This window comes from Pseudopipra pipra, chromosome 4 (assembly GCF_036250125.1).
Source record: "Pseudopipra pipra isolate bDixPip1 chromosome 4, bDixPip1.hap1, whole genome shotgun sequence".
In the NCBI taxonomy this organism is placed as follows: domain Eukaryota; kingdom Metazoa; phylum Chordata; class Aves; order Passeriformes; family Pipridae; genus Pseudopipra; species Pseudopipra pipra.
This window is the reverse complement of record NC_087552.1, coordinates 2,145,061-2,275,038: the sequence shown is the minus strand read 5'-3', so window position 1 is coordinate 2,275,038 and position 129,978 is coordinate 2,145,061. Positions and strand designations below refer to the sequence as shown.

Here is a 129,978-nt window from a genome sequence, read left to right as displayed (position 1 = left end):
TCATATATAATGGAAATATATAAAAGGGACAGGTAGGGGAAGGGGTGGAAAGAATCGTTTAACATATATGCTCGTACATAGTATATATATATTACACTTACGGTTTAGAAAACTTTATAAACATTATAAATATAAAAACCAATATCCATGACTTTATGAAAGCATATCCCTTAACAGTAAATAATTTATTATATGATAACGTCTTGTATTAAACCTAATAGATTAATTCTTAGTTGATAACTGTTTAAACGTAAAATGCAATTGAAATGTAAAACTTTTAAATCAAGTAATAATTAAAAATTAATATTTACAGCACGTTAATTACTAATAATAACAATTTTTACCTTTGTTCCCGATACGAGTACACGTGATCTTATACTACATATGAAATAATTTTCTGAATAAAACAAATAAATATTGTAATTATATTATACAACCAATTAAACACACAAAAGCTTTAGCGATTAATTATTAATTAACGCTTATTAAAAAAGTACTAATAAAAAGCTCTAATACTTTAAAATTAATAAGCAAAAAAGATTGCTTCTACAACAGTGGGTAGAATAAGTTAATAAACTAAAGTCGTAGGGACATACTGTATGAAGATATTTCTTATACATCACATTATATATAGTATATATATACAAAGATAAAATAGAATCATTAAGAATCTTTAAGAATCTAATCCCCCCTACCCCCCCCTTCCCCCCTACCCCCCCCTGCCCGCCCCTACCCCCCCCTGCCCCCCCCGACCCCCCCTTCCCCCCCCTACCCCCCCCTTCCCCCCCCTTCCCCCCCTTCCCCCCCCTTCTCCCCCCTTCCCCCCCTTCCCCCCCCCCCCCCACGTCCCCCCCTTCCCCCCCCGTCCCCCTCCGTCCCCCCCGTCCCCCCCCCGTCCCCCCCTTCCCCCCCGTTCCCCCCTGCCCCCCCCGTTCCTCCCCCGTCCCCCCCCGTCCCCCCCGTTCCCCCCCGTCCCCCCCCGTCCCCCCGCCTTGCCTCCCACCCCCCCTCCGCCACTACTCCCCCCTTCTCCTTCCACCCCCCCCCGCCTTCCCCCCCCGTTCCCCCCCCGGGCAGGGGGTCCCGGGATGGGAGGAATCGCGGGGCGGATCTCCCCGCTCTGACCCCTCCCACCGCAGGACCCCACTCCCCGGACGGGGGTCCCCCCGACCGCCCCCCGGGGCGGGGAGTCCCGAGGTGGGAGGGGCCAGAGGGGGGAACTCGCCCCTCCTCCCCTCCCACCCCGGGACCCCCTTTCCCGGAGGGGGCCCCGCCCCCGACCGCCCCCCGGGGGAGGAGTCCCGGGGTGGGAGGGATCAGTGGGAGGAGTTCCCCCCTCTGACCCCTCCCACCGCGGGACCCCACTGCCCTGGAGGGGGTCCCCAGGCCACCCCTCAGGGCGGGGAGTCCCGGGGTGGGAGGGGCCCGACAGGGGGAAAACTCCCCCCTCCCACCCCGGGACCCCCTTCTCCGGAGGGGGCCCCGCCCCCGATCGCCCCCCGAGGGACGGAGTCCCGGGGTGGGAGGGATCAGTGGGAGGAATTCCCCCCCTCTGACCCCTCCCACCCGAGGACCCCACTCCTCCGGAGGGGATCCCCCTGCCCCCCTCCCCTGGCCCCTCCTCCTCCCCCCTCCCCGAGCCCCCCCTGCCCCCGCCCACCTCCCCGAGCCCCCTCCTCCGGAGGGGACCCTCATCCCCTGCCCCCCCGCCTCCCCCTCGTCCCCCCGAGCCCCCTCCTCCGGAGGGGACCCTCATCCCCTGCCCCCCCGCCACCCCCTCGTCCCCCCGCCCGCGGAGCCCCCCGTGTGATGTCGGGACGGGCCGGAGCCCCGGCGGTGTCGGGCGGTGCTTGTGAACTGCAGGGGGGACCCGCCGAGCGGGCCCGGCCCCGTGGAAAGGGGGATCCAGGGGGGGCGCCGGCTCCGGCCCTCGCGGCTTTATTAAAGCGGCGCCCCCAAGCCCGCGGCTGCGGGGACACGGCCCGGGGGACAGGGGGACGGACGGGACGGGCGGGGGGGCAAGGACGGAGCGGGGGTGCGGGCAGGTCGGGCTGTGCAGCGGAGCAGCGAGGGGGGAGCAGGGGCAGGCAGGGGGGGCCGGGGGCAGGTGGGGGGGCCGGGCTGTGCAGGAGGGCAGCGACAGCGGCCGGGGAGAGGCGGCGTGCGGGGAGCGGGTGGAGGGTGGGGAGGAAGGGAGGGGACGAAAAAAAGGGGGAAAAGCAAAAGAAAGACAAAAACAAAAGCAAAGAAAAAGGGCCGCGGCAGCGAGAGGCTCCCGCGGCGCTGCTGCCTCCCCGCGCACTGCCCGAGCAAACGGCCGCGGGGGCGAGTTCCGGCGCTTAAATACCCCCGCCCCGACCCGCCCCCTGCCCGTCCCCGCCCCGCGCACCTGGACGGGCCCCGCCTCGCACACCTGTGCGGGCCCCGCTCCGCCCCGGCCCCGCCCCGGCCCCGCCCCGGCCGCGCCGTTTAAAGCCGGCAGAGCCGCGCTCGTCCCGAGTTTGTGGAGGAACCTCGGACCGGGATGCTGCGGGAGCGATCGGCGCGTCGGAGGACCGAGGGTGGCGATGGAGCTCGGCAGGAGGACCGGGACAAGGATCGGGGCCAGGACCGGGACCGCGACCGGAGGAGCGAGGTTGGTTTGGGGCTGGGATGGGGCTCGGCATCCGGACGGGGACCAGGATCGGTGCCGGGCTCATCCCAGCCCGGCCTCGCCGCCTGTGCCCCGGCAACGCGGGCGAGAAGAGCCGCTCCGGGCCGGGCGCTGGGGCCGAGCGCGGCGGGGCCGCTCGGGCCGGGGCTCTGCCGGGGCCCGGTCGGGGGAGAACGGCGGCGCGTTTGTCGTGTAGACGCGGAGCCGGGGCTGGGACCGGCCGGGGCGCGGGGACACGCCGGGCCGGCCCCGGGACCCCCGAGGAGGGGTGCCGCCCGTACCCCCCGCGGGATCGGAGCTTCCCCGCTCGGGCACCCCCGAGGCCACCGCACCCGCTCCCGGGGCGAACATCGCCCGTCTCCCCCTTAAACGCGGCCCCAGGAGGTTCCCACCCCCAGGGCCCCCCGGGAACGAGGGCTCTGGGGCCCGCCGGGGCTCCGGCCACGGGCCCGCTCCGGCCGCGGGGAGCTGGGGGCCTGCCGGGGAGGGAAGAACGGCGGCAGCCCTTTCCCCGTTCCTCCCGTGCTCCGGGACCCCGAGCAGAGCTGCTCGTTTGTCCCCGTGTCCCTGTGTCTGTCCTCAGGCGGCCCCAGGAGCTGGCACTGACCGTGCCGCGGCTCGGGCACAGGCTGCTCCCAGCTCTGCCTGCGGAACTTCGGCAATTACCGACAGCAGTTCTTTGCCCTGCCATCCAGAAGGTGCGGCTCATCTGACACCAGCCAGGTGAGACCTGAGGCTCTCCTTCCTCTCCCCCGCTTTCTCGGCAACTCGCACCCTCCCGGGGCAAACCCTCTGGTTTTCAAAATCCCGTTGAAACATTTCCTCTTTATTTGCAGACGGGGAAGGCCCTGCCTGGGAGGGAAACGGCTACAGGGGAGGAAACCAAGAAATGCTCCAACCGGATGGTGCTGCGCGAGTCAAAAGAGGGGCAAGACCGCGGGCAAATACAGTCAGGAAATGAGCTTTTATTCAATCTCTGCAGGAGCCCTTCGCAGCCACGGGCCGGAGGGAGCGCGGCCGGCTGGGCTGTGCCCGGCTGGGGACGGGCACCAATTCATCGCTGCCCTGCTCAGGGAGGTTTTCCGGCCCCGTCCGGGCTTCACCCAACGGCTGCAAAGGTGCTCGTGCGGCATCCGAGCTCATTTCCAGGGATAAAGGAGCCAAATGAGTCCGGAGGGATCCCTCGCTCCGAGGCAAAGGCGTTTGGTCGAGTGTCGCCGCCTGGTCCCGCCTGCGGGGGAGCGTCTCCTCCAGGTGAGCCTTCGGAACCCAAAATGCCGGGGGGGCTCAGGTCGGGGCCGCTTTTCGGGCCCGGAGTTGGACGGAGCCCTCGGCGGCTCCCGCTTCCCGCCAGGAACGTTCTCGGGGCTCCCTGGGCAGTCCCAGCTGGGCAGGGAACGCGGGCCGGGAGGAGGCCGGAGCGACAGACAGCGACCCAGCCCTGCTTGGGCTTCCTATTGCCAGGGGATGGAGGAGCTGTGCCCTGGAGCTGTGCCCTACAGCCCCCGTGGGGTGGGCACGGGGAAAGGGCTGCCCGCGGCTCCTCAGCCGGGCGCTGCTCTGAACGGGCCCCCTGAGATGCCTCACCCTGGACACGCCCCAGCGCCAGCCCCAAAGGACCCAAAGAATCCAGCTGGCACTCGGCAGTGTCGGCACGGCGGGGCTGCAGAGCAGCGCGGGCAGCCATTCCCAGGGCCCACCTCCCAGAGCTCCCCCGCGCCCCCCACGTGTGTCCCGCCCGCCCCAAATCCCTGCCCTTCCAGCCGGAGGTGCTCTGAAAGCAGGGCTGTGCATCCCTTTCCTCGGGGAAAAGAATTCCCCGGGGTCGCTCCCGAGGCTCCGAAGGGACAGCGGCTTCCCGGCCCGGACAGACGTCCTCGCCCGTGCTCAGGGGCTGCCTCGCCCCGGGCCGGGAGCGCGTCCGGCCCCCGCCTTCTCCTGGGCCAACACATCCCCTGGAGCCCGGCCCGGGGCGGAGAATCGGCCGAATTCCAAGGAACTCGCTCAAGTCCCCCCAGGGACACCAGCGGGGCTGGGGGAGGAGGGTTATAAACAGCAAAGTCTGTGGAAAATGAACCTGTCCTTGTCCCGATCCCGCTGAGCAGACCTGGAACCGTGGCTGCTTCCTGGCAAACTTGGCGTTAAAGTGGCAGCTCTGCGGGGGAAGATCCGGGCTCCAGGAGGCACTGGGAGGCTATTGCAGCAGGAATTCCCCATGGAATTGCGGGCTGTAGGTAGAATTCATCCAAACCTGCAATGCTGAGACCGGAACCCAAACCTGGGCCCCCCGCAGAGAACAATCTTTTTGCTGCCCTGTCGGCCAAAGCCGCTGTGCTGAGAGATCTTGGCAGCCTGAGGGAGGGCATTCTCTGCATCCCAGCAACCTCCATCTCCCTAGGGGACAATCAAAGTCCCAACCAATTCCTTTTGCCTTTCCACAGGGACACTGACCCTTATTTGGTCCTGCTCTTCCACGGTCCATTTTGGGGGATGAGTTTGTGCTGGTTTACGTTCCCCGACTCCACCCACAGCTGGAGGTTTGGGGTTGTGCTTCTCTACTCCCAGCAGGTTCCCTAAGGAGCCAGATACTCCAACAATCCCCTCGTTTGACTTTCTAGGTGAATTGTGCACAAGCCAGTCCCCCATTCCCTATCCAGGCTGGGAGTGCTCTTGCCCTTGGTACAGTTGGCTCTGGCTGGGCAGGAACTGAGAGCAGGACATGGGGCAGAGTGGATCAGCTGCCCAGGGAACATCCAGGAGATGAAGCTACGGGATCCTCATTCCAATCAAGGGAACACATTCTGTCTCTGGCAGAAGCCGGGAGCCAAAGCAGATCCCGCCTGGCCAGGCTGGGGGGCAGCAGTTGGATCCACTCTGGGGGAAACCCCCTGTGCCTGCCAGGAGCTCTGACTCTGTTTGTCCTGCCAGCTCTGACCAGTGTCAGGGCCACTGGGAGGGATTCAGAATCCACAGAAATCCCAAATCCTACTGAGGGACTCAATCAAAGGAAGAAAGTAATTTTTGTCATAAAAAGCTTAAAAAAACTGTTAAAAATTCTAGGACAGCAATCCTGGGATTCTCAGGAAACTTATTAGTGCTCTTGGTTCCATTTCAATGTATCTTTAGTCCGTCAATGAGCAGCTTGGAGAACTTCCCCTGGGATTTAGAGGCTGAGCAGGGTTTGCTTTGGATTGCCTGGCACCTCTGGCCCCAGCTGGTGCAAACACAACTTGGGCCAATGTGGTTAAACACACTTTCCCACACAAACAGTTGCTGTATCCCCTAGAAATTAGCCTAAGTCTGCAGATAAAACCTTCATCTCGGTCCCTCCTCAGTTATCCCAGGTTTTCCTGGCTGGGAGCTGCAAGGAGGTTGTAAATTGAAAGGCAGAAAGAGAAGATCTATCAGCAAAAGGCACAAAGAAGGGGACAGGTTTCAGAAAACATTTCTGCAATCTAATGAATAACTTTTTCCAGTTTCCCAGGGAGAAGAACAGGAACTCACAGCCACCAAGGCCTGACAGTCCCCTGCAGCCAGAGCTCAGCACACAGCCAGAGAGGCAATTCCAGCATCTAAAAGAAAAAAAAAGAAGAAAAAAGTGATTTATTTTGTTTTCAAGTTATTTTAAGTTGTTCCAAGCAAAGCAAGCCTTGCTCTGGTTTCAGTTGGGTGAACAGTGAGCGCTGGGCACAGGGCACGTCATTAATGCCCAGGGGATGGGGCTTTGTGGGGGAGGGAAGAGCAGCTGATGGAGTTGCCCAGTCCAATTCCTGCCCCAGGCCTGACTGGCCCAGGACAAACCCTCTGGCAGGCAGTGGTTTTGTTCCCTCTCATGGTCAGTGCCCCGTGTGTCCCCGTGGGCAGTGCCAGGCTGGGGACAGGCACACGCAGCTGGCAGCACTCTCTGCCCCAAACAGCCTCGGGGGGCAGCGCAGCCCCGGGGATCGAGGGGGGCTGGAGGCGGCCCAGGAAACGACCCCCCGCTCCCCCCGGGGCAGCTCCACAGCCCCCCTGCCCTCTCTGCCACGGGGGCCCCGCTGCTCCCCCGGCTGGCACAGAGCCCCCTGCCCATGGCTGGCAAACCAGGGCCAGGGCTCGGCCTCGCTGCAGCCGCCCCACACAGGAGCAACTCAGGGATCAGCCCAACATTTCCCTGCTTGGCCACTGCAGAGACCCTCAGTTCACCTCAATAGATTCCTTCTCTTCCCAGCAGGTTACCTGAACTTTAACACCCACAACTGTCTGTCTGTCACCGCTCATCACATCAGGTTACCTCAGTGTGTTCATTCCCTGCCCTGCAGAGAATGAACCTCCTTTTTAACCCCCAAACTTTCCCCTTCCAGCCCACTCCTGATTACCTCTTTTTGAACACAAAAGAGTCATTCTCTCCCTGAGTTTACCTACTTTTTAAATCCCAGAGTCTCCCCTACCTGCACACTCCTGATTACCTCTTTAGGACCTCCAAATATTCATGCTCTGCCCTGCAGATTTGCTAAAGTGGGACCCCCAAAATTTCCCTACCTCTCCACAGCTGATCACCTCATGTATACCTAAATATGTTCATGCTCTACCCTACAGACCACCTCAAGTTTACTCTCAAAACTTCCCTCACCTGCTCACCACTGACTACCTCCTTTTGACCTCCAAATATTCATTCTCCACCCTGGAGGGTTTCTCTAGTTTTACCTGTCCACTGATGACTGCCTTAGTTTATCCCAAAATGTTCATTCTCTCTGCCAGACACTGCCACACATTTTACCCCCAGAACCTTCCCTGGGCCCACTGTGGTGTCCACTCCTGATTGCCCCCTCTGCACCTCTCAGGATTCATTCTGGACCCTGGAGATTACCTCAGAGATTTCTGCCCTGAATCTCCCCACCTGGCCACCACTGATTACCTCAGTTGACCTCCTGATGTCCTTTCTCTCCCCTGGAGATAACCTCCTTAAAAACCCCCCAAGTTTTAACTCAAAATATTCCTTCTGTCCCCTGGACATTACCTCAAGTTTTACCCCTGTAATTTTCCCCATATGTCCACAACTGATTACCCCAGTTTACCTCAGGATGTACATTCTCTGCTCCACGTGACCTCAACGTTTACAAACACAAATTTTCCCTCCTTGCCCATCACTGACTGCCTCACTTTACCCCAAGGTATTCATTCTCTCTGCTACAGATTTTACTCCCAAAATTCTCCTTACCTACCCACATGTAATCAGCTCCTCTGTACAAATACATGTTCATTCTCTACCCTGTGGGCTACCCCAAGTTTACCCTAAAACACTTCCCAACTGTCCACCACTGAGTACCTCATTTATACTTCAAAATATTCACTCTCTGCCCTGGACGTTCCCTCAAGTTTTACCCCCAAAGGTTTCCCCTCCTGCCCACCCCTGACTGCCTCAGTGTCCATCAGGAGGTACATCCTCTGCTACAGGTGACCTCACACTGGACCCACTGCATTTTCCCGACCTCTCCACATCTCAGCAACTCACTTCTACATCAAGATGTTCATTCTCTACCCAGCAGACCACCTCCAGTTTACTCTCAACACTTTCCCCACCTCTCCACCACCCAGGAACTCATTTTCACCTCAGAAGATTCACTCTCTGCCCTGCAGATTCCCACAAGTTTTACCCCCCACATTTTCCCTGCAGGTCCGCAAGGTTTACCCCAGTTTACCCCAGGAGGTGCATTCTCTCTTCTCCACATGACCTATGACTTTACAAACAGAAATTTTCCCTCCCTGCCCACCACTGACTGCCTCACTGGACCTCAAAAGCCTCATTTTCTCCCCTAGGTGACATCCACACTTACCCTCACAGTTTTCCCTGCCTGCAAACTACTTATTACTTCATTTTTACCTCCAAACATTCATCCTCTGCCACAGAGATTACCTCAGATTTTTCCCCCAAAACCTCCTTACCTGTCCACTACTGATTACCCCAGTTTACCCCAGGAGGTGCATTCTCTCTGCTGCACATTACCTCAGGTTTGACAAACAAAAATTTCCCTCCCTGCCCACTGCTGACTGCCTCACCTTACCCCAAAAGATTCACTCTCTCTGGGACAGATTGCCCCACATTTTACTCCCAACATCTGCCTTACCTGTCCACGTCTGACCAGCTCCTTTGTACCTACAGAGGGTCATTCTGCACCCCACACACACCTCAGGCTTATCTCAAACCTCTCCCCACCTGTCTGCCACCCAGTGCCTCATCTTTACCTCAACACATTCCTTCTCTTCCCAGCAGATCACCTGAACTTTAACACCCACAATTGTCTGTGTCTCTCACCACTCATCACCTCAGGTTACCTCAATGTGTTCATTCCCTGCCCTGGAGAGAATAAACCTCCTTTTTAACCCCCCAAACTTTCCCCTTCCAGCCCACTCCTGATTACCTTTTCTTTAACACAAGAGTCATTCTCTCCCCAGAGTCTTCCCTACTGCACACTCCTGATTGCCTCTTTTGGACCTCCAAATATTCATTCACTGCCCTCCAGATTTGCTCAAGTTTCACCCTCAGAAATTTCTCTGCCTCTCCCCTACTGACTGCCTCACTTTGTTCCAAAATGTTCTTTCTCTCTGCTGCACATTGCCACAGATTTGACCCCCACAATTTTCCCTACAAGTCCACCACTGAGTACCTCATGTTCATCTCTCAATGTTCATTCTCAGATTACCTCAGATATTTCCCCCCCAATTTTCTCTATGAGTCCACAAATGATTACCCCAGTTTACCTCAGGATGTACATTCTCTGCTCCACGTGACCTCAAATTTTACAAACACAAATTTTCTCTACCTGCCCACCACTGACTGCCTCACTTCACACCAAGATATTCATTCACTCTGCTACAGATTGCCCAGATTTTACTCCCAAAATTCTCCTTACCTACCCACATGTAAGCAGCTCCTCTGTACAAATACATGTTCATTCTTCACCCTATACATTACCTCAAGTTTACCCTAAAACACTCCCCAACTGTCCACCACTGAGTACCTCATTTATCCTTCAAAATATTCATTCTCTGCCCTGGACGTTACCTCAAGTTTTACCCCCAAAGGTTTCCCCCCGTCCTGCCCACCCCTGACTGTCTCAGTGTCCATCAGGAGGTACATCCTCTCTGCTACAGGTGACCTGAAATTTTACAAACACAAATTTTCCCGACCTGCCCACCACTGACTGCCTCACTTTATCTCTAAATGGTCATTCTGTCCTCTACAGATGACATCAACTCTTACCCCCAACATTTCCCTTCCTCTACATCACCCATTTTCTCTTCCTGACACCCCAAATTTCCATTCCATCCCTACACATTCCCTGAGTGTTTCCCTCCCAAGCATCCTTCCCCTGTTCCCTGCTTAATAACTCACACTCCAGCCCCAGGCTCTCCACTCCCCCCTCAGTGGGACCCCTCCAAAATGCCACCTCCCTCCCCTCTGCAGCACCTCACCTTTTCCTACACAAACAGTTGTTGGGTCCCCTCGAAATTACATTTCTGCAATCCAATGAATAACTCTTTCCAGTTTCCCAGGGAGAAGAACAGGAACTCACAGCCACCAAGGCCTGACAGTCCCCTGCAGCCGGAGCTCAGCACACAGCCAGAGAGGCAATTCCAGTATCTAAAAGAAAAAAAAAAAAGAAGAAAGAAGTGATTTATTTTGGTTTAAAGTTATATTAAGTTGTTCCAAGCAAAGCAAGCCTTGCTCTGGTTTCAGTTGGGTGAACAGGGAGCGCTGGGCACAGGGCACGTCATTAATGCCCAGGGGATGGGGCTTTGTGGGGGAGGGAAGAGCAGCTGATGGAGTTGCCCAGTCCAATTCCTGCCCCTGGCCTGACTGGCCCAGGACAAACCCTCTGGCAGGCAGTGGTTTTGTTCCCTCTCATGGTCAGTGCCCAGTGTGTCCCTGTGGGCAGTGCCAGGCTGGGGACAGGCACACGCAGCTGGCAGCACTCTCTGCTCCAAAGACACTTCTGGCCTCCTTGGCAAACTGCCTCTGACACTTGGTTTTCTCCAGCAGAAATTAAGGAATTGCTCATGGCAGTTTGGAGATGAAGGTATCCCAAAGGGAAGGAAAGAACAAATATTCCTGTCAGAGCCCTTGGGATCTGCTGGGCTGAACTGGGAAGGGCACATTATCTGCAGAGCAAATACAGGACAACCTCAAACACAAAGCCCAGCCTGTCCAGTGGGGTGTGAAAGCACCACTGGGACAAAACTTCACTCTCCTGATTCTTTTCAGGGACTGCTCCAATCCAGCTCTGAAGCTGCCAAGCCCAAACTGTCCCCAGAGCTCTGGAACAACAGGATCTTCCCAGGGATGCTGCATTGGAAGCACAGCCCTCATTCTCACCCTCCACATGCTCCCAGGCTCACCCCAAATTCAGGACAAGGTGCCAAAGGCCACTCGGGCCGGGGCTCTCTCTGTCTCTGTGGGCTCAGGGACTGCAGCCACCAGGGCCCTCCAGCACGGACAGCCTGGACCCAGAGCAGATCCCTGGGCATTAGCAGCGTCCTGGGCATCCCCGGAGACAGAAACCATCAGCCTCTGGGATAGCACTTCCTTGCCAGCACACACAGCCTGCCAAATTTAGGGGGGCAGCTCTCAGACCACAAAGCCCAGTCTGACCCAGTTCTCCTGGGCACCAACACGGACTCCACAAACCCACCAGAATGAGAATGTTCTGCTGCTTTGACAAACTTCAGCCCAGCTTTGCAAACCTCAGTCCCTGCAGCTCCTGCTCTCCAGAGCCCCGTTCAGGGCTGGCTCCAGTTCCCTGGAGAACCTGCCCCAGCCCCACTCTGGGCCAGCCTGAGCAGAAGCCAGTGGGCTGCACGAGGAAGAACCCTCCCCTGGCTGCTGCAGCTGGAGGGAGATCCAGCTCCCAATGGAATCCTGCAAACAGCCTCCCAGAGGGTCTCTCCCCAGCCCTTGGCAGTGGCTCAGAATGGCAGCAGCTCCAGTGCCAGCTGGGTCCCTGCACGAGTCCTTGTCCCAGCCCTGCCACACGGACACACACGGGAGACACCCACGGGCACACAGGCCTTGCTTGCACAATTCCTCACCCACAGCTGAGGGAAAGCCACACAATATTAAGAAATACCCTGGGTGTGAGCACTCATCACTCCAGTCCATCAGGACTTGGAGGCAGTTGGGTAGGCAACAGACCCAAATTCTAATCCTACCTCTACATTTCTAACAGGTTCTCTTAGAAAGATCCTGGACAGGAACTCAGACAACAGAACCCAAACACTGCACAAGCAATAGCAGAAGGATTGCCAGGAAGAACAGAAGTTCCTTGTTTTCCTTAACACTCTGGGACTGGAGGACCCAATCTTTGCAACCAAGGGACACCAGAGATGTGATTAATACTTAAACCTCTCCCCCATGGTTCTGTCTCAGAGAACTGGGCCAGCCCTGAGCTACTCCCAGGTGCCTGCAGTGCTTTGGGGAGGGGTAGGACAATGTCCCACTTCTGCTTGGAAACATTCCAGATGAGGAAAAGCCACTTCCCTTCTCTCTCTCTGACCCAGAACCAGAACAGTCCTGTAGGACAACATGGACTATGCATGGAAGGCCCGAGTCATTGGGGGGAAAAAAACCTAAACAAACCAAACCACCCCAAATTTCAAGATAAAAACAGGCTGCTTCCTTAACAGGAGCACACCAAACTCATTGAAGCCAGAGAGGAAATTACAAACAAACAAATAAACAAACAGAAGACACAAAAAGATGCTTTGCACTGATGCACTCTGGTTGATCATTCCAAAGGAAATTCCACACAAATCAGAAACAATTACCAATCATTTTCCCTCTGTTACAAATGAATGACTTGGGTTTCTGCTGGGACACAAACTAAACATACCTAAGGTCATTGTTCCATCAGCACTTGGAATTCCAAGCTCCCCGTTCCTTGGAATGCTCATCCCAACACTCACAGCAATCTCACCTCAGCCCACAGACTCTCTGTCCTCACAGGGAAATACAGCCCACCGGGACACAGCTCTGGCACCGTGTTTCCTCTCATTCCTGGTCTCCTGCAAACGCCCAGAGAAATCCAATCCCTCAGACCCTGCATCCCTGGACACGAGGAGAACTGGAATTTGACCCTGATCCCAGCGCCCTGGACAAGTGTGTTCCCAGGAGCACACGCCCGTGGCTCCATCCAGCCCATCCATCCCTCCTTTCCCTCCCAGCAGTCCTAAACCCTCCCCCAGCTCCCCTGGGTCTGTCCCACGGCCCAGCCCAGCTCCAGCCCTGGCAGAGCTGCAAACACCCCCCAGCTCGGCCCCCTGGGCTCCTGAACCCCCAAACCAAGGCTGAGGCTCACCAACGGGGACCCACCTGCCCCTCTCAGCACAGCCCAACCCCACAGCTCGGGGACCCCACGGTCACCTGGCCCTTCGCCCCTTCCTCTCCACCCTTCCCAGCACACAGGGCAAGGACCAGCCTGCAGTGGGAAACAGAGCCAGTGCCCAGGGAGCAAATGCCAACACCAGGAGGAGAGAAACGTGTCCCTCTGACTTACCCCACCCCACGGGCAGCACCAGGAGCCCCCAGCCCGGCCGGCGGGGCTGCAGCCTCTTGCCTTTGGCTGCTCCCAGCCCAGGGCACTTGGCAGAGCTGGGCTGGATCAGGGCTTTGGCCTGGCCTGGAAGAGAGGAGAACAAGGCAATTAAGGGCACTGGGCAAGTCAAAGGCTCCTGCCCTTCACCCTTCTCTTCAGTTGCTCACTAGAGAGTTTTAGCCAAGAAAATCCAAGGGGAACACCAAATAAAATGAGACCTTTTCCAGCATTTTCATTCCTATCTGCTTCAGACATTAAAAGGAGGCTCACCTTTCTTACTGCATTCCTTGCCCCACTTGATCAGCATCATTTTCATTCCAAACCCCCTTGGGAGTTGGTCAATCCTCTGCCATTGGACTTTGGACAAAGAAAGAGACATCTGGGATGCTGGACTCCAGGAAATGAGGGAGAGAAACCTGACAGGGAAAGGTTTCAAGGCACTCCAGAACTCAGAAATGTGTTCATGCCTTGCCAGCCCAACCCAATTCTGTGCCACCCACCTGAGCTGAGCAGGTGAGGCCAAGGTTCCCCTTCCTCCTGCCAATCACTGTCCCAGCACACGGATCCCCGTGCTGGGCAGCACTTGGAAAAACTTGGGAAAGGCAAAAGGAAAATGGCACTGCCTGTCAGAAAACAAGTGTCTGTGAACAAACCTTCTGCACAAATGTAATCACAGCCCTCTGCTCCAATAAACACAGAGCAGGCAGGTCTCTCCAGCCCAGGGAGAACAGGAAGGAGAACTGCAGGGAACACAGGCAGCTCTTGGCACTTCTTGCCTGCAGACCTCTCTGCACTTGGGGCTCTTGGCACCTCATTTATAAAGAATGGGGGGGCAGCAGCCCCGGAATGCCCCTCAGAAACAGGGGCCTGGGCACCTGGAGATTGTAGGATGGGAGCTGTGAGGGGAGACACAGAGAGAGAACAGGAACAGGGGCTGTTTGGGAACAGGCTGTGTGTCCAGCAGGGATGGGAACTGTAAGGAGGGAGGCTGGAGGAAGGCAGGGGGGGAGCACGGGCCTGCCTTGGATGGATCCTTTTTCCCTTTGCTGAGAGGCCAACTCCACCCTCTCTGAGAGCAGCAGGGAACTGCCGCTGGGGAAGAGTTCATTTAGGCACAAGCCAGTGATGCAGCCACTGGGGCAGGGCAAGAGGGGAGAGGAACTGACACAAAAATGACACAATCACCACTGAAAGGGACTTTATTGAGCTGCAACACAAACACATTCACAGCAGGCCAGGGCAAGAGGTGCCCCCAGGACCACCAACACAGCAGCTGGGCTGGCAGGAACACCCTCTTCTCAAGTTATGGAGCCAGGGGCTGACAGCTGGGATCGAGCCTGGGGGGTTGGAGAGCACTCAGGCATCAGGGCCAAGTCCTGCCCAGTCACTGCAGACAGTTCAGCCCCAGCAGCAGGGGGAGTTTCTGCCTCTCTCTTCACTATTATTTGGGACCCAATAGCTCAGTGCTGTGGAATTTTAGCTCCATAAATGTTTTACACAGTTGAGCTTCACCAGAACTGGGGCACTTGTCAGTATTCCTGACGCTTCCAGGGCTGCACTTCCTTTGGGCATGAGGAACCTTGCAGACTGCTCCAAACCTTCACAGCCCACTTGCTCTTCTTGCCACAGTTGGACCAGCTCACTGTCCCTTCAGAAAGGGAAGGCAATGATCCCTTCTGAAACCAGAACCTCCCCCCCTTTGCTTTCCCATTCCGTGTTTGGTTCCCTACACAACTGAGGCCCTTCCAGGCCTTGCCAAGTGGCAGCCAAGGAATCCACCCCAAGAACCTGCCACGGAACAACGTTTGTGCCACAGCAACATCATTCCAGGCCTCTCACTGCCACCCCTTTGCTTCTCCCAACAGCTCCAGGGGCACCAGAACTTGCCCTGAAGACAGAAAGGCTCCTTTTGGGAGCACCACGAGCCATCTATTCTGTAGCACTGGAATTCCATCTCCTGGACAAACCATGAGAAGCAGGAAACAATGCCTATGGTGGCACGTATAGAAATGAGTCACTGTGGTGCAACGACACAGGAGTGGAAACCATTGGGACAAACCCTGCAGTCTTCCACCAGGAATTTCTTCTTTGTGGAGACAGGGCATGGCCAGGAATTCCAACACGTGCAGTCAGAGAGCCTTGCACAATTGGGCACCTGACCTGTATGGTCCTCAGTGTTCCTGATGTTCTCCTGCACACACTGCTGGGGCGAGACTGACCTGTATGGCCCCAAATATTCCTGATGTTCTCCTGCACACACTGCTGGGGCAAGACTGACCTGTATGGTCCCCAATGTTCCTGATGTTCTCCTGCACACACTGCTGGGGTGAGACCAAAGGGATGCTCTACTCCTGCTTTTGCTGCAGCCTGTGACGAGAGGGGAACCTATGGGGATAAAGCACCCCGAATTTTTGCTTCACTATTTGCCCTTGTAGGAACAGCAAAAACTAAAAGAAACAAATTAGGATGCTGTCTTGCAAAGCAAACAAATGCAACATGCAAGGTACTAAGTGAACTGCTTTTGGATGTTAATTCAGTCAGACCTGCTGTGTTACAGAATAGAGCTACAATTGACTTTTTACTATTGGCTCAGGGACATGAATGTAAAGAATTTCAAGGAAGGTGTGGTATGAATTTGTCTGATCATTCAGAGTCTATTCACAGTGCATCCAACAGTTGCAAAAGGGAGTTGCAAAGCTGCAGGTTAAGGATAGCTGGGATTAGCTGGAAAACCTGCTGAATAGTTGGGGAATATCAGCATGGGTTAAATCCATAGTAAAGATGGGATGGGCCGGTGTGGGGATGTTTCTGTGTATTGCAATATGCTTGCCATGCTTGATGCAATGCAATCAACCAACTATAAACAAAGCATTAAAGGCTGTTTTATTTGTAAAAAAAGAAGGGGGAATTATGGAGGTGAACAGTGTCACCTCCCTCGGGCCAGGACAGTGGACATTGTTCAACTAGCTGGCAGAAAGCCGTGGGAACGGAAAGCAGGACAAAGAAGACACGAAAGAAGAAGATACAAGACTGCAAGAAGGACCCTGGTTGCTAAGAAAAGTAGTTATTTGTATCTCTTAAAACACAGGCTGTACTATGTAGACTTGAAAAAGTAGGCATAAGTAGAAGATCACCAATTGTTCTGCTTCAACTACCTATTGTTCTGCCTGGGTTTAAAAACTTATACATTGTTATAATGAAGGTCTTCGTCTTTCTTATATCACCGAAACAGAGTCTGTGCCTTTTAAAGACACACTCCCTCTATTGTGTTAAGGACTGAGGAAGTTGGACCTGTGTCTGACCAGGACATGCGCAAACCAAATGCTGGGGACTGGAACACACACCTGGCACTCCTGCAGCTCTTACCATTACATTCCAGAGAAAACAGCCAATTGGACCATCACTGCTCATTTCTTAATCCCAATCCCACACTGCTTTGGCACTTGGAGCACCACTTTTATAACCCAATTACAGTCCATTGGAGAGCTCCATGTCTATCATGGACAGGTACCCCTGGGATACTCTCAGCAATGCCTGAATCCATTGCAGGGACCTTGCTTTGAGCTCCCCAGGGCCGGGCACCCCGAGGATCTCCCCGAATAATCCTTTCGGTGCGCGCTGGAGTCCTCGGGGTGCCCCAACCCGGGGGGCACCAACAGCACTGTCCCTCCAGGGGGCCAATTTGGTCCTAAAATGCAGGGGGATTTTGCTGTGTCCCAGACTGGTCCAGGGATCTGAGGCCCTTCCCGAGAAAATCTCGGTGCCGGCGTGAAGGGCCAGAGATCCCTTGGAGCCACGGGAGAGCAGGCACAGAGTCCCTCCTGGGGGGCCAATTCTGCTGCCTGAACTCAGCTCTTCAAAGAAGCCTCTAAGACTCAGCTCGTGAGTTTCAGAAGCCAGGCAATCTTTTATTCCTGTGCTCTTGAATCATTCCAGCCCACCAGGTGCCCTGGCAATGAGATCCCAAAGGGCACACAGACCTATCTCCATTGGAGCTGATATGGCAACATTACAGGAGGATTCATTTTCCTTCCCTGCATTCCTATTCCATACTCAGGACATTTTCCAACACTTATTACCATACACACCTACCCTTACAAGGTTTCCAAGGGGCTTCACCGAGGGCCTTCCCAGGTCTGCTCTGTCTGGAGCCCTCAAAGTCCTCAGTGCCTGCCTTAGGAACCTCAACACAACTCACCTGCTTACACAGCAACTTGGTGCTGCTTGCCTGCTGCCTCACTTCCCTTCTTCCTTCTTTCTTCACCTCCTTTAGTTAGTCCCTTTCACTCCCTTGGCTCAGTTCTGTGCACTTTCCAGGTTACATCCCACTGCAAAAAGGATCAGATCTTGTTACATCTCAACACTCAGACAGCATTCCCCCTTTTTTCCTAACACTTGGCCATCAGGCCAGTGTCTCATGATTTAAAGCAGAGTTTGACTCCTCAGTGACAACAACAGCTACAGCCCTGAATCCTAACACAGGCTGAGACACAAACATGGATGGGAACTCTGAAGGATCCACTTTGTCCTGCTCACCAACCAAAAGGAGCTTTCTGCACTCAAGAATAACAGACCCCAGGTCCTTTTTCTGCAATGTCAACTGATGTAAATGTGACCCACAAGACCTGGAAAGGCCCTTCCCACTTCACCTGCAGGGCTGGCAGTGCCACCACTGGACACGGACCCAGTGGCTGGGCAGGAACGGAGGGGCTGGGGCGTCCAATCCATCAGCCCAGGCGGCACCAGGAGTTCCTGGAGTTCCTGCAGGGGAGAGCCTCAAGACAACAAATGATTAGGAAGATCATTTTAAACTTTAACATGTATATCTCCTGGAATATGGGGAGTTTGACAAGGGCTACTAGTGCAACAAGGACACACTCAAGGCTATCTATTCAAAGGATCTACCAGCACTCAAAAGCTATCACTGTCCTTCTTGCAGGGGGAACTCAGGAAACTCTGTTTGCCAAGAGCCTCCAGGAGGATTTCCAGCTTTTGGGGCTCCCTTTTAACCATTTTTCCCCCATCACTGTAGCTGGGACTGTCACCTGCCCTACAGGGGGAACAGCCCACAAAGTTCACTTGCAGGGATGCCATTAACTCAAAGTCCCTTCTCAGGGGGGTCACTGCACACCTTGGCCTTTGTTTGCCCTCCCAAGCAAAGATGCTTCCAACAGTTCTGAGACATCTGGCAGACCCAGAGCTCTCCTCAGGGAATGCTTCAGCTGCTTCAAGGCTGCCCTTGCAACATCTAGCCAAGGCAGAAAATGCTTTACATGCTATTCTCAAAAGTTGGCAAAACAGTCTTACCACACATCCAGAGGGAGCAATCCAGAGTCCACCCCATCCTACCATTCCCAGCAAGGCAGTTCATGGGCTGTCTGGGGCTCAGGGAGGAGTCAGGGGGCTGCTTTGCTTCCTTCCTGCTTTCCCCATTTTCTCCTTCCAAAGCAAAGGTTTCTTGGCTTTCCTTGCTCAAGTAGATGCAGCAAAGGCCATCTTTTAAATCCAATACTGGAAACTACTCGAGGTTGTCATTCAAGGTGCTTCTCTCAGGTCCTGCACTCATCAATCATCTTGGACATTGGTTTTCTTGGCAGGTTCTTGCATTCACCTCCTACAAGCAAACCAGGACGAGTAAATTTAGCTGTTACTGCAACCAATCCAAGCTGGCATTCTGATTTTAAAGGATACTGGGTTTGCCTTACCCATATAGATCCCACATTAGGCTAATACCTACAGGTTCTGCCCTCTTCCACTCTCCTGCAATTCCACTGGCCCACACCACAGGAACAACTGCAGCTGCCACTTCAGTCGGGACCTTGCTGCTGACAGGAGTTATTCCCTGCACAACAAGAGCTGCTGCTTTGACATATTTAGTTACAGCAACTACAGTTTCAATATCCTCACTTTCCAATTTAATTTCTGCCTCAACTTTTCCACTCAATCTCTTCTCAGCAAAAGTTTGGGTGAATTTGACAAATCGACCAAGTGAGGAATTCCCCAATGTTTTCCCAGTTTAACCCCTGTCACACCAATCACCTTAACACTGCCAGTCCTTAATTCTCCCTCTATTGGGTTAAGGACTGAGGAAGTTGGACCTGTGTCTGACCAGGACATGTGCAAACCAAATGCTGGGGACTGGAACACACACCTGGCACTCCTGCAGCTCTTACCATTACATTCCAGAGAAAACAGCCAATTGGACCATCACTGCTCATTTCTTAATCCCAATCCTACACTGCTTTGGCACTTGGAGCACCACTTTTATCACCCAATTACAGTCCATTGGAGAGCTCCATGTCTAGCATGGACAGGTACCCCTGGGATACTCTCAGCAATTCCTGAATCCATTGCAGGGACCTTGCTTTGAGCTCCCCAGGGCCGGGCACCCCGAGGATCTCCCCGAATAATCCTTTCGGTGCGCGCTGGAGTCCTCGGGGTGCCCCAACCCGGGGGGCACCAACAGCACTGTCCCTCCAGGGGGCACAATTTGGTCCTAAAATGCAGGGGGATCTTGCTGTGTCCCAGACTGGTCCGGGGATCTGAGGCCCTTCCCGAGAAAATCTCGGTGCCGGCGTGAAGGGCCAGAGATCCCTTGGAGCCACGGGAGAGCAGGCACAGAGTCCCTCCTGGGGGGGCAATTCTGCTGCCTGAAAACTGCTCTTCAAAGAAACCTCTAAGAGTCAGCCAGTAAGTTTTAGAAGCCAGGCAATCTTTTATTCTTGTGCTCTTGAATCATTCCAGCCCACCAGGTGCCCTGGCAATCAGGTCCCAAAGGTCACACAGAGCTGTCTGCATTGCAGCTGCTGGGAGGGGTCAGCATTACAGGAGGATTCATTTTCCTTCCCTGCACTCCTATTCCATACTCAAGACATTTTCTAACACTTATCACCATACACACCTACTCTTACAAGGTTTCCAAGGGGCTTCACCGAGGGCCTTCCCAGGTCTGCTCTGTTGGAGCCCTCAAAGTCCTCAGTGCCTGCCTTAGGAACCTCAACACAACTCACCTGCTTACACAGCAACTTGCTGCTGCTTGCCTGCTGCCTCACTTCCCTTCTTCCTTCTTTCTTCACCTCCCTTGCTTGGTCCCTTTCACTCCCTTGGCTCAGCTCTGTGCACTTTCCAGGCTACATCCCACTGCAAAAAGGATTAGCTCTTATTACATTTCAAAACTCAGATGTCATTCCCCCTTTTTTCTTGACACTGGGCCATCAGGCCAATGTCTCATTATTTAAAGCAGAGTTTGACTCCTCAGTGACAACAACAGCTACAGCCCTGAATCCTAACACAGGCTGAGACACAAACACGGATGGGAACTCTGAAGGATCCACTTTGTCCTGCTCACCAACCAAAAGGAGCTTTCTGCACTCAAGAATAACAGACCCCAAGTCCTTTTTCTGCAATGTGAACTGCTATCAATGTGACCCACAAGACCTGGAAAGGCCCTTCCCACTTCACCTGCAGGGCTGGCAGTCCCACCACTGGACACAGACCCAGTGGCTGGGCAGGAACGGAGGGGCTGGGGCGTCCAATCCATCGGCCCAGGCGGCACCAGGAGTTCCTGGAGTTCCTGCAGGGGAGAGCCTCAGGATTAGGAAGGACTATGAAGATCTGTTTAAAATTCAATATGTATATCTCCTGGAATATGAGGAGTTTGACAAGGCCTACTGGTGCAACAAGGACACACTCAAGGCTATCTATTCAAAGGATCTACCAGCACTCAAAAGCTATCACTGTCCTTGCAGGGGGAACTCAGGAAACTCTGTTGGCCAAAAGCCTCCAGGAGGATTTCCAGCTTTTGGGGCTCCCTTTTAACTATTTTTCCCATCACTGTAGCTGGGACTATCACCTACCCTACAGGGGGAACAGCCCACAAAGTTCACTTGCAGGGATACCATTAACTCAAAGTCCCTTCTCAGGGGGGTCACTGCACACCTTGTCCTTTCTTTGCCCTCCCCACCAAAGATGCTTCCAACAGTTCTGACACATCTGGCAGACCCAGAGCTCTCCTCAGGGAATGCTTCAGCTGCTTAAAGGCTGCCGTTGCACCAGCTATTATACTGGCAACAAATTCTTACAGGTTGTCCTTAAAAGTTGGCATAACAGTCTCACCACACATCCAGAGGGAGCTATCTAGAGTCCACCCCATCCTACCATTCCCAGCAAGGCAGTTCATGGGCTGTCTGGGGCTCAGGGAGGAGTCAGGGGGCTGCTTTGCTTCCTTCTCACTTTCCAGATTTTCTCCTTCCAAAGCAAAGGTTTCTTGGCTTTCCTTGCTCAAGGAGATGCAGCAAAGGCCATCTTTTCAATCCAATACTGGAAACTGCTCGAGGTTGTCATTCAAGGTGCTTCTCTCAGGTCCTGCACTCATCAATCACCTTGGCCATTGGTTTTCTTGGCAGGTTCTTGCATTCACATTCTACAGGCAAACCAGGATGAGCAAATATAGCTGTTACTGCAACCAATCCAAGCTGGCATTCTGATTTTAAAGGATACTGGGTTTGCCTTACCAGGAGAGATCCCAGATTAGGGTAGTACCTACAGGTTCTGCCCTCTTCCACTCTCCTGCAATTCCACTGGCCCACAGGACAGGAACAACTGCAGCTGCCACTTCAGTCGGGACCTTGCTGCTGACAGGAGTTATTCCCTGCACAGGAAGAGCTGCTGCTTGGACACATTTAGTTTCAGTCATTACAGTTTCAATATCCTCACTTTCCAATTTAATTTCTGCCTCAACTTTTCCATCAACCACATCTGAGCAGAGATTGGGCAAGTTGGGCAAACAGACCAAGTGAGGAATTCCCCAATGTTTTCCCAGTTTAACCCCTGGCACACCAATCACCTTAACACTGCCAGTCCTTCATTCTCCCTCTATTATGTTAAGGACTGAGGAAGTTGGACCTGTGTCTGACCAGGACATGTGCAAACCAAATGCTGGGGACTGGAACACACACCTGGCACTCCTGCAGCTCTTACCATTACATTCCAGAGAAAACAGCCAATTGGACCATCACTGCTCATTTCTTAATCCCAATCCCACACTGCTTTTGCACTGGGAGCACCACTTTTATCACCCAATTACAGTCCATTAGAGAGTTCCCTGTCTATCATGGACAGGTACCCCTGGGATACTCTCAGGAATGCCTGAATCCATTGCAGGGACCTTGCTTTGAGCTCCCCAGGGCCGGGCACCCCGAGGATCTCCCCGAATAATCCTTTCGGTGCGCGCTGGAGTCCTCGGGGTGCCCCAACCCGGGGGGCACCAACAGCACTGTCCCTCCAGGGGGCCCAATTTGGTCCTAAAATGCAGGGGGATCTTGCCTGTGTCCCAGACTGGTCCGGAGATCTGAGGCCCTTCCCGAGAAAATCTCGGTGCCGGCGTGAAGGGCCAGAGATCCCTTGGAGCCACGGGAGAGCAGACACAGAGTCCCTCCTGGGAGCCAATTCTGCTGCCTCAACTCAGCTCTTCAAAGAAGCCTCTAACGCTCAACTGGTGAGTTTTAGAAGCCAGGCATTCCTTGCTTACAACACCCTGCCATGATCCCAGCCCGACGGGTGTCCTGGCAATCAGCTCCCAAAGGGCACACAGAGGTGTCTCCACTGCAGCTGATGGGAGGGGACAGCATTACAGGTGGGTTCATTTTCCTTCCCTGCATTCCTGTTCCATATTCAGGACATCCCCAACACCTGTTTCCATACACACAAACCCTTATAAGCTCTCTGAGGGGCTCCATCAGAAGTGTCTGGTGGTCACCTGTGCCTGGAGCCCCCAAAGTTCTAAGTGACCACCTTATCAACTTCAAGACAACTCACCTGGTTGTAGACGAACTTGGTGCTGCTTGGCTGCTCTCTCAGTTCCCTTCTTCATTCTTTCTTTAACTTCGCTTGCTTAGTCCCTCTAAATCCCTTGGCTCAGCTCCATGGAGTTTCTAGGGTACATCCCACTGCAAAAACCACCAGTTCTTAGTACACCTCACAACTTAGACACCAGGGAGCAAGGCAGAAATCATCTAATCCAGGGAACTGCCTCCAAATATTGGGACAAAAATACCATAACATTCCACAGCCTCCCTTGGCAAATAAACACCAAACTACTCAGACACAAACAATAACCTGCATACTACAACAATCTGCCACTGCCAAGTCAGTTGGTAAATTACACAAGGTGAACTTCTTTACAAGTTCCAGTTATGATACAAAAACCAGGGAGATCACAGACTCCGCCACACACTTTTACTCTGAGGAAAGAAGGAAACCAAAGCCATCCCCAGTGCTGCAATAGCTCAGGCTCCCAGAAAGGCCCAGGGGCTGGGCTGGGGCTTTTGGCTGCCCTGGAGCACAGGCAGGAACACGATGTCACCACCCCACAGGCACAGCTGAGAACCCAAAGAGCAGCCACACCAGCAGCTCCTGCCAGCCCTGCTGGGCTGGGCCTTGGGGAGGAAGGGCACTGACCTTTCTTCCTGCCTAGGAGCAAAGAGCCTCCTTGCTGAGCACTTCTCCTGCCAAGGGCATCAGCTCAGAGGGGAAGTTCATCAAGTGCAACTTCCTGGAATGAGAAACATTCCTGTTCCCTGGACAATCTCTTTCCAACTGAACTCAGAAGTACACACAAAACTTCAGGTGTTACCTGAAATTTCTTACAGGAACCTCTGAGACTCAATTGGTGAGTTTCAGAAGCCAGGAAATCTTTTATTCCTATGCTCTTGAATCATTCCAGCCCACCTGGTGTCCTGACAATCAGCTCCCCAAGGGCACACACAGGTGTCTCTACTGCAGCTGATATGGCAGCACTACAGGAAGATTCGTTTTCCTTCCCTGCATTCCTGTTCAATATTCAGGACATTCTCCTACACTTATTACCATACACACCTACCCTTACAAGGTTTCCAAGGGGCTTCCCAAGTCTGCTCTGTTGGAGCCCTCAAAGTCCTCAGTGCCTGCCTTAGGAACCTCAACACAACTCACCTGCTTACACAGCAACTTGCTGCTGCTTGCCTGCTGCCTCACTTCCCTTCTTCCTTCTTTCTTCACCTCCCTTGCTTGGTCCCTTTCAATCCTTTGGCTCAGCTCTGTGCACTTTCCAGGCTACATCCCACTGCAAAAAGGATCAGATCTTGTTACATCTCAACACTCAGACAGCATTCCCCCTTTTTTCCTGACACATGGCCATCAGGCCAGTGTCTCATGATTTAAAGCAGAGTTTGACTCCTCAGTGACAACAACAGCTACAGCCCTGAATCCTAACACAGGCTGAGACACAAACACGGATGGGAACTCTGAAGGATCCACTTTGTTCTGTCATCAATCAAAAGGAGCTTTCTGAACTCAAGAAGAAGAGACCCAACACCCTTTTTCTGCAATGTCAACTGCTATCAATGTGACCCACAAGACCTGGAAAGGCCCTTCCCACTTCACCTGCAGGGCTGGCAGTCCCACCACTGGACACGGACCCAGTGGCTGGGCAGGAACGGAGGGGCTGGGGCGTCCAATCCATCGGCCCAGGCGGCACCAGGAGTTCCTGGAGTTCCTGCAGGGGAGAGCCTCAGGATTACGAAGATCATATTAAACTTCAATATGTATATCCAATGGAATATAGGCAGTTTGACAAGGCCAACTGGTGCAACAAGGACACACTCAAGGCTATCTATTCAAAGGATCTACCAGCACTCAAAAGCTATCACTGTCCTTCTTGCAGGGCTAACTCAGGAAACTGTTGGCCAAGAGCCTCATGGAGGATTTCCAGCTTTTGGGGCTCCCTTTTAACCATTTTTCCCCCATCACTGTAGCTGGGACTATCACCTACCCTACAGGGGTAACAGCCCACAAAGTTCACTTGCAGGGATACCATTAACTCAAAGTCCCTTCTCAGGGGGGTCACTGCACACCTTGTCCTTTGTTTGCCCTCCCCACCAAAGATGCTTCCAACACTTCTGAGACATCTGGCAGACCCAGAGCTCTCCTCAGGGAATGCTTCAGCTGCTTAAAGGCTGCCCTTGCACCAGCTATTATACTGGCAACAAATTCTTACAGGTTGTTCTTACAGAAGCTGGTATAACAGTCTTACCACACATACAGAGGGAGCAATCCAGAGTCCACCCCATCCTACCATTCCCAGCAAGGCAGTTCATGGGCTGTCTGGGGCTCAGGGAGGAGTCAGGGAGCTGCTTTGCTTCCTTCTCGCTTTCCAGATTTTCTCCTTCCAAAGCAAAGGTTTCTTGGCTTTCCTTGCTCAAGCAGATGCAGCAAAGGCCATCTTTGCAATCCAATACTGGGAACTACTCCAGGTTGTCATTCAAGGTGCTTCTCTCAGGTCCTGCACTCATCAATCACCTTGGCCATTGGTTTTCTTGGCAGGTTCTTGCATTCACGTCCTACAAGCAAACCAGGATGAGCAAATTCAGCTGTTACTGCAACCAATCCAAGCTGGCATTCTGATTTTAAAGAATACTGGCTTTGCCTTACCTATATAGATCCCAGATTAGGGTAATACCTACAGGTTCTGCCCTCTTCCACTCTCCTGCAATTCCACTGGCCCACACCACAGGAACAACTGCAGCTGCCACTTCAGTCAGGACCTTGCTGCTGACAGGAGTTATTCCCTGCACAGGAAGAGCTGCTGCTTGGACACATTTAGTTTCAGTCATTACAGTTTCAATATCCTCACTTTCCAATTTAATTTCTGCCTCAACTTTTCCATCAACCACATCTGAGCAGAGGTTTGGGCAAGTTGGGCAAATAGACCAAATGAGGAATTCCCCAATGTTTTCCCAGTTTAACCCCTGTCACACCAATCACCTTAACACTGCCAGCCCTTAATTCTCCCTCTATTATGTTAAGGACTGAGGAAGTTGGACCTGTGTCTGACCAGGACATGTGCAAACCAAATGGTGGGGACTGGAACACACACCTGGCACTCCTGCAGCTCTTACCATTACATTCCAGAGAAAACAGCCAATTGGACCATCACTGCTCATTTATTAATCCCAATCCCACACTTCCTTTGGACTTGGAGCACCACTTTTAGAACCCAATTACAGTCCATTAGAGAGCTCCATGTCTAGCAGGGACAGGTACCCCTGGGATACTCTCAGCAATGCCTGAATCCATTGCAGGGACCTTGCTTTGAGCTCCCCAGGGCCGGGCACCCCGAGGATCTCCCCGAATAATCCTTTTGGTGCGCGCTGGAGTCCTCGGGGTGCCCCAACCCGGGGGGCACCAACAGCACTGTCCCTCCAGGGGGCCAATTTGGTCCCAAGGCTTCAACGGACAGCCCAAAAGGCATTTCAAGAGTCCTTCTTTGGAACCCACCAACGGGTACGGGGAGGAAGCCACAAGAAGGCCTCATTTCTAAAGGCAGGGGGATCTTGCCTGTGTCCCAGACTGGTCCGGGAATCTGAGGCCCTTCCCGAGAAAATCTCGGTGCCGGCGTGAAGGGCCAGAGATCCCTTGGAGCCACGGGAGAGCAGGCACAGAGTCCCTCCTGGGGGCCAATTCTGCTGCCTCAACTCAGCTCTTCAAAGAAGCCTCTAACGCTCAACTGGTGAGTTTTAGAAGCCAGGCATTCCTGCATGCTGTAAGATCTTTTAAGAGCTTACTGAGTGAAAAAACATAAAGCTTTTATCAGGTACATCTGATCTCAAACAGACAGCTCCTTTCCCCTTTCAGTACAATAGTTTTTTCATGGTATCACTTAATAGGAAGTGCCCAGGAAGTCCAGACTGTGCTTTCCAGAACAGAAAATAAACAGAGGGAAAGAGCTTTGCACGAGTGTAACATACTCCAGAACAGACCTGACTTTAGTTTTACTCTTTGTGTTCAAACATAGCAGAAGACAAGAACTCCAGCAGGAGAGCTGGCACATTACCCATGGTACACTCAAAGTCTACCTTATGAGAGCTGGAGTAAAATTGCAGTTCTACGAGTCCCTTGTTCCTGCAGATGGCTGGGGATCCTCTCCATCCACCTTGTGCTCTCCCAACAGCAGAAAGGGTGACCTCAGGGACACGGTGGCACTCGACATCCGGCTGAGAGAGCAAGGAAACCTTTAGCATAAAGGTGAGTTGGCATCTAAAACTTCCTTTCCTGGGGAGCTTTGTGAGGTCTGCAACCAAGAGGAGGAAAATTTGCAACTCCTTTGGTGCAGGTGTCAACAGAGGCCAACAGAGCTTTCACCTTTTCCAGACACCTGTGCCCTTTTTGGCTCCCTGGCAGCTCCAATGGCACCAGAACCCCCTTCCTGCACACCCACGGCTGTCACACACAGGCACCCACACACCTTTGCTCCAGCCCACACAGGGCCAACACTTCCTCACCCTGGACATCCCGAGGGTATTTTTGCTAGAGAGCACAGCAACGCCCCTGTCCTTGCAAACTGCCTCCCTGCAAAAAAGCAATCATTTCTCCTGGACACTTCTCCCACAGTCAAGGTCTTTTCAAACTGCTGTCGTGCCACCAAACCTGCTCAGGGTCCCTCCCAGCGTCTGCCTGTCCTTGCATTTAAAGGCACGGGCATATTCTATCTTCCAACAGCAAACCCAGCTCCTCACTGGCAGTATAAGCCCTGCTCTTACCTGGACAGACTGCCGGGCTCGGCACAACTGTGGCTCAGGGAGCAGCTTCCCAAGGCCCTTCTCTCTCCCAGCAGGAAGCACAACTCGCCTCCACTCCCCAGCACCAGGGGAAACCACGAGCCAGGCTGCAAACTGACACAGAACGAGCAAAAAGCATTAATGCAGCACCAAGAAACTAAGGGAGACCAGTCTTTGCCTTGTAACCCTGCACAGGGAAAGGCTTTGGGATTCCGGGACAAACCCTGAGACACCCAGAGAGCAACAGCCCCGCAGCCCTGCCACGGCTCCCCCCGGGGTCACCCGGCAGGTAAGGACCTTACCCGGCCCCCGCCGCCCAGCACAAGGCGCCCCTAAACGCCCCCCGGCTCCCCCGGTCCATAACCCAGCGGACAAGGCGCTCTCCCCTCCGCAAAGCCACGAGCGGCCCAACCCTGCCGCACACCCCCAGCGCAGACCCCCCAGCCCAGCCCGTGTCAGAGCAGTCACCGCACATCCCCTGCCGTGTCACCTCTCCCGGGGTTGGGCTGTGTCCTGCCCCTGGCCGGGCTCGTCCTCCCGTGCAGCCTCTCCCGGTGCTGTGCTGAGCCGGGCTTGCCCAGGCGGGACCTCTGGGAACGAGGCACAGCTGCTTTGGGGACGGGAGCAATCAGGAAACCTTCCCGCAGGCTGACCCGGTCCCACCGGTGGCTGCGCTTGCCCCGTGCTCGGGGGGAGCCCCATCCTCGGGGGGCTCTGGCCGGCAGCCCCCCGGGCAGTTCCCGCAGAGCTGAACCTGCGCAAAGACAGCGGGAAAACACTCGCGTACGCAACACAAAGTTCCAGGCGCTTTCCCCGCCGTGCCGCACATCCCTCCGGGAGAGGCCCCGGCCCGGGCACAGCCGAGCTCCCGGCACGGCCCGGGGGCGGCCGCTCCAGCCCCCCCGGCCGGAGCCGCAGCCGGGACAGCCCGGGCCGAGCTCCGCACCCTCCGTGCCGCGGGTGCCCGAAGGTCTCTGCGCACACACGGCCCTGCCGGGCGCGGACACCCGGGATCACGGCCACGGCACTCCCCGGCTCCTCCCGACCCGCACACCCCAAAGCCTCCCCCGGCCCCGCCGCGCTCGGTAAAAGGGCTGCGGGCGGGGCCGGGCGGGGCCGGGCCGGGGCGGTCCCTGCGCGGCACCTGCGGGGCGGGGGGAGCGGGGCGGGGCTGCGGCACCAACGGGCTCGGTGGCGCCGTCTGGCGGAACCCGCCCGGTACTGCAGGAACAGCCCTCGGGGCGCGCCGGGACCGCAGTTCCCGGTTTTTGTTCCCCAAAGGCAGCTGTTTGGAGGCGCTGGAGATCGCGAGGTGTATTTCTGAGACCACACGTGCAGGACTTTCCCTAAGCCCGAATCCGACCGCGTAGCCCCACGTGTGATGTCGGGACGGGCCGGAGCGCCCGCGGTGACGGGCGGTGTTTGTGGACTCCATAGGAGGACCCGCCGAGCGGTCCCGGCCCCGTGGGGGGCTCAAGGCCCTTTGGGATTTATTAATCGGCGTCCCGAACCCCGCGGCTGCGGGGAAAGAGGGAGGCGGGGACGAGGAGAGAGGGGTTGTAACTGTAGAAAACCCTTCTGAAAGATTTTACTAGGAGGAGATTAGGGTTTTTCGATTAAGGAAGCGTCCTGCCTGGAAGAAGTCATGTTTCCCAGAGACAAATTTTTAGGTGTCTTCTCTTCCTGCATTCCAAAGGAGCTGACTCCCGGGTACGAGAGAAGATAAGTTCTTGCACACACGTTTGAAGAACCCAACGGCGGGTGGGGGGGGGGAGGGAGCAGGGATGATAAAAGCCCTGACAAGATCTGGGGGTGTGTCTTCTCCCAGTACCGTTGCAGATTTGTACCGAGATGTCAGGTGCTCTCGACTTTGGAAATAAATTCTCCCAAATCCTTCCACTGGCCCGCCCCGCCACCCTTGTGGCTTCGCCCCCGCCCCCTCACCTGTCCTGAGCCCCCCAAAACCGCAGGATTTTGGCTCTGCCATCAAACCCTTAAAACTCCCGAAGCAGGACTCGAGTCTCCCTTTCGCTGCCCTAAGACTGCCCAGCTGGGACTGGTTCCAAGCGCCAACAACGCGGGACTTCGAGCCATCCCACCACCCCAAAAAAAAAAAAAAAAAAACCACAAAAAAAAACCCACGGGACTTTGTCTCCGTTTCTGAGCCCCCCCAAAATGCCCGATTTGTTGGTTCCAGGATCCGAGCGGGCGGTGACGGGCACAGCCGGGGTGGCACAGCCGGGGCGGCCCCGCCCGCCCGTCCCCCGGTGCCCCGCCCCGCGCAGGCGCCCGGAGCGGCCATGGCGGAGAAGGCGCAGAAAAGGTGAGTCCGGATCCTCCCTCCCGATCCCCCCCCGATCCCCTCAAAACACCCCCGGGAGGCTCCGTCCCCTCCCCGCATCGGCACCCCGCCCGCCCGGTCTCGGCGGATCCCCTTCGCCCGTGACCGCCCCGTCCCTGCCCGCAGCGTGAAGATCGCGCCGGGGGCCGTGGTGTGCGTGGAGAGCGAGATCCGCGGGGACGTGACCATCGGTAAGGGCTGTGTCCCCCCCGCAAACCCCGGCCCGTGTCAGCCCCCCCGGCCCCGGGGTGACGCGGCGCTGTTCCCGCAGGGCCCAGGACCGTGATCCACCCCAAGGCCCGCATCATCGCCGAGGCGGGGCCCATCGTCATCGGGGAAGGGAACCTGATCGAGGAGCAGGCGCTCATCATCAACGGGTCCGTGCCGCACCGGACGGGGGGTCACCGGGGCGTCGGTGGGCTTAAAAACCCCGGGGAGGCAGAATTTATTTATTTAAAAAAAAAAAATAATCCCAAACTGTCATGCTTTTGTGTATGTCCGTGGCACTGTGGCTTGGGAAGAAGTCACGGAATCATAGAATTATTGGATGCTAAGCACCTTCCAAAAGGGACCTTAAAGATCATCTCCTTCCACGCCCCTGCCGTGGGCACTAGGCATAGGCACTTCCACTAGACCAGACCGCTCCAAGCCCCATCCAGCCTGGCCTTGAACACTTCCAGGGTTGGGGCAGCCACAAGTGCCCTGGATGGACAACATGTTCTGGTATCGCACTACCCTGACAGTAAAGAATTTCTTCCCTATATCTAACCTAAATTTCCCCTCTTTCAATCCGTACCCAGTACTTCTTGTCCTGTCACTAAGAGTTCCTCTCCACGCAGAGTTCCTCTCCAGCTTCCCTTAGGCCTCCTTCAGATACTGGAAGGTTGCTAAGTCCTCCCTGTGAATCCTTCTCCAGCTGACAGAGGAGAAGGATCCTAATCCTAAGCAGTGTCAAAACTCTGACAGTCCAGCTGGATTGGGTGGGATATACATGGCTTCAGTCTGTCAGGAAATTGAGCTGCCAAACAGGACATTGCTGAGTTGTGATCTCTGACAGGGAAATCTGTTCTACCTTCTTCCAGCTATCCAGAAAATATTACCCCAGAGACTGAAGATGTGGAGCCCAAACCCATGGTCATCGGCACCAACAATGTTTTTGAGGTTGGGTGCTGTATCCTTGCTGTGGAGTGACGGATACACCGCACTTCCACACCGATACGGGGGGGAGGCAGGCGTGGGCTCTATCCATGTTCAAACATCCCAGTGCTGGGTGTTGGCTTGGAAATGGCATCAGGGTTTTACCTGTTGAAATAAAAGCCAAGCACTTTACTGTTTTACTTAACACAGACCTGTAGATTCCCAGGCGATGAAGGTGGGAGACAACAACGTCATCGAATCCAAAGGTAAGTCTCGGCTCATCATCTTTGGCCCCGGTGAGATTTTGCTCCTGTAGACGCTGCGGGGGACGACTCTCACAGGGATTCCTCTCTCCCCCTCCCTCTCTGGCAGCATTCGTTGGCAGGAACGTGATCCTGACGAGCGGCTGCATCATCGGGGCCTGCTGTAACATCAACACCTACGAGGTGATCCCCGAAAACACCGTCATCTACGGGGCCGACTGCCTCCGGCGTGTGCAGACCGAGCGGCCGCAGGTGGGTGTGTGACACGGGGGGACACGCCCGCACCCCCTGTCCCACTCGGGCTGCTGCCTGACCTCCCCTACCTCCCTTTCCAGCCCCAGACGCTGCAGCTGGATTTCCTGATGAAGATCCTGCCCAACTACCACCACCTGAAGAAGACCATGAAGGCCACGTCCACCCCTGTCAAGAGCTGAGCATCTGCCTGCTGCTCCCGGTGCCTGGCCGGGTGTTTGGTCCTGGGAAGCACTGCACACTCCGGGAAGTATCCGGTCTCTGTGATCCTCATTCCATCAAACGATTTATTGCTTATTTGTGTGCTTTTATTTATCTTCCACCGAGAATCTCAGACCAGGTTTGGGTCTGTTGTCTCTCCCGCAGTAACTATTGTTCGCGCTTTGTTTTGGGAATAAAATGTCACCCGTTCTGCTGCCCTAGGGAACCGCCGCGTCACCCCCGGGGACAGCTCGGGGACAGCCCCGGTGCCACCTCGCCGCTCTTCCCCCTTCCCGCCACCAGAGGGCGAAGTGCCCCCGCGCTGCTCAGGGGACCTGGCCCCTCATCCCGGATCCACGCGGGTCCTGGGGTGGGAAAGGCTCCAGGCACCCGGTGCCACCCTCTGTCCCTGCCCCTGAGGGCTGCTCCTGCTCGGCTTCCCTCCCAGAGGGCCCAGAACGGAGCTGAACCTCCTCCACTCGCTCGTCAAGCCACTCTGCTGGAGCCTTGGGAATCGCCACGCTTCCTAGCTGGCCCCCCAGATTCCTGAGGGATGTCCACAACCTCCCCCGTCCATCACAACCTCCCTGTATGACACAGCCTGGTGGTGTGTCCCGGCACAGACAGACATCAATGCCACAGCAGAAATTCCTGTAGGAAAGAGAGAGGGGAGAGCATCAGCAACCACTGCAGAGAAACCCCAAGTTCTGCAGGACGTGGGGCTTTGGGTTGAGACCCGGGGTTTCAAGGCATGGAAGTGGTGCAGCCCCCACCACAGCCGATTGGATTTTTCTCCCTGAGTTCAGTTTCATGGCTACCAGAAATCCAAACCTGCCAGTTTTTTTGGTTTGTGATTCCAAGCCGTGTTCCAGCGCCACCAGGGAACTGCAGCTCTTCCCCAAAGCCGAGTCCAAATAAGGGTTGGGAATATTGTCCCATCTGCTGTCCAGACAAAGCGTTTTGTGGTGATGCCCATGGAAGGGGAAAACACATCTCTCCAGCTTCTCCCCTTGCCCAAAGATAAAGGACTCTTTAGCTGGGAATCCACTCTCAAAAGCAAGAGGCTCCAGCAGATTGGGTGACTGGATCAGTTCCTGCACTCTAGATTCCCTCTGGGGGTCACCTGTCCTTGGAGCCAGACACTTCCCGCTCCCCCAAATCCAGCTGGCACAGCTCATTTCCATCTCCCTCCTGGCACAAGAGGTTCTGCTCTGTAAATTGCCACTGTGGGGAGGCTGCAAACCCATCGCTGGCTGGGCTGGGTCCCCCAGGCAGCCAGCAGGACACGCAGGCAGCTGCCCCCAGGTCTGTTTTGGCCGCTGAGGCACAGAAAGGCAAGCTGTGACCTTAAATTCCCGTTGGAACAAGCCCCGTGCCATCCGCAGGATGTCCTCGGGGTCACTCCGGTCCCTGTGCATTGTGCACAGGCAGCACCTGCTCTGGACACAGCTGCTGGGCTTCACCCCCAGGGTCTTCGTCACCCTGCTCTGGAGCCGAGCCTCTGGGACCACAGCCCCATCCGTGGAGATGTGCAGGGCTGGGACAACCCAAATCCAAGCTCTAGGATGAAGGGAGAAGGGTGCTAGGCCCAGCGCAGGCTCAGCTAAAGCCCAGCCTAAGCAGGGAGCCCAAATGCAGCCCTGGGGCCAGGTGAGGAGGGACTGACCCCCCCAGGTGGGGCTGGTTTGGGGTGATCAGCCCCCACCGCTCCCCCCACTGTCCCCAGTCCTGCATCCAGTGTCCCCAGCACTGTCCCCTCCTCTGCCCCACAGCTGTGATGCAGCCGTGTCCCTGGAACTGTGGCCCATGTCCCCAGCCATGTGTCCGGTGTTCCCAGGACTGTGTCCATCTCCCCAGCCTTGACCTGTGTCCCCAACCTGTGTCCAGTGTCCCTGGGACTGCCCCATGTCCCCAAGCCTTGTGCCCTGTGCCCATCTCCCCATCCTTGTGCCTTGTGTCCCCAGCCTCGTGTCCTGTAAGCCCAACCCCAGGTCCTAGGCTGTGTCCCATGCCTCCAGTCTTGTCCTGTATCCCCAACCCGGTGCCCTGTGTCCCCGGCCTTCTGTCCCGTGTCGCCCAACCCTACCTCCAGCATCCCCAGCATGAGTCTTATGTTCCTGGGACCGCGTCCCATCTCCCCAGCCCCGCGTCCCGCCTTCCCAAACCCCGCATCGCGCGTCCCGTCTCGCACCTCCCGTGCCCCCGACCCCGCGCCCCTCCATCCCGCCGCGCCCCCGTCGCCTCCCGCCGCTCCGCTCCGCTCCGCCGCGCCCCCGCCCCGTCCCTCCCCGGCCCCGCCGCCCCGCCCCGGCCCCCCCGCCGCCGCCGGGACCAGCCTCCAGCGCCGCCCGCCCGGACGCGGCTGCCGCCGGCGGGACGAGGAGCCTGGCCGGTCGCACCATGAGCAACCTCCCCGCCGACCGGGAGAGCGGCCCCGCCGACACCGGCCTGCCCGAGGAGGAGGTACCGGGGGGACACACACGGGGGTTTTTGGGGCGGGGGGGAGGGTCCGGCATCTCCCTCCCCACCCTCATCCTCGGGGGCTGCGCTCCCCGGGTGCCCACGCATCCACCCAGGATGGGAGGGGGGGGTCTTCGCCGGGGGAGGTGTCTCATCGGTTTACGAGGCTCCAGGTACGCGGGGCTGCTGCGGGGGGACGGGGATGAGCGGCGGGGAGCGCATCGCCGCTCCCAGGGACGCCCCCATCCACCGCCCGCATCCCCCCGGGCCTCCCCGCAAACGCCCCTCCGGCTCCCCGGCGGGGACCTGCGGGCGCGGGGAGCCCCACTCGACACACGCAGCTCCGCGGGGGGCGAACCAGGCTCCCCCCGGTCCCGGGGCCGGTGCCTGGTGCTGCCGGTGCTGGTGGGTGCAGCGCATCCAGCGGCCACGCGTCCCTTCCCGTGGGTCTCACCCCAAAGATGTCCGAAACATCTCCCCCACGGTGGACCAACCCCACGCCGCGCCACGGTGAGAGCTGGCTTTCTGCCTTCCAACCGCAAAGTTCCTGGTTTTGCCCGTGACCTTGAGATGGGAATTTGGACTTGTGGGAGGGTGAGAGCGAGAAGATTCCGATCTGGGATCTCCTCTTCCTTCTCGCTCTCCACCCTCCGGGCTGCTCCGGCAGGTCCCGGCCGGCTCGTACTGGGGTCCCTGGTTGATGGCCAGCGCTGGGATCACCGCAGCTCCATGGCCCGCTGTTGCCTGCCTTCATTTGTTTGTTCTGGAGATGGCTCTGGCCTCAAACTTCCAAAAGTTTCCTAAATAATGGGGAGTTTTCCCACTCGTGGCTTCGAGGGGTGTGTGGGAGATGATGCTGCCGGGTCCCGCGGCTGTGGCTCGGCCGAACGTGGCAGTGGGAGACATCCGTGGAGGCCTGTTGCCTTCCCCAACTGCACGGCATGTGCCCCCCCCCCCCGGCTGGATCCGGGGGGCCAGGGGCCGGCTGTCGCACTGCTCGCACTTGGGGAACCCCTGATCTTTCGATGCTGGACATGGGGAGGCCCTGGAGGGGACGGCTGCGAGGTGCCAGGGTCACCCGCTGTGCCGGGAACAAATTAGGAGGGCGATGGCCAAGCCAGGCTCCTCCGGTGCCAGGCAGGTACTTTCCCTGCAGGAGTTTTGCCCAGCCCAGGCTGGAAGAGCCGGTGCTGTCGAGTATTTGCTTAAGCGCAGGGGAAGGGGGTTGCCCGGCTACTGCGCCGCACCTCTCCCCTCCCAGGGCTTGCCTTTCAGGCTCCTGCCCCCCCAAAAAAGAGGGAGAAGCAGCCCCTATCCCGGGGAGATCAGTGAGGTTGCTGCCAGGTGGGCAAAGCCCCCACTTCAGCCCCGCTCCTCCTGCCTGCTCCTGGCATCCCGGGTGGCCTCCCTATCCCTCTCGCCTCCTCCCCGGGGTACCCACAGGGGAGCTGTGAGCCAGGGGGTTCCCCACGGAGGAGCCAGAACAATTTGGGAAGGCGGTCACGTCACTTTGGCCGGGCGAGAACGGCATGTTAAAGGCTCGGCGGAGGCCTTATTTGGTAGCGGAGCGGCTGCGGAGAGCCCGGCTCGTGGCCCTCGTTCCCATCCCATGCCAGATCCCTCACCCCGGGGGACCGTGGCGTGGGGAGGGAACACCAGGGGTGGTGTCTGGGGGGTAGTGCGCCCAGTGAGTGGATAAAATTTTCCCCCGTGGCCCCTCTGTCGCATCCCCCCGTGCTCCTGCTTCCTTTCCCCCTTGAAGCGTGGGGTCCGGAGGGTTTGGGAGCAAAGTCTGGGCGGGACAGGGCCGCGTGTGACCCCCTCCTGATCCCGCTGCTCCTCCGCTCTGTTGCAATCCCCCATCTGCTCCCTTGGCTTCTCGCTGCCTTTTCCTCCGCCGCTTCCTCGTTCCAGCCCCGGCAGCTCTGGACTCGCTCTTCCCCAAGGGCTGTTCCTCTCCTCCTGTCCGTCACCGGACGTTTGTCTGCCCCTCTGGACAAGAGGCTGCGGGGTGGCGAGGCCGGAAGCTGATCCCGGTCCTCCCGCATTCCCCGGGCGGAGGAGCCGGCATCCCTCGGCCTCAGCCTTGTTTATGTCGGGGAGTTTTGCGGGCTGAAGGCATGCGTACACACAGCCCGGGAATCTAAACCCAGCCGAGGAAGACGCTCCATTAGCCAAGAGAGTATTTATGCCAGGACTAATCCCGGCGGGGCCGGAATGCACCCCGCCGCGCGGGGGGGGAGGGACGACAGCACCCCGCTTTGCCGGGAATGGGGTGCGGGGAGAAGCTCTGCTCGCCCTGTTCCCTGGCTCCATGGCAGCCCCCTGCCATCGCCCTCCCGCTCCCGCCGGGATCCGGCTGCCCGGCGGTGCCTCTCCGGCGGCGGGCAGTCAAGCGGATAATCGGCTGGTGGAGAATTAAAGCGAGCCCCGCTGGAAGGGGCGGACGGACGGACGGGGAGCCGGGGCTGAAGGAGGCGATTAAATGCCTCGTGGATGAATCACCCGGATGCCTCCCGCCTCCCCCCCCAGCCTGTTAACGTTCACCGGAGGTGGTTTGGGCAGGGATAGGGGCAGGGGACCGTGACCGTGCTGGTGGGACACCCGGCATCCCTCGGGACACCCGGTATCCCTCTGGGCACCGCCAGCCGATGGGGGTCCGAGACAGGGTAATGCCTCCCTGGTGCTTCCTTACCTTCAGGAACGTCGCTTGTGGCTTAAGGTGAGGAGAGGAGGAGGAGGGCTGCCGGTGCTCCATCATGGATCTCTCCGTGCTGGGCCATCCTCGATCCATGCTTCTCTCCTCCTCGACCCCAGCCACCTCTTGGCCCAGGCCCTGCCTCTCCCTGTGTGTCTCCAGCCCTGACCATCTCAGCAAACTCCCCTAGACCCTTTCCATCATCCTTTAAATGCCCCAGATGGGATATGGAATTTCAAGGACAACAGAAGGAGATGGTGGGATGCAGAGGTGAGAGGGACGGGCCAGAAGCAGGATGGAGGTGGCTTCTGGGAGAGAGTAGCAGAGATATTGTCCTGCAGGGACAATAAAGGCCAAGAGGGGACAACACCAGGAGTGAGGAGGCAGAGGAGGGATCCAGCAGCCCTGGCAAATCTGGGAGCTGTGGGGTGCAGTGGCAGGAGCAGAGAAGGACTGTGGAAGGGGACCTGGAGCGCTCCTCGTGCATAGCTGCCATCCCCATGGAAGGAAATGGAAGGAAATCAAAGTGGTCACCTTTGAGGTGCTGCGCCCATGGCCAGCAGCTTCCCAGAGCAAACACTGGCACTTCTGACCTGGAAAAAAAACCCTTTGGTTTCACCCCAAATTGTAAGGAGAAGGAGAGATGGAGAAATGCTCCACCGAGAAGAAACTGAACGTGTTTGTACAGCAGAACTGAAACAAAACAGCTCGAGCTGTCCAAAAAAAAAATAAAAATAAGGGGGTTTGGGCTGCAGGGATCCCATGCTCCAGCGTCCTTCGCTAATCCTTGCCTGGGAGCTGTAGGTCTGGCCCCATCCCATGAGACACTTGGGAACAGGCGCCTCACCCAATCTGCGTGCCAGAAGGGGTCATTTTTCCCCATGGAAGAGCATATATTTGCCTGCTGGCTGATAAGGCACTTTTTTTTCCCAATCTAGGGTGGGATTTTGCCCTGAGTGTGTTTCTGGTAGAGGATGGTGACTGAATCCCTGGGATCTCTCGGCACGGGAAAACCTGGAGCAGCTCCCTGCGAGCCGAAGCTCCCCTTCCATTTAAGGGCAGGAGTAATATTTCCGCTAGGATCCTTCCCTTGGCAAAAGGATATCCGTCCAGCCTGCTGGGATTATCCCTGAGGAAACTCCCTTACTCTGCCAGTTCCACCTGTTTGTTACCCAGCAAAAGGATGCTGTTTGCATAGGACCTACTCAAACATCGCTGTGGCTCGGTACACCCCAGGCCCCTTTTGTGGGGTGCAGATGGGGAGCACCCACGAGCTCATATCCCTCCCTGCTCTCCCAGGCCTTTTGGGGCTGGAAACCAGCTGGGGGATCCTTTGGAGCCCTTCTCCCTCTCGCCGCTGTGTAATTTTACGGATTCAAACTTGGCCGACCCGCGTTTGAACTTCCAAAGAAAACAAGTCATTAAGGAAGAGAAGCCCTTCTTCTGCAGGGCTGAATTTCGTAGGGTTCCTCGAGGTCTTTTAGCTCTCCCGTCTCTCTCCCATGTGGCTTTGGGGATAAATGATCCGCCAGGCTTGGGCTTGTAGGATTTGGATTTTAGGGATGCTGCAAACTGGCAGTGGGTTTCCCCCCACCCGGAGCTGTCGCCGACACCTCTGGTGTTTCATGCAGCTCCCCAGGGAGAGGAGAAATGGGAAGCCAGCTTGCCAGAATTGCTCCAGGGATGATGGAGACGGGGGACACCATGCAAGGATGCTCACAAACCCAGCTGGGAAGGTGGATGCGTCCCGAGAGCCAATTCCCCGGATAGCAGCCACGCTTAGTCAGACCTGTCTGAAAGGAAATATTTATTTCCCCAAGGAAAGGATAAATTTGTTTTCTTTACATTGAATTTCATGAGCACAAGGGGAGCTCCTCCTGCCTCCCTGCTGGGAGAAATTTGGGCACTGTCTCCATGGGGAGACAGAGCAATATTGAATGCCTTGGGACGCTCCATCACCCTCTGGTCTTGGGAGACAGCAGAAGTCTGGCAGAGGTCCCCCAAGGTGCTTTGGGGGGGCTTCCAGCCCACCTTGGGTGGCTCCACTAGAGAGGACAGGCTATCAGGCTGTGCCTGCCTGCAGCCCTGGCTCAGGAAGGGGTGAGGACACCCCTGTGCTGATCCCATCCGGCCTGGATGCTGGTACCTGCAGGAATGATGATGATGATGATAACACAGGTACCAGGATGGGTATCACCAGGGCTGTTGGCACAAGGACTATATGCAAACAGCTCGAGTACCTTTTGTTATTTAACAGATACAGGTCAGCCAGAGGTTTTGTTCCACAAAGCAGGAATGTTTGCTGCTCCCAGGCTGGGAGATGGGGGAGATAGCTTATCTGCAAGAGAAAGAAGAAATGTCAGCAGAAGAATAGGCCTGGGCTGGCTGTTTCTGGCAGTTTCCCATGTCTCTTTCCCAGGGAATGGGGCAGGCAGGGTGCGTGGCCAAAAAAATAAAATAAAATAAATCAAAGTTTTCCCCTCCTCCAGCCCAAAGTGTTCAGATGAGATTTTGTGGATGAGGAGAGGGGGAACTGGCAGCAGACCCAGTTCCCCACATTGCTTCACCAGTTATGAGCTGGTTGCAAAGCAAAACCATCCCAGCACAGGGCTTGCCTATCCCTGGGGAGCCCCACATCCCGCCTCGGAGTTGGTGGGAGCGGGATTTCTGCCAAACACACCAGCTTTGAGGATGCTGCACCACCACAAACATTAGATCCATCAAAAAAGGGTTAAAACCCCTTAAAAGGTGACTTCTACAAACCAGGGACAAGCTGCTTAAACCCAGCCCCCTCCAAACCAGGGCCGGCCATTCCTCCAGGAGGAAGAGCTGGGATTTGCTTCTCCCAGTCCTTAATGAGCTGCTGCAATTAAAATGAGACAATAGGCATTGTCTGCAGAGTCCTGGATCCGCTGGGGATGCCGGGAGAGATCCTGTTTGCCAGACCGGGGTAGGAAGGTGCTGGGATGCTGGAAGCTTTTTCAGCCCAGAGAGCACTCTGTGGGGTGAGGACAGGTCTCCGTTACCTTTCCATGGTGCCTTAGCAGCTTCCTCCGTGGTCACCTGAAGGATGGGGACACCCCTCCCAAAAATTCTGCATCGCTCAATTGCGGCTTAAGGCTTTTGGCTGCCCAGGAGCTTCCCTCTGGGCTGGCATTGTCCCTCTGGCTGCAGGAAGCCAAGTTAGGGATGAAGAGTATCCCCAGGAACCTTCTTTCTTCTTTTCCAGGTGAGGACACTCTTTGTCAGCGGGTTGCCTCTGGACATTAAGCCCCGGGAACTTTACCTGCTCTTCAGGCCCTTTAAGGTACCAAACTGGTGAGGGAAAGGGGGGCTGGAAGTGTGGAGCTGGCCCCTGCCCCAGCCCCAAACAACTTACTGGGATCTGGGAGCCCACTGGTTCCTCCCCAAAAGTTTATTCAGTCAATTTATTCAGTTATTATTATTTAATGGTGGGGATCTCCACTGAACACCCTTTTTTATCCTTTCCTTGCAGGGGTACGAGGGGTCTCTCATCAAACTCACCTCCAAGCAGGTAGGAGCCGCTCCAAAGGGGGCAATCATCCCACCATTCCCTGGCACCACCAGTCCCTGGGGTGAGGGGGGTCCCCTCTGCTCCCCACCTGACTGATGGCTCCTCCTCTCCTTCCTCCACAGCCCGTGGGCTTCGTCAGCTTCGACAGCCGCTCTGAGGCAGAGGCGGCGAAGAACGCTCTGAACGTGAGTGTGCCCAGCCTGGCTGTTCCATTTTCCCATTTTTCTCCCTGTTTCCCTGTCTCCAGATACTCCCTCAATTCCTCCACGCTGGGGATGTGCAGCTCCCACGCCCCATAGCATCCCCATCCCTCCAGACAATCCCATCGTTATTTCTCGTCCACATCTTCCCTCCCAGGGGGCTACATCCCTCTCACCTTTCTCAGGGCCATCCAGGAGGGCTTGAACTCTCAGGGTTTGAGCCTTAGATACAAATACAAGCCAGAGACACCGTTCCCAACCTCTCCTGTTTGTTCAGCAGGAAAAATCCCGGCAAAATCTGCAAAAGAAAAAGCAAATCTCACTTTTAGCAGCTCCCTTCTACCTCTGTGGAGTTACCTGGAAATAGTCAGGGGCAGAATCACGTGGAGCTGGTTCTGCGGTTCCTCACCAGTTCTCCCCGGGTTTTGGTTTAGGGTTGTTTTTCTTCCCTGTCTTCATTTTCAATGTAAAACTTCTTTTCTTTGGCTCCACTAATCCCTCTGGATAAGAGCTTGGCCTTGCGGGGATGCCGACTGCCAAATATGGTGCCGATGCTAAAGATGCTGGAGGAATGCGAGCCGCCTCGGGGCCCGGCAAATTAGCTCATTTCAAGGCTGGAAGTTGAAAAAAAAACCCCATAAATAACGGGGAGAGAGTTATTTTTGCTGCAGGGGGGGCCGGCACGCGGCAGCGCTCGCCCACCCGCCGTGCCTCCCCTCCCTCCTCCCCTCCCGCAGGGCATCCGCTTCGACCCCGAGATCCCCCAGACGCTGCGGCTGGAGTTCGCCAAGGCCAACACCAAGATGGCCAAGAGCAAGCTGGTGGGCACCCCAAATCCCAGCACCCCTTTCCCCACCGCCGTACCTCAGTTCATCGCCCGGGAGCCCTGTGAGTACCGGGGCCTGCGGCGCCAGTAAGGGGTTTGGGGTGGCGGGTGCTGGGGGCTGCCCCCATCCCGGGGAAAACACCTTATTCAGGGAATGTGATGTCGTGCAGGGTGCTGGAAGGAGCAGGGATACCGTGGGGGGGTGGGAGTGGGGAATGCCAAGTCCAATTGGAAGCAGTGGCACCTGCTTGCTGCCAGGAGTCCCCAAAGGAGAGGATCCCAGGACAGGTGACAGCCAGCCTGGCATGGCGCCTGGGAGTGGGACAAGCCTAAGGTGCTGCTTCTCCATGCCGGGGAGTTTCCTCGTCACATCTTGGGGTCTCAGCAATGTCCTGCCGTGAGTGCTCCATACCTGTTTCTGCCTCTGGAAGAGCTTTTCTCCCGTGGACACCGGTTCCTCAGCTTGCTGTTGTGCACAGGCTTGAGCCACATTCTTTCCTCTGCTGGATCCCTGGGATCATTAAACCTTTTGGAGATGACGAGCCCAGTACCACGTTGGCTCTCGGCGGTGACATCCTGCACTTCTCCAGGGGAAGCTCTGCTCCTGCTTCGGGGGGAGAAGGAAGGATGTGGCAGGGGTGGCGGCCCTGTGGTCACCATTTAACTCTCCCTCTTCTTCTCTTGCAGATGAGCTCACAGTGCCTGCACTTTACCCCAGTAGCCCTGAAGTGTGGGGGCCGTACCCTCTGTACCCAGCGGAATTAGCACCTGCTCTACCTCCTCCTGCTTTCACCTATCCCGCTTCGCTGCACGCCCAGGTAATTCCGACCCATCCCTCACCAACCACTGCTCACCCTTCCACCCTCCCCGGACCCCCTTCCCCCTCGGTGCCCGCCGCACCACTAACCTCTGCCCGGCTAACAGGCACTCACTCCCCGCTCCCCGAGATTTAGGGATGGCTCCCAAACGGAGCTGAGCGCTGGCAGGGGTCCTGCCTTTCCCCAAACACCTCTCTCTGCCTTCCTACCTTTGCTGCCGCCCGTGGTGGGGCAAGTGGGCAGGGAGGGAGGGATGGATGGATGGATAGGGATGCTCTCCGGGTCTGGACCATCCTCATCACTCGTTGCTATCCGGCTGCTGGCATGGTGTGTGAGATGGGGGCTCCAGAGCCCCTGGAGCATTGCTGGGATGTGGTGTGCCGGACATGGGGTGTGAAGCCAAGCGGTTTTGACGGGGAGGAGAGGGAAGCGAAGCGCAAATGGAGGATCCATCTTTTATTGACGAGGTGCTGCCTTGTCACAAGTGCTTTCTGCTGGCTGCCAGCGCCGGTGGCCCCCCCGACGGCAGCACGTGGCTGTTAAAAATTAACCATCCGCCTGGGAGAGGAGCTGGGGAAAGAAGAGAAGAAGTGGAAATGGAGGAGGAAGAGGATTTCTTTGCAGTGCCAGCCTTACATCGTGGGGATGCTGGGAAAAGACCTCTGCCATGAAGGGGGAATGGGCAGCTGCCTCCCCAGTGTCTGCACCAGACATCATCCTGGCTTTTGCTCCTTGCTGCTGGCTCCGATTCGGCGATGAGCAGGAGAAAACGAGCACACGGAAACAGATTAGCTGGATAAACTGCTTCCAAGGGGCTTTTGGCCCTGGCCCACCAGGATTGAGCCAGGTTATCTAGAGCCACCATTGCTGGGAGCCGGAGCAGCCAGGGGCTGGTTTGAGCGGGAGGGTGTGGAAAAGCGCTCGGCGTACAAACCTTGGACGAAACTCCAGCTTTTTGTGCCCTGCTGCTCATAGGAAGAGCAGCAGTAAATATTATTGCAACTACGTACTCGCCTTGTCAAATAACTGCTAACAGGCAGCACCTGCCCTGCTCGGAGAAGCGACAGCGAAGGAAACGGAGGCGTACGGAAGCTCCGAGGGTCCCTCGGGAAAACCTAGGCTGAGGTTAGACAGAAGAAATATTACCTGATGTGCAATATCAGCACAAGGGGAAGCACGGTGGTGGCACCTTTCCCACCCCCCCTCCCCATGCAGGTTTGGTGGGGGGCACTGGAGACGGGTGCCACTGTCCAAACTGGAGCTGCTCGGCTGGATCCTGCAGAGAGCGGCGGGACCAGGAACCTCGGGATGGACGGGGGCTGACTTGGTGTTATTTGGCAGGGCACTGAGCACCATGTGCTGGGTTTTGGCGTCTGATGTTTTCCACCCTGTTTCAAGCGGGCTTGTGAGAAGCTGAGAGGGATGAGCTCGCTCCTGCTCAGTGGGATTGTGGTGCTGCTATCCCAGCTCCATCCTCCTGGAAGCAAGGATGCTGGGGGCTGTGCTTGGCCCCAGTGTTACTGTCCCGGTTGGAGCTGGGATGGCTGTACTGCTTGTGCTCTGACCTCCCTCCACCCTGTGCCTGGGGAAGGCCGGGAAAGGGGATCCCAGACGCAGCTGGATCTTGCCAGGGTGGGCGGCCACCCCCTCTCACTCTGTGTCCCCCTTGCCTCTGCAGATGCGCTGGCTCCCTCCTTCCGAGGCTGGTTCTCAGGGCTGGAAGTCCCGTCAGTTCTGCTGAATGCCGGGTGAGTGCCACTGTCCCGGTCCCATCCTCCTGCGCTGGCTGGGATCCACCTCTAACCTTACCCTGGCCCTCCCCCACCACCACAACTCCTGGGGTCTCCAGCAGCTCAGGGTGGGTAGCCAGACTACTGGTGAGGCCAATTTCCTGCAGGCACCCTTAAGTCCAGTTGCCTTCCTTGCCCCCAGGAAGGGGATGTCCCTGCCACCATTCACCCCAACACTTTCCCAAATGTCCCTGGGCAGGATGGAAAAGGCATCCTGCTGGGGAGGGGGTGCAGTGATAGAAAAGAAGGGAGCCCCAACACAACCATCTCATTAAACCTTAATGAAAGCTCTCCTGGTGGCTCGGGGTGGTGGAGCTGCCAAAATAAGAAGTGCAGCCTCACCAAGCTGCCTGGCTGGAGGGAGGGACTGATCCGATTCCATCTGGGACCTCTTTGGATGGAAAAAGCCTTGCAAGACATGCTCTGCAAATAACTTGGCCTTTCGTGGATAAATAAACAAAGGGGACACAAGTGGAAGAGGGGAAAGAGGTTCAGTGGATGCTGAGCACTGCTTTACCCCATGATCCCACCCACCCTGACCATCCCGGTTGAGAATATCCCTGCACACTGCCGATCCCTGCTGGGAAGCCTCCTGCTTCCACACCCAGTGCATCCAAAGCTCTGGTATTGGCTGCCCATGCTCCCATGGTCACTTATCCGGGAGGGCAGAAGGCCCAGCCCTGGCTGCAGCTGGACCCAGACTTGGATCCACAAAGAACTTACCGGCTATTTTAGGCCCAGCAGATAAAAATAGGGAGCGGCGAGGCTTTGGGAACCAGTGGTTCTTCCAAAATATGCACCGTGCCAAACTTTCCAGATAAAATGTAAGCAGAGCCGTATTTGGGAAGGGGAGGCGAGCGAATCATTTGGAACAGGTCCACCAGCCCACAGCAACACCAGTGGCCACAGTGGGCGGTGGGGATGCAGGGTTGGGGACCTCCCGGCTCCCTGCCAGGCTCCTCCACCCAAGAAGGGCACAGCCCAGGGAAGGGTTTTGCTGCCAGCCTGGCCCTGTCCTGTACTTGCTGCCTGGAGCCCATCAGGGCAGGGCTAAGGTGAAAACTGCCCCCTTGGGAAGCGCCAGCTCTGACCACTGTGAAACCACCTCTCCCCACAGCACCGCGACCTCAGCCCCCCGTGCCAGCGTCCCTCACCCTCCGCTGTGTCCTCCCGCAGGTCTCAGGTGTGTGATGGTGGCCTACAGTCAGTCTTGTGGGTATTAGTGGAGTCTTCCAAGGCGGCTACTGGGGTGACGTGCTCTCCGCCGGACCACAGTGTGCTGGTAAGGCCGGGATGGCGTCCGGCTGTCCCGTGGGCTTGGCTGCCTTTGGGGAGGGGGCCAAAGGGTGAGGAAGCCAATGTGTTGTCCCCGAGGGAATAGGCAGTGAGGTGGGTGTGACCCTGCAGGGTTGATCCCTGCAGGGTGGCATCGCTGCTCCTGCTGCTGCCCAGCCGGAACCACGGCCCTGCCATTCCCGCCTTTATCGTTATTATTATCTGGGGCGAGGGTTTCCACAGCCAAGGAATGCCTCTCAGCTTTGAATTACCCCCGGTAATCTCATCTCCGTCCTCGCTTCCTGCCTTGGATCAACAGAGACTGAATTCCTCTTAAAGTGCAAAATTCAAGTTAACTCTCAGCTTCCCAGTTCAAACCCCAGGGGCTTCAGCCACGGGGAGGAGCAAACTGGGACCAGGGGAGTCCTTTACACCTTGGATGCCAACAGTCTCTCTGCACAGGCATTTCCCACCTTGCCTTTCCCTGTCCTTGGAGTGAGGACTGGGCACAGATTTCCAAAACAAGCCTCCCTCTCCCCCATGCTGCTGCACAGCAGTTTCCCCATGAAGGACAAGAGATGAATCACAGCCCCTTTTTCCTCCATCACAGCTGCCTTTTTTTTTAACACCTCTCTCTGTTGTTACAGGCTTGAAAAAAAACCCTCACACGAGTTTGGATTCCTCCAAGACTTTCCCACAGCCTCTATCACACATCTGCTCTCCTAGAAGAAAAACATTACCTAGTAATAATATTTTCCTCTTTTACACTGTATATTTGTAAGGAAGAGTGTGTTGCTCCCGAAAGCATGGTTTGACAGGCATTGTTGTAGTGTTTGAACTTTTCAAACAGAACCATACGAAAGCAGACTGAAACGAGAGCCAAGTATTTTTGTACCAAAGCTCCTCAAAGAGGACAATCTTACACCGGGTCGGACCACAGGCTTCGTGCTTGACTTTTGGAAGGTGTGTAATTAAGAGTCTTATATTGTCCCCCGGCCCCCGTCAGCTGCATGTCGAAGGCATGATGTTCACGTGTGTGCAGATGTCGAGACACACCACGCGGGTTCGCAGGAGATGTCCGTGGACACTGCAGTATTACTGTCTTCTTCCCAGTTGTACCAAATGACAACCAGGCAGGACAATCAGGAACGTTCCTCCGGTGTTTTTTTTGTACCTTAGGGCTGTGCTCGTAGCTGCTGTGCAAAGCTTCCGCGGGGTGCAACGGCTCGGATCAGGGATGGGCACACGGCCCGCACATGTAGCAAGGTGACAATTTGCCTCCTCCTCCTCCTGCCATGGCTGCTTCAAGCTGTTACAGGCAACGTAAACTGCTGTATGAGAAAAACTCTTCCTGCTACGCCGAAGCGCTGGACTGGGGTTTTAGCACCGAGGTTATGCCAGTCCGGCCGCTCGCTGCGTGGCATTCCCATGTTTCCACGTGCAAAGACAAGAAGGGAAGCTGCCAACACCCTTTACGGAGGGGTAGTGTACCAGCAAAGAGACTGCTTGATGTACTAGTTGCTCCTTCTCCTTGCTCCAGGAGGAATTTGCAGAAAGAAATTAACAGAGCAAACCAACCCAAAACCTCGTATCAGGTCTCGGTTTCTTGCAAAGGGAGGTGCAAAGCTCCTCCTTCCATTTCCTTCCCCTGTCCTCATTCCAGCTGCAAGGAACAGTGAGCTCAGCCGCTGCCCAGGCCTCACTGTAGCTGGTTTCCCAGCTGTCCATGGCCTCATTCAGCATCATCACCTTTTCCTTCCTCCTTCCTCTTGTCCTGTGGGTGGGCCAAAATAAGACAGTTGAGATTTTGGCTGTCAGGGTGGGGCAGGGGGATGAGAAAATGGGATTTTTCATGCTGGGAAACTGTCCCGTTGGAGTCTTCTGTAAAAAATGGGACTGATGTCCATTTTTTGTAAAAAATGGGACTGATGTGAGAAGAAATCAAATCCAAAACAAACCTCAGAGTGGCTCTAAAAGGAACGATACCGGCGTTCCCAAGCGAGGGACTAACTCCTTTAGCAAACTATTTCCTGTACTTTGTCTCGTGGAGAGGAGAGAAGCTTCCACATTGTCTACTCCGCTTTTGGAAATATGTTTAAAGGTACTTTTCTATTGTAATTTTTTAATAATAAAACCGGTGATTATTATAAGTTACGTGCAGAGCGTGGTTGTGTGTCTGGTTAGGAGCAGGGAGAGGGATCCCAATACACCCTTCAGGGAACAGCAGCCTCCTTGCTCCCTCAGGGTATTTGAAGACACTGTGACGCTCCAGGGTGATTTTTCGGGGCAGATACCATCGTCCTGCTTGGCTCTCTCGGATCTCTAGGAAAGCTCCAAAATCCAGGCTGGAAGGATCAGCAGGCTTTAGAGAAATGACTCCAAGTTTACAAAGATGTTATCAGTTAGTTTTCAAACCTACTAATCTTGGCAGGGAGCACAGGAGCTAAGCTGCAATTTTCCATGAGCTCAGCCCCGGCCGAGGCAAACGTAACCTAGAGACGAAGGGCCAGATTAGCTTTGTATTTTTTTTAACACGCTGGGAATTTAGAAAAACTCGGGTTCATAAGCCCAACCTAGAAATTCCTCCTCCTTTCTCCGCTCCGCCCCCACCCCAATAAATGTGACCAGAGTTCCCAGGAGCCTCAGCCAACAGGCCAGGCTCTCAAAACAAAGTGCCAGGAGCAAGCTCCAGCTTAGCCGAGGCAGCTACAAACTCCAGGGTGGAAGGAAAAGGCACAAGGCACAGCAGTTATTTGGAACCCCTGGCTGGCAGGGATGAGTTAAGCCCTTAATATTGGATGTTAATCCCGCTGCGGCCACCGCCACCACGAGTCACAGCTTTCCTTCCGAGTTGCATCCAGGGGAGAGGTTTGTTGGCAGGCACAGGGTAGGAAGGGAAGGGAGCCACAACATGCTGCTCAGCCCAAGGGCTGCTCCGAGCAGCAGTTACTGGCCCAAACCTCTGTCCCAGGCAGTGCTTTAGCGGACACACAGATGTTTTCGGGAACAGATACAGCAGGAAACATCCTCCAGCTAAGAGAGCGATGAAACACACGCACACACGTCCTCCTGGGCTTGGCCTGGGCACTGCATCTGCTCCGAGATGTGCCCTGTGAAAGGAAGTGGGGCCTTGCCCAAAATATTTAACCTCTTGAAATGTTTTTTTCTTTTCCCATTTCCCCTGTAAGCCAGAATGTTTTTGGCTCCGGTCTGCTCGGCGCTGCCCTCATCGGCCCAGTCCCAGCGTCCCCTTTGCCCGTGGTGACCTTTCCCCATGCGGCCGGGGGAACATTCCTTCCCCGTGACCATCGGGGCACTTACAGGAAGGCCTGAGCTGCTGGCTGAGACTGGGGGATTGCAAAACGGGATCAGGGACTCCCAGGCCAGTGCTGCCATCTGATACCAGGGATATGTCCCGGGGGATATGAACACACAGAGCTGGAAAAACCAAACCGAGAAGATTTTGCACTCTCATTGTTTCCACTTTCCCAAGTCTTTCCCTCCCCGTTCCCCTAACACCAAGGCTAAGCTCGGGGAGGAGGGGATGCAGGCAGCTCCTTCCTGTGCATCCCTGCATCCCTGCACAGAGGTTTGCTGACCAGAAGCAGGCTGGAAGCAGCAGGGAAGAGCCTGGCAGGATCTACAAAGAAAAACACAGGGCTAATTGCCCACATCAGAGCAGTGGAGAAACAGGAACAAGACGGGAGAAGGAGAGCTGTAGCTCCCAGAGGACTGGGGGGGCCGGGCAGCAGTGAAGGCAGCCTGGCAGCAGCGACAGGGACCAGGGGATCCTGCCATGGGAATGGAGGCAGGCCAGCTGGGCCAGGGAGAGCAAAGGGCAGACAGAGCCGGCGCCGAGACCAGCAGCACCCGCAGCCTGGATAGGGCAGGGAGGAGGAGCAAGCCCAGCATCCGCTCCTTGGGCCTCCTCGGGAGAGGGGGAGAAGGAATAACAAGGCTGGGAGAGAAAAGATGAGATAGCATTGGGGTTTGGCCAGGCAGCATTAGAGGCTGAGACACAGGCTGAGAGGGAAGCTGGTGGCTAGGAGCAAAGGGGTGGGTGGCTTTGTGAGGATCTCTGGGGCCTGGCACAGTGCTCAGCATGGATTTGCTCCCCCATTCCTAAAGCTTGGGGAAACGGAGAGGCGTCACCCAGCAAGGGTCACTGCACTGCCTGAATGCTGCCAGGCAAGGCTGCTCCGTGCTCCCTGCCAGCATGAAAAGGAGGATGTTTTAACCCAGGGAGATGAGCGGGGGTGCTGCAGATGGGATCTGCCCAGAGAGCCAGCCAACACCTGAACACTGTTACCTGCCTCGCTCAGAGTAGAAACCACAAGGATGGTGGAGCTTAAAAAAGAAAAGCTAAAAAATACCATTAGCAGGTCACTGAAATGCTGCTTCTAAAACCCGGGGAAGTCAACCATTAGCAGAGTCTGGACTTCATCTCTGCAGCCTCCATAATTAATAACCAGCTCAGGAGGGAATAAGGAACACATCCAAAGTGATGGAGGCAGGAAGAAACCGCACAAGTACTTCGGGCCTTGGATGCAAGCCCAGAAGTGCAGGTATAGTCAAAAAATTAACTTAATGGCAGGACAACCTCCTGCCTTAACCATCCTTTCCCCCTGCTGTGCTTGCACTCTGCACAATGTCCAACCCACAAGGCCGGTGCAGCCTGACACGTGGTTCCCAGCCACAGAAGCACTGACGGGTTTTCAGAGTCATGGCTGTTTTTCCTGAGCTGTTGAGTAACCCTGCAAGCCAAAGCAGCAGAAAGCAAGCCAGAGAGACACAAGAAGAACTGCTCTTACAGGACGCTGGGAAGTACCAAAGGAAACAGGGCTCAGACCCACAGGAGTATGTGGGTAAAAGGAGCTGCAGGTGGTCTCTGATTCAACCTCCCTCTCGCTACACAACTGCTGCCAGCAAGAGACCTGGGCAGCCTGGTCTTGTCTGAGTGATGCTTGAAACCTCCCTCTGCGGCAGGAGACATCTCCCCACCAGCTGTTTTTTTCCTAATATCCAAGCCAAACTTCCCACATTTCCCTATTATGTCACCTGCCACGGCTGCCAAAAGAGTCTGACCACATCATCCTCCTCACTGCCCTTCGCACATCACTTTATCTGTGATTGGATACACCCCCAGCCATCTCCTCACCACATCAGGCTGCCCCAGCTCCCCACTCCTCCTCCCAGGCCCTCTGCCCCCAGCCCTGGCCAGCCTGAGAGCTCCAACCAGACCCTCCCCAGCATCCCTGGGGATGGAGTAGGGATTGAATAGAGGGAAAGGCCTAAACTGGACACAGTGTCCAGGTGTGACCTCCCTGGTGCTGAGCAGAGAGCCAACAGCTTCCCTTGCTGGGGGAGGGGAAAAGAACTCATTTGGGAAGAGAACAGCTACAGCTATGCAATACCAGCATGACGGAGAGGCCGCCTTCCCGTCGGGAGCCCTGCTGTGTCCAGGCAAGCCCTCTCTTCTGGGGAGCTGCCAATCTTCCTTGGAGATGTGTCCAGAGAGCCTGCGCAGGGCTGACAACACCGACACAGTCAGGAGCGCATCCACGAGCTGGAATGACAGACCTGAGCAGCAGTGCCAAAGCAGGCCCTCTCTCCCCCCCTGGAGCAGATCGAGTCACAAACCACCTGGTTTGCCATATCCCTGACTTTGCCAGCAGTAGAAAGCCAGCACCAGCAGACTGGGATCCGAGCCCTCTTCTCCCAGATGGCTGTTCCTCGTTAGCCTTGCCAGTCTAAACCAGCACTTGGCTCTACTGGACACGCTCCCCCAGAAGCAGGAGCTGCCAGAGGCCCCCGAGGCGGTAACACACAAAGGAATTTGGGCCTGGTACATTAGCAGCGACCGGAAAAGCGAGCAACAAAGCTGGAAATAATGAGATGTCAGTGCCGTAGTTGCTTCTAGTCATCTGCAAAGGCAGCCCCTCCTCAGCAGCAGGTACCGGGGCCCGGCTCTCCCTGGTGGCCTGGCACCGCCCGGCCGTGCTCATCGGAAGTGACAGCCCTCGCTGGCTGCAGCCACGTGCAGGGCCTTCGTACCCTTTCTCAGGGCTCCCTCGCCTCGCTCTCCTCCGCTTTCTAAAAGCCCTGAATGATGGTGATGAATTATAGATTAGCTCCGGTACACATCGCCTTATGTCAGTTTTCTCATTCAACCATACAGAATCCCGCTGTTTTCCATCCCCTTCCAGAATGATCATCATAACGGAGGAGGAGGTGGAATAACTCTGTTGGTAGAGCAACTTTTAGGAGAGAAGCCGGCAGAGCTCCGCGTTTAGAGGTGTGACACACCTGGGCTACTCAACTTGACCCTTAAACAAAGAGAGCTCTGTCAGGATCAACACACCGAATCTCAGAGCTGAGGGAGAAATGTCCTTGCTGGACAGGAGCCTCAGGAGAGTGGAAGAGGCAAGTCCTCACCTGGCAGGGACAGGTAAAGGTGGTACTGAGATGGGTTTGCCAAAAAACCCTCCTGAAGTGCAGGAGACCAAAGTGCCTGCTGTGGACTAGATGGTCACTGTAGGGCACTTCCATCTGAAATATTCTACTCCGTGTTCTCCGCCCAAGTTCCCTCATCTTCCTGGATAGCAGCAGATGCTTCCAGGGAAGGAGGGGATAAACGGGGGCTCCCAGGAGAGAACATGATGCCTCTCAGCAGCCCTTTGCAATGCCAGACTGAGGGAAGAAGGGTTTTGCCAAAGAGAGCGAGCTGAGGGCATGATGGTTTTGGCCACTGGGAGAACCATCCTGCCAGACAGAGAATACAAGAAAACACCCTGGAGAAAGATGAAACAGGTTTAAGTTTTTAACAGCTGAACTTCAGTGAAAAGCCTGATCTGGACATGAACAATGTGAAGAGACTGAAGTGGACTGGAGGGGTACTCAAATGCTTTTAGCAAACAGACTCACTTTGATGTAGTCTGAGATGTTTTCAAGTTGCATAATTTGATTTGTAAGAGAACTTGGAAAAAAAAGTTAAGGACCACTGGGAGCATCTTTGACAAAACCCAACTCCTGAAAACCACATAAAAGAAAGGAGCTCAGGCTCCTCTTTTTTTTTTTTTTTTTTTTTTGACAGGCTGAGAAAATTGGGGCTGTTCAGTCTGGAGAAGAGAAGGTTGAGTGAAGACCTCATAGCTTCTTCCAGTATCTGGAGGGGCCTACAAGGAAGCTGGAAAGGGACTCTTCATCAGGAACTGCAGTGATAGGACAGGGAGTATCTAAGCTTATTGTCTGAACGTGTTTCCTTCACTGCTGCTTGTCTGTAGTCCATGCCACCTCTAACAAGACAATGTGAGCTTCCCTTATTTACCCTAACAAGTTGCAAAACTCATTTATGCCCTCTCTGCTACTATGGCAGAGGGGAAGACATCCTCCAGTGAGACAAAGCCTCTCATCCAGGCTTTCCAACTGGACACCACCCGGACTGTTTTGTTCCTTTGAACACTGGAGCCTGACAATGCCAGCACAGAGCTCACAGTCAACCTTGCTTTCCTGCTCTCCTTTTTTGGACCTAACATATTTTTAATCTTTTAAAGTGGCTGGAGGCATTTTCTTTAGACTCCTCTATTATCTTAATCACTTGAGCAGAGAAACAAAGCAGGTAGTCTACCTTACTCTCTAAACCTGCTTTGGTTCAGAAATAAAGGGCAATGCTACACGAGATGACTGGGAAGTTACTCCATAAACCCCCCCAAAGGTAGGAAAGGCAACTCAGAGCTCTGCTGTTGTCCAGGCAACACCATCAAAAAAAAATCACTGCTCAAAAATCGCAGCAGATGGAAGGGAACTCTTTTTTCTTGAGTGAAGATGACAGAAGAGGGGTGAACAGTTTTGCAAGTGTGGTACTTAAAGCAGAGCTGTAATGGAAGAGTAAAAAGCTCCAAGAGGAATTGTTTGTGCTGACCTGGAAGATATAGGAAAGAAAAACAGTTTCAAAACTGGCTGGAGCAGCATGCTTTTATAAATATATATATTTAAAAGGCATGAAATATATATAGATTTAAAAAAAAATAATAGAAGAAACCTCCTAACGGCATTTAGCAACTCTTTTAAACAGGGCTGACATGTGCAACGCTGGGAGCACTGTCTGTCTCTCAGAAGAGCAGCCTTGAAAATCAGGAGGATAAATGCTGCACTTCCAGCAGCACATTTCCCCCAAGCTGACAGAACTCGTTCAGTGCAACAGCAACAAAGCCTCATTCTTCATCTGCTCACGTGCCCAGGCCCGGCGGCCTCTGCTTCAACCCCGGGTGCATCAAGCAAGCCAGGAGCTCGTGCAGGGGCAGCAGGGACGGGATCTGCCATCCGTGGGGGGCTGCAGTCACCTCTCTTATCTCTGATCCTAACCCTGGAAGCGCAGGGAAACTGCTCCCCTCCCGCAGCGCCACGAAAACAATATCAGCATTGACCGACTCTGGTTCGGAACATAAAAATAAGTTATCAAAAGGACATAATTTGGCCACGATCCACGTTGGGCTGTGCTGCACAGAACATCAGGCAGCTACAGGGAGCTTTCATTTAAGGTGGTTCCTCCCCTCTCCCCAACCAAGACCGATAAAAAGATGACACCATTAGCCCAGAACAATAAGCCACTGAGAAGAGAAAAACACAGCAAAGATTCCTTTACCTCCTTGAAAAGGAAAACAGGCACAAAAGATGCTGATTCTCTCATTCTTTTAGGAAGCAACACTGGAAACCAGCATTGTAAGTTTATTACTTAAAAAAAAAAAAAAGCTTCAGTATTACACCGTTGTTTTATTTCCCTCCTGTCCATAGAGCAGAACGTGTAACGCACTTGCACCCACGACAGTGTGATGCAATTCCTGATTAGCTTTAGGAAACTGTGGCTGCATCCCATCCTGCAGCCCGCTGGGATTTTGGGAGAGGGAGTTTTCTGAGTTTGAGTCTCAGACATCACTGACTTTCAGAAAAGCTCATTCCCGTGGCGAGGAAGAAGCATACAAACCGTGGGTGTATTTGACTGTGAAAGAAACTTTGCCTGCAGTGATTTTACGGAAGAAAAGGTTTCCCTGAAACAGGTAAAACAAACGCTGTATTCAATCCCACTAGAAAGCCCCTTGTAAGTAATTCCAGGTAAATACCCATTAAGCAATGTAAAAGCAGAGTTAAGCACTGAGCAGGAATTCCTGCATTACACACTGAGCACCATTTAACACCCTATGCCAAGAGGCAACTAGTGAGAATCTCTTACTCTAAAGAAACGTTTCCCAACAGCTAATTAGATTAACCTCTACATTTAATAGCTCATACTTGCTCTCAAACTGACCTGTTTCACCTCGGCAGTTGCTGGGGTGGGGGAAACACATCACATTATTATATACAGTCAGTCCTTCTGTGAGCAGACACCGAGTCCCAGCGGCAAAAAGCCCTGTCTAAAAACACGCGTTTGCTTCAGAATTCAACCGCTCACTGCTTGCCAGGAACCACATCAGAGTAATCTTTTAATACTCCAACCAAGTGGTCATTGTGAGTCTTAAACCGACGTTTCTTCTGAGAAGCAGGTTTCTTCCTCCTCTGAATGGGAGCCTGCAAGAAGAAACAAACAGGAGTCAGGAAATATGCGACATCTGACCTGGTGCGTGACGCTGTGCTGGTCATCGGTGCTGTGAAAGATGAGCCCTGCCTGAACCAGGGGTGGGCAGGGAAGGGAGGTGCTGGCTTGTTTTGGCAAGAAGCAACAGCATCCAGATCCAACCCAGGCAGGGAGATGACCCTGGGGACAGAGCAGAGCCTCGGTATCCCAGGCACAGTAGTGGAGCCAGTGTTCGTAAGTGAAGTTTCCAAACACTCCCACACAGCTACAGAAGCAGGTACATGTCCCACAGTTCTATCCAGAATCCCATCAGGATTTCAAAGCTATTTAGCTATTTTTCACAAAAGTGAAAAAAACAAAAACAAAAACAAAACCCACCTTTCTCCCAAAATACTTCTACTCGTAATGTATCAGCTTCAAGCAGAAGCTTCCACTTAGGAGCTGACAGGGATTTCTGGCGTCTGCCCTCTTTCTGATGCTGCTGCTTGGATTAATTACACTGTCTCAAACAAGTTATATAGAAATCACTGACTGGTGGCTGCAGCACTGGTTTTTGCAGCTTTTAAAAACTGGACACACTTTCCAGAGCTACACAAAGCTGTGCACGGGCTCACCAACACATTCTGGAACTAACAGTGTGGGATAAGGAAGGGGGAATCTCCCAGGGAGATGTGCAATTTGTATCTCTTACTATTTTCTTTGGTCCGGTTTCTTGCATGGAAGAAATACCCTGTCGTTTCAGATACTCTTCTATCTTCTCCTCATCCATAGAATCCACGGGAATGCTCCTCCACAGCTTCTGAAATTCTGAAAGACCAAACAAACCCTGGTTTTATATGGCAGTGATCAAGCCCTTGATTTCAAACACTGAAACACTGTCAGTCTGTCACTGCCAGCAGGCACCCACTTAGCACAGCCTTTACCCACTCCAAAAGCCGAAAGCACTTCCAAACAACACCCAAAACCCAAAAAAGATCAAGCCCTAACCAACAAAACAACAACAACAGAACACCCTCAAGCTAAACTGCACTCCAGCACCAGGAGCACCCGCAGGCAACCTGTGCTTTTCATGTTTATTTGCTACGGAGTTTCTTTTTGCCTGGCATCTCTAGAGCTGTGTAGGCTGGGAACGAGTTTCACAGATCTTGGTGATGGAGAAAAAACCCTAAATGGCAACCTCATTTACACATCTTCAGCTGCCAGCGTCTTGGGAGACTTGTCAACCCATTGCCCAATTTACTGAGGATTCAAGTCATTTACTTCAGTGGGCCTGAGCTTGTTTATCATTGTAATATAATCCACGCCAGTGCTGTACAGATAATAAATTACTAAAATTCCTCCGGTGTTAAAAAGAAGAGAGGCACCTTAAAAACCACAGCAGCAGGAAAACAGACAGAGACAGTAAGTCTTAATTAGAGCAGCTGCCATCTGCCTGCACACTTTCTGCCTCACGTAAAGTTTCACAGAGCCTCTGGAATGCCTTCTCCAGGCAGCGGCTGGTACGATCCTACCTCCCTTCACTCCCCAGGCAGGGAGTTAAGATACATCCTGTCAGCAGGTTTGGCTAACAAACTATAAATAAAACACGAGGCACACATAGCAACGCAAGATTAAATTTTTCCCCTTTATTTCCAGATAAATTTAGTATACGGTTGTCAAAACAACTGCAACTCCTGCATTCTTAAGGATCTGTCCTGTGCAGCTGGGGATGAGATGCTCCAGGGACAGTTTGCCACGGATACACCAGCTCTGGGCAGTGTACAAAAAGGGTAGGTAGGTAACCAACTTGGTTCCTGCACTTGGACCAATTCCCTTTCTAATGCTCCTTGTTTTTCTACGGACCCACATGCTTCAAGTCTCAGGTGTTTCTTTTCTTCCCCTTGCCAACAGTAAGGAGCTGTTCCAGCTTTCCAGGAAACAAAAGAGAGGAATTTCACTGGTGAGGAACAACAATGTTCATTTTTGGTAATGCAGCATTTATGAAGAGAACCAAATCTTGTCAAAACACCACTTTTGGTTACAGGGAGCCAGCGCTCAGCCTGTGTCTCACAGAGGCTCTACAGCACCCCGGGATCAATGTCCAGACCCCTTAATTCAAGGACTGACATTGTAGTCAAGACATTCTCTGTATGCTCATCCATTCTGAGGGGGATTCCAGGCTTTTGGTATAGCTGGCAGTGCCTGCTATGACAGATCATTCCTCACCTTATCCTGCTGCGGGAGGTGGAGAAGGTTTGTACTCTTATTTATAACATCCTGAAACAAACACAGATGATGTGTGTCCTCATTGGAGTTCAGGATATATGGACAAATATGCCCTGGTTCTTAAAAAAGAAAAAAAGCTGAGGATAGGTCCTTAAGGTTAAACTGGTCTACATTCTTCTGGGGAACAGAAGTGAAAAATTAAACACTAGAAAATAAATGGTCAGCTCTTCAAGGATCAGCATGCACACAAGTGCAGATCACAGTTAATATCTAACTACAGTGTTCTGCATTTCTTGTAATGCAGAGGTTATGCCATCATTCCAGCTTCACATCTGCCCTTTCAACCTGGCCAAAAAATATGAATGGAACATTCACCAAGAACCAAAAGAGCAAAGCTAAAATGGACTTGACATACAGATAATTTAATCCACTAATTGACCCCACCAGAACCACTGTATCCTATTTTGCAACTCCATTTAAAAATTCCTTCATAAATCAGGCTTCTTTCAGCACTACTGCTTTGACTGCAGCAATTGCAAAAGCATCTTATTCCCATGCTGGAGCTTCATATAGGGCTTTAAAACACTTCATTGCCCAGGAAAGAGGGAGTCACAACAACATGGAAATATTCTGTGTTGAAGGATTGGTTTGGAACTAAAAGCACAGGATAAAGGTGGAGAAGCACACAGAGCTGTCACCCTTCAGTGCATATGAGCTGTCTGCATTTAGGGTGCCATCTAAAAGGGAAGGGACAGCCATCCATCATCTCATCACAAAACCAACTCCATGTAACACCAGACACTGGGCTAAATGCAAGGCCTGAAGAAAGAGAGCAGCTGGATGGCTGGCACTGAACCATTTCCACACTACCTGTCAGATTTAAGTCTCCAAGGACTATGCCCCTATCAGCCAGGGAAAGTTTAGACCTTGGGAATACACTCTCTGAATTATTGTGACATCCTCTCTGAAATATGAGAGCCTGTGGGAAAAGCTGGCAGTAACTGCAGCTCCCAAGAAACAACCCTCTGCATTTGTAGCTGCGGTACTTCTGCACCTCAAAAACGATACCCTTGATCTGAGATAGGAAGAGATTTCTCCCCATTTCCTTGAGAAAGATCTGAAATGCTGTCACCCTGGCCCTTTGCTGTGTGTCTCAAGAGCAAACAGAGACAGAAGGCAGCTCCTAGGGAAGGTTTCAATACACCATATCCACTTTTTACCATGTCTCTCTTTTCTCTGACGACAGGGAACAGGCAGATCAGTGCTGGGCTGAGGAGCAGGAAGGGCATTGTTGGAACAGAAAGCTCACCACATGCTGGCCTGCTCCAGCCAGGCATGGAGAGCAGGTTGGGATGCACACATTCCTGCAGTGTGTAGCCATTATAGTTACAGAGCACATTGACTTTTCCTTCTTCGTGTCCTGTTAACTGATTTTTACACCATCACACCACGGTGAAGGTGAGAGACTCTTCTATCAGAGCCACTAAATTATTTTATAGATCAGTCAGAGCAAGTGTAAAATGGGTATGGAAGGAAAAAAGCAAGGCTTCACCTGCCCACAGCAGGCTGCATTCAGGCAAGCTGACAATCTCTCCTATGGCTTAGGCTGCTTTGACAAGACAGAGCCCAGAAAAAATCCCCTGGGGAGAAAATTCCCTCGAGTTTCTGGCCAAAGCCAGGCAGGTGCTGTGAACCCTCAAGGAGATTTGCATTTTCCACAGAGCTTTTAAGTCCTGTCTCCCATGCAAGAGGCAGAAAGCTGTGATCCCAGCACTGAGGTAAGTGTGAGGAACAAATCCTATCTGTGGTATCTTGCAATTTGATCACTAAAATATTTTAACTCAGAAGCTTGACAGAATCAACACTAGTCCCAAGGCAGCCTGCTCCCTTGCTCCTCCAGAGAGCTAAATTTTGGTCTTTCAAGTAATGAGAGGAGGGAATGAGACCAGGAGCTGACTGAAAAGCCAGTTTAGGTGTTTGATGACATCTCCGGCAAGATGATGTCTGCATGCACAGACTTAAAAACAAAGAGCTCTGACCAGCAGAAACCAAAATGTAGCTAAGCAGAAGGCAGCCAAACAAAGATTTTGCAAACCCCTTCTCTCTCTGAAATTTCCAAGGGGCAAATACTCAGTTGCCTCCATTTTACTGCATCACAAGGTGCCTCATAAATGAAAACAATTTGCACTGACATTCCCTGAGCGATTATACTCCTAAGACACTTCCTTCCTATAAATGCTTACATTTGGGGAACGGAGTCATGGGTAAATGACTGCGTGGTGACTTTGGAGCAGCTTATCCTGCACTTCTCACTGCCTCACCTGCTCTTGCAGAAAGGTTGAGATGGCTTTGGAGATAAACTGACATATCATGCTGGTAATAAAATCTGCCAGAGATTAAAACCAGCTTAAAAATCTCCACTGAGCTGAGCCAAAAGCTTAGCACAGGACAAGAACAGACAATAACGGGGCAGAAGGGAAGAAACGACTGAGTAGAGGGGAAGATGGAGTCCCGCTTCCTAAAAGTCCCAGGGAATGCAGCACTGGATTTATACCAGAAGGAAAAGGTGCTTGATGTTAAATCTGTGCTGTCCCTGGACCACCAGAGCCATAAGTCAGCACTGATCCCCAGCAATTTTTATGCTGTTAAATTTAAGAGGCTTTGGCCATTCTCTAAATCTCTTCAAAGGTGCTCAGGAAGAATTTCAAAAACCTGCATAATTAAGTATCCGAATTTTTTAGCACTCAAATACTTCCTATAGTGCATTCAGCTGAGAAAGATACCATCTCTAGCAGTAAGGCAATCAGACTGGCCTTTCAGCATTCAGCACAGGGGTGAAAGCCTGGTTCACATGCAAAGTGCTTCGCCCCAGCACAAAAAGGCAGCGCTTGACTTGGCTTGAAGCACCTGAAATCTGGCCCGGCTTTTATAAACGCTTTCAGCTCCACACCACTGACAGAAGATTAATTAGCCAGGAAGTCCAGAAGGAACACATGCAATCTGAACCCTCCTTGGCTAATCACATAAAAGGAAGAACAAAAGCTGTTCCTTGCTGCTAAAACCTTCCCCAGTACCCTTGAGATCACGATATATAGGCACTGCTCTGCTGTTGCGGTACATCGGGATTTATTTTCACAGGGGGAGAAAGAAAAGCTTGTTCAGCCATCAAGGGGCAGAGGCAGGCACTGCCAGAAAGCAGGTCCTCCCACTGCTGCAGGCAAGGAAATCCAAACTGCCCCAGCAGCTCCTCTTTCCCTGCTGATGGAGCTCAGGCAGCGGTGGGAGAGGATGCCCAGCTTCCCGAGGATATTAACCCCAGCCAACACACGTTCTGAACTGGAGTGTCATACGGCAGCACCACGCACCGAGGAGCACAGAGCCCCTATTTCTAAGGATAAACATTAAACTAGAAACATATTTTGAACTGTCATCAGCTGCTAGATCAAAGACTCTGCCAACACTTCAAGGCTTATTTTGCAGTCTTCTAAAAACCTCATTTTAACGTTGCCGGAGATAATGAGCTGCAACAGCACTGCTAAGGCAGAGACGTGTCATAACTCATCCTGCACACAGACAATCCTGCCAGTGGCTCCCTTGGAGACACCCTTCTGGTGCTCTGGAAAGAATCCTAAAGCGAAAGTGCTCGGGAAGGATGGGTTTTCTTCATCTCAGGATAACACAGTTCCAGCTGCAATGACTGAACCTACTCAGGGATGGTTTAAGCATTGCGGCGAATGAGGGCAGATCACAACAGTCACAAAAAGAGAAAGTATTCCTGCTCCCTCTCCGAACAAAGCATCAAAAGGAAAACCAAAACCAGCAGGAACAGAACAACAACAACAGAACATCACTTCTGGATCAGATGGGAAGCTGCTGCCACCTGCGGATAAAAGGAAGCAGAGACACCTTGAACTACAAACGCTGCAGGCTGGATCCTTTTGTGACACACACTTAAATGCCTTCCTTCAGCGGGAGGTTGAGACAAACGGCTCAAACACTTTGTTTCAAGGAGTTTTAAAGTTTTTTTTTTTTTACCTTTTCCTCCCTCTCATAGCAATAGCCTGCACTGTTTGTTCCTAAACAAGGATGGTTGTGTTCCAGTTATCTGGAAGCAGATTGCACAAGAGGAAACATTCAGCAATCACGACTGTAAGACAATCAGTGGCTGCTAAAAACTTAAAAGCTTTGTCATAACAGCTACTGCAAGAGCACCGATTTCTAAATGTTTTGGCCATCTTCAGACCCCCAAAAGCTGTGGGCTGACGACTGAAGAGGCACTATGTGAACAGGATGGCAGTGTTCATGGTAAACTCATAAGCATTTGGGAGTCAGAAATTCCCCACTGAATGCATTCTGCATTTCACATACAGTTCTGCTGCCATTACCAAGAAATGACAGAAATTACCACTTAAGGAGATTCACTTCAACATCTTGAAGCATTTTTTATATTTTTAAATGCTCAAGATGTCACGTCTACTTTATATTTATACAATGCAATGGCTTTATGTGGCATGTTACCAGAACAATAAATTAACAAAGTGTCCAGTGCTGTTGAGTCATTTAGAGTAAAATCTTCTGACACAGACTGTCCCCTCCTTTCTGCACTTACAGGCACCTGATTTTGGCATAAATGTCATTACTGGAATACACCTTGATTTTCTGTAATTAATTTCTGGGCACAAAATTGCACTAGAGGATTTTACCACTATTTGTGACACAGAAAACACACGCTGCACTTGTGAAGTCCAAAATCTACCCCAGCTCTGGGCAGCAGCACTACCCCACATCTGTGCTCTCATTCCTCCCAGCTGTAAACTACCCCTTTTCAGTAATTTTGCTCACAGCTCCTCCCTCTTTGCTTCCTCCTTCTGTTCCATTAGTGGCTTTTCGCTGGATTCACCGATAAAAGGCACATGGTTAATTAACTGGGGAAAAAAAAAACAACAAAAAACTTGCACCCACAAGCCATTCTTTGGGGGTTTTTTTGGCTGCCCTTCGCACAGCAAAATGTTAGATGCCATTTTAGTCACAGTCAGGTGGCTCTCAGTCCCATGTACCGCTATCCCTGAAGACAACTGCTGGATTCCTAATGCCACATTCCAATGTATCCATCATAAATCAGAGGATACTACCCCTGGCCTCGCTGCTTTTGTTAGCCTTGTGATAATATAAACATTCTCCTGACATCTGGATACACCCAATATTTCATTAGCACCTTAAAAGACCGCCACGCCTGAAAACTGCTCATACCCAGAGCTGCTTCAGGTGAGTTCAAACCAACTGCCAGGGAAACCTACCTAAACCAGCACCCACCTTCATCCACAGCAAAGTGACAGCTCTTGTCGTTGTAGAAAAGAATTTTCTTCTTATCAGGGCGATTAACAAAGATGATCTGGTCCCCTAAAGCCTCGAAAACAAAGGCAAAAAAGAGCAACTCAAAATCACTTCACTTCCAAGCATAAGGTCTCAGACTTGGGGATGCAAATCTTGTGCTACAAAAGGCATGACAAACTATGTAAGATGTAGAATAACTGGCTGGGTTGGCTGAACTGCACATGCTCCTCACCTTTATAGCTTTCTGTGCGTTGGGCAGCCCTTCCTCGATGTCTTCCAAAAGGATTCCTCCCAGGCCTCGCTGGTCATGCTTGTCTAAGAGCCTGAGCAGAGCCTTTTTGTCTTTTAAGTTGTACTTGGGTTTGAAAGCATACTTCCCATCCACAACTTCTATTTTCGGGTTGTTGACTAGAGCCTGTAACAGAGACAGAAATTTTTAACTTTGAAAAAGTGCACACGCTCATTAGTTTTATTCTGGTGTGGTTTTGAGCAGATTACCCACACTTTACAGCTCCAAGGTTGGAGGTTTGAGCTGAAAATTATTTTAAATCCTTGGATTTAATTATGCCTAGGCATAGTTCATCTCAACACAGAGAAGGTACCCAACTTTGGTGCTGCAGGGTATTTGTTCACCTGTTGTCATCTGGCAAAAGTACAGGGATAATTTTATATATGCTTCTTGGGAGGAGCTTTTTCATTCCATTTTGATATTCTGGTTCATTTTGGAAGCAACCTGGAGCCACCTTTTGAAAGACTTCAGCAAAGCCAAGCTTCCCTCACAAAAACCACTGCCAGAGTGGAGGTTTCTGTTCCCCAGAACAAAGGAATGCTACAGTCTGTATTAGGTAGAACCATCCTAGTTTTACTATGCAGAGAGGTACAAGATTCACACTGATGTGAATCCAAGTAGTTTCTTAAGGAGGGAACACGTATCTATAGAGCTTGAAATTAAATAAATGTGTATGATTCAGGTTTATCATAATCCTTTATCTTTAATTAAAATCTAAACGTGTGTTTTCTTCACCTCGCTCATTAACCATTGTTTCTGTTTGAGTCCAATATCTAAATGCTGTGTTTCATCCAAAATCTCTTCAAGGGTTAATGGATGTGTATCACCCCGCTGGTGCCGAGTCTGGAAAAGCAAACAGGATCTATTAGAGCTCTGTAATCACTTTATTCAGCAACTCAATTATCATAAAGTAACTAACATTGGCACCAAATTACACGTTCATCTTGATCAATAGGTCATCAATTCTAAAAGCTGACAGCAGCTTGCAACTCCTGCAAGCAAAACCCATTACCCTGGTAGTAAAGTGACCTGGGACAATTAGGATTTCAGTAATGGAACAATGTGCTGACAATTTTGTTTACTGACAGCACTTCAAATTTAACAAGCAGTTTCTTGAAATTCTCACTCTTGCAGTTAAAGAATTTTGGAGTTTGAAATATTCAGCATCTTTCAGCTACCACGGGAGAATAAATAATCAAAGTATTTAAAAACATGGTAGTTTTACACCAAAACACCATACCTTCATGTAATTCACTATTTTAGCAAGGACTCCAAACTTGTAGCCAGAGCCTCCTGAAAGGGCTTTCAAGTTAAATGATCCATTGCTGTGATCTACAAAGGGAAAAAACAAACAATTTAACGATGCTTCAACACCACCCTGCTGGTTCTGAGCTCTGTCTCCTTCTCACTCTACTTTCAGAAGGTTTCAGAATGACATCTATGGACAGAAAGGTGCGTGGCAGGAGGAGACACCCTCGGGATTCTGTCCTAGCACACGTGTTGATCCAGATCCAGTCGGTGGACACAGCTCTGGAACATTTCTGAGCAGAGCTCCACAAATAAAAAGTTCCCTGGGACTTGACCTTTAAGACAGCAGCAAGTGGCTGCTGCGTTATGACCATAAGTGAACATGTTTAATTCGGTGGCTTAACATCCCATAATCATTTACACTACATTAATCCAGGCTGAAATAATGCACTGCATTGGCTCTACTGAGACAGCTGAGATGGGGGCAGAAAGTTTCCCTTCTTCCCAGAAGGCATTCAGTGGTTACACAGCAGGTAAAGGAAGGCTGTGATTTTTTTTTTTTATTATTTGTTTACTGTTTAAAGTAGCTGTAGTGGAGAAATTTATTAAACACACCTCTATAAATTCAAAACAATTCAACCCGGTGTGTTGCACCACTGGAACAACAATTCAGAATCCCCTTTGTTGTCAAATCTTTATCACGTTGTTTCAAAAATTCTTGCAAGGTCGTTAATGACCATTTCATTAATTTCAGCTCTTAGCACAGCACATTAAACACAAATATCCACAAATCACAGGCCCATTTACCAGCACAGGGTTGCTCAAACCTAATGGCAACAGCTTTTTGGAGTTTCAGCTACTCCAGGAAAAGAACATCTCTTCGTCACCACGGGAATTTTTCAATCCACTGGTAATTTCTAAGCACATCTGACAGGACAACAGGTATCTTAAAGATACTGAGCTCCTACTATTTCCGTGGAAAAATCAGTGGAGGGTGAGAAAAAACCCGAATTCTGTAGCTGACATTGTGTTAGAGGCTTCACATAGCACAACAATTCTAAAATTAACGTAGAAGAATCAGTGTAACTCCAACTGCTGAAGAACATTTTATTCTGGTTACTAAATTAAGACTGAAAAAAGGGAGAAAAACAAAAGCCAGCTTCCTCTGAAAAGACATCCCATAGGGATTTTCCCCCGCAGGGTTCCCTTTTAACATTAAAAATTAATGTCTATGCAGGATATTTTATAAATAGATAAAAATCATATGTGTAAGTTCAAACAGTGAAGTGATTAAAATAAATTCAGAGGTAACAGGAACGGTTAAGACAACCCATCATGTCTTTATTCTGTCAATTGAATCGGGAAGATTATCTTGTTTAATCTGCCTGGCTACAGCCCGCTACAGTTCATGACAGGGGAATCTAAGCACACGGGGAGGCTGGAAATCTGCAGATATTAACACTTCAAACGTCACGGTCTGATGGCTGACTCCAGCACAAAGCAAAGCAGGGTCGTGGCCACTGCTGCACTAACGAGCTCACCACGTCCCAAAAAACAGGGGCGGGGAGGGTTTTGTTTCTTATTCCAGACTGTAAGAGTCATATTTATGAATGATTTACTCCTGGGGTTGAGGGCTCGATGCAAATGAGCACAAAGGAAGTTGTCAGCAGCATCGTGCTCCGGCCAATGGTAGGAAAGCTCCATCTTAGCTGTGCCATAAGGCTGCACTAAAAAAAGGGACCAGAACGGCGCCCTCGCAGCATCCTTTCACACGAGAGGTAGGTGTGTATCATTTTATAACATTCTCTTAGGTTTATCTCGATTACTGAAAGAAAATATGCCTGTAAGCTAAGAACCTGCAAAAGCTGCTTGGAATCAGCGTGATTTTTCCCTGGGTTTGAGCAGGGTTTAATCCCGCTGAACGCGGAGGAGCTTGTCTTGCACGATCAGACAAGCACTTTCACCATCTGTGCACTAATGGAAAATTGATGACCACTCCATCTTACAGCAAAGCTAACACCAGCAGCCAAGATTCAGTAAACAAAATGGATTTCACCCTTGCAGGGGAGGTGGCTCCTTTCCTGCAGCCTCACGTTGGCCGTGATTGATTCTCTATGTTTTTAGAGAAACGCCAGTGAAAGGCTTTTCCTTAAAACAAAAGACAGCTCGACCTGAAACGTGAGAAATGCTACCTCCCAGGGGGTATTCCGTAAATTAGGCTGCCTAAAAGAGGTCTGTGTGCGTGGATGTGTGAGAAACCTGTTCTAGAAATGTGTTATATCGGGGTAGGGTGAAAATCCCATCGCGTGTTATTACCTTTGGAATATCGGAGCAGCCACAAGGCAAACGGACAGGTTAGAGCCCATCTGAGATTTGTAAATGCTTTTATCTCAAGATGTCTATTCAGTGGTTGCTTAAACAGGACTTCCCCAGTACTGCATTAAAAGGATTTTTTTTGCCAGTCATTTCCCTCTGCTCCATGAATATGGTTTCAAATAAAGCTGCTCCTCTGCAGTGCCTAAAGATGGTAATGCTTTTAAATTAAAACCCAGTACAGATATTAGAGGAGCCAGTTCATTAAATATTTAATTCCCTGCATTTTGGATACATATAACAGCTGACTTGATTTCAAATCACTGGCTGATGATGTGTATTTGAACTGTGTCCTTACAAAATAAGTGAAACTGCAGGAAAACAGCCCATTTTTGACAGCTTTCAAGGACATTAACCTTAGTGCTGTGGTAATTCTGAACACCCAGCAACAGCTACTTCAGTCATGTATTTTAATAATTACAGCTATGAGTAGCTAATCTTTATCTGCCTTGCTTTATTCAAATCTAAGGAAATCATCATCATCCTCAAGGGGCACAAACCACCTCCAGCAAGGCATTAAATTCCACCTCCTGGATTAAAGATGAGTGTGCCCTAATGGTGGCTGTGGAGTGGGAAGGGGGGTGGATGCTGCACTGTGCCTGGCCAGCCATGCCGTGCCCAAGACAGAAAAAAATACTAAAAATAGTAAATTTTGCATCACATGAACAGTTCATTTTTGTGCCCATGTGTTTACAGAACGAGCAAACTTACATGTTACAGATTCCAGCAAAACCCTCAGTCTTAGAAATCTGTTTACAAAGTTCGAAACAAAACTGCTTTGTTTCCCAAGAATATCCTCTTGCCATTTAAAATACACAATTAAATCCTAGTTATTTCAATTACTCCTCTAAGGGGACTCCAAATCCTTTTACTCGGCCCGCCCTCTCTCTCACAGATTTTCAAATAAGTCTTCAGGTCACCCCTTTAAAAACCCTCCTGACTTTTAGCCCCAAACAAGCCGGCTGAGTTTCCTTCCCAGACTGTGACCAAATCAAGCCAGGACCTGACTCAACTCAGGAGTATTTTTAGCTTGGGTTTGCTCTCTGTAAACTTTTGTTTAAGAAAAAACCACACCAACAAACAGTTTCGTTAATCCTACCCATCTCAGTCATACTTTGTATATTCAATTACTAATTTGTGTATTCAGTTACAGATTTAACAGAGGAAACAGTAAGTTACCGCAACTGCTCCAGTAAATGTCTGTATGGAATGCTAATGCCAGGTACCTTCCCAACCACAAAGGTGTTCTGTTTCAATTTAAATCCATTAAAGACAGAAGGATAAAGAACAAAATGTATAATATTTGAATGATAAAAGTAAGACACAGATAGCAAGCTGGTTGGGCTGCATCATCCTAGTTTTCACTATATACCTTTTTTTTTTTAATTAATTCCACAGAAATGAGGACAGGTGCTTAGGCTGCTTAAAGTCAGCTGCTTTAGTACACACCACCATCACCATGCTCCACCTAAAAACTCCTGGCTATTTCCTCAAGGAAGTATGGAGATCTGACTCCATCTCTTTCTCCCACACCCAGTTTTAAATTGCCTGAGGGATTCAAAGGTTATTATGACATCCTACAGCACGCCATGACAGGCAACCAGGAGTTACTGTGGCTCCTTGGACAATTCTTACTACATAAGACTATAAACCAAAGGCAGATTTATAAACCAAAGCCAACTTCTGCTTCATCTCTCCCCATACCCCCAAGCAGCCTCTTCTGCTCGGTGCAAACACACGGCACTGGAGCCAGGGAGACATTGCTTCCCCAGCAGTTAAGCAGAGCTGAAAATAAGAAATCAGAATTCCTCAGAAAGGGTTGGGTTTTCCTTGGTATAAATCCCAATGACCATGGCAGCACAAATGGGATTTCCAGCGGTTGAAACTACTGTACAACTTGAAAATTTTCTTTGTAACTTTTCTGTCTGTGCACAGAACTGAAATAAAGAAGCCAAGCTCCCTCACTCCTGAATAACTCACACCATGTGATGCCTGCACAGAGCAGATGCTGCCGAAATAAACGTTCCAGACCAATCGCAAAGTTGTGCATTTGGAGTGTGGCACTTCTGTGAGCAAACACGAGTATGCAACCATCCGTGGCTGTAGGAGGTGTGAGCACTTAGTCTGAGCTGAAGTTCTTACAGTTTGTGATAAAAAAAAAAATCACAGCATGTCCTTGACTGACAGTCCTCAACAGCTTTGTTTTTGTGTTTCAGCCCCCAAATCTGTGGCGGCGAGCACGCTAAGACAACTCCTGAAGAATGGCAACCCTCAACAGCACTCACTGGAACGAGACTACGTCCATTTCCCAGTATCTGGGCTTCCAGGTGCAAAAAATTTACCCTTTCCATGACAACTGGAACACTGCCTGCTTTGTTATCCTGATCATATTCATCTTCACTGTGGTTTCTCTGGTGGTGCTGGCTTTCCTCTATGAACTGCTGGACTGTTGCTGCTGTGTGAAAAACAAGACTGTGAAAGACTTGGAGAATGAACCCAATCCTGTCAGAGCCATGCTGAACAGCTTCAGGAAGCGTGAAACAGAGGTGGTGTAGGGGGGACTGAGCACCAGCACTTGGAGAACCTTTGACACCTTGAATGAAGCCTCTTGTACCTTACAAATGAGCAAGTCACGTGCTTTTTTGGTTTGGTCTTAAATATAACAGGTTGTAATTTTATCTCTGGATGTGAACTGGAACAATTGGCAAAGGCTTTCCAAGTGTTTAGCAGAAGGACAATCTGTTGCAGTGTTATGGGGGAAGAAAAGATTTTTGGTTTTAAATGAACTTTTGCTGTTTATATTGAGTTACTAGCATAGAATTTTGTCTACCTGACTGAACAAATGTTGCCTCATGTGGGTAAATCTGTGTTGCTCAACCAGAGAAAACGTTTATAAAAATGCTCAACAGTCTGATCACACACAGTGCAAAGACACAGCAGTGCCATCCCACCAAGTCAACTGCACAGAGACAGGACAGACAGACCAGGGGTGAGAAAAGACATAGGAGAGAAGGGTGTGGATGGCAAGAGACCCCTCAGACAGAACAGCACTGGGTGAATTCTTGCCTTGGGCAGCACTTCTTATTATAGGTTTCTTGCTTTTAGAAGAGACAGTGGTGGGTGGAAAATTAAGCCAATGTGAAATGTATCCCTAAAATGGTCTTTTCTAACCTCCTGTGGTAGTTTGAGCCTTTCTCTCTCCTCCAGTTCTCCAGTTCCAGAGAACTGTTCTCCCTTTATTCCATATTCAACCTGGTCAACAATTTCTGGGTGTCGAGACCTGAGAAACCCCCTTCCTTCAGAATATCTGCCCCTTTCCACAAAATCCTACGGCAGTGGTACCACTGTTGAGGAGAAACAGGGACACTCCTCTGCCCCAAGGCTGCTGCCTCTGTGGCAAACACAACACTACAGGGGGTCTGGCAGCAAACAAAAGTTCTGTCATGAGGGAAACAAACCCACCTAAATGGCAAAAAGAGTGACCTCACAGTCCACCACGTCTGAAATTCCTTTGTGCTATGGCCAGTACCTATAATTACCTCTTTTTTTTGTTAATGCATCAACTCCCTCTCTCAGGGTGAGCATGCCTAAGCTCCAGAAGATCTGGACACAGTGGAAGACTTGCTAACTGACTCGTGCTGCTCCTGGTCGGTGAGATGGAGTCGCCAGACACCCAGGGCACTGCAAACCAGCACAGCTAGTCCAGTGATTCACCTGGAGAAGCAAACTCCCTTCTGCAGCCACAAAACAACACAACGACCGCTGCAACCGTTCATCTCAGATGCGCTTCTTGCCACAGTGAAGCTTTGCCAGGACCAGCCCCGCATGCGGAGAACGCTCTGAGATAAAAATCCAACTATAAGCACAATTAATGGAAGCTCATGCCCCAAGTACAAGGTAATTTAGGATCCACACCAAGACTTATGATGAAGACATCAGCGGTGGTAATCACGACCTTCTGCCGCACGCGGCAGCATCGGCCTGGAATAACCAGTGTCCAGCTCAAGAGAGGCCCAGAGTAGCCACTGGGATACACTGAATTAATTGGCACTTCTCTTTCCAGAAAGAAAACGCTGTGGACACTTGCAGCATTCCCACCAGGTGCCCACCATGGCTGCACACAGGAAGGCAGCGTGCAGGAAGCACCACGGTCGGCCTCTGCTGCGCTGGCACCGCCTTCTTACGCCCTCCCGAGAAGCACACGGAATGACAAACCTTGGGACCCATTCCAGCTATTTATTCCCCAGGTCTACAAAGGTGAATGGGTGTCTGCACAAGGAACAGAAGGCAAAAGTCTCCCCTTGCACAGCCCTAGAGACTCAGGATGATTCTTTCCCATAAAACAGCCCGTGGAGATTTCGGCTCTGGACTAGCGTTGGCAAAGACCATCAAGACAAAGGTCTTAAGATAAAAAGACCCCAGCCATGACTTACTGTTCATTAATAAAATGGAACAAACAGCTTTGATCTATTTCGTTTATTTTGCAGTTACTAAATCTCAACTGAATAAACAAGGCAGCTTTGAAGTTTTTCGAGTAACTTGCTGGAATAATGATTTTAAATAACAATAGTAATCACGCCACAGTAATCACTGTAGTAACAGTGGGAAGCTTAGAGTCAGTCTTCACATAGGGGCCAGATTTAGCTATGCAGTCATCTGAAGATTAGCAAGATTTCCATACCTCTCCTCCCCCAAAAGGTGACCAGGGCAGGTTCTCTGAGTCACAGAATCACAGAGCAAGGATTCTGTGGGTGTTACATATCAGTGCAACACTCAATCACACATTTATCATCTTTGTAGTCACTACACAACAAAACTAGGACTGATCACATTAACTTTTGTTTCTTTAGGGAGGTTTGTTTCTTTATTCCACCTCCCCAGACCCACCCTTGACACCTCCATATGCCAACAGGCACCTGCCAGTCTGACAATTCAAATATAAAGCGGGTTTGGAAGCAAAGGATTTGGACTCTGCAGCATAAAAATCTAACAGAAACCTTGAAACCTTTCTGATACTATCTGGAAGGAAGCCAGCAGCATAAAAGATCAAGTGTGGTTCCTCCCAGCCACACTGTGTCCCTGTTTGTGTAAGCTCATTGTCTGACAGCTGCAAAAGCACTCACAGTAACTCTCAGCCCACAAAACCACAGAAACAAAATTAAAGCTTCTTCATCTGCTCCAGTCCTCCAGATCAGACTCATATTTGAACCCTCCACCCTCTTCATGCCTCCCCATTCCTTTTTCCCTGCTAAATGCTCTCACTCAGGAGACACAGCTTAGGGTAGCCCACTTGGAATTTTATTTTATTTGGACAGCATGGCAAAGGGATGGATGGAAAACTGGCCTCCCCTGATTTATTTTAGCATGTCTGGCTGATAAAGTTCATTTGGGGCCTGAGAAGCTGCAAATACAGACTCACACTCCCTACTCTTTCCCTCAGACAGAAGATACTTCACTCCTCCCACCATGCTTGACTTTTTTCTCCATTGTTTTAAGCTCTGTCATTTCTTTTAGAGTCTAGGACAGAGCCACATGTTGTGCAAACTCATGTGCTTGCACAACAGGGTATTTTGTGTTTTTAGTAACTCCTCACATTTGATCTGACCTTTAGAGAGCAGTTAAGAACTGCCACCGCTTTCAGAGCAAATCCTCTCCCCAGTGCACTTTCCACATGCTGCCACTATTTTGGTGCTGCTTTATTAACTGCTTATTTGATACTGAGATGTGCATTACCAGTGCCACCATCCCAGGGAAACCACACAACTCCTGAGCAAAGCAGGCAGAAACCTCTGGAGGCCCTGGTACTCCCAGGTAAAAGAAGGACAACTGCTAATTACAACACGCAAGCCAGACAAGATGTACCTTGCAAAATCCATCCCATGCATGGATACCCCTCAATTTACAGTTTGCTAAACGTTTTAGCTGCTCTCCTGCCAGAAATAATCATAGAATCACAGAATGGTTTGGGCAGGAAGGGACCTTAAAGCTCATCCAGTTCCAATCCCCTGCCATGGGCAGGGACACCTTCCACTAGACCAGGTTGCTCCAGGCCCCATCCCATATAGCAAAGACAGAGAAAATGAATGACATCACTGTTCCTGCTTGTCCAGCAAGCACCAAAATCCACAAACCAAAGCCCAGCTTCACACGAATTATTCTGGCAGCAGCAATTCATCCAAGTCACCAGAATGAGGCTTAACACATATGCACGGTAGGGAATTTCTTTTTTCGCATCGTGCAAGCAAATTTCTTAAGAAAAAGCACTTATTTAAGAGAAAGAACGGCAGCAGCCACCAGCCAAACTCACAGATATGGTGTTATTCACATAAATAAACCATAGCTTAAGAGGCAGGCAGTGGGAAACACCTAGCAGCTGCCACACAGCAGATTCTCACCCACCTGAGTTTTGTTTGGAGCTGGAGGAGCCCCCTTGTTCTACCTTGGCTTTCTTCTTCTTGGAGGCAGAGGAGTCCGAGGACAGCGCCGGGCGTTTCTCTACGGCCGGCGTGGAGAGAGCTCGCTTCTTGAACAGCTCCCGCTCCCTGAGCAAGCTGGGATCCATGGCTCTGCCACGGGAAAGAGGCGAGACACAGGTGTCCGGGTCAACAAGGTATTTAAGAGCGGAGGTATCTGTTTATCGCAGAATATGCCGAGTTGAAAAAGACGCATTAAGGGTCGAGTACAACTCGGCCCCGCACAGGGCATTGCAAGAACCCCACCGTGTGCCCGAGAGGGGCGTCCAAAGGCTCCCTGAACTCTGCCAGGCTCGGTTCCGGGATCTCTTCCCCGCGGAGCCTCACGGAGCTGTTTATTTCTCGTTCCCATCCTCCTCCCGCTGCGCGAGGACTTCAAAGCACGAGGACTAAGGTGGCAGAGCACCACCGGGACCCCAGGGGCGGAGAACGGGATTGCTGAGTGCGCCCACGGGGGTGCGGGAGAGGCGGCCACCGGCACCCACCGCCCGCGTTAGCTGGGGGGGGAAGCGGCGCAGGGGACAATGTGGCAGCGCGGCCGGAAACCACCGGCCCGAAGGGCGCCCGGCTGCCGCGATACCCGCGGTCAGGAGGCAGGGAAAGCCGCCCCCGTCTCCCTCCCCCGATCCTCTCCCAGCCCCACTCCCCGCTCCCGTCCCGGTCCCCTCCGCGCGCCCCCCCTCACCCGCGCGCCGCCGCCGCCGCCTAGCGGGCCATGCCGCTCCCGGCAGCCCCCGCGCGCGCACCGCCCCGGAAATGGGCGGGGCGTCGCCATGGCAACGCGGCCCCGCCCGCCATTAACCCCCTCGCCCCACACACGAAGTTACTTATTTACATATATATATATATATGATTTTTAATTAATATCGGATTTCACACAGTGAAAAAAGCATAAGGGAGGGGGAAGAGAAAAAGAGTAGAACAGGTGCACTTAACCCCCCCTAGAAGGAGGCAAGAGGCCATGCTGATAATGCTCATGATACAAAAAAAACATCATCTTGATTTCCCCGTTCAGTTGAAAATCCCTTTTCTGGTTTCCGTTTTGCATTTCTTGGTCTGGGTGACAGGTAGAACTGTTGCTGCTGCTGAGGTCCCAAACCATTCTGGCACCTTCCTCTTGGGAGGAAAATGAGAGTTCTGGAAAGAAATTAATATACATGGAAGTAAACACACAGTAAACAGGTTGTCTCAGTTACACAGCTCTATTCCTCAAACTTCATGCTCATCTGGAGACAGGAGCTGTTTAAATTGTTCCTGGAAGAGTTATGCCTCAATTTCAATACCTCTTTCAAGTAACTGAGGGATTAAGAATCAAACTCTAACAGTGGGGAGAACCAAGACTGGAAAATACTTGCACTCACAGCAATATCCAGCTTCAAACTGAAGCAAGTGGTAGAGCAAGTGTTCCTGTTCAGAGACACAAGCTCCTTTTCCAATAAACCCACTCATGTCTCCTCATACAGCTTTTGTTTTCTATACACACCAGTGAAAAAATTCTAAGTGTGATGAGCATAGTCTCAGAACCCTCTACCTGAAAGAGAAAAAAAGGAACCAAATGTCCTCTTAAAATGTTGGAAGCATCTGCCATGAGATAGCTGAGGAGATATACTGAGTTAAAAAAAAAAAGGGTCCTGTAACAGGGTGCTGATGTCTAAGTGGGATATTCAGGCACAGCCAGGGCAATAAAAGCAATATGCCATCACTGCATCAAGGATATCAATGAGACAAGTGGGGTGGCCAGGTTTTAGGCACAGTCAAGCACCCAGACAGAAGCTGGTAACTTGGTTTGTTGAAGATCCACACACAAATCAGCAGGTCTGGGCTGTGCTACAGGCAGTCTCACCTTGGACTGAGAGTCAGCAAACAGCTCATCCTCCTCAGGGTCGAGGGCAGGCGGGTTAGAGGAGGTCACAGTGATGGGCTTCGGGGGGCCTGCTGCCCCTCTGCTCCCTGCCTGGCTGCCATCCACACTCCCCACAACCTTCACATGGGACAGAAAGGAAGCAAGTTGTGTTATTCACGTTCGAATGCATTTTTACAGCAGAACTGTCCATTAACAACAGCACAGTGGGCACGGAGATGTTAACATTTTTTTACGTGATCCTGCTTGGTCACAGGTTGGCAGAGCCACCCTGAGATTTTTGGATCAGTTACACATCCCTGTGTTACCAAAACCCACACTAATGGCAAGTCTACCACATGCTTTATTAGAGTAAGAACATCTGTTTACTGAAGCCAAAGGCACCGTGTGCAGATGGGTTTTCTCTGCTCCTTCCTTGGATGCTGGATTGATCCAATTACCCTGTAAAAGCAGCAGCAGTGTCAGGCTGTTCAAATCCAAGAACATCCATTAACAGATTTAAAAGCTGCTTGCTACAGGGAATTATTAGAACCAGGATATTTTCTGAAGAAGTAAATAAAGACTGTTTATATTAGCTTTCGGATTTGCAGTCTACTCATTTGTAGAATATTAATTTGATTACTAATGGCATGTTATTCCTGTTATTAGCTCCAGGAGCTAACAGGAGCAGGAAAAAGTGTCATTAGAGCTCAGGCAACTGGAGTGCCAGGAGGTCAGCTGCAGGAAAGAGAAGGCTCAGACACAGATATTGTAGAAAGAAAATAGCACTAAGGCATGCAAGAAAAATCAATTTGGCAAAATAGCAAGGCTTGAAAAACTGTTTGAGCCAGTCAGCCCAAAAACGTGTAAGGAACAGACATGAACTCCCAGCACAGGCAGCAGAAGCACAGTTTGTCTGGTTTTTTTTTGGTTGGTTGGTTTTTTTGTGTTTTTTTTTTTTTTTTTTACCATTCCCACCAGGAGCCACTCAGTGCAGGGTGCCATTGGTACAAGGTGCTGAAGTGGGACTTGGGGGACACAAAGGCCAGTGAAGAGCTCAGACTATCCTGGACTTGCTCATAAAGCAACAAAGAGCTCCTTATTTCCCAAGATTTGTCCCTGAGGAGTCAGGCTAATGGCATGACACTTGATATCAGGGCTATGCTCAGCAGTTTTAAACAGAGGAATCCAAAGACAGAGACTACTGGCTGGCCTTGCCTTTTCCTTCCCACACCAGGTTGGTGATCAGGTACTAATATACAGAAGCAAGGCAAGGGCATGGCCTGGATTTGGTGGCTATGAGGGATCCATCTTATCTAAGTTTTCAGGCAGGGAAGAACTTGGAATGTGTGTGACAAGTCATAGCTAAGCTGCACAGGTCTGACCTCGTCCTAGGTCAACACTTTTCCAAAAAGAATCCTCTGTTTCTGCTCTGAGCATTCTTCTGAGGAGATGAAAGCAGTTCTACTCAAAACTGAGTGAGAGATGGATTGGGAAGATGAGACACTAAGCACTGCTGGAAACAGCAAAAAGCTGTTAATCTGCTCCTACAAAGGAAACATTCTTTTACACAAGAACAGTTTTATACCTGCTTTTACTAACCTGTGTTTTATTCCATAAGGCACCTTCCCTGCTTGCTTGATCAGCTTCTGTTTTTTCCTGCTGCCCTTCTGGCCACACCAACCTCCTTTTGATGCCTAAGCGATCTTGAGACTTATTTCTATCCTCTTTCTCCAATAGTGCAATTGTCATCTTGATGAGATACAGCTCAATATTTGCAGGAACAAGTTTTCTAATTACTTGAATTTTGGTTGTATCTTGGAAAAAAAATAAATACAATATTGATTAGTTTTTAAGCTTCTTGCCCCTTATTCAGTTATGCTCCAATACACATTGGTTGTCCCTCATTAAGGCATAGGATGGATTAAGGCATGGAAAAGATAAGAAAATAAAACCATGTATGAGTTTGACACATAAGATCTGGGATAGATTCTCAGTGTGTTTTCTGAGGATGCCAGTTCTACTTGGTCAGGCTGTTGTTTTTTCCCCCCCCCCAAACATTTGAGTAAATAGAGATTTAAGAGGGATGCTCAGTCTTTTCCATATGACTCACCTGAGTCAACGGGAGGATTACGGATAACATCAGTAATGACCCGCTGAACTTCAGGAGTCAATCCTGCTCGCTCCAGGCTGACAGGGAAGCCAGCTTTCATGGCCTGCAACAGGTGAGTGCCAACCACAGCAAGAGGCACAGATCTGCACTCACTTATAGCCCTCTGGGGAAACAAAGGCAGAAGAGATCAACGTGGCAGAATGGTCTGAAGCACAACCAAAAGCCTGGCAACTTCCCATTCCCAAAAAAGCAATCAGGAGATACCAGCACACAGCAGCGCAACAAAGCTCCCCAAAACACTGCATTATTCCTCACAGTTGCCTAATTTCTTTCCCAGCTTGTAAAGAAGGTTTTTCCTCTTGAAGCTACTATTTCACAGCTTAAGTGCAACATCTCACCTTGAATGTTGAGACTAAGCAGCTGTGGTGCACCTGACCTTCCAGAGGTCCACACAATACCCAACATCCATGCAGGACATGGATAACAGCACCAAAGCAAATCCCCCCCCCCTCACTTTCACATGTTGAATTCTTCTCTTAAAGCATTTGCCTTGAAGAAGAACATCTCAAACTTCATTGACCCAAACTTGCACTTCTCAAGGAGCGATTTCCAACTGGTGTCTTGTACTCCTCAAAAAAAGCCACCAGATTTCAAGGTTCTACTCATTTCTCCCCAGGGAACACACAGTGCGCATATAATCATCAGGATTAGTGGATACAGAGCATCAAGTTGCCCATTAATAATTGTACAAGTATTTGTTGTTAATTTGTCCTTAGGCACACTTAACTAAGGGACCATCTGACAAGGTTTACCCTTGGGAGGGGCAAAGCAAAGCTGTTAGTTTTCAAAGTAAAGGGCCTCCAGAGGGAAAAGCTTACCACAGACAAGTTTTTCTCTTGGAACAGGATATAGGTGACGTGCTCTGAGGGAGAAAGGGCTCTAGCACACTTCCAGGGAGATGCTTCTCTCTGATCTTCAGGTGCAGATGTGGGGAAAACGTCAGCCTAAGTGAGATAAAGTAAAATAAGAAGTATTATATCCCAGTGACAACCAATGAGTCACCCTTCCATTATCTGAAGCTACCTGAATAAGTAACATTAACAGAATCAATCACCTCTCTGGAGGTTGGTTTTGACCCAAACTCAAATGATCTACAAAGAAAGAAAAGAGGGAATCCAGATGGACAGCCACATGTTCCCATCTTCTTAAAACAAGCATGAGGCTGTCCAAGGGACTTGGAAAAGGAAACCAGGCAGAAAAAAACCCAACAGTGTCCAGGTCAACACATCTTCTTAGGTATTGCTCATTCCATGTGGAACTACTCCATCAGAACGAACTGTGGCATTCAAGTCTGTTGCTTAGCATGGAAAACTCCTCTATTTGAGCTAAACTTCTTCTCAACACAGATTTACTGAAAACAACCGTAAAACCAGGAATGCTTTTGGTTCCCATTCCTAGATCATAATGCTTTTTTTGTAAAGCAGAAAGATGACTCGATGGAGTCCCATAGCTGCAGACCAAAATACAACAAGGTTCTTGCCAAAGTAATAGACACCTCAAGTATGTCATACCTCTAAGTCATTTACTCGGCAGAAGTCCTTAATTTCAGCCAGGAGAGGGATCAACATGGTGGACTTGGCTTCAGACACACCATCAATTTTCTTCACGTTCTCAACACTTGTAGGCCTGGTTTGGGATGAAGAATAAAAAGCCACGGGAATGTGCTATGCCAACACTTGGAAACATCAAGTGTCTGTGAAGGACACACTTGGAGCACAGATCTCTTAATAACAACTTGAAAGTATTATTACTGTAACCTTATGTCTGCAACTAATCAAGTTCACTGTTAGCACTTCTAAATCATCAAGCTTGACCACAGTCAAAGCTTCAAGTTTGCTGCTTAATACTTTGGAGAACCAATTTACCACAAAAAAATGTTTATTTGTCTCTACCTCCCACATAAGCCCCCAGCTTTTCCATGCAGTAACAACATACACATTCCCAAAATATTGTTGTCTAATGCCTTTCAGTAGCTGGGGGAGACACTTTGGATGCTTTATCCCTTCTCCCAAGAAAAGCAGAAAAGGGATTTGTGACTTGGCTTGCAGCCTCCCCAATTTGTACAACATATATCCATGCTGCCTTTACCTTATCCGGGCCATCTCCACCAGGACTTTATTGGTTGCCAGGACAGCTGGAGGAATTTCCTTCTCATTAGCTACCTTCTGTCTAGCAGTCAGCAGCTTGCCATACAGAGCAGTCTGGGAAGAAAGGAGCCAAATTCTCATGAAGCAGCTCTACATCACTCAGAGGTGTAATTAATACAAGAGGAAAGGTTATCCACTTCCCTGATCTTTCCATTAATACACAAACCCCCCTGCAATCCTTTAACCCGTCCTAAGCTATTTAAATTCCTCTTTTAGGACTTTTATTCAAAACAACTCATTTTTAAGAGCTGTCCAAGCCAGCTGCTCCAACACAGGACAACTGTAGTTTGCAGTTTGACTGCAATTCAGAGATATCCTCCCTATCCCCCCAAAGAAAACCCTTACCTCTAGTTCTTTTTCTCGGGATGAAACAGCTGGTTCTTGGGGTTTCAAAGGAGATTTCAGTGGTGAACGCCCTGAAATACTACCAAAAAGACAGAAGTGTGAAGCAAGCTTTGCATTAGATCAATTCATTCACACACTTGAACAAACACAAGCTCCAAAAAGCACTTGTCCACTCACGACATGATTCCGATGCCATCCCACCTCACATTTTTCCCCATGGAGAACATTAATCCTGGCAAAAAGCACTAATAACCTGAAAACCATCAGTGACAGGGACACAGCTGCTGTGCTCCAAGTGGAATTAGCACAGCTCCCAGACTCAGGAACGTTTGCCCTTAATTAGACTGCCATGATTATACTGCTATATCTGTTAGCAGACACGCTGGAATAAGAGCATCCTTTCCTAAGCACAGCACAAAATAACCCTTGATTTGGATTTTAGCTGTCCCTAAAATAATTCATCTTCCCATGGCTGCAGTGGCAATTATTCATTTAAGTGACACAGCCTCTTTTCCTGTCATCTGCCAGCATCAGAATAGTGGCCTGAAGGAGGAATCCACTCAGAAATACAAGGTGCATTTAAACTGAAGCAGCACATGAGCCAGGAAACCAAATTACTTGGTCTGCTTTTTGCAAAATGTTATTTGATTTCTTTTGACCTGAGGGAGCCTCAACTTAGCCGTAGTCTTCTCCAGACCAGTAGAAAGGCAAAGCCCTCAAGTGATGTTAACTGTTAAATGTCGTAATAGCTCAAGGTTTTGAAATATAATGGGAGTTTTAGGCACTTGCCTTTTTTTTTAATGCATTAAACATTTTCATTTCATAAGAGAATGCTCATTTTAAGGAGCACTCTACAAGCAGTATCCCTATTAACAGTTAGAGTTAGGAAATTCTGTTTCAGTTTCCAATACTGTACCTGTTGAGCGCGTTACTGCTTCTTGGAGGAGTTTTACCTTTTTTCTCATATGAAAACATCTCATATAAAGACATCTATTAAAAAAACAGAAGAACAAGACAAATGCTGCTTTACCATCTTTTCACTGAGGTTGCTGTCAGCAGCAAAACATTAATTTTAACTATTCGTTTGCAAGGGTTTTTTTTTAAATGAGCAAGGATGGATCGCAGTGCAGGAGGGTTGTACTGGTACAAACCTGCTTGACTGGTGACTGTGCTGTTCCTTTGGTGCCTGGGGAGCGCTGCGCAGAGAGGACAGGCAAAGGTCTACTGCTGGAATAAAATTAATTACATCTTCATCAAATCAGACCAAATCATTTGTACAGTCACATTGCCCTTAAAAAAAAAGATATTTAACATTTTGCTAAGCAAACCAATTTCAAGTTTTCTGTGACAAATGGAATTTTCATGACAACCCTTGAAAGAGTTTTGATTTTAAAGACCCCATTAGTGGAGAAATCAGTCAGTACCTATTTTTTGGTTTGCACTAAGCACACAGCTTTCAGCATTGCTTACTGGTGAAATAATAAGCTATTTTTTTAATTCTAGAAGACAGAGCTCAAAGAGTCACAAGTGTACTAGAAGGCAAAAGAGAACTGGTACTTTATCATCACCTTTATTAGCAACTCTGTGTAGGCACCAGAACAGGCTCCTACAGCCAGAACTGAAGAGCTTTGTTCTAATATTATTTCCTGTTGCAGCAAAGCCTCAGCAGTCTCCAGTTCATTATTCTTTCTGTTTTTGTCAAAGACCAAGCCAGCACTCTTTACTCAATTTAACCAGAAGCAAAAGCAAAACTAAAATTTCACCTGCTCTCCTGTCCAACCCCGCCACCTCCAAAAGCAGGTTTCAGAGACAGAGCTGATGCTAGTGAAGAAGTGCTCAGCTGCCATAATTACCTTCTAGAAGGCCTCTGCAGATTAAAGTCTTCACTGGACTGTAACAGAAGACTTGGATTTGAAGCAGATCCAGCTTTTGACAGCCAGTTTCTACCCTGTAAGAAGAACTGTGTGGCTTAGCCATGGATTTGAGAGCTCAGGGAAGCTCTCAAAGGGTCGTTTCACACCCAAAAGTACCTTCTGGGTGAGCACACAAATAGTTGCAAACTTGTTATGCCCTGAGACTTCTTTGAGGAATCCTTCCATGATCAGCTGCTGGCAGAGCAGTTTCCACCAGTTCTCCGGCCATTCTTTCCCACTGCCAAAGAGGGGGTGCCTTCGGAACCGGTCTGGCAAGTGTTGGGAGTTCTGAAATTTTTGAAACAATCACATTGGTCCAGTCCTTGTGGAATCAAATTTTAAATACAACCCCCAACCCAAAACCCTGGAAAGTGAGGAGCTTCCTCTAATCTAATCCGCTCCTGCACTTTCTGACAAGATAGATCACGATTTTCTTTTGCATTAAAACCCCACACTTAGATCACAGAACTACTAAAACATCTCCCTTCATCTAGGAGGAGGTTACAGGAATGACCCAGCCATCCACAGCAAAGAAATCAAGTCACCCAGTGCAGTTTGTATTCAACCACTTGAGGTCAACCTAACATTGCATGAGTTCAAACAGAAGCTGTTATCCACTCAGTTTTTGATTTAGAAGAGCCTACAACAGTAAAAATAAATTCACGAGTCTTGTTTAAATCCCAGGACACAGATACTAAGCCAAAAGCAAGTTCATTACACGTTAGCTCTACTCCTCCTCCTCCTCCAGCCTTTATTTGTTTTTCATTTGTTTTAAAACATTGCTGATCTACTCATATCTTACCAATGGTTCAGGCTCCAAAAAAGCTGATTAGCTTCTGTCTGATGGGTTTTTATGCCCCTGAACTCAGAGCCCAACTACTATTTCAACCCAGAAAAGGCTATTCTTGTAGGCAGTAAAAGGCTATTCTGGATTTGCAGTGCAAATATGGCATAAGCTTCACTTACTCCAGTGATCTCATAAATGAATAGTCATTCACCGAAATCTGTTACAGAATATTTCTATCCCAACATGCTTGTGTGTCAACAAGCAACTTTAATGTCTTATTAAAAGGTTTAAAATGGACGTAATTCACCCAGTTTTATCTAGTACTACAGGTCTTTCTTTCTCTCCTCAGTTTGTAAACACAAAAAGTGATTCTGCTCTTACTGTGATTTTATTTCCAGTGAGACTCTTACTTCATATTTCAAACAAGTTATCCTTTATGTTCATTCTAGTATCCTGCTTCTAACCTCACTGCTCCAAGTCAGCCAGCAGCACAAAGCCACAGTGAAAGCAATCATTTGCTTTATTCAAACATAAACCAGCTATTTTTAAGCTGTTAAGATGTTTACTCTTCGTCCTGAAAAGGCTGTTCCTTTCAAGATAACCAAAGCAGTGTATTTTCATAACAAACTTGCAGGACAATTTGTTTGTTGTAGGGGAAGTGGTGCTGAGCAGCTTCACTGCTGATAGTTAAAACTCTCTCTATGTACACAAATATCCATCTCTCCAAAAAAAAGGGTATATACACAGGCACATGGATGTAAACCCATGTATTGTTTGGTATATCAATCGAGAGGGACACTGGAACAGCCCCCTCCACTCTCAGAACACATCCAAGGAGTTCAATTATCACTTACAGACCCTCGGAGAAGCAGAATGGGCCTTTTAGTCCCAAACTTCTCATCCAGGGCGACCACTGCAGACAGCAGCTGATGAGCTTGCTTCCCAAAATCCTGCAAGCCACCCTCGGAGTCACTGGGGGCTGCAAGACAGGAGCCTCTGGAGGCAACAAAGAAAACACAGTTTAATACAGGCAAATCAAGTCCCCGTTCCCTTGTTCCAAATATTATTGGTAGCTAAAGGAAATAACCACAAGTGATTGACTTAAATCTCACATTTTCAGTTCTAGTACTCTACACTTAAGACATGTTTAATTATTTATGTCAGTGTAGCTTCAAGTGTCTCACACAGCTGTCCAAGCCAAAAATAAGCAGTTCTTCCTTGTACCTGCTGTTACAGAACATTGCCCCAGCAATCTTCTGAATTGACTATTTAAATATTTTGGCTGGTTTAGGCATGTACAACATGCCTTTAATTGCACTTAGTAGCCAATAGGTTTTCGTCTGTTTCTTTGAGAAAACAAAGGAAAAAAAAAACAATGCATTTATTACTGACTGGAAGAACCCATTGCAAAGTTACTGGCACACATCACTTCCAAGGAGAAAAAGAAAAATTATCTATTCCAAGGGATTTCAGTTCTGCAATACAAATTCACCATCTGGCTCTCTACTGGCACAGCAACATGACTGCAAAGATTGAAATGATGATCTCTTAAATTCTCCTTTAGGTATTGCAGAGGCCGAGCAAAGACTTCTTAATTCCTGACATACTCAAGTGCAGCTGAATTGATCACCATTTTCCAGAAAACAACTCAGCATAATGCCTTGTCTTGGATCAGAAAGCACCAGGCTACCAGCAAGAACAAGGAATCCTTCATTATAACTTCAGGGAAAGCTTTATTGTAACTACAGAACTAACTGAGAAGGGTGTTTCTGCTCATGCCTCTGACTACTGACCCCCTGAATTCCCTTCAGCACATGCACGAGATTATTACCAAGGCTAAAAGAACACATGTCAGCACATGCTGTAACAGGAACACAGCTCCCTGGACACTGGGGCAATTTAGCCCACACCATTTGCAAGTGTTTTCTTTCGGGATTAATTACCCAACAGGGCTTAAACTGATTAATTAAAGTGTATTCACAGTTTCAGAGTGTTGCTTAAACCCTTTTAGGAACTGTGACCATGCTCTATATTCCAGGCTTTCCCCACAGCTTAACTTAGAGCTTATGGCTTGCTCAACTCATTAGAAAAAGGTTAGAGAGTTGTTCCAAAATATACCTCAGGCTGAACATCTGCAAGATCAGATGCATAAAAGCCAATTATTTTAGATAATTTGCCTTCTAAGTCAGTCTGAGAGAACATAACCTCCAGTATCAGTCTTCAGGGAAGAAAGCTTACCTGGACCTGCAATTATCACAGCATTCTTCTGTGCCCATGATGCCAGAGGAAACCTTCCGGAGCTGTTTGTCTTCAAAATGAGACAGGATGATTCTACCCAAGGGAATGGATGGAATTCAATGAAAGACCAAGAATTTACACATGAAATTTATTGCAGAAAACTGAGTTGAAATCAGCATCATTAATTAATTCACTAGGGAACCAATTATTTAGATTTGATTCCTCTGAAGAAAAGGTTTGGGTTTTTTAAAGTAAATAAGGAAACTCTTGATGTATGTGTACAAATGTGCTGAAGGCTGTATTTTTGATACTGCTCATTAATATAAAATAGAATGTTCTGTGCTTGTAGAACAGACTTAGTGTAGGATGCCTTCTGGTTACAACCTCCAGCTGTGACCAAGTCAATAGCTCTTATCAGAGCTGCCTGAAGTGACAAAACATTAAGCAGGTTCTAGCACTCACTTCCTCCTGCAGCTGTTGGACACGAGGTACTTCTCCATTTTTGCCAACATCTTCAGTTTGTACAACCGGAACTTCTCGTTGTGGATCTCGTTTATGAGGCGTCTGTCAGCCAAGGGGAAAAGTGAAGAGCCTTAAACACTCACCCCTATTCCCCTGTCTCACACCAGAAATGAAATGTGCCAGGCAGTCAGAAGGAACAGCTAGAAAATATATCCTACAAAACCCAGCCCCAAGCTGCCTGCCTGCTTCTCCACAGCCTTGATACTCAGAGCACAGGGCATACTAAGGAAAGCACATTCTTCTAAACATTATTCCATCAGAATATTAGAACTTCTTTCAACCTCACTACTGAGCTTCAGAGATCCATGCCAAAAAGGCACCAAGGAGGGAGAAGAGGGCAGAGGGCACTGAGAGCTGCTTCTCTCATCCCCTAGTTGTCCAGTCTCTGGCAATTTGTCATCAGCTCCACTGCCAGATTGCAAAATACGCTGGGATATCATCACTCTTCTTTTAAGAGCCTCACAGGTGGCATGTTAGGACATATCTACCTGTTGCCTCATTTAATATCCTTCACAGTAATCACTGGAAGCATCCAACTGAGAAAATAACATAGGACTACTTGATGGGAATACTGAGTGCTCGTTCTGGCCCTGCCCTGAGCTGCTGCACGAGCCAAACCTGAGCTGGCACCCTGCACCACAGGGCATCAAAAACTGTTCTGGTTGTGTCAAATCAGTTGTTCCCAGTCCTTTACCTGTTGCAAGCCAAGTCTGTTGCAGCCCACAAGACGTGGCAGGAAGCAGGAAGCCCATCCCGGCCGGCTCTGCCGATTTCCTGGTAATAGGATTCCATTTCCTTCGGGGCACCGTAATGAATAACCAACCGGATATCTGCTTTATTGATGCCCATGCCAAATGCCACTGTAGCCACAACACACTACAAAACAAGAGGCCACATGCTGAAAGTTTTCAAGGGAGCACAAAGAATAAGCCTGGATTAATGTCCACACTCTTGGTGACAACTTGTTGCTACAGACTCAAAATCCAGCTTAAAATTACAACAGCTTCAGACTCACACGTGGTTACCTTAAGTCTGATTTTGGCCAGAGCACAGCCATAGGATTATAAACATGACAGGAATGATGTGCTGAGGGAAAGGCAGGAGTGTTTTCAAGTAGCTGTTCTCAAAGGTATTGCGAGAAGGAACACAAGTCCCAGGATAGCACTGCTGCCTAGGAAAAAAGCAGCTCACAAATTGTGATCATGTTGGTCCAGCCAGCACTACTTCCCTTAAATGTCATGCATTTTTTAAGGGAATTACTAAAGAAATCGCCAAGATAAGTCAGGAATCTCATCACTGTCAGCATAGACCAGCAACTTCTTTGCCCAGAATTGGAGACAGAAGAACACATACTGATGGTCCAAAATTCTTTCTACCACCAGAAACTCTGGAGTTATAAATAGGACCAAGCGGATTTTGTTTCCTCCATACCTGAATTTCATCCCTCATGAACTGGTGGTGGGTGTCTCTCCTCTGTTTGTTCCCCATTCCAGCGTGGTAGGTACCACAGGCCACGTGGAGTTTATTCAATTCAGACACTACTTGCTCAGTGGCCTTTCTTGTAGGGCAGTAGATGATAGTGGGGCCTTCAAACTCATACACAGAACCACTTAAAATAATAACAACATGTAAAGAGACAGAACAGGGGAAATCATTCATCTGCAAGAAGTCTGAGGGATCAACAAAACCAGGCTTACCTTCCTTTCCTAGTTAGGAACTGTTTCAAATCCTTACAGATATCTCCACTTTGTTGTCCAACTTCCAAGTACAGGTTGGGTCTGTCAAAACTAGTACAGGTAACCTGGGGATTCCTCAGGTTCAGGCATTTCACTATGTCCTCCCTAATTGAGGGGCTTGCAGTTGCAGTTAAAGCAACAATGGGAACCTGCAAGGAGAAGTAGAAAAACATCCATGACATTTCATTAATTTCTTTTTTTAACCAAAGAACTCAGTAGGAAACTGATACAGAAGGTGAACAGGCACTTGAATGAGTTTATGATCACTGGATCAGGTCAGTTATTTGAAAAATGTAGTTCATATTCAGCTCCCTGAGCATTTAGGATCAAAGTTCCAGGACAGCAGACAGGGACACAACTCCTAAAACATCAAGTTGAATTCTGAATGTGTCTATCTTCCATGAGTCCACAGTAATTTTCTGATGTGATTAGCTAAATTTAGGGAACATAGGATGAAACTTCCAATAAGAGCATGTAAAGTTCAGGTCTAAATTTTTAAGCTCATGCAATAAATGCTTGAGGAGTGTCTAGAAATGAGTTGCATGTTCCTACAATTCACTCAGTCAGAAAAAAAAAAATAAAAAAATCTCTCAATCTTAAACCAGAAGCTTAGGAACATCATGTCATCGTGTTCCACAGCATAGGGATCCAAAGCAGTTTACATTCCAGAAGTTTCTGGCAGCCCAATTTCACAATATCCTTCATTTAAGCATTTGGAAAAGAAAGCACAAAGCCCAGTCACTGACAGGGACTGCTCAAACTCCAAGCCAGCATGGTCAGTACACCCAAAGGACAAGGTAAAAGAACCTGCTATTTCCAAACTATCACACAAAATCCTTCTCTTTTATTGGAAACCCAACATATCCAAACCTCACCAGTGGCAGAACCTTCTTTAGTGAGCCCAAAGTTCTGAAGGAGTTTCTGAAGTCGTGGCCCCACTCGGAGACGCAGTGAGCTTCATCCACAGCTATGAGGGTGATACCTGGTGGGCACAAAACCACAGCACAGACATGTCAACTGCTTACAGCACTAGAAACTCAGTTCCTTGCTAAAGCAACTCCTGGAGTTTACATGCCTTGATCTTACTCAATGACCTGTCCACCAGCTGCATCACCTTTGATAAAAAGAGCATTTTTAAGATGCATTACTGCATTTGAAAACACCACTTCATTGTTACATTCAGCTGAAGACCAAAGAAATACAAATACTAAAAGGCTAAAATATTTAGTGTTATGCATTTCAATTCCTGTGATTCAACAATCAGTGCTTTAGCACCTCTGTTCCCAAATAATTGCCCAACATTCCCAGGCCAAGATCATGCTCAAGACACTACTCACATTTTTTTATCAGTGACAGGATCTCATGACACCATTTATTTACAGTCACTACACTACCCTCACCAAGGAACTAGTGAAAAATCTTCAGATATTCAAAATTTTTAAACAGAACTATTAATTTAATCAGCCTGGCAACTCACCCACAGCCTTATCCTCAACTTACCAACAGTTTGGTCAAGATCCTGAAGTAACTGTAAGTTCCCAGAACAAAACTCTGGAGTCATGTATATGACACTGTACTGACCTCTGAAAGACCAAAAATACACTGTCAAAGGAGAGAAAACCCCAGACAAGTAAATTCAACCAAGTCATGATTGTCTTGAAAAGGGAAATGAGAACAAGACCAGATTTCTGATAGGGAACAAGAGGAACTCAGTGAAGACCATAGAAAGCATTCCAGAAAAGTCACACCCACAGTCCCAGAAAGCTTGGCTAAGACTCACCCTCTGATGGCTTCCTTGACCTGTTTTGACTGAGCTGAACCAAGGAAACAAGCTGGAATCCCTGACATTCTGCAGAAATAAAAAAAGCACAGTCATGAACACATTTACTCTCCAAGCTTTAGCTTCCAGCCAGTGCCAGCATTTCTAAAGGAAGTTCAAGCTGGGAGGTCAGAGACTATTTTCTTCAAGGATCTTTGTGGGGAAAATCCTTTCAAAAAAGCAAGAGTGGCCCATGGCTACTCCTGCCACCCAAATCCTCTTCCACTTCCCCTCCAGCTCTCTCCACAAGAGACACATCAGATGAGTACAATTAGGAACTGGAGAAAGGAAGACCATTTTCCTTGCACAGGAGACAAGTTCACTAATAAAACATCTAAAATAATTTGCTAAATGTATTTTCTTTAACTATTCTCTTATGCAGTCCATCATACTTGGATGTTAGTATTTTAGCTCACCATTTTTTTTGCCTTGACATTCCATCTTTTGTGAGCTACTCATGCTGTATCTGCTAATTTTCCATCAGGTGGCTGCTTTTTAATGACAAACTCCATAATTACCAGCTCAACCAATTTGTATTTTAGCTCTTAATGCAATAAATCACTGAGTTTTCCTACATCTCTTGGTCTTCACAGCTGCTGAGCAGCCAGACTGACAGACAAATTACTGAGTGGCAGCAGATTGTAGAAATTCAGTCTCCTGAGCCTTCAAAATGAATGACCCACTGGGAATGTAGTGAATAAAGCCTCTCCACTGAGGAAAACAGTGGAAAAGTCAAAGCAGCAGCTGAGTACACAGACACCCTGCTGAGTAATACCCAGTAAAGGAGCTGAGGCTGTCCAGCCATTCACCTGCACACAGTCATGAAAATGCCACACATAATTGATGTTTCTCACTTCAAAACATCTTCATATCCCCCCTTTCACAAAAGCCCCCTTTTTCCCAAGTTGGACCAGGCAAGAATGAACTAGATAACTCAGCGTGATTCCCACAGCTTCAATGAACAAGTGTCAGAAGTGAACAGCTCTTACAATAGGAAGCAAGTGTGTGTGCAGAAAGCATTATCAGGTATTTAAAAAAAAAATCAAACAAAATTATCTTGACAACACCTGTGACTGCTCATGTGAAAGCAATTTGGTGTCACCCACAAGTTTCCCCCCCTCAGATCTTTTAAGTGAAAAGGTCAACTCTTAGGAGACCTACTGCACTATCCCTCTTGAAAGCCTGTGCTATAACTTGGATCTGAATTGCCTGCAGCTTCCAGCTACTCAGATGTCACTTCTCAGACCCAAAGGAAGCCCTGCCCAACTCTGATAGAACTCCCACAGGCTGAAACAGCCCGTGAAGCTCCTCTGTCACTTCAGTCTGGGCAAAAAAAGGCCCGTGAACCCAGAAATACTTTGTGTGTTCCTTCAGAAACCCCACAAAAATCCTTTGCAAATTCAGCCTATGGTTCACCTACCTGGCAAATCCAGGGATTTGAGACTGTCTACACAGCCAGTGTGTGTTCCTGGATAAACATATGCTCTACAGCTGACACAGAAACAGCTTCCCCTTGAAGCCCCAAGAAATGCCACAGGCAGGATCTGTGTTTCCACAGGCAATGCAGCAGCAGCTTGTTACCACCACATTACTTACGTCAACTGCAGCACCTGGTCCTCCATCAGGGAGATGAGAGGACAGATGACAACTCCTGTACGTCCAGTATAAACAGGAGGGAACTGGTAGCACAAGCTTTTTCCATAGCCTGAAAGAAAAAGGGGCAGAAGTGAGACATCATGTGTCCTACACACTAAACCAGACAATCCCAAAACCTTGGTGAGCCCTAGAAAGCATGGTTTGTTCTGCTAGTCCCCCCAAAAAGGGAATAATTTTTTTTTTGCTGTTTCTTAGGGTGTAAAGGTAACTTACCAGTTGCCATGACAACAAGATTATCTCTTCTGTCTTCTAAAAGAGAATTGATGACTTTCCACTGGACCCTTTAAATTAAACAAAAGGGGAATACTCGGATTTGTGCCACCACACAGAACAAGTGAATGGTATGAAACTGCATATTCTGTTGAATTGTAGGTTATAGAAACCCTTGAGGCTGCCTTAGAGTGTTGTCTTTGCATAGTGCAGCCACTCAGACTACTGCAGGTAGGCCCAGGAGTGTCAAAGAAGGGATCTCCAACAGGACTAAGGCAAACAGCATTTGATGCAGACATTCAGAGGAGATGACAAATAATAACTGTAGTTTCCACAGTGTTTGTGGATCAGTTACCTTCAACAAGGAGATTGTAAACAGGACCCTTGATTTGTTAGTGGGCTTGTTTAAGGATTAATAAAAACAACATCCAGGTTGAAAAAAGGGAAAGGAAAAATCAGTGTCCATTTTAACAGAAAACACACTCACAGTTTAAATGAAGAATGCCCAAAATAGGTCTTCAGACACGTGATGTGGCTTTCACCAGGTTCTGGCAGCAGCGGATCTTTAGTGGGGAGAAGAAAAACCAACTCATCTGGGATTAAATTTTAAAAAGATGCAGCACTGTCTTGACAAACAACAGTCTGCTTGTGATGTTAACAGTCATTAACAGCCTGTTAGTGATGCCCAGGGCTTAGAATTTGGGCAATTCCAGTGAAGAGAGAGACAAACTCAAGATATTTACAAGCTAGAGTGAAGGATTAAAAAAAGCAAGAAGGCTCCTCAGAGACCCCACATGAGGAGGAGAACATATGGCTTGATTAATGAGATATAGCAATAGGACTGTAATGCATAACTGCTTCATTTGGAACAGGTTAATCCAAACAAATCGAGGTGTATTTCTCCTCACATTTCAGCCTCTTTTCCCCATTAGATTTGTCTCCACAGGGATAGCCCCAGAGCATTAGTTCCAGATCACGCTCCAAGGCAGAATTTCCTAGGGATTCTGCCATGAAGCAGCAACAGGAGAACAAAACAAAGGCAGATATCGGAGGTGCCATCTTCACGTTTTTATCTTTACACAATCCAAGTTCTCCCTTGGAACTCCAGGTGAGCTTTTTCTTTCTGTTTTAAGAAACCAAATGTTGCTGTGCTTCCACAGCTGCTTCCATAGACAGTCAGTTTATTCAATCATGCATTGAAATTAAAAAAAGAACTACCAAAATATTCCTCCTCTTCTTCCTCAATGCCTTCCTCTTCATCACCATCTGGTGCTACATTCACTTCTGTGTCAGGAGTTCTCCTGGCTTTAGTGGACCCTCTTTCAGGTACAACTCCTTTAGAATCATCTACATCATCTAAAGACTGAGAAATTCGGACAAAAAAGTTATTTTGGAGCATGAATGGGTAGGTAAAATGAGGTATCTGAGGTAATATGATATTTGGACATTTAACTTCTAAACTAGTTATAACTTAAATCTAGTGTGGGGATCCAGTCCAAGCTGGCATAATAATGATGCAACAGGATGCAAGTGATATTGAAGTCTAACACCAGAAAACTGAATTCTTTAGGTAATCACACCTTTGTCTTTCATCCACCTTCTGTAAGCAACACTGTTTTACTTCATATTCCCCCCCCTCAACTATGCTCCAGTTCACTGTGATCCCAGAGCATCATCATTATAAAAAAAAAATAATTGAAAGATAAACCCTGAGGCACTCACTTTTAACATCTCCATTTCCAGTTCTTCATCACTTTCAATGACACAGGAAACATTTTGTTCATTATCTGTGGAATATTCCTCCTAAAAAACAACCAAAACAATATAAAAACCCACACAATTTTCTTATTAGTACCAAAGTTATTTCTGTTTTACCCACAAGCTACTGAACTTCTGTACCTATTATAAACCACTTCTCTGTATGCTTTTGCTTCTTACCAGAAGCAGTTAAGCTCAACATTCAGCTCTGAAGCTTGTCCACTAAAACCAAAGTATTTGTAGTAAGACAAAAAACCAGAAATACCACCACATGTGTGACACGCTTGGAACATAAGAAAATATTAATATGATTGAGAAGGTATCAATCCACACTCAGTCACTAGAAGGACTATTAGTTTACAGGTCCCTTAGAAACAGAGCTGCTTTTTACTCATGACCAAGCTGAAGATGCTCTAGTGCAGCATTTGTCCCCATACTGCAAGGAATTCTTTGGTAACATTCTAAGAAATGAAAGAGGAAAACTAATGAGACCACCTAGACCTCCTGTATTTGGTACCACTCCTTCCAAACACATGACTGAAGAGCAGCTTTATGCTTGACTACCTTCACAGGTATTTCCCAGACTGAGCCCTTCTTCCAAAACACTTGACTATTCTTCCAGGGATAAAAACTTTTTAAATCTTGTGGGAAGTAATTACCTCAGGTGCAGCTTCCTTGACCAGCTCTTTTGCAGCCTGATCTTCCAAGACCTGAAGTTCTTGCTCAGTAATGTCCAGTGATATGAATTCATCTCTCTCTTTGTCCATAGATCTGGCTGCTGCAGCCCTATTTTCCACAGTGTTACCTCTCTCTGCTTCCTCTCCATTACCTTCTCCCTCCCAGAGGAGAGCCAGTGTAGCATCAGAGCAGATGTTAAAGTCACCTTCAAGTTGTTTAGCACACTCAGCTTTTTGTGCTTCAACATTTGCTGACTTGGCTTCAAAATTTGTTGGAGTTGCAGCACCACAGCTCCTCTCCAGTCCAGGAGGGGAACCTGAACCCAACAATGTGCTTCTTAAGGCATTTATGTTCTCTGATATCTCAGCCAGTATTTCTGCAGCCCTGGGAAGTAAAGCAAAGCAGTTACTGACACTCATCTGAGCTACAAGCAGAACAGAGGATTCTGAAGTCATCCATCTCTCCAGACTGAATTTGTCCAAAACTTCACACAGAAACACTCACTCAATATAGAACTGACATTCCACTTCTGTGAGAAGAAAATTAGATTTCTTCACACTGAAAAAAGCCTATAAAGGACCTTCAAAAGCACTGTGATATGGCTCCCCTGCTTAGATAAACTCTCTGGATTTCTAGTGGGCAGTCACACAAGAGCCCTGAGTAGTTAGGAAAAAAGGTCCTGCTGTGCATTTCAGCAAGAAGAAAAACTCAGCCAAGTTCAGTGTCAAACCCACTGCAATTAGACCAGTGCAAACAGAAATTCCTACATACAAAGGCAACGTTTTCTTGGAAAAGGACACACAGATAACAGCTGGTTGTTCACTCACGTGTATTTTGTTGCATGGGACCTCAGAGATCAAGAGAACACCCTGATTTTAGAGGCAAAGTAGAGACAAGTTGGCAAAAAACTGACCTCTGAAAGTTTTCCAGTTGTCCAGAAGAGGCAGGGATGTGGGAAGCCAGGTCTGTTATCTCTGAAGCCAGTGAAGTCAAGCGCTCCTTCACACCCTCAGACATGGCATCTGTAAGAAATGTTATCAGTTATTTCACAATAATTGGGGTCTAACATCTATATGCAATTAAGTCCCATTCCAGTAACTACATTTCTACAGCATCTACAGCTGATAAAACAGCTTTTTCCAGGGCTTAAAAGTCGAGTACCCAGGGAATCAGGCCAAGCTCCCATGTGCTTCTGCACTGCATCTCTTCCATTACACAGGTTCAGGGAAAACAGATACACAACAGGATCACTACAAAGTGATCCTTCCCTGCTTCCCTCCAGCTTCCAGAAAAGAGCTGCTAACACAGATATGCTGTTTAAACCAAGGCCAAACAAAATGCAGCTCCTATTAAGGGGATAGTAAGGCCACTTCTGTCTTTGACAGAAGACAAAAAGCCCCCTTTTCAGCCCTAAGCTCCCTGTCATACTTCCTTTATGAAAGATATAACTGAACAAAAACTAGGACATTAAAATCACTTCTCTAATGAAGTAAATAATGCTAAGGTGCTCTAAAACATTTGGGTCCTATTTATGTGCCTCAAGAAAAGCATTACTCCATAACATGGTTTGTTTCGTGGCCTTTATTTGTTCTTAAATTACGTACTTGTCCCTGAATCAGCAGAACTGAGATGAACTCACTGAAGTGTTTCCATAAACAAACTGGAATGACAGCAGGAATTCTTCCCATCTCTGTGTACAGCAGAGACAAACACAAACAAACAGCACCCTCAGACTGCATCCCTACATCCTACATTTTGAAAACAGTCACAGGGTATAGTAACCCTGGGCTTACAAGAGTTTTTACTGTCTGCTCCCTCTGGAAGTGATCTCCAACCATCAAGAAGCTAAACAACCCCAATATTATAAAAATAAAACCCAAACAAAAAAACCACAACAACTCATTTGGAAATGGAATATGGAATTGTACATTGAACAAATTCCTTATGCCTGAATGCATAACTTACCTGTCCTTACACAAAATAGCTTTTGGTCACTGTTATTCATATTTTTCAGTTTTTCATGAACTATGTAGCCAGCCTACAAGGGAAAGGAAATAATTAGTTCTCAGCAGAGAAACAGCATCTGTGAGACCAAACTAAGAAAACTGGGAATTAGTCAGGCAAACCACGGCACAAATACATTGTGAACAGCAAATTCCAAACTGTTGGCCCACTGTCCCACCCCAACTCCATCATCCATCAGGACCAGGTCACATGTTACAGAAGGCTGCACAAAAGGCTAAATCCTGACTTGGGATCCCCTTTGGAGCGGGATACTCTTACATAGATCCCAGAATGGGCATCTTGGCAAGTCTGCTGCACACACAAAGCTCCCAGCCCCACCATCTGCTCACCTCATTCAGATTTCATGCTGTGCTCCAGGAAAGAGCTACAAACCTACCAAGGTGGATTCAGTGTGTTTAATATTTCCCTTGATATGAATAATAAGTTGTAACAGAGAAATACAGCCTGAAGCCAGGAATGTGCTAATTAGGCTACACATGTTAACCAAAGCATCTCAGAGAAGAAAAAGAAACAAGTTACTCCCCCATGTTATCCTGGGAGGCTCCAAAAGGCAGGGCAGGTGAACAGAGCATGGTGGGAAAGATGCATTGCCTGGAAAAAGCTACAACAGCTGAACCAGGCACTAAAGGAAAAAAAAAGCTCTTTTCCTTACTGGTTTGAGTCTTCACAGGTGCTAAACCCCCCATGGTTGAATATTTAGCTACACCAGAAAATATGCAATGTTTCCCTGAGCCAGAAAAGAAGAGACCACTGACCCAAATTCCCTCCCTCTACCTAATCCTAGAAATAAAAGCTTTGGGGGATTTTTTTTTTTGCTGCCATAAGGAATGATTTTCTCCCAGGAAGCAGGCAGGACCCAGTAGCATGTTGGAAAAACCCTGCACAGAACTACAGGAAAACTACACTGCTTCCAAACAACGAAAAACCAGGGATTTCTACAGAGTTATAAAAACTCATATGCAACTAGGTAATTCTTCCTGAGAATCCATACTGTGGATCTCTTGCATTACCCACTGGAGAAGGTTGTGTTTCTTCCAACTTTAGCTTTCAAATTTCATCTCACATTATCTATTCAGCAGGATTTTGGTTCACCAACAGCTAAGAAAGATGAAAATTATTGCCCTTAAATAAACCCCAGCCAAGCCACATCTACATGGGATAGTCACACTGCAAGAATTTAGTCTCCCTCCGTACACAAAACACCCCTGATGGCTCCATGAAAACTCAATTCCCTGAGGTGACAACTTGAAATGATTCCAAATGGACAGACTACTCCTCAGGCACACTTGGTGCCCACACTACCTGGCACATTCCAAGCCCAAAGAACATCCTATGAAGCTCTGGAAGAACATTTAGCTTTAAACACTTCAGACAGACAAGGAGTTGGGACAGCAACCCTGTTGGTGGCATCCCCACCTTGAGGCCCCCCACGTGCACAGTGGACCTCAGAGCATTCCCAGCTATCAGAAAGGCAGTAAAAGCAGCAGCTAAGAGCACACTAGGGAAGGAATTCATTCCCAGAGGTGGAATGGTGATCCCACGTGGTACCTACATAGGCATCTGTGGCCGCATACAGCTTCTGCTCCTCACTGAGTGGAAACTTCTCCCAGTTGCTACAGCGGACAGACTTATCCTTCAACAGCTGCTTCCCAAAAAGGTGTTTCACCAAACCATTCAGACTCCACGTCTCCTTACACTTCAGCTGGGGAAAAAAAAAAAAAAAAAAAAGAAACAAAAACCAAAAAGAGAGGATTTGTTTAAAAGGGAAAGCAACTGGACCTGGCAGAATGTATCCCCAGAAAGAGCAAATTGTACTTACTCCCTCACTGGAAGCAAAGAGCTCTGGGTTAGTCAAAACACAGTTAGTTTTTCAAAGCAGTAACCATTCTCAGTACTGTCACACTATCAGAAACAGGAAAATCTAGACAAAGCAGTCTCTGGGTTGATAAAATAAAAGCTCTGGACTTAAACAGCATCACCTCTTTCCTCCAGGACTTTTCTATTATTTGCCTTTCTAATTAGAAAAACTCAATATCAAACACCAGGGATTTATTTAATAAAAAAATGCAAGAATAGTCAAGTCTGACATCTTTTGTAAGTCTGAAATCGAGCACAAAGCAGAAGAGCACAGCTATAGCCCACACTAACCACTATTCCATGTGCTGGGAAGCAGCTCATTCCAAGTCTCCAGGAGTCGCCCCAGCACACTGCTGTTCCCAATTGCTCCTGCAATCACTTGTCAATCAGAGCTGCTACACACTATTGTCTTCATAGCCAGTCTGGGAAGCTTTCCTTCAGAGCCCAAGAAGCCAGCCCTCAGGAGCACAGCCTGCTGTTTTTCCAACTTGGAAAACATGCACAACTATGGAGCCTTACAGCAGCAGTGCAGCATTATCAGCTCATCCTTTTAGATCTGGCATAAAAAAAAAAAAACAACCCTCCCAACTGTTCTTTTTAGGCTCCCCCAGCCTCCCCCTTGCATTGTGCCATTATATATAACCCCGTTCTTTGTTCTCTCAAGCTTCACTTTCAAGTTTATTTTTGGTTTGTTTTCTCTTTAGCAGAAGACTTTTAAGCTGCTGAGATCACATTGCTCATCTTTATAACAAGTTATCCTGAGTCGAATGAGGGGATTAAATAAAAAAAAAAAAAAGGGGTGACCAAGGAAACTCCAAATTTAAGAAGTAGCAGCTCCTTTCATTGCTTGAGCAAAACAGTTGAATTTGTACAATTTCCAGTCCACTGGGAACTGGAATTTTAAGGTGGCTCATGTGGAAAGCATTGCCCCAAATGCTGATGGTACATCACAGAAAGAACTGGGAAGTGCACGGAGAGACAGAGCACAGGTCAGGAAAAGCCTTGCACATACAGAGAGAAGAGCTTCAAAGGGACATAAGGAAAGGAAATTTTTTAAATTTATATTTATTTAAATTTATTTATATTTATTTAAAGGCAATAAGAAAGGCAGAATGATCTGGAAGGAAATGGACCTTTTGCTTTCTTGCCTAAAAAGAAAGCACAGGTCTCCCTACATTAAATGATCTCTGGAACTGAACTGAAATTCAGGGTGTGCCAAATGCAGCACAACCTGTAAACAACAGGTCATCAGGTGTTCAAAAACTGCGCCCACATGAGAGCAGAGGTGACACCAACTTCAGAATCATGGAAATCAAGATATTTCTACAGCTCTAGATTGTGTGGCAAACACCCCTATGTGGAGGACTCCAAGGAAGAAGACCTTGATGCTTCCCTCCAGCACCCAGCAGGCCATGGCAAGGAAGGCTTCCTTCTTGTGCCCTATTTACAAGGTCCAGTCATTGCTGGGACAATGACACCACTGCCAGGACAACCCTGACTGGACACAACCTGGCAATTTCCATCATTAGGAATTAAAGGAAAAGCAGCTGTAGCTGAATTTAAATGCCATACCTTGTAAATACCAAAGGTGAACAGACCTGAAAGGGGACAAATGTTGCTTAAAATCTGGCTCACTGACAGACAGTACTCAGTTCTGTGGGCTGTGAGAGGGGTTTTTAAGCTGTTTCTAAATAAGTGACAATAGATCTCTGCTTTATCCCAACAAACACGTTTGCTATGGGAATTGAACTCCTATCGAGACAAGCAAGCCTCCTTTTGTACAGCACAATAACAAGATTCCCTCCCACAACAAAAAGGTTTTAAGTTTTACTTTCTCATTAGCAACGTCAGCCAGCTCCACAAAGCTCTTCAGTTTGATTTCAAAGTCACTCATCAGCTTCCATTGATCTCCCTCAATTCCTACGCCAACCTTTTTAATTGTTTCATCTTCGAGCAGCCTTTTGAGTCCCTTGGGAAAACCTAAAATAGATTAAGCCCAAACATGAGAAACCAAATACTGGAAGATGCCAGAGAGTCTAATGGAAATGACAAAATCTGAGCACAAAGGCCACCTGCAAAACCCTGGGCTTTCAAAGGGAAAGTCCCCAAAGTTCCTCTGTTTATGTGACTCAACTCTGGAATGACTAAAAACGTCAACTGGTTGTGATGGATCATCTGGACACAAGCAAGGAAATATTTGAAATACACAAATTCATCCTGCACCTGAAAACAAACCGAGTAATAACACTTAAACAACCTTATTCAATCTGTCTTTCTGATTGTTAAATTACATAACTAAAAAGGCAACCTCTAACTGGAAGATATTTTAATTCTCAAAACCAAATGTTCATGAAACCAAATGAAATATCATTTTACTATTTCCCACATCACTCCTTCCCAATTTTGGCTATTTCCCATTTCTGGGCAACAGTTTAAGCCATAAGGATGGGAAATCAGCAGGGGCACAGGTTCTGTGGGGACACATTCGGAGCTAAGGCTGCGCTGCTCCAACATTCTGGAAAAAACAGAATTCACCAGCCAGATGCTCCACCAAGCCCAAAGAAGTCAGTCTTGTCAGCAAGGAAAAAAACCCCACAATATTCAAGCATGTACTCAGATGTTAAGTATTGTATTTTGATTTATCCCGAACTGATGGCACAGAAATCCTGGATCAAAGGGTATTTTCAAGCTTGCAGGACTGAATTAAAGCAGGCTATTTTCTCATCTCATTTTCTTACAGGAGGGAACAGCCACAGGCACTTCATCCCTGAACAATAACAGCCTTTTACTCTCCTCTGTGTTTATTCCCCATTTAAAATTCAGAGCATCTTATTTAAATCCATACTTTAAGGACCCCACAGCTGGATACTCAGAGTTAGTCTCAAGTGGAATTCTAGTACCTACAAACACACTATTGCACAAACATAGTACTTAGCACCTACCTTGGTTCTGATTTCAAATTTCACCTTTTTCAGCCCTGCAATATGTGTTTATGTACTTCAACAAACACTTGGCCTGGCTGCTTTTATTTTTGCATTATTTTTCACAGCTCTCTCTGCCCTCTCATGGCTGCCACTGACACTGTAGAGGCACTTTTGCAGCTACAGCCACAGTCAGTTGTGCTGTGGACTGGGAAATTGCAGGTGCAATCCAAAGAATTAGGAAATAACAGTCAAAAAAACCCCACAAAACCATTGTAGCCTGGTGCTGTAAGATGCAGACAGAATACATCTCCAAAGCACCTCAGCCATTAAAAAAAAAAAAAATGTGGCAAGTCCTCCACAGAGGAGATAAAACCCAGCCAAATAAAAGCCTGCAATATGCAGCTGACTTACTGTACAAGGGATTTTCACCTGAGAAAATCATCATTAAAACCTTCAAGGGTGGGCACTTCCCAGTGGAGGACTTGTGCCCCATTTTGACCACCTCATTCCTAGAAAAGTGACTAACAAACAAACAAACAAAAGTCTAAGTTCAAGACTAAGCAGAGGGTACAATCACATTTTGACAAGTCTGTAAGGAAATAATAATAATAAAAAAAAAGACTAAAGAAGGGAAAATTATGAACAATCTTCCCAATAAGTAAATGTGGTTTTGTCCTTTCTACACAGTCCAAGAACTCCTATTGCTCCTGAAGAAGTAAGTATTATTCTTTTGGCTCAGACTTACTGCTTTCTGTTGTCAGTGGCTAATTTGGCCAATATCTACATTTCTGCAGATCAAATGTATTGGCGTCACGAGCTTAAATTGGCTGTGGTTCCTGCAAAATGGCTGACACCTCAATCAGTTCAAAGAGCATCTCCCACTGGCAAGGAGAGGAATTTTTGGTAAACCATGCAGGAGGAAACACCATCCATCCTCTGCTGTAACAGCATCGACACACAAACATCTCCCCTTCCGGAATCAAAACCATTTCATCTCTTTATGACTCTTCTTCCCTCTGCTTCCTCTCCTCACATCCTTTTTTTTTTCTTCCCCTGTGCTCCTGATGGAATAGCCTCCAGCAATTAAATTTTCCACCCCATTTGCTCCAAATGACAAAGGATTGAACACCAACATTAAAATTACCGCTATTATACCTCAGCGTGAGTCCCCCAGGGAAATCAGAAACCTCTCACAGGCATAGTTTCAATCTAACATTTTAAACCAAAGGTTATAAAATTGCAGTCTCCTTCCCTCATTGCCATTTTCCCTATTTGGAAGCTTTTATTCACATCCATAATGAATTCAGACTCTGCTGAGCACACCCCCCTTCTCTCCTCACAGCTGCATCACACCAGGTAGCCAGCGTTCTTTCCCAAAACTGATGTCATAAAACGCAGGTATTGGGAACAAACAGCACAAGAGCCATCATTTTTGAGGGTTTTTGTTGAAGCCAAATTAAAAAAAAAAAGTAAAAACCAAAACCACAGCCTGCTCTACTTAGGTTCGTTGTTTGTCTTGGCACTAAACAGAAAGCTCATTATAGGAGCAGGGAGTTAAATTTTAAAACCAGAATAAAATATTCTCACCCAGGCAGAAAAATAAGCCTCAAGTAAGACTCTCCTGCCCTGTTCAGAACCAAACACACTGTTCTCAAGCACAGAGGGGGGCTAAGATTGCCTTGATATGTAAGCATCACTCTTAGAATAAATCCTTTTATTCTAAGTGGGAAAAGGGAGAAAAACAACAGATATTTGCTATCCAGTGTGGTGGGATTTATCAGCCATTGCTCAAGCCTAAGTTTAAACTTAATCACACGAAACAAGGGGCAGTTCATGTCCTAGGTAAGAGAGGAAGTACAGTACCTGCCATGGAAGAGATGTGAAACAAGTAACACTTGTCCTCAGCGACACAGATCTGGATTACAGCGATTTTGGCCATTTTCCCTTTCGTGTAGGATGGTGGCCATTCAATATCAAATCCAACAGCAGCCCCATCTGATAAACTCTGCCTAGAAAAAAAAACAGAGATCCCTCCCATTTATGAGTTCTTCTGCCAGGATTTAAAATACCAACCTTAAGTCACCTATAAAGATGAAGAGAATCACAGCCCATTCATTTCACACCAGCAGGACACAAACCAATTTAAAACCAAGACCATAAGGAGGAGAAATTCCTGCTGGTCCACAAGGTTACAAGAAATACTTCAGAACTGAACTTATCTGATGGTAAATAGTGTATTATTTATAAATAACTTAAGGTTGTGGGTTGACAGAAGGACAGGGAGAGCCCAATTACCATCACAGGCAAACCAGACACATCAAAATTAACCAATTTATTATCAATCAAATAAGAGGTGGATAATGAGAAATAAAACTCAACCTTAAAAACACCTTCCCTCCACCCCTCCCTCCTTCCCTGGCTCAACTCCCAAGTTCTCTACCTCTTCCCTTTCAGCAGCACAGGGCCTTTAGCCCCCCCACTGCCAAAACCTTGCCACACAAGCCTCAAGGACAGCCAGATGCAAGAGATGATGGAATAGTTTATATTCCCTTGAAATACTGTATACTGTTCTTTATTTATCTCATGTTCACTTGAAAGCCTGTTCTTCACTCATCTCACAGGACTGGAAGTTCTGTACAGAAGTTTTTCCCCAGCAATATGAGCTGTGCTACACTAGAAGGGGGAAAACAATGTATTTGCATCACAAATTCACCATCTTTTCTTCAAACAAAGTCTCCAGTTAGGAATTAACACGTGCTTGATTTCTCACAGCTCATGCTTCTCCATGAAGTCACTGAAGCTCATGGAATTATCCACACTGTGGAAGGCAAAGGACCTGCATTAGAGCCTTCACTGCTTCTGCTTTAGAGGGACTGGAAGGTTAAGTCATGGCATCTCCCATAAAAAAATAAACCAAATGGGAACCTATTCCCAAGAGCCAAAACCAAAAAGGAAACAAAAATACGACTTAAAAAAAAAAAAAAACAACAAAAAAAAAACAAACAAAAACTGAGTAAGAGCTGTTACCTGATATCTTCTGAGAGAAGGGAACAGTCACTGGCTTCGTAGCTGTAAACAACAGAGCCACAGAACTCCAGGAATGGCAGCCCATCCTCCAAAACACTCCTCTGCACACCAGGCTTCTGTCAAACAAGATTAGGGAATTACAGGCCACACCTGTCCCCCCCCAGGGGCATCCCTCCCACCCCATTTACCAAAACATTTGGGTTCCTGCCCCAGTTTCTCCGCTGAACTTGGAGCACTCAGATAACAAGTGAAAGTCACGGTGGTTTCACCCGATACATTTTAATATCTAAGCTACTAATTAGTTACTCCCACTTCATAGAAAAAGAACTACTGAACTGAGTCCTTGGCTATTTCTGTCATTAATTAATTTTCTAATTCTAAAGCTGCTTCAGGTGTTACAGGGAGGGTCCCTTCTGTTGAACTGCTCCCATCTGCAGAAAAGAATCCAAGGACACATTAACAAATTGGTGAACAGTTATTTTTTCTGACACATCCTGCAAAACCTGCTGGAATATTGAACATGTCCAATGCACAAAAGGCCTTCCCAGAACCAACTCCACTGCCAAGCTACAACTCGAGGTCATTCCCTTTGGAATGAGAAACCCCCAGTCCTTGCTGATGTGCAGCCCACGTTCCTGAGTGAGCAAGGCATCCAAACTCCCTTATTTTTGGGGACTGACAGGAAGCAATTTCTACAGGTGATGTTCTAGCAACACACGCTATTTTAATCGGGGAAAAAAAGAGATTAACGAGCTGATTTAACTAGAAATAACACAAGAGAACCTAAATTTAACTACAAATTACAGCTGAATACATCAATGAAAACCAGAGGAACAGATCTAACTAAAAGCACATGCTCCAAAGTTGGTTTATCATGCAGTCTGCAAAGTTTCCCCAAGCCATGACCTACCTTTTTATCCCACAAAGCTTCCTCCTGGCTCTGTGTAAGCATCCACTCAGGATATTTATCCTGCAGAGCAGCAGTTACCACATTCATATTTCCCACATTTCTGTTCCTTCTGCATTAAAAAAAAAAAACACCAACAGCAAAACAAGAAATTAGAAGTCAGTTTGTATAGAGATGAGATGCCACTGTAGTTACAGAAATTACAGAAAACCTTCAGAAGCCCTGAAGTTACAGAAAATCTTAAGTTTAAATGTTAATTAAGGATGTGCCAGTCTAGGATTTAAACAGAAGCAGCTCACCAAGCACAGACAGCATAGTCCTGTGACTCCTCCAGAGAGAGGTTAGAAGATACTTAAGTAAAGATACACTGTCCCAAACAGCTCTGATGGCTGGAGTTTTCTCCCAGGGAAACTGAGCAGGATTTGACTGGATTGGAGCCTTCCCCTGGACTGCTCCTGGTGTGATTTACTCCACTCCTTCCCAGAGCCCCCCCATCACCACACCTCCTGCCCCAGTGCCCCCAGAGCTTCACCTCCTGCTCCCCAGTGCTCCCAGTACCACACCCAGTGCCCCAGCACCCCTAAAGCTCCACGATTGCCTCCCAGTGCCTCAAAATTGCCCCCCAGTGCTCCCAGTACTGCACCCCAGAGCCCCCCCTGACTACATATCCTACAGACCCCAGTCCCCCCAGAGCTTCACCTCTTGTTCCCCAGTGCTCCCACTACTGCCCCCCCAGTGCTTCCAGGGCCCCCGTACTTTGCCCTCCGGTGGCCCCATGGCTCCACCTCCTGCCCAAGCGCCCCCAGAGCTTCACCTAGTCCCTCCCAGTGACCCAAAATTGCCCCCCAGTGCTCCCAGCAGTGTCTCCCAGTGCCCCAGTAGCGCTTAGCCCAGCACCCCCCATGGCTACACCTCCTGCTCCAGCGCCCCCAGAGCTTCCCCCACTTCTCCCTAATGCCTCAAAACCATCCCCCAGAGCTCCCTGCACTGCGCCCCAGTGCACTCCCTCACTACATCTCTTGCCCCAGCATCCTCAGAGCTTGACCTGTTGTCCCCCAATGCCCCCAAACCGCCTCCCAGTGCCCCCCCTCCCTACACCTCCCGAACCAGCGCCCCCAGAACCTCACCCTCTATGGCCCGGTGCTCCCAGTACAGCCGGCGTCGGCAGAGGGCGGTGCCCAGGGGCTCCGAGTGGGCCTGTCTTGGCGCCGCGGCCTCTCGGTGCCCGGTCCCAGCGAGTCCCCGGCAGCCCTCAGTAATCGCACTTCGCGCACACATTGACCATCACACCGCGTCGCGCTTTAAATACGTCACAGGCGCCCCCCGCCCCTCCGTCTCCACTCGGGTTACCCGAGGTGACGCGCACGCGCGTGGGGCGTCGGCCGCGGGGCACTGTGGGTGTTGTAGTCCCGCGGGCGTGAGGCCCGCGCACCCCCCGGCGCCCCCCGCGCTGCCGCCGCCGCCGCCGCTCTCGGCCGGGCGGGGCCGGGGCGGGCCGGGGAGGGCCGGGGCGGGGCGGAGCGGGCGGCGGGGGAGCGCCAACCCGTGGCTCTGCGCGGCGGGGGGGGCGGCGGGGCCGCCGGCTGCGGGCGGTGGCGGCGGCGGCGGCGGCTGAAGGGCAGCGGCGGCGATGGGCGCTGCGGGGTGAGTGACCGGGCGGCGGGGGGAGCGGGGATCGGGGGAGCCCGACGGCCCGCGGGGGCGGCGATGGGGCGGGAGATGCTGTGGTGGGGGGCGCTGGGGGGGCGATACTGGGGCACTGGGGGGCAGTACTGGGGCACTGGGGGCAGTACCGGGAGCACAGGGAGTCAGTACCGGGAGCACTGGGGGGCGATACTGGGGCACTCGGGGCAGTACCGGGAGCACTGGGAGGCGATACTGGGGCACTGGGGGCAGTACCGGGAGCACTGGGAGGCGATACTGGGGCACTGGGGGCAGTACTGGGAGCACTGGGAGGCGATACTGGGGCACTGGGGGCAGTACTGGGGCACTGGGGGGCGATACTGGGCCACTGGGGGCAGTACTGGGGCACTGGGGGCAGTACCGGGAGCACAGGGAGTCAGTACCGGGAGCACTGGGGGGCGATACTGGGGCACTGGGGGCAGTACTGGGAGCTCTTCGGGGCAGTTTTTGGGCAGTGGGGGGCAAGAGTTGAAGCTCTGGGGCAGGAGGTGTAGTGATGGGGTGCACCGGGGGAGCAATACTGGGGGCGCTGGGGGGCCGTGAGGGGGCCAGGGGGCAGTACTGGGAGCACTGGGGTGCAGTGCTGGGAGCACTGGGGGACAGGAGGGCAGTCCTGGGGGTCCAGGGAGGCAGTGGGACAGTACTGGGGGAGACGGAGGTGAAGCCTTTGGGGCAGTGGGGCAGGAGATGCAGCACTGGGGGGCACCGGGAGGGCTCTGGGGTACCGGGGGGGGCAGGAGGGCAGTGCTGGGGGGGGGATCCCAGTGCCCTGGGGAGGAAAAGTAGAGGGGGGCGATGGAGGGGAAACGCAGAGACGTGGGGATGGATCCTGCAGTGGGGAGCAGGAGGCAGAGGGGGGTGAGTGCCCCCCAAAACAGGAGCACCATAACCCACCCCCGTGGGGTAGCTGGAGGGTCTCTAGTGCCACAGGGGCAGGACAGGGGAGCCGGGGGGGCTGCAGGGCAGGGAGGGCTGCCAGGGGCCGGAGTGCCACTGGAATTAGGGCTTCCTGCTCCGGGGGAGGATGTTGGAGCCGGAGCACAGGAGGGGAAGAGTGTCTGGGATCGTTTGGCTGCGATGCTGCGTGCTGTGGGATCGTTTGGCTGCGATGCTGCGTGCTGTGGCAGCCGAGAGGGATGCAGGAGCCTTTGTAGGGAGAGCGGCGCTGAACGGAGCTGCTGCCGAGGAGCCAAGCAGGCCCCTGGTGCTGATGTTGTCGTTTGTGTCTCTGTTGTGTATTATTTCCAGCTGATTGGTAAAGATGGAAAGAGGGAGAGGAGGAGGAGGAGGAAGGAACCTGGGAGGCTCTGGCCTGCACAGGAGCGTTTATTCCCAGTCCCAACAGCAGTACCACTACCCTGCCTCCTCCCAGGGGAGCTGCATGGAGATCCAGGAGCTGGCCTCCAAGAGGGTGGACATCCAGAAGAAGCGGTTTTACCTGGATGTGAAACAGAGCTCCCGCGGCCGCTTCCTGAAGATCGCCGAGGTCTGGATAGGAAGAGGCCGGCAGGACAACATCAGGAAAAGCAAGCTGACCCTCTCCCTGTCCGTGGCTGCCGAGCTGAAGGACTGCCTGGGGGACTTCATCGAGCACTACGCCCACCTGGGCCTGAAGGGCGGCCACCGGGTGCACGAGCACAGCAATGACAAGGAGCAGCATCCCCGGAGGCGGCAGCAGCACCCGCCGCCCTCGCCCCCGGTGTCCGTGGGCTCCGAAGAGCCCCCTCACAGCGTCCTCAAAACGGAGTACATCGAGAGGGACAACAGGAAGTACTACCTGGACCTGAAGGAGAACCAGCGCGGGCGCTTCTTGCGGATTAGGCAAACCATGAGCAGGGGACCCGGCATGATGGGCTACTTTGGCCACAGCTTGGGACAGGAGCAGACGATCGTCCTCCCTGCGCAGGGGATGATCGAGTTCAGGGATGCTTTGGTCCAGCTGATCGAAGAGTACGGCGAGGGGGACATAGAGGACCGGCGGGGGGGAGGCGACGAGCCCCCGGAGCTCCCCGAGGGCACCTCCTTCCGAGTGGACAACAAGCGCTTCTACTTCGACGTGGGATCCAACAGGTACGGCATTTTCCTGAAGGTAAGTGAGGTGAGGCCGCCCTACCGTAACACCATCACAGTCCCCTACAAAGCGTGGACACGGTTCGGGGAAAACTTTATCAAGTACGAAGAAGAGATGAGGAGAATTTACAACAGCCATAAAGAAAAAAGAATGGATGCCAGAGGGGACAGTGGTGAAGAGCAAGAGGGTCTGGAATAGAGTGCATTGGACAAATAACGAAACAAAACAAGCAGAAATTGGTGAGAGGGACTGACCTATAGTAATTCCAAGTTGCCCCAAGTTTTTTGTAAAGTCCTTTTCTGGGAGTTCTTGCTAACTCCGGTACGTAATGTTATAGGAGTCTGGTTATCACGTTAAATTACACCCAAAACATCTCCGTATGTCTTAGGAAAGGACCAACCTCCCGAGTCCGTATGAGTCAGCTGCTTCGAGTGTTGAAGACTATGGAAGTTCGCGTATCAGCACAAACAAAATCCGGCACTCTGACCTTTAAATAGTCTAGATAAGGCTTGTGTTGCACTTAAACATGATACAAAAGTACCCCCACCCCAAACCTTAAGATGAAACGTATCACTTTCTGCTTATCACGGGTTTTCCTGGACTGGCTTCTGCCCGTACTCGGTCCAAAGGCTGAGCAGTGCCACTGTAGGGCATTCACGGCCAAAATCAAATCCACATGAATTGCTGGTCTGTGTGAGGAGGGAGAGAGGTTTTAAAATTGGCATCTGCTGGTTATTGGGTGGGAAACAACAGTCTGTGTGGGTAAAACCTCGATAACCAGTCAGACCTTGGTCACGTGCTGGTGAAGGGCAGAAGATTTGTTACTCATTCCGTAGTTTTGTGCTGACTGGATAACCTGAGTCTCCCGGGATAGCAGAGCTCTGCTCGAGCGCTAAGCCTTCTGAATTAGTGGCAATGAATAATAACCCACTCCTCATCTCCGTGTTCCGCCCGTGTGAGGCCGGCGATTTGTTTTTATTATTATTATTATTATTATTTTTAATGCATTTTGCCCAAAATTTCAGAAGGTATTTTTGTACGAGGTGTGTTACGGGTTCCAGCAGGCGGCTGTGAAGCGGGCGTGGGGAGGTGGATGGAACGCTTCTCTCCCAAGCGTGAGATTAGTGCGGTCACGATGTTACCTGTGCCAGGAAAACACCCTGGGCGTGAGAAAGACCTCTGGGGGGTTTGGTGCACCGTTGCATTCATAGGCAAAGGCATCTCTGTCAATGCTCGCCCGCGGCGCGTTTCGGAAGCCGTGGTGGGCACCATGTCGGGTTTTCTGTCCTGTTGATTTTCCAGGTGTTGTCGTTAGGAGGTGGTATCCATGCCCTGCCATCACCCCCCTTTCCCACTCGCTCGGAGCTGGAGCTGCCATTGAGCAGTTCCAGTCCAGTGTGGGTGTCGCCCCGCTGGAGCCTTTGTGACGTCAAGTTTTGCATCTCGCGATATCAACTCTCTGCCTGGAGGGAAAATGGGTGCAATTACCCGGCTGGGAGGTTGATGAAAGATTTTGTTGTTTCTTAAAACGTGAATAATTTATAATGTAAGGGGCTTGTCCACCGTTTGGGTGACCAGCTCCTTCCCCTGGAACCAGTGGGAGTTTGATTGAGCTCCAGGTACTTCCAGTAGCGTGCTGCTCACCTTTAAGCTTGTTTGAAATAGGCATTTCCATGTCTAATGAGAAATTTGTAATCATTCGGATCGTTTAATTACAGAGTGGCCGAGTGTGCACGTGGGACCAGCTATTTTTTCCATGCAGCCATTACATGTTTTATTTTTTAATCTTTTGAGAAACATATTTGTTTCCAACCAGACCATTCACCGCTCCGAGTCTGGACCCACCTGCATGACCACACTCAATCCAAATGCTGTTGCCTGTTAACGTCATAATGAGAAAGGTTGGGGAGGCAGGGTTGGGAACCAAGAGGATAATCTGGACTTTGGTTTGGGTACTAAAACTGGTTGATCTGTTTTAACTTAGGAAAAAAAAAAATTTAAAAAAAAATAAAAAAAAAAATAAAAGCTTGCACCAAAGTCACCAAAGAACCTTTAGGAAAATGTTACGGTTGTGACAAGTAAGAAAGTTAATTTCACTGTTTTAGGTGATTCCCCCTTTAAAACCACATATAGCAGTTACAGCAACCGAGCCTTTGGCTTAGTGTCAAAAACTCCCATCCCTTTCTCCACAGATTGCTCTTTCAGGTCCTTTTTCAAACCTGGAGGACGTGTTTTTGCTCCATCACTTGAATCGCCCGCGGACCGTGATGAATCAGCAGGTTCATCATCGCTCCCATGGCTTTGGTCCTAATGGTTTTAACAGGTCAATTAAAAAAAACCAAACAAAACAAAAAACACAAACCCCAACATTAAAATAACTCTACATCCTGTCATTGGTGTGAAACCAGAATTTAGTGAATGAGTTGTTAGCGTATCGCTGACTGCTGCTGCCCGTCACAGTGCCTGAGGTAAAAAATTCCCTTCTAGTCCAACAAGCCGGAGCTATGAATGTACAAACTTTTTACGCTCTCCTTCCCGTTTCTACGTGGCTCGACATCTCCCCATCCCTGCCTACCTTCTCCTCAAGGGATCGTAAAAGCTCCTGCGTTGGAATTAGCCCGAGTGACCACGTGTGTTGTAAGTGATCATGCCTTCCCTGTGTTCCTGTAGTGTTGGTGAGGAAATTACTCGTCATTGGAAAGGGATGTTTTCTTCACCGTTTTAAAAGGAAAAAAGGATGCAAAATGGCTTTCCTTATAGCTGCCCATTTTTTAAAAAAAAAACCCTTTATCTTTTGTTGATTAATTGGCCTTCCGATGTCATTAGATTGTTATAAATATCGCCCAGGAATCCAGCGTCTGCTGGCTGCCGGGCTGGGCTCGGTTCTGGCACGCAGGTATCCCGTAGGATCCGCTAATGCATTTACTCCCCTGGCATGGGGTGCACCTTAGTATCCAAACCTGGATCGGGATCTTCACGTTCACTGCCGATCACCCCTGGGCAGACCAGTGGCTATGGGTTTCCACCGCGATGGAAGGAACTGGTGTTTGCAGATGTTGGGTTGGAGAGTAACGGGTTTCCACGTGATGGGAAGCACCGGTGTTTGCAAATGTTGGGCGGAGGGAAATATGGTTGTGCTGCAAGTGCAGCGATGCGAGTCTTGAACGGTGAGATTCGGAAACGGGTTCCTTTGTGTTTTTGGCAGCGCGTCTCCGGCTTCCGAGCGCGGTGGCAGTGTGGGCTGCTGGTGTGCAGGAGGGCCCAGCGAGGTGCTCGGGAGCACCAGATCCCTGATGCGTTTTAAATGTTCATTCCCAGCCCCCCGAAACTGCCATGTCCCTTAAACTTGAGAAAACACAAGCTTATTTGCACTAGAAAGAACGGCCAAAAACAATCCTTAGGAGGACAGGGTGAAGAGCACCGGTCTGAACCTCTTTTTCTCATGAGAGAATTTCCTACTCAAGCCCTCACCTCTGTTTCAAAATTGTATGGTCCCGGCAGAAAGTCTGTCAGTTGAATGATTAAATCCTAATGCACTTTATATTGTGTAAATAATATTAGGAGCACATTTCTGCTCCCGCTCTGGTAAGGGGATGCTTTGATAACGTAGTCTAATGCTGAGAGAAGCTGTCTCCTGCATGCATGTGTCTGTTAAGAGACCTGTTGCACCTGCTCGGTCCAGCTCCGCTCGTATGTTAGAGGAGGACAGGCGCTGTATTGAGGATCCTCTCAAGCCACCCCGGGTGGGATGATTTGGTTTTTTAAGTTGCAAATGTGCAGAGCTGCTGAGCGTCCTCAGCTCTGCCCGTCGTGGTGGCTCCTCGCCCCTTCTGCAGATCGGGCCCCCTGTGTTGCTGTCGAGGCTTAAAACTGGGCTTTTCACGTCTAGTCTTGACAAAACCAAGTCCAGCATCTCCCTCGTTCTTGGCTTTCCCCGCTGCTGGCGCAGAAGGTGGGGCGGTCCCTAAAAAGCTTATCCCGGGTGGAAAGGGCCGCGGGGACTTTCCCTTGCCTTTCAGCTGGTGGGGGGGGATGTTGTGTTGAGTCCGGCCCCTCGAGCCAGCTTCCTTGGGAAAGTACAGAGCTATGGAAGGGTTGGGAAGCGTTTTGCACTGGTGTGGTGAGGGCGGCCCGCCGGGCGCTCCGAGGGGATGGCAGACCCCGCCCTCGGGGGCTCCTGGCGCGGAGCCTGGACGATGGACTTTACCCAGCGAGAAGCTGCAGCGGTTATTGGTATCTACTCGTCGTCGTTAAGTGTTTCTTATCTGTATCCGATATATACCAATCCATATTCACATATAGGCATTACTATATTTATGTGACTATATTGTAGCCTGTAGTAGCTCGTAGCGAAATAATCTTATTTATCTGAAGTGCGCAGTCTTGAGGAGGGGGCGTCTGCTCCTGCCACTGGTCTGGAGAAACGTGTTGGTTCGCCCAGAGCTGGCTGGGAGCTCTTGGTCACGGCCCTCGTGAGCATCCCTTAGGTTTTCAGCAAGGCTGAAAGGGAAAACGTAGTCTAAAGGAGGCAAAACTCTTCCTTGGAGGCGTCGCTGAGGCGAGGTGAGAGCTGTGCGGAAGAGGCAGCTGCAGGTACTCCTGGCCACGTTGTGTTTCCATGCCATTTTACAAGCCCTGGCTCTGCAGATCTGTACTACCATGTTCATAAAATCCCAAGCAGAAGTATTAAAATCCCATCCTTTATACAAAAAAACCCCGCAAGCAATTACCAAAATCAATGTCAGCACATTTGTTTTTTCAGCTACAGATGTCATAGTCTGGTAATTGCATCATTTTTTTTTCCCCTATGGCCTATTGCAGTGCCCTAAACTCCCAGGGAAGGGAGTTGGTGGTGGTTAGGAAGCCTAGTGCTTGCGTGACTTGCAGTCCTGTTATCCAATCCTAGTAATTTTTATAGCAGAAAAAGGTTTATTGTTGTGTGTTTTTATTGGGCAGATTTTGCACCAGGTCAAAAATTACTTAATAAGTGATTTCAATTCCATGGCATTCCCTCTTTTGCTGTACATACAGTAGATATATACAGTTTATGAAAGAGTTCCTAAAGAGAATTAGACCTTCTGTTTAATTTTCTATGCTGCTTCCTCCAAAATTAAATTGCCCTTTATTTTCAGTTACTTAATGTGTTGTGCTGTTTAAAATTCACCTTTCCCCTCCTACCCCGCCATTCCTTTCAAATAAAGGTTGTGTTCGAAATGAAGAGTTTATTCAAGTGAGAGTGGAATTAAAGGCTACACCATAAGCTATATGGAGGCTGTCACCTCAGAGCCTTTGCCAAAATGTGTTGGTTTGGGGTGATCCAATCTGGCCTAAAAATGGCTGAATTCTGTCTTGACCACAGGAAAAAAGCCCCAGCTAGGGGACAAGGTGCTTCTGGACTCGGGTGATTTGGAAAAAGCTGAAGCCAGATCTCCTGCTGTTCTGTTTCTCCCAAATCTGCAGATGGGCTGACTCCATTTTTTCTTCCTGATATTTTGTCCGCCCGTGTTCAGTTCCCCACCTGCACCTCCATAAAGGCAACGGTGTTCTAAAAGCATCGAGGTGAAATAAAATACCAAGAGCTCCTGATAGATGACATGGATTGAAAATTGGTTTTCCTGAAATGTCAGGGCATAAATTGAGGTTTTATAAGCCGGATGTCGTTTTGGCATTTCTGTGATGGATGTAATTAGATCGTTCCTTCCACATGCCGAGGGAGGCATCACGCGGAACCTGAACCTGCAGCCCCAGGGCTCTCTCACGTACATGATCTTCTAGAAAGGTGTAGGTACCTGCTGGTGTTCTCGTGCTGAGTGTGGTCGTGCTCACACTGGCCTAGCCTCGAGGGGCCTGGCTGCCACCCCAATAAAACCGTCATTAACGACTCGCTAATTCATCTTTTTAATTGCTAGGCTACCTCAAAACGCTTGGAGTGGCACATGGAAAATTGCTAACTCTGTACAGAGTAGCCACCGTAAATTAGAACAGACATATTCCATCTTTTAGGTGTTCCAGACCCATCCTACATACCAGTGTTCAACAGGGTGAGATAATGGCTCCTGCCTCGGCCGTGCAGGCAGTCAGATGGATTTCTGAGGCACAGTGGGGGAAATCCATCCCGAAGGCAGAAGTCTGCGTCTGTTCCTTCGTCGCCGATCGTTTGCCGCGCGGAGATTAATTGGAGGCAAAGATCACCCTCGGTGCTGGGTGCTGGCAGCCGGCTGAAGCCGGGAGGCTCTGTGCCCGGCCCCACTCAGCACTGCACTGACAGGACACCTCTGAGTTCACGTGTGGGCACAAATTAACGTGGAGGCAAGGGAGAGAGGAATATTAGGAATATTATCTACATGTGTATGCATAGTTGTGTTTCCCCTGTTTCCGGTGGGTTCTTCCCTTTGAGGCGTTAAAATGTTATCTGTCGGGGATGTTCAACGTGCAATAGGAGCAGGGAGGTGGATTTCCCAAGCAATAGCAGCATGCTCTACTACTACCCTTAAATCTTTACACTGCAAATCGTGTGCAATAGAGTCTGCATTTCAAAACAGCAGAGAGTATGTGGGATAAAAGACACGGGTTAACCCCAGGCTCTTACAAGTATTCCCATCTGGTCCTTGTTCGGAGCACATGTTGTTGGCACAATGCTGAGGGAGAGGGGGAGTAAGAGCTTCCCACCGAGGCAGAGGAATGAAAAGGCAGGAGGGGGTGGAAGGAAGCGAGGACAAGATCCGTGCTCCAGGGAATCACAGAGCATGACGAGTTTTATCTGTAGTAGGAGGAACAGGCGGCACCGTCAGCGCTGGAGTTCCGTGGAGCTGGGGAAGGAGGCAGAGAGCCTGGATGCTCCACTCGGGGACCAGGGTGGTTCTCTTGGGCTGGTTCTCCTTCCTCTTTGGGAACAGTAACATGCTCTGCAAGTGTCTAATCTTGCCAACAAACCCATCGGGGCTAAGTGTGTCCGATGGGTGGAATGTCTGCTTTTCCAACTTGCTTTTTAAGACTCGAGTGGCTTGGCTCTTACCGAACTGGGAGGCTTGCCCAAGAATACCTGCGGAGGCTCAGGGGAGCACACAAGTGTTGGTGACCTCTCAGGTTTGCTCGTGCCATCCCAATTTATGGAAGCTCTTGTGTGCTTTTCACTGGAGCCTTGCTCCGGGAGCCGGCTGAGTGATGGAGTGTTGTGTTATCGATGGGGCAGCTGCTCTTTTCCATTGCAAAGGAAAGGTGTTGGTGAAGGCTGGAGGGGATCAGAGGGAAAGAAAGCAGCTTTCAAGAAGCAATTTCTGTGTGCCTGTCTTTGCAAAAGGGTTGTGTCGTTTCTAACAAGACTCTGCAGATGATCACCACTTGTATTGCCTTTGTTTTCCTGAGCCCCGCTTGGTGTTAACAGCTGTTGAAAGCTGTGCTTTGAACCAGTGAAGTGCTGGAATAATTGCGAGGACTCTGGAAAAGCTGTCAGTGTCTCAGGCTGGGCCTCCTGATAATGGAGACGGGATCACTTTGGCTTTATCCTGCCTGTGCCTATGTTCCCCACCGCTAAAACGGGGTGAATGATACCTCCCTACCTCAAAGGGGTGTGAGAAAGAGGAGTTTGTTTGGCATCAGAGCTTTTGTGGTGATCTGATGCTGACCAATACTGATGATCACCAAGAGCAGAAAAGGGAGAAATTTGTTGTGAAATTGAGTGTTTGGAAGGTTTGGAACATACCTGACTCCAAACTTAAGTTTGCAAGGGTGCCTCTAATGGTCCATTTCAGGGCCCACACAGCAAAAAGCATTCTTTTTTTTCCCAAGTTGAACAACCTGGCAAAAATCTGCTCTTTCAAATCTCCCACGGTGGATATTCCCAGCCTCCCTCCCCAAGCTGTTTCCCCCTGCTTCTTCTCAGATACTTCTCATGCTGTCCAGCCTGTGTGTCCCTTCCTTCCATTTAATTCTGTTGCTTTTTGCCTTACAGGCCCTGCTCTCCAGAGGAGATATGGAAACAGTTTATTTTCTTCCCTGCTGCAGCTTTTATATATAATTAAAGGCTGTTGTCAGGTCTCTTCTGCACCCTTTCCTAAGGAAATACAAAGCCTTCCACCGAGGGTAATTTTTAGCCCTCATCATGTACTTGTTGCTTTCTGATGAGTCCGTTTAAACACAAATGGAAGGAAAGCATCCAGCAGCAATATAAGCTCCCTGTGCCAACATGTTTGGAAATACAGGTTTTCCCTTGTGTTCCTAACTCTCCAAGGATTGTGTGTTCTTATTATGTGAATACTCATAGGAATATTTGCATGAACTTCTCCTTACTAGCATTTTATTGCAAGGACATCTGAGAGTTTTGTGTAGGTCTAACTAGAGAGAATTTCCTCCAGGTTCTCACTCCGCTCTGTCTCCACTCAACACGTATATCCCAGCGCCTTCCAGAAGGGCATTTAAGCATATGACCAACATCTGTCAAGCAGCTACTCCTTCCCTCCTCTTCCTAGGGAAAAGACTGAATGTGCCAATTCAGCCCTGGTATTTTTAACATAAATTAATTATCCCTGCTGTTCCATGTTAGCAGTGTAAAGGGTGAGCTGGAGCACGCTGTGTGCTGGCAGCAGCACACCCCAGCAGCTTCACAGCATGAGAGCAAACCAGAGGGCTCACAGGGAGCAAAGCCTGGCTTTGGCACGGCTCCCACCTCTTCCCTCGGCAACCAGTGTTGAACAGGAGCTGTTTTGTCTCTTCAAGTTCCCCTTGGACCTGTTGCTGCTTTGCAAATTGTCATTTTTGCTCGGAGCATGGAGGAGTTTCCTGTGCTGCTGCCTGGTTGGGAAGTACCCGATATTAAAAAGAGAATCTCTCCTCCAGGAAGCTGGCAGGGGGAATCTAAGGCCAGAGACCTTATGTGCAGGCAGAGAGGTGATGGAGCAGTGCTCTGGGGTAAATGAAACTCAGTGGCAGCCAAAAGATATATTTCTGTTTGGGTTACCTCCACGATATCTGCTTTTTCTTCCCTTCCAGACGTTTGAACACTCCCAAGATCTCCATAGTGCTGCTTAGAACAGATATTTGCGAGGGAACTGAGCTGCCTCCAAGGACAGTCTCTTTACTGAGACTCCAGTGAGCACAGCAAAGTGTTTGGGAAGTGGAGCATTGTGCTGGTGGCACTTTTAAAAGAGTTTTTCCCAGGTAGATGTCTCAGCAGGGACGAGCAGAGGCCACTGACAGCCAAGAGCAGAGGGCAAGGATTTGATTCTCAGTTCTTGGCAGTAGGATTTATCCTGGGTCCAACAACTCAGTTACTGTGCACACCGCTGTAGTAAGCGATGAAGTTTTTTAATTTAAGCATTTTTAATAATCCCCCCATCCTGGTAAAATTAGGGAAAGAGTTTTTTGGCTCAAATGTTTTACTTAGAAGCTGAGAATAGGCACGGTGTTTCACAAGGTGAACCAAACCTCTGTGCATCTCACCTCAGAGCGTATCCTTTGAAGTGGCATTTTATTTCTTGCTCCATCTGGTTGCAAAAGATCAAGGTCACTAAAGCAGAAACCCCTCTAGGTATTTATATGGCTCAGTGCATAGGGACATTTTCCTCTCACTTTGCTGGCAGGGCCCAGTCCTGGTTGTGCTTTTCTTCTTCCCATTTGGACCACTAAGAGTATTTATCAGTCCTGTTCATGTCTTGTGGGTGACCTGGCTTAAGAGCCCTAAATTTGTTTTTCTCCTTAGAAGTTCAGCACATTTTTTTAAGCCTTGCTTGTGAATCCCTCTGGAAACGTTGTGCAAAACCCAAATGTGCCTCAGTTCCCTCCTTCCCCACGTGTTTTCCAACTGCTGCAGCCGATGTAGGACAAAAAGATGTGGGTCTGGTTATGTTTTTCCCAGGCAGTTGTTTTCGTCTGTGTCTGTTTTGGTATGATTTGGCCTTAACCATTCCAGGGATGCTGTTCTGCAGCTCTCACCTGCTTCTGCAGCCCTTGCAAGGATGGCAGGGCTCTGACTGATGTTAACTCTAGACTGGGGCAGGTTCTTGGGGTGATGCTGCAGCAAAGGGGGGAGTTATTTAACCATCCCCTCCATGATGGTTCCCATGTGGAGTAGGGAACCAGTTACCTGGGGCAGATTTGATCATGTGCTGCTTCCTCTGAGCAGCCAGCACGCACCATGTCGCTTGTAGACACCGTCTGACAGCTTCCCCAGGGATGAGCTTTACTGCATCTGCTGCAAGTGTTGCTCTGAGCTGAGGCTCTTCCTTCTCACCAGGGCTCGATGCCATGCCTGGATCCTTTGTTACATGTAACCTTAATGTTGTTTCTCTGAACGTTGCCAGGATTTCCTCCTCCCCGGGACATTTAAATGGGGTGCAGAGCAATTAGAGTCACTTTTCTGGGAGTGTGTAACAGCAGGATGCTTCCATATCAGTTTGGGAATCGACGCAGGGGTTTGATGTGGGTTACTAAATTCAGGCCTGTGGGATGAGCATACCCACAGCAGGTATGAAGATGTGGAGATAAGAGCTGTGCCTCTGCCAGGCTCCTGTCTGCTCTCTTACGCTCCTGTACTGACTCTGGTTGCTGCAGTGGGAGCCACCATGACCAGGGACCACCAGGGCCTGCCTGTGGCACCTGGGTCAAAGTGGCAGCAGAGACCTGAGCCAGGCAAGGGACCATCACCCACAGGTATTGTGTGTCACAGTATAACTCAAAGGGAAGGCATCCACAGCTTTATCCTGGATTCTGCAGCAGCCCAGCTATTTCATCCTTCCTTTTCTGCCTCATGGGACTTTTAGCTCTTGCCTGGTGCATCCGCTCTGGAGAGCACATGGACATGTCTGCCCTGGGATCGGCGTGTGCCAGCACACAGTCTGCACGTAATCCTGCTGCATCCATAACAGCATTTATTGCTTATGTCAGCACAGCCATCCCTCAGTGCTGCCAGGGGTAACCCTTTGAGGTAACAAGTGATAAGTTCCTTCTAGCTGTCTTATTAAAAAAAGAATTAAAAAAAAAAAGAAGAAGAAGAAGGAGGTGCTGGAACATTTTCACGGATGCTGCCAGCTTTTAACTGTGGGTTACCTTGGTGAAGGCATATTACAGAGACTTTTCTTTTAAGAACAGCTTAAAATTGTCTGTTTGGCAGTGCGTGCTTTGTGCTGGTATGTGTGAAACTGCAAGAAAACCCCCAATCCAGAGCGTGAGGCAGAGGTGCCCATTTGCTCCTCTCTGCAGCACCAAACTGCAGTTTAACCTGTTGCTTTTCTCACCTCTTTCCTGCTCTTAGGAGACACCCTCTACAGTTGGGATAACCTCCCCAAAGCTCCCTTCTCAGGCTCCCCACAGAGGGAAGTTCATCCTCCTCCTCCCACACTGCAGCCCTTGAGCTGCTGCAATAAGCCCTTGAGGTGCTCTCTCAAAACCCATACCGGTCTCTTCCCCTCGGTGAGGCTGAAGATTCTGTGCAAAACAGAACAAGCAAGAGGCCAAGTCATGGGGAGTTTTCACTTGTCTCAGCCTAAACACCAGCCTCCTCCAGGCTTTCAGTCTTCCAAGAGCTTCCCATCTTTCTAGCCAAGTCGTTTGTTTGCTAGGAGAAGAAAAATTGGTAGTTTTGTGCTAGCAGTAGCTGGAGTCCTCTTTCACTAGTGAAGGCATTTTCTCCTTTGAATTTTGTTTGAATGCAGAAACTATTGTGAAATGAGAGCTGTAATACTGGGAAAGGGGAGATCAGAGCATTCCTCTGGATAGGATTTGATGCAATTTGAAGCTGCTTGTGGAAGATTGGCTGGAAGGTAAACTGATTTGGGCTAAAAAAGCTGATGCTGTTAAACCGTATAAGTGACTCTTTAGTGGATGGTCCAAAATAGCTTTTTTATGGCCTCTGACCTCTAGGAAAGATAACTGGATTTTTGATCTTAGATTGAAGGGGCAATTTCTGCTGAAAGAAACTTGTGTTCTTTAGAAACCATCTCAGGATGGCATTTACTGTCAAAAACATTGCATGGAAACAGACAGAAAACAAACTAAAAATCACACATGTGAGTCAAGCCCAGGCGAGCCTTGCGCTGTCCCTGAATCCGGGATAGATCCCGGTTGTCATCCACCTTTCTGCCTTCCTGGCCACCAAAATTTCCCGTAGGCACCTTGCGTGGGTGTGATTAGACAGGAGCTCCTGTTTTTGCAGCATCCTGCTTTGCACCTGGGCTCGATCCACTGGCTGTAGAGGTGCTGTGCCCCCCAAGGAAAAGCGGTCCCCTCCGATGTTCCTGTGCCGTGTCGGAGCCGCGGCGCCCGTACCGGGTGGGAGACGCCGAGGTGGGCGTTGAGTTGGTTTTCAGAGCAGTGCTTGGTCACCAGCTGTTGTCTAGGGCGCTGTGGCTTTTGGTACAGCTGGAAAAAAAAAAAAAAAAAAGCTTTCTCGTTGAATTTCAAGTCAGGGGCCTGTTTTCTGCCAAGCTACCCCCCGCCGTTTCAAATGTATTTTATTCTCCTTTTCTTTGCACTGGTCCCGTTACGCTCCGCTCAACAGCTGCTGCATTTAATCCCAGAAGCTGCAGTTGGTAGGGAGCAAAGTGATCTCCATATAACCTCTCTCTTACTCATAAGTGTGCATTATGAAGCTTAACCGCTGGTAATAAAATGTTTTGCTTTCAACATGCCGTCCCTGTGGTCCAATGTTCCCGTCTTCAGGCTCCGTCATTACAGCGGGGCGATGTATCGGAGCTGTTCTGCTGCTCCCCACCAACCTGCCTGGTGATGCTGGACACGGGCATCTCGGATGCGTGTGGATACCCAGCGAGGAGAGATGGAGAACGCGGAGCAGAGCCCTTTCGGTGGGTAGCAAGCTGGCAGTGTTGGCATTCCCAGGTGGAAGCAGCTCTTTGAGGAAGACTGTATCTTGGCAGTCAAGGAAAAAGGCGCTCGGGGTCTTGCTTGGCTGTGGCCCAAAGTGCAGGTTCCCATCTCTGTGAGATAGTCTGGCAGTGCAATCTGCTGTTAGAGCCTCTTCAGAGACTACGGCAGGACGTGGGGGAGCAGGAACAGATTGCAATCCTGCTACTTGGTTGGGGTTTTTTCACCCCTTTCACAACAACTCTGCAGGTTCATGTTTGGGTTTTTTTGTTGGTTTTTTTTTGTTTTGTTTTTTTTTTATTTCCTGCATGCAAAAAAAGGGCATTTTCACGTCATCCTGCACGATGGTGGGGGAAAAAAGATGCTCCTCGCCCACATCCAATAACCATACAAAATGCAGAAATTCTGCTTGAGGAATTTCATTTTTGTTTGCACACCACTGATGCTTTCATTAACAGCATCTTTTCACATGTAAGTACTCGAGATGTCGTACGAGCTTCCTACTCTAAACCGAAAGCAGGGTTTTCCCAAGCAGGGATGTCCAAGCATCATTTCCGTGGTATGGTGGGTTGCATCAGCCCCACAGCTGGTTTCTGTTGGACAGGACGTGGTTTTTCCATATTTGAGGTTTATAGCGTTTGGATTCAAAGCGGAATTTCCCAGGCAGAGCCCCCCCCCCCCCCGGAAGGTATCAGAATATATGGCTTTGTCAGGCAGCGATAACAGCCTTTTTCTGGAGATTGCCATTTTGTAAATAAGCTTCTTCTCGAGCAGCATGGCTCCAGCTACAAAAGATGGATGATTATTTCTTCCTGGAATCGGCCTTCCGCTGCAGGATCTGGTTTTTATTGTGATAATTAGCATAGAATTAAAAATGGCCCTGCATCTCCAGTTCGCCCTGTAGTTCCTCTGGTACGGAGTGATCCGGGATGGCGTTTTCTTCGGGAATAGGCTGTGCCTGGGAATCACTTCATTCGCTGATGAAAATCAGCGCAGGGGTATCTGCAGGCTTCGACGCAGCAAAAGCCTCCGCCTCCAGAAATAAATCACTGCTCCTAATAAACTTTCAGATGAGTTGTTTGTTGGAGGGTGGAAAAGTTGCCAAGGATATTTAGATGAAAATCCGAAGCGGGATTTTACAAATGCCTTTAAATTCCAGAGCTGGGGTTGGAGGCGAGGTCACGGGCAAGCAGGCAGCTTTTTCTCCTGAAAAACTGTAATAGCTTTTCTTCTTAAAAATTTAAAAGGGTTGTCACTCCAGGCAGAGGCAGAATTGTAAGGAGTGTCAGACATGGCCACTGGTGTGTCCGTAGGAGAAACCGAAGCAGCAAAAGCGTGCAAACTTCCTTGTGAGAGCAGCGCAGGAAATTACTGTGCAATTGGACGCGGTGTCCTAGCGTTAGATTTATTAGCCACTTACAAATCATCTGCCAAAAACCCTTTCAGTCGGAAGACAGGAAAGAACATGTTATAAAAAGACCTGGAAAAGGAGTGATTTTGGCACGGGAGTTTCCAGGCTGGTAATTGTCCGTGTGTACGGGGTTTGGGTTTGGTCTCAGCGTTGAGGTCAGTGGTACTTAAACCAAATGCTATCCCAGTGCCTGCACATGGCAAATGGTGAAATGTCTGGCGGGATCACGGGCACATCCACGCTCTTGTGTACGTTCCCCAGACCTTGCTGCTTTGGCAACAAGACTGGATACATCATTCCAGCAGTTTCTTATCTGGATGGTGGGCTGAGATGGTCGTGTTTCCCCACTGCACACCTCGCTGCCCTCCTCACTGCGGGGCACTGCCAATCTCACACTGCACTTCTCCAGCTCCCATGCCTTTTCCAGGCTGCTTTCTTTCCACTTGTATGCCTGCAAAGTTGCAGTTACTTCCATATCCCCTGTATGCAAGACCCTGCTTTTTGCTTGTTTAAATCCAGGTCTTTCTGGCCATAGTGGAAATAAGTGACCTGGCTTTGTAGCTCTCTTTTAATGTTCCCTGCTTCTGGAAAACCATCTCCCTAGTGCTTGGTCTCTGATGAGGAGCACATCTGCAGCTGTACCTGCAGCATCCCCAGCATATCCTGCCAGCTCCAGCAAGTCGATATATTTGACTTAAAAAGAGCTTTCTCCATAAAAATGATCCATACCTGCCTCAGATGCACCAGATGTTGCACAGCCAGATGTTGCCTTGTACAACCCCTTGGAGATTTGGCAGCAGCACGTGTGGGGCCTGGGGAGCCACTTTGCTATGCTGTGACCTTTTCTTTGGGGTGCCTGCTGGAATGTAGTGAGAAATGAAGATCTGGTTTCCCCCTTTCCATGTGGCACTTTTGGGAGAAAACACCCTGTTTTTGTAAGCGCTGAGCTCCCAAGGTAAGGGGATGGGAGGGCACTGCTGGAGCATGTCCCAGCTTGCAAGGAGCTGCTTCCAGCCCAGGAATGGGACCAGCACATCCTTAGCAGGGAGATTTCCTGCCCCCTGTTTCCAGCAAGCAGAGCTGATGCTTTTCCAGCATGAGTGTAAAGGTAGGATTGGATTTGTGGCTCACAAAGAGGCAGATGCCAGCAGCTAGAACAGGCAAGGGAAGTGTGTGTTTAAAGAGAGAAAGGAGGAGTGTCTGTCGTCCATTGGGACGAATCCTCCTTTTCCAGCCTCTTTCCAGGAGCGTGCTGATCCAAAGTCCTTCTCTGGAGCGTTTTCCTTCATGAAAATGAAGCTGGGCCGTTGGTAACGTCAGTGTTTCCCAGACCGCCTTCGTCGTCTTGTCCTTGCATTCATTGTCCTTCGACTGGTTAGGGTGGTTATGAGAAAAAAAGCCAGCTTAAAGCATAGTCAGAAAGCTACAATTAACGAAGCAAGCCACAGATAAATAGGTAAAATAGGCTAACCTGTAAGATAGGTGTAAAAGGAGGCAGTCTGCCGCGCGGCTCCTCTGTAAAACGTGCATGATAAGCGTCGGCGAAGCTTGTTGCAGACACTGGGCAGGGCTGCTTTCGCTAGACTTTTGAGTATCCTAGTTGCAAAGACTCTTAAGTGTTCCAAAAGGCTCGTGGTTTTTGGAGTGGGGTCTGTTTTTTTTCTGTTTTTCCGTGCGCTGTGGCCACTTGCTTTCCGAATGGGTTTGTGGTGGTGGTGGAGTTAATGGAGCTGTTCTTTATAGTAACCTAAAAGGTGTCAGTCGTTTGCTCGTGTGTGTTCACAAAGCTGAGCCGTGGCGTTACGCGTCCCTCCGCGATGGTGTGATTTGAAGCACTTTTGGTGTGGCATGTGCAGTTGCAGTGCTGTCTGTTTTTAATTTCCCCTCCCCCTCCCTCCCCGGGAGTCCCCCCCCTCTCCGTGTTCTCCCCGTGTTTCGGACACTGAACCAAACCGACGTCAGAACTAGCACTTTAAGTACTAGTAGTCACTTTGCTTCGGACTATATTGAGCACTGCACTTTTTGTACGTACTGTTAGCACTGAGTTCTGAACTCCTTTCTTTTCCCCGCCTCTTTTCCCTCTTAGGCGCAGTGTTAATTACGTAGGGGCCATCAGAAGATAATTTTGAGGTGTGTTGGACCGTTGTCCGGTGCCTGACTTCCGTTACGTATCCGTTAGCGACTTTACAGTAGGGAATTTAACCCATCCAAGCTTATTTTACACAGCAGAACAGACATCTGTGTCACTGACGTCCAGGCAGACGTGGTTGCTCTAAACTTCGAGGTCCTCCGAGGAGACCCGAGCGCATGGCTTTTAAAAACACCAAAGATACGGGAGAAGTCTCAGAAGGGATCGGGATGGGATTGGAATTGAGCGGAGCGAGAGGCGTAGGGCGGACGAGACCCCGGTGAGCCCTGTGGGACAGCCCAGTTCAAACCAGTTCTGAGACTCTGGTAACAATATAAAGACTGCGCTCAAGCCATTGCAATAAAAGCCATCATTGTGCCTGCACTGAAAGTGCCGTTGGAATTGGTCGTTGTCTTCAACTGCAAAAAGGTATTTTTAAGTAAAAAAGACTTGAGAGGTGATTTAGAAGATGGAGCATAATAACCCTGGGGTTTGCTGTTGTTAGGAGTTAATCGGCTCTCGTGTTCAGAGGCAGTTCGGATGTGCATCGCTATTCCTGTTAAATTCCTGTGGTATTTCCATAAGGAAGGCTGGGGATCAGAGCTCCCTTGCCAGCAAATCAGTAGGGTGGAGTTTGTAGCAAACGTAGTCAGAAATCTCTAGGATTTGAAATGGGATGGTGATCCCTGGGATGCTGAATAATCCGAATTTTGATGCCCCAAACTATCCACTCTCAACCAGCTGGGGGTGTTTTGCTTCTTTAAAAACCCTCGTGGGTTTTCACAGCAGCAAATAAATCACAATGGGTGTGGGAGTGCTACATCTCCTCCACACCAGGGTATCCACACTTGGGACTTGCTGCTCATCCTCCTCGACGAGCCCCTAGTCAATCCAGATCCTTCTCTGGCAATCCTCCTTGAAGGGAGCTTCTCCCTAGTGAAACTTAATGGATGAACCCCTCCATTACAGCACGATCCGTTTGAATGGAGAGAAGGGAATTAGGTCTTCTCCTTCACTGCTAGCAAGGGGCCATGATGGAAATAACCTTCAGCAACAAAAAGAAATAGGTGTGTTGGGTTTCCTTGTTGCAGCAGATGAAGGATTTTTCCTAAACAACTCCAGTTTTAGTGGCTGGTTTTCTTGGGTTCCTTTTTCAGTACACCTTCAGGGGTTTGGATATTCAGCGGGAACTGATGATGGTTTAAAACCACAAATCTTGAGCAACCCCAAGTATTATGCTCTTGCATCCTCTGTCACTGGACTTAAAAATGGAATCCAGATTTTTGGTTTTTTTTTTTTCTTTCTCACTCCAGCCAAATTATCCCTGCAAATGTAGCTTTAAAGAAATAGCAGCAGGCAATGCTGCCGCTCTATCTGAGCCCCCAAAATTAGAGAGCTGAGGGGACAACCTCTTCCAAAAGTACCTCAGTGACTCAGAGCCCACAACCACTCGCTGTCACAAGGATATAGGCAAACCCTTTGGAAAATTCACCCCTCAGCGAGCCCACTGGTCTCCTTGAGTCCTTGGAAATTAAGCTTGGGAGACAGGGGAATGTGGAACAGGTCTTTTTGTCTTTATTTTCCCTCTCAGGTGTAGTTTTTTGCCCCCTTGGAGTTGGCATCTCGTCCTTTGGGAAGGTAGAATTAAGCATAGCACACCTGAGGCCTGAATGCAAATCCTAGCACAGCACCTCTCGCTTTGGAAGGGCCTTTTAGGTGGGAAAAAAAAAAAGCTCTTGTAGGGATTTTTAACTGTTTGGGTTTTCAGATAGCTCGTGGGAAGCGCATTGGGACAGCACACAGGCGATGTTTTACTGACTTTTTCTGTTCCTCCAAGAGAGACTTCTTAATTTGCTTTGGTAGTTTAGAGTTTGTTTCCTTGAAAGTCTTTTTGGACCCATGAAAATGCCCTTGAAATGAGTCAAGTTTATCAAAATATATTGTGCACACACCCATGCACCAGCCCACCTGTACGTGCATGTCTCCCTGGGTGTGTATACAGATAGAGAAACATATTATTTCCCAAAACATTCCTTTTATTTTTTTTTTTTGGTTGTTGTTGGTTTGGTTATTTTATTTGGGTTTGTTTCCCCCCACCCCCCAAGGATATTAACCAAAAGGTGTTTTAAAAGTCATGGCATGAAAACTCCTAAATGTAAATCTGAGTACCTTGTGATGCTAATTAACAGGTTTTTCCTGGAACTTTATGTGATGCTTAATATTTTCCTTAGGAAGTTTTGTTTAATGTTAGATCATTGTTCTGGAGGATGTTGGTCCTACTGGCATTAAACTAATGGAAATAAAATGCATGTGTTACAAGTGTAGAAACGGTGAAGAATTAAGTGTGAACTTACTGTACGATACTGATTCTGTTTTCAAACAATCTGTTTTGCTGTTCAGTAGTTGACATATGGAAATGCCAATGTACTGTAATTTAGCACTTTTCCAATGGACCCTGTTCTCACTACGCCCGAGGGAAGAAGCGGGTTTGGCTCGGGGCTGTCTGAGCTCAGCCCCTGAACCCTTTCTGTGTGTTTCGGCACCAGAACCGGCCGGGTGGGACTTCAGTTGGTTTTCTCATCGGTTCAGTGGCTGGCACAAGGCAGAGGGGCAGTGGTTCTCCACTTCCATGGCCAAACCAGGACCATTCTGCAACTTGGTCTGGTGAAAGGCGTCCCTGCCCGTGGCAGGGGGGTTGGAACTAGGCGATCTTTAAGGTCCCTTCCAGCGCAAACCATCCTGGGGTTCTAGGATTCTCTGATTTGGGTGCAGACCTCGCTGTGGGTGGATGGACTGGTGGCATCACATTCCACCAGTGCATCCCTCCGGGAGCCAGGCTGGGGCCGGGCTGTCCAAGCTGAGGCGGGACGGACACAGTCCCTGAAATTCAAAGGCAGAAGGGATAACCCACCAGGCCACCCCCCCTCCAGCCCAAACCCCTCCTTTCCTAGTGTTAACAGGGTGCAAAGTGTTACTTGTCATGTACTGTACTGAAAGGGTTAATTGATCAGTGACTGTATTGTACTGTATGAAAACTCATGAATTGCCTTGTATTGTTTCTAATGGACTGTTCCATGTCTCCCCACTGCCCATTCCCAACCCGCCCCCACGTTTTCCAAAGGACGCATGTTCTCAGTTAGGTCCTCCAAACTCTCTGGTGCTAAACTCTTCCGTATCCGATGGTGCTTCTGCGGACACTAACTGACCACATGCCGATCCGGAGCTTGAAGTTCACCACGTCTTTCTTGTCTGTTTGTATGAAGTCACACACACACACACACACACACATGAGAAAAAATTAAGGATAAACTTGAATTTGTTTCAAAGCCTCATTGACAATCTAATGTTTTCTATGTCTGCTTTTATTTGGGATGGCTTTTCTAGAAAGCAGCGCGCCAGCACCTTCGCTCCGGGAGGGGGATTTCGTCCCGTTCACTCCTCTGGCATCCGAGGTGAGCTGCTCCCTCGCTGGCTTTGCAGGCTCAGCCACGGGAGGTTGATCCATCAGGAGCCAGCGAGGAAGAGGAGGTGCAGGTGCCTTCAAAGATCCCCAACCCCAGAAAGCAGCTGGGATCCCTGGGCCTGCCCCATCCGTATATAGGTAGGTAGGCACTGAGGGTCTCAGAGGGGATGAACCCATCCCTTGCTTCCTGGCAAAAATTGGCTGTTAAGGAGAATGGTGGCAGAAAATTGGAGTCCCAAAGGCACCTCCACCTCCTCTTGGCATCACTCATCTCTGCTGGCCTCCTGAGCCTGAGGTTTTGCAGGTGACACTCACCTCGGACGGCGTGAACGGGGCCATCCCCTCCCAAACCCCCCCACCCCGACGCGAGCTGCTTTTTGGACAAAAGAAAATCTGACTATATTTTATATCGATTTGAAAACAAAGTCTGATATTTACCCTCGTTCTCAACTGAATTTGCATATTGTTGTTTGCCACGATATTTGTTCTGTCTTCAAATAAATTTGCTTACTTGTGTAGTCTTAACTGTCTGCTCGGATTCTTACGCTCGGATTTATCCCTGCTCCGAGGTGCCTGCGCTGTGGCTCTCCTTTGGATGCCTCCCATGGAGGAGAGAAGGAAATCTGCCTGGGAGGAGGAATCATTTCAGGCTGTAAATGTTTCTCTCTCCGTTATCTCCCATTCATCTCCCTGGGGCTTTTCAATTTGATGCCCTTTTTTCCCCCCCGCTCTTCCATCATCAGATCCTTCTATCCGGGCGAGTGCGTGGCTTCAGCCCTGCTTAATTTAAGAGATTGAATTTTTTTTGTGGGCGAGGCATTTCCGACGGCGGCGTTTTGCATCTGGGAATGAAGGGATTTATGGCTGCGAGCGGCTGAAAGCTCTGGGCATCGGCGTCGGCATCCAGCGCCGGCTCTTCCTGCACATTGCATTAGCGAGGAGTTGGCATCAGTCACCGGAGACGTCTCGGCGGAAGGCAGTGCCCTCAAACGGCTGGAAAACTGATTTGCACATGCGTTTCCAGGGAAGTAATCAAATCAGCCAGCAGGTTCAATAAAAGGAATAAGCAAATATTCCAGATTTGCCCGGGTTTGCCATCAAAACCTGTTGCAAGACTCGCGGGTTTTGAGGTTTCCCCCCCTTCCCCCCCAAAAAAAGCTATTTTGAGAGTAAAACAGTTGCAGGCTGCTGCAGGAGGACATTTTATATTCCCTAAAAGACGTAGCTGTATCTGAGAGGAACATTTCAGGGGGATCCATGAGAGGGCTCGTGCTGTCACCCTCCTTCCTTTCAGAAACCATCCCTGGTGCATGTGCTAGGGCAACAGAGTCCATTTATCCCCCTTCTCCTGGCACTGTCTCCCCTCTTTTCCTCTGTCATCCCCTCTGACCTCTCTCCAGCTTTTTTCCCCACTTTATCAAGGTTTTGTAGATGTTTCCAGCTGCTCCTCGCAGTACAAACAGCACTGCCCGTGGTGATGGACACCAGCACAGGAAGGAGGACAGAGATGAATCCTGTGGGAAGATGCTGGGAACAAGAAGCCAGGCTTCATGGAGGGACCTGCCAGGTATGTCTGCCTCCCATCCTCAGCCCAAATGTGGTGTCTGCATCCCAGAACGTGTTTTAGGGATCCCCATCCTTGTGACCCTGGGTACCCCTGCACACTCCCAGGGGGTCCGATGCCCTTTTGGGGCCACCCAGAGCAGCTCCCCCTGTATTTGTGCACCCTCAACTGCTGGCAGAAGGAAGAACTTTGCTGATTTATTTTATTTATTCACTGTAGGGTGGGGTTTTTTTTCCTTTCTAAAACACAGGAGTACCCTTAGGAATCCAGCATTCCTTGGGAAGCGGGGGATAAGCCCGGGCAATGGTGGTGACTGTGGGTAATTATTTTCTGATTTTGTTTCACTTGCGTTTTGTATCGCACCCTAAAAGACCAAGTTGCAGTGGAAAAATCACAAAAATAAGAAAGCAAGGTACCCCATGAGGGTACCAGCATTTATTTATTTTTTTGTCACCTGTTATGCCACTTTCACCAGCATTGCCATTTTAGAAGGTTCTAGCACAGAAATGGTGAGATTTTAGAGAAGGTGGTGGAAAATCCACACACTAAAAGCTGGGAAGCACCAGGGACTGGGGGCTGTTGCAGGGGAGATCTCTGAGAAAATTATCCCAAAAGAAGAGAGAAAACCAGCCCAGCACCACAAGCAAATCCCATTTCTGGACATGGAGGTGGGAGTCTGGTGCAGCCCAAAATTCAGAGGTCAGAGACAGTGGCTCAGGAAGCTATAGGATTCTGAAGGATTCTCCTTATCCCAGGACTGCTCTCTGCTGCAGTGTCACAAACATGGGCAATATGGTTAAGAATAATCTTCTGGAAACGAATCAGCAAATTAAACGTCCAGGGGGGTGTGGATGGTTCCTGGCAGTTGTCTTTCCTGGGAACTGGAATGGCAAATGCTGGGCATGTAGAAGAGTAGCTACAAAATTATATATTTTATATATATATATATATATATATATGCTCCTTTTTACTTTGCTAAGTGTATTTTTAGTTGGAAAGTTCACTTCAGGGATGTGATGTTTTGAATCACCTCAAGTGATTCAAGGGTCCACAACTCCTGTTGCCATTACCCAGCAGGAGTTAAGGAAACTGGGACTGGCATCGGTGTTCCCAGTAGAACAACCTGAGTCAGTCCTCAGCAAACCTCAGCTTTTCCATCTGACATGAAAAAAA

At 49.8% G+C, this 129,978-nt stretch overlaps 6 protein-coding genes and 5 long non-coding RNA genes across 19 annotated transcripts; 5 read left to right on the top strand and 6 right to left on the bottom strand.

Moving 5' to 3' along the window:
• Positions 1-2,326: 2,326 nt before the first annotated feature.
• Positions 2,327-6,255, top strand: LOC135413757 (uncharacterized). Of its 2 annotated transcripts, XR_010430374.1 has the most exons (4): positions 2,327-2,635; positions 3,237-3,376; positions 3,490-3,907; positions 6,130-6,255. It is a non-coding gene; the product is annotated as an uncharacterized LOC135413757 (long non-coding RNA). The 2 variants fall into 2 exon arrangements; XR_010430373.1 differs by lacking the exon at positions 2,327-2,635 and having other exon boundaries at positions 2,857-3,376.
• Positions 6,256-14,405: 8,150 nt separating this feature from the next.
• On the bottom strand, positions 14,406-19,899 carry LOC135413759 (uncharacterized). Of its 2 annotated transcripts, none has more exons than XR_010430378.1 (4): positions 18,962-19,899; positions 18,532-18,838; positions 17,423-17,552; positions 14,406-14,872 (listed from the first exon to the last, which is right to left on the bottom strand). It is a non-coding gene; the product is annotated as an uncharacterized LOC135413759 (long non-coding RNA). The 2 variants fall into 2 exon arrangements; XR_010430377.1 differs by lacking the exon at positions 14,406-14,872 and adding an exon at positions 15,393-15,609.
• A 943-nt stretch (positions 19,900-20,842) lies between these two features.
• LOC135413758 (uncharacterized) lies at positions 20,843-27,014 on the bottom strand. 2 transcript variants are annotated; one of them, XR_010430376.1, is made up of 6 exons: positions 25,721-27,014; positions 25,295-25,601; positions 24,196-24,325; positions 23,041-23,171; positions 21,770-21,874; positions 20,843-21,646 (listed from the first exon to the last, which is right to left on the bottom strand). It is a non-coding gene; the product is annotated as an uncharacterized LOC135413758 (long non-coding RNA). The 2 variants fall into 2 exon arrangements; XR_010430375.1 differs by lacking the exons at positions 25,295-25,601; positions 25,721-27,014 and adding an exon at positions 24,646-24,806.
• A 3,045-nt stretch (positions 27,015-30,059) lies between these two features.
• DCTN6 (dynactin subunit 6) lies at positions 30,060-32,230 on the top strand. The gene is made up of 7 exons (XM_064653899.1): positions 30,060-30,141; positions 30,286-30,350; positions 30,431-30,536; positions 31,242-31,330; positions 31,515-31,562; positions 31,669-31,811; positions 31,895-32,230. The coding sequence occupies exons 1-7, from the start codon at positions 30,119-30,121 to the stop codon at positions 31,991-31,993; spliced, it is 573 nt and encodes a 190-aa protein (XP_064509969.1). The 5' UTR covers positions 30,060-30,118; the 3' UTR covers positions 31,994-32,230.
• LOC135413764 (uncharacterized) lies at positions 32,098-35,475 on the bottom strand. Its single transcript, XR_010430383.1, has 2 exons — positions 34,927-35,475; positions 32,098-32,663 (listed from the first exon to the last, which is right to left on the bottom strand). It is a non-coding gene; the product is annotated as an uncharacterized LOC135413764 (long non-coding RNA).
• On the top strand, positions 34,326-47,768 carry RBPMS (RNA binding protein, mRNA processing factor). 4 transcript variants are annotated; one of them, XM_064653894.1, is made up of 9 exons: positions 34,327-34,475; positions 40,400-40,477; positions 40,667-40,705; positions 40,828-40,890; positions 41,643-41,793; positions 42,419-42,549; positions 44,228-44,297; positions 45,516-45,621; positions 46,262-47,768. In XM_064653894.1, the coding sequence occupies exons 1-7, from the start codon at positions 34,413-34,415 to the stop codon at positions 44,288-44,290; spliced, it is 588 nt and encodes a 195-aa protein (XP_064509964.1). In that variant the 5' UTR covers positions 34,327-34,412; the 3' UTR covers positions 44,291-44,297; positions 45,516-45,621; positions 46,262-47,768. The 4 variants fall into 4 exon arrangements, with proteins under 4 accessions (XP_064509966.1, XP_064509967.1, XP_064509964.1 ...); XM_064653895.1 differs by having other exon boundaries at positions 45,457-45,621; XM_064653896.1 differs by lacking the exon at positions 42,419-42,549 and having other exon boundaries at positions 34,326-34,475.
• Positions 38,961-40,436, bottom strand: LOC135413760 (uncharacterized). The gene is made up of 2 exons (XR_010430379.1): positions 39,411-40,436; positions 38,961-39,316 (listed from the first exon to the last, which is right to left on the bottom strand). It is a non-coding gene; the product is annotated as an uncharacterized LOC135413760 (long non-coding RNA).
• Positions 47,769-54,325: 6,557 nt separating the features above from the next.
• On the bottom strand, positions 54,326-73,868 carry GTF2E2 (general transcription factor IIE subunit 2). The gene is made up of 8 exons (XM_064653886.1): positions 73,793-73,868; positions 73,034-73,200; positions 64,254-64,345; positions 63,749-63,856; positions 62,957-63,139; positions 62,704-62,797; positions 55,877-55,992; positions 54,326-55,178 (listed from the first exon to the last, which is right to left on the bottom strand). The coding sequence occupies exons 2-8, from the start codon at positions 73,194-73,196 to the stop codon at positions 55,059-55,061; spliced, it is 876 nt and encodes a 291-aa protein (XP_064509956.1). The 5' UTR covers positions 73,197-73,200; positions 73,793-73,868; the 3' UTR covers positions 54,326-55,058.
• On the top strand, positions 65,809-71,093 carry SMIM18 (small integral membrane protein 18). Of its 2 annotated transcripts, none has more exons than XM_064653903.1 (2): positions 65,809-66,043; positions 68,851-71,093. In XM_064653903.1, the coding sequence occupies exon 2, from the start codon at positions 68,896-68,898 to the stop codon at positions 69,187-69,189; it is 294 nt and encodes a 97-aa protein (XP_064509973.1). In that variant the 5' UTR covers positions 65,809-66,043; positions 68,851-68,895; the 3' UTR covers positions 69,190-71,093. The 2 variants fall into 2 exon arrangements, with proteins under 2 accessions (XP_064509973.1, XP_064509972.1); XM_064653902.1 differs by having other exon boundaries at positions 65,810-66,039.
• Positions 73,869-73,945: 77 nt separating the features above from the next.
• WRN (WRN RecQ like helicase) lies at positions 73,946-104,956 on the bottom strand. Its single transcript, XM_064653832.1, has 35 exons — positions 104,797-104,956; positions 103,673-103,781; positions 102,763-102,878; positions 101,599-101,744; positions 98,643-98,791; positions 96,507-96,656; positions 94,895-94,967; positions 93,843-93,951; positions 92,911-93,313; positions 92,216-92,296; positions 91,712-91,856; positions 90,981-91,056; positions 90,497-90,564; positions 90,224-90,332; positions 88,589-88,657; positions 88,309-88,391; positions 87,684-87,790; positions 86,770-86,957; positions 86,504-86,681; positions 85,767-85,948; positions 85,013-85,114; positions 84,551-84,643; positions 83,167-83,308; positions 81,643-81,813; positions 81,466-81,560; positions 80,764-80,839; positions 80,529-80,602; positions 79,613-79,691; positions 79,209-79,321; positions 78,632-78,746; positions 77,939-78,064; positions 77,061-77,223; positions 76,550-76,764; positions 74,951-75,088; positions 73,946-74,244 (listed from the first exon to the last, which is right to left on the bottom strand). Exons 2-35 carry the CDS (start codon positions 103,757-103,759, stop codon positions 74,119-74,121), a joined length of 4,347 nt encoding a protein of 1,448 aa, XP_064509902.1. The 5' UTR covers positions 103,760-103,781; positions 104,797-104,956; the 3' UTR covers positions 73,946-74,118.
• A 292-nt stretch (positions 104,957-105,248) lies between these two features.
• On the top strand, positions 105,249-127,766 carry PURG (purine rich element binding protein G). Of its 2 annotated transcripts, XM_064653884.1 has the most exons (3): positions 105,249-105,313; positions 106,601-107,441; positions 123,737-127,766. In XM_064653884.1, the coding sequence occupies exons 2-3, from the start codon at positions 106,614-106,616 to the stop codon at positions 123,746-123,748; spliced, it is 840 nt and encodes a 279-aa protein (XP_064509954.1). In that variant the 5' UTR covers positions 105,249-105,313; positions 106,601-106,613; the 3' UTR covers positions 123,749-127,766. The 2 variants fall into 2 exon arrangements, with proteins under 2 accessions (XP_064509954.1, XP_064509953.1); XM_064653883.1 differs by having other exon boundaries at positions 106,601-127,766.
• The last annotated feature ends 2,212 nt before the right edge of the window (positions 127,767-129,978 follow it).

Excerpts from the sequence above, each read along its gene's own strand:
- DCTN6 (XM_064653899.1), top strand. The coding sequence starts at position 30,119 with ATGGCGGAGAAGGCGCAGAAAAG. Across the intron at positions 30,142-30,285 it reads GCGGAGAAGGCGCAGAAAAG|CGTGAAGATCGCGCCGGGGG; the intron begins GTGAGTCCGGAT and ends CCCTGCCCGCAG. Across the intron at positions 30,351-30,430 it reads CCGCGGGGACGTGACCATCG|GGCCCAGGACCGTGATCCAC; the intron begins GTAAGGGCTGTG and ends CTGTTCCCGCAG.
- RBPMS (XM_064653894.1), top strand. The coding sequence starts at position 34,413 with ATGAGCAACCTCCCCGCCGACCGGGAGAGCGGCCCCGCCGACACCGGC. Across the intron at positions 40,891-41,642 it reads CGGCGAAGAACGCTCTGAAC|GGCATCCGCTTCGACCCCGA; the intron begins GTGAGTGTGCCC and ends CCCCTCCCGCAG. Across the intron at positions 41,794-42,418 it reads GTTCATCGCCCGGGAGCCCT|ATGAGCTCACAGTGCCTGCA; the intron begins GTGAGTACCGGG and ends CTTCTCTTGCAG.
- SMIM18 (XM_064653903.1), top strand. The coding sequence starts at position 68,896 with ATGGCAACCCTCAACAGCACTCACTGGAACGAGACTACGTCCATTTCC.
- GTF2E2 (XM_064653886.1), bottom strand. The coding sequence starts at position 73,196 with ATGGATCCCAGCTTGCTCAGGGAGCGGGAGCTGTTCAAGAAGCGAGCT. Across the intron at positions 63,857-64,253 it reads AAATAGTGAATTACATGAAG|ACTCGGCACCAGCGGGGTGA; the intron begins GTATGGTGTTTT and ends TTGCTTTTCCAG. Across the intron at positions 55,179-55,876 it reads AAACCGGACCAAAGAAAATA|GCTCCCATTCAGAGGAGGAA; the intron begins GTAAGAGATACA and ends TTCTTCTTGCAG.
- WRN (XM_064653832.1), bottom strand. The coding sequence starts at position 103,759 with ATGAATGTGGTAACTGCTGCTCTGCAGGATAAATATCCTGAGTGGATG. Across the intron at positions 86,682-86,769 it reads TTCCTAACTAGGAAAGGAAG|TGGTTCTGTGTATGAGTTTG; the intron begins GTAAGCCTGGTT and ends TATTATTTTAAG. Across the intron at positions 85,949-86,503 it reads TCATGAGGGATGAAATTCAG|TGTGTTGTGGCTACAGTGGC; the intron begins GTATGGAGGAAA and ends CTTGTTTTGTAG.
- PURG (XM_064653883.1), top strand. The coding sequence starts at position 106,614 with ATGGAAAGAGGGAGAGGAGGAGGAGGAGGAAGGAACCTGGGAGGCTCT.